The sequence below is a fragment of the Podarcis cretensis genome (genome assembly GCF_951804945.1).
Source record: "Podarcis cretensis genome assembly, chromosome: 2".
NCBI classification, from domain to species: domain Eukaryota; kingdom Metazoa; phylum Chordata; class Lepidosauria; order Squamata; family Lacertidae; genus Podarcis; species Podarcis cretensis.
In genome coordinates this window covers 6,913,102-7,057,280 of record NC_137171.1, presented here as the reverse complement: position 1 = coordinate 7,057,280, position 144,179 = coordinate 6,913,102, and the positions used below count along the sequence as shown (strand labels likewise).

The window sequence follows — 144,179 nt, the reverse complement described above, 5'->3', positions numbered from 1 at the left end:
CAAATTCATGAAAATATTATCTTTTAAAAAACACCAAAAAGAAAAAACTCTCCACCTTAGTTCTCCGATCCTTGCTTTAAATCTTCTGTAAGCAGGGGGGTGCGGACTTCCCTTTAGCACATCCCCCGATCGTACCGAATTCAAGGGTAGAAATTTTAAAGTCCAAATTCCATTCTACTCACGGATTAATTAAAGTCCGAATTTCAGGGAAGAAAGTCAGCGGTCTCCGGCTCGCGGCTTCGCTCCACTGCAGTAGCGGTCCACTCACAGCACCACGCCACTCCCCGTACCCTCTCCGCAGCCTTTAAAAAGGCTCTTCGTGGGTCGGGGGGGCGCTTTAGGTGCCCGCCGAGTCACCAAGTCCGCAGGCTTCAGCGCCTGCGGTTTCTGAGGGTCCCCGCGTCGCCGTCGCGGTAGAACCCTTCTCCAGCGGAGCCGATTCCCTCCGGAGCTCGGAGGGAATCCGCCATTAACCAGATCGCGCTAACCCGGAAGTCCACAAACAGTTCAAAACATTCTCTCATCCAGTGATCTCAAGGTTGCCAGGAACAGTACCCTTCAGCCATCAAATGCCTGGGTAAATAGGAATGTTTTTAAATTCCTCCTGAAATGCAGAATTGACAGAGGCAGATGCATCTCACCAAGGAGAGCATTCCACAGATGGAGAACCAGTTCTGAAAAGGCTCAACACTATCTAGTCAGTCTGGTCAGATATAAATTTTTCTTTCCACCAATGCTGGGGAAATTATCGCCCTCCAGATGTTGCTGACCCTGGCTGAGATTGACAAGAGTTGGGAGCTGGAGTCTAACAACAACTGGGGGGCAAAATCTTCCCCACCTCTGCACAGTGCTATCAGTTCTACTCTTGTCATAGAATTTCCCACCTTCTCTGCCTTCTCTACAGAGTCTTTTGCAACACATCCTCATTCCTAACATCTTAGGTGGCCGCCTGTGGCACCAAGCAATTTCCATGTTGTGCTTTTAGACCTGGAAGTGACTTGTGGGTGTATTCAAAACATGATCTTTGAGAAAACAGGAACATGTAACTGGGAAATAGCCCTCAGATACATAGGCAGAAGTACCAATTTGGTGGGGTTCCTGCGCAGGAGAGAACTTAATGTTATTCCAGCTTTGAAGATAATGTTGCTAATCACCGTGAAGGAACCACTTGAAAATCAGGAGCATCCTTCACTGGGTAGTAATTGCAAAATAAACTAAAGATCTTGACAGTAAATTACAAGGATCAAGTTTTCGAAACCAGTCTAACCAAGTAGAACAAGTTGGAAGAGAGCAGGAACATATATTTTTTTAAAAAATAGAATGTACAGAAGGAATCTGGAGGAGAATTTACTCCAATGTAGTGGAATAATAGGAGATTCACGACAAACAAAAGGAAGTAGTTCTTCACACAGTAACTAATTAAATTATGGAACTTGCAACCACAAATTGTAGTGATGGCTACCAACTTGGTGACTTGATTAGATGAATTATAGGAGGATAAGACTACACATGATGGCTACATATTACCTCCAGGATCACAGGCAGCATCCCAATGAATACCAGTCAATAATGGCAAGAAGGCAATTGCATCCATGTCTTGGTTGTGGACTTCCCATAGCTTGACCACTTTGAGAAATAGGATGCTGGACTAGATGGGTCTTTGTTTGAATCCAGCAGGACTCCTCTTAAATGCTTTTGGTGGTGGTGAGGGGGCTGCCAAGGAGAGGAAGGAGTATAGAAGTTGTCTCCCACACACTCCCTTTCACCAGTACTTCTATGGACTGCATTTGAATACAGCATTTCATACTGATGATTCAAATTTTGGATGTGAGAGCTGAATAATTTGCAGGCAATCCTATACACATCTGCCCAGATGCAAGTCCCATTCCATTTTGTAGGACTGAGAATAAGTGAATAAATACATGATTTCCGCCATAAGAGTTGTTCAAATTTTTAAAAATTATATTTTGATTTTTGGCAGGAGTCAAATATGAAATCTCAGAAGCGGTCAAATATTGTTAAATGTGAAATGCTACTGCATATCACCTCTCAGATACTGTCAAATGTTAGGATGACAATGAATGCTATCAATACTGAAATACAATCTCAAAGTTAAATATCAGTTCTGAAGATCAGAAAACGATTTTGGGATCAAATTCATTTCAGTTCTGGTGTTCATAAATTAGATCAGGAGCACTGAATAAACAGAACCACCCTTGTTTAACAGGAAAAACATTGTTCTGGATGTAATCTCTAGCAACCTTCTTAGGTTATCAGATGTTCGCTCAAATGTTTAAAAAGCCTCTCCCTTATTTCAACTGGGAAATGCATTCAGAGTACTTATTATATACCTATTTTCTTTAAGCAGTCAGCGTTTCTCGTACTTGAAGTTCTAAGAGTACAGGCTTAGCATTTGATTCCCAAGCTAACAAATATTTCCAGATTCCTATCTGAGTTTTAAGGAGATTGTGGAAAGGAACTCAAGGGATAACCACTTGTGGTTTTAAACTGATGGGTTTTGATTAAAACCTCATGCCAAGCAACTACCTCGCCCAAGGACAGGGAGCTATCATTCAACTCCCATCAGCCTCAGTAAGTAAAGGAGGGTGAGAGTTGTAGTCCAACAACATCTGGAGGGTATAAGGTTGTACCTGACTAGAATATAGATCCTCATTCCTTCTCTACAGATGAACAGGGCAGGCATATGAATATGTAGCTGCCTCCATCATGTCTTTGTAGGCCCAGAAGTGAGAGCTAGGGAATTCCCAGCTCCCATTTTTTGTAAACAGTAGGCCTTCTGAGACAAGAATTTCAGTATTCACTACAAGCATCTGTTTAGAATGGCTGTGCTCAGTCAGCTTTGTGTGGGACATATGAGTAACAACACACAGCGATTCTGAACCCACACTGAGAGCATTTCTCTTGCCACTGAAAAACCACAGCTGACTCCTCACATCTCATACTTCTAGAGATGCTAACAAGTTGCTGTGACTGCCATATTTTTATAAATGCTGCTCCTGTGAACGGCTCATTCATTGGAACATTAGAAAGTGGCCAGTGGGGATTCCCAGGTGACCAGCTTGTGGGGTGAACAGGCCAGCTGCAGTAACACCTGCACATAGGGGCCTAGCACATGCTTTTAAAAATATTTGCAATTTGATCCATATATCCACGAGAAGAGAATTGGTTGTGGATCCTTTCCTCATTTTTTCCTTTGCAAACAGATGAGAAGGTGCAGGGTGAAGGGGATGTTGTTGTTGTTGTTTAGTCGTTTAGTCGTGTCCGACTCTTCGTGACCCCATGGACCAGAGAACGCCAGGCACTCCTGTCCTCCACTGCCCCCCGCAGCTTGGTCAGACATGCTGGTAACCTCGAAAACACTATCCAACCATCTCGTCCTCTGTCGCCCCCTTCTCCTTGTGCCCTCCATCTTTCCCAACATCAGGGTCTTCTCCAGGGAGTCTTCTCTTCTCATGAGGTGGCCAAAGTACTGGAGCCTCAGCTTCACAATCTGTCCTTCCAGTGAGCACTCAGGGCTGATTTCCTTCAGAATGGAGAGGTTTGATCTTCTTGCAGTCCATGGGACTCTCAAGAGTCTCCTCCAGCACCATAATTCAAAAGCATCAAGATGTTGGCATGGTGCAAATGCACCAGCAGGAGTGTCAAATGGCTCCACTAGTGTGTTTGCACCATGCTGACCCTTTTGCCAATTCACCTTTTCTCCTCTCCCTCCTGGAAAGCAACGGTGGCCTACCTGCCAGGAAGCTAGCCTAGTGGCTCTGTCCCCACCACCCCTGCCCCGCAAGCCACTTCTGCAAAGAGGGTGACCAAAATTTCCAGTGTACAGGCTGGAGTATAATATATACCGGTAGATTGGCTCTTAATATAGTCAGTTTTGAGTCACTACACAAATAGGTGGGTCTGATTTTATTTTGTAATAACTATGGTACGAAATCTGAACACCTTGACTTTCACAACCATAACTTTAATCATGGGCTGTCAGTGGACGGAGCAAATAATTATCCAAAGTTTATGTCTTTTAGACAAAACATCAATGATATTATATATTGCTGTAAACCACATAGAGGATTGTGTTAGGTTTATTTTAACAACCAGGCAGTGTGTATTTTTTTTTTTAAAAAAAAAAAAGGTCAGGAGTTACAACTGTGCTCAGTTGAAGTGAACTTTCTGAGACCAAATTTATAAAATCAGCAGACTTTGTGCCCAACTAATAAAGATGACATGAGATGACAGTTGTGCATTAGAATAAAGGTCACACTTTTATCACTTAAACTGTGTGATGTGGGATCATTAAAACATCCATTTGGGAACATGCTTATTAGGGGGAAAGTGGGTTAGTGAAAATAGCATACAAAAATGCATTACATAGGGGGAGATTGCAAGCAAAAATAAATTATTATTATTATTATTATTATTATTATTATTATTATTATTATTATTAAAGCAGCTTTGGATACGCCATTATCCCACCACAAGCATCTTTAGACATCCCAGAACAATGATTGCGTGGACAGGCGGAGTCCCCAGATCCCAAGCGGTCCCCCCGTCATGTGGAATAACGACTCTAGACAACGTGCTATGGGATTAAATTGGCCACAACTTTATTAAATTTCAAATGTGGGTAGACCTTGGCTCAGGCATTGGGCGTTCTCCCTCCCCAGTCCCCAGCCAGGGACCTAGGGAGCATCAGGGTTATCCAGTGGGGGGGGGGATGGGCCGGCTCTGGAGAACATATGTTCAAGCAGAGATAGCCGCCCCCGTTATGCCGCCGCAGGGGAGAGCAATGTTGACCTTTCGGCGTACGGCCAAAGCCTCCCTTCAAAAACCCCTTTAACGGGGAACCCTGGTATCACCGCCGCAAAGAGGAAGATAGACTAAAGGATTCCGCCTGATACCGCCAAAGTTGTGACATTTTGCTATGGGAAAGGCGAAACCTGCCAATGCAGGGAAATTCCTTTCCGGCCCTTTAACAGCGACCTTATCGTAGCAGCGCCCGCATACCTGTGGAGAAAGGTTAACCTGCAAAACCTATGAAGAAAAGTTAACCTGCAAAAGAAGACATTAACTGAGGGTAGGTAGGGTGGGAGAAGCTCTGGAGCCAAGTGAGGATTCCCAGGTAAGATCCACCCTCTATTGTGTGGGCAGGTAATCCCTCCCCCTACCTGGCCTGGTTTCCCTGGCAACACTTCCCCCAGGTGGGATTGGACAACTCACTGGGGTAGGCGGGGACCTCCAGGTATCCCACCTGAGGGAAGGCAAAGCCTATGCTGATGGGGCCACTCCAGATCCAGGGCTGCACGCGTCCACGCAAAGGGCACCCCCCGTTTTAAGTGGGGAGCGGTCATTCTTAAATTTTCCTCCCCCCACAGACCACTTGGACATTGCTGGTGCTCTCAGCAAACCAGTTAATAAACTTTTATGGTACTACAAATAAAATATAGCCCATTACCAGACTGTTATACCTGCTTATGAAAACCATGGCTCCCAGCTCTGGCTTCCCCTGACCCCTCTGCCACAGTAATCCAGCCCTGGACAAAACCACCTCAATCTCCATCATAAAAAAATGAAATAAATCAAGTACAGGTGGGTTGTTGTTTTTTTAATGCTCTGAAACTTTTCATGGAATGCCTTAATGGAGGTTGTGGACCACCATTGTTCCAATGGTGGAACAATGTGGTGGTGTAGTGGTTAAGAGAGCCAGTGTGGTGTAGTGGTTAAGAGCGGTAGACTCGTAATCTGGGGAACCGGGTTCGCGTCTCCGCTCCTCCACATGCAGCTGCTGGGTGACCTTGGGCCAGTCCCACTTCTCTGAAGTCTCTCAGCCCCACTCACCTCACAGAGTGTTTGTTGTGGGGGAGGAAGGGAAAGGAGATTGTTAGCCGTTTTGAGACTCCTTCGGTTAGTGATAAAGTGGGATATCAAATCCAAACTACTACTACTACTACTACTACTATTCTTCTTCTTCTTCTTCTTCTTCTTCTTCTTCTTCTTCTTCTTCTTCTTCTTCTTCCACAGACCACAATTTGAGGACCTCTGTCTTGTATCTCTCTATCCAACCAAGATCATCTTATCTTTTGAGCAGAGGCAACTGCTGCAAAGAAGGAAGCAAAATAAAAAATATCTAGCTAAGCCCATGTTTTCTTCCAGTATTTGATTCCATGACACGTCATTAGTCAAAGATCACAAGCAACCATTTGGTTATCCATGCATTTTATTGTAGAGAACAACAGAGACATAGGGATTTCTGGCAATGCTGAAAAGCCGAATGCCATGCTGCAACAATTTTATGCACTGAGATGAGAAATAACCACCAACCACAAATATTGTAGGCACAGAACCTGAAAAGAACACTTGGGAAGAACCCCAACCTCAAGTACAGAGCTTGTGTAATCTAATGCATTTTCAATGATGGCAAAAAATGATACATGAAGAAGGGCTTTTGGTCTTACACAATGACCTTCACTTAAATGAAGTGTTCTTGTGATGTTATGAAAGGCAGCTTTTGAGGGAAACCCATCATTTGCTATGAATGACCATAATTACTACTTATAGTGCATCTAAACATTTCTGTGGTCACTTGTCATGCCAAGTAATACAGAATTAACCTGACAGGGGAAGAATGTGGTGGCACAAACTGAATCTTGAAAATAAACCAAGTCAAGTTTTCCATCTCTTTTTTTGAGGAGCACGACTCTAGTACTCATGATGTTGGGGGAAATTCTCTGTTTATGGTTCAGCATTCAAAAGCCCTTAGAATATGTGTGTGTGTTTGGAGGGGAGGTGGTGTTAGTGCTTTGAGTGGTCAAGATGCTGAGCTTCTTATTCTTGGTTCATCTTTCTGGATGGACACCGATCCTTTTACTCTGTCCTTACTTCCTATCTCTACTATTGATCTCCAGTTTTCCCCCACCCACTTTTCACCACTGCAGTCTTTCCCAATAAATTCTATATTCCGCACCCTATCCATTTTGCACTACAAATCAGTTAGAAATACTGTATGAATACTTGTAGATTTTGTGCATTTGGATTTCTGAAGCTGTTTCTGCTTGAAATATTTTTGCTTTGTATTGCAAAAGAGTCTGACAATGATGTCGTACCATTTACATGACCAGAGTAAGAGAAGGACATTGTAGTCCAAACATATGGAGGAAACAATGAACTAGGAGGGGGGAGCTATACATATCCTTGTATTAGTCAGAACGGTATAGAAGCGAAGGTGTGATAAGAGTCATTTAAAGTTCTCTACATCACAAAGAGAGACTTAAAAAATGCACCAATGCACAAAGCCTTTTTAAAGAGGTACTTTCGAATAAAACAAAACAAAAAAAAGATTGATTTTATTGAGAGTATGTTTCATGAAAATGTCAGTGTCAAAAATAAAAAAGGAAGAACAGGTGGGGAAAGAATATGTGACGCAGCAGCAGACACCTTACTTTAAGGAAGAAGTTGATTCATTAGAGTGCAACTACAGAACGGCCCAAGGAAAGGAGGAATGTTGTTTAAAAATTTCATGTGTTACGAAATCCTATAGCACTGGCAGGGGCCCTGATCACTGCTTCAGGTGGTGCTTGCAGATTGAAAACGACTTGATTCAAAAAATGAGGAGTTTACATGAATCATGTTAAATTGCAGTATTTCTGAAAGGGCCTACTGCTCCAGGATAACACACTCCAACATGGGCACCTACTGGTCCAGGATAACACACACCTACAGGAACACCTACGGCTCCAGGGCAACACACACCTACAGGAGCACCTATGGCTCTGGGGATACAGACACCAACAGGGGCACCTACTCCTACACAGGGTTCCCCCCCAAAGCCAAAACCTCCTATAGTTGGGCCACCTACCCCAGGCTGGCAACCCACAACCCCCAGGCCACCTGCAATCCTAGGTCCAAATCCAGCTCCAAATGGGATGACACCAGGTGGTCCATAACCCCCAGACAGGTAGCCTCCATCTGCGCAACCTCCTCCTATACTCCCAGTGGCATGCCCCTTGCTGGCTGATGCTTGTGCACTTCCTGAGCTAAACCCTGCACCTGGGCCACAGTCTACCCCTATGCCAGCTCTTCCTCCTGTTGTGGGACTGTCAATGCCTACAGGAGAACTTGGTTTACAAGCAGATTGAGACACATTCTGGGAGCTGTATTGTGTTCCCGAGTAGATTTCTGCATCTGCAGAGGCATGTCCTGCATCTACATGGCTATCTACAGTCCTTGGATGGTTTCCAACACTTCTGGAGCTCCTTTTGTAGCTCCCATGGCCTCCTGCACTATAACCTCCACGATGTCCTTCACTGTGTCCTCCACCGTATCCACCACCTGTAGGACCATGTGCACCTGCAGAAGTAAATCCAGCAGAGCCCTCTGTGTAGGGTGGCTTGAAAACATCTGCAAGGAGGAAACATTCAGAAGTGAGATTGGAACTGACCCAGCCAGAAAGAGACCTGATTATCCCCTTATCTTTGCAGCATTGTTGTTGCTGAGTTGCCATGAGGTGAAAACTGCGTTGGAAATCTCCCTAGCATTCTCTCTTTCTCTCTCTCTCTGTGTGAATGAATAGTAATGCCTGAATGAAGTGGATTTCATCTGGAGTAGGTCAGTTTGAACCAGATGAGTGCAATGACCTGAAAATCAATAGTTTTCTAAACACAGTTCAGATTACCTCCAACTCAGGTGGGAGTTTAACACAGAGACATGACACCTTCAGTGTTGGCACAATCATTCATTAGCTATCTAAGTGGCCAATATTAGACAAAGTTAATGTAAGAATCAGTTCTAACTCTATGATCCATCAGTGTGCTAACAGAACTGTGCCCTCATTGTTGCAGACTGGGAATTGACCAAAGAGCAAAAGTGGTTAATCAGGTGGGCTATCTTCCCAGCAGGTGGGCCGTTGCTGCTTACTGGCAGAGGGAAGGTGGTAGGGAGGTTGGTGCAGTGCAAACACACTGGCAGAACAAATTCAGATGCATTACACTGACCTCACTGTCACCTCAGCCCATCCCCTCTCCCTCCCAGGAAGCAATAATGACCCGCCTTCTGGAAAGCTACTGTTACAGCTCTGCCCAACCCAACGAATCACTTCTGCCAAAGAGTGCACCATATTGAGATTCCCCGGGACAATAAAGGGAATAGTCTGGTTGATTGCTAGAAATTATTTGGGGAATGCCAAATAATCATCTGGGAAGTCTAGCCAGTGAAGCATAAAAATGGCTGGGGTTCAGCAGATCTAAGCAGGAGCACAAAGCAAGAACCTGGAGAAGTAGTGAAGTTACACACACACACACACACACACACACACACACACCACTCCAGTCTTCAATTGTTAAGGATGCAGAATAGTTATAAAGGCAGCAGACATGAAAAAGGAAACAACAAGAGCATGTAGTAGGTTGCCCAAGCCCAGCACAACCTCATTGGTTTTACTCACCTATAGCAACAAGATTTCCTCTGACTATCCTGTTGCGGAAAAAAGAAAATGCATAATTGCTGTTAGTTTACAGTGGTGCCCCACAAGACGAATGCCTCGCAAGACGAAAAACCCGCTAGACGAAAGGGTTTTCCGTTTTGGAGGTGCTTCGCAAAACGAATTTCCTATGGGCTTGCTTCGCAAGATGAAAATGTCTTGCGAGTTTTTCCGACTTTTTTTTCCTTCCCCCCCCCCTTTTTCTAAGCCGCTAAGCCACTTATCTGCTAAGCCGATAAGCCGATAAGCCGCTAAAAGCCGCTAAGCCGCTAATAGCGCTAATCCGCTAAGCCATCAATGGGCTTGCTTCGCAAGACGAAAAAACCGCTAGACGAAGAGAATCACGGAACGGATTCTTTTCGTCTTGCGAGGCACCACTGTACCTTGATTATGGATTTGAAGCAGAATCCACCCAGGCAATTCTGCTGCACATGCCTTTTGCAAATGCAGGGTGGAATACAACATCCCTTCATTTCAATGGAGAGCACACAGTGCATCAAGATTTTATTTGAAAAGTACCAGTTTCTATACAATCAGACAAGTTCAATCTTAATTAAAATCACTTATTGCTTATCTAAGGTCACGCTAACCCAGTTGATTGTCATCTTAATCTACCAGATTGCCCCATTATGGTTTCCTGTTTTGATGCCTGTGTTTCACAGAAATGTTTGCGCTCGGAACGGCATGACCATCTCCAAAACTGGAAACACCATGGATGGAATTCAGTGTTGCACTATGGTGAGTGTCCCATTAACACAAGGATTGTAGCTTGCCAGGCAGAACAATCACACCTTTACTTCTCCCATGAACTTTTCCAGGGATGGGGCTTCTCCCAACCACACCAAGGCCATTTGGGGGCATGTGAGGGAGCATGGAGGGAGGAGGGAGAATGAAACCCCATTGCACAAGTGGAAGCCCATTTTGCTTAAGCAACGCCTGTACCATGTCTCCTGTTCCTGTCGCTGCATAACATTTGATGATGGAAAATGCATTATGTGGCATCATCTTGTTGTGCGTTGACTTACCTAACCAGCAGCTAATGGAGAACTATATAGTGGTACCTCGGTTTACGAACTTAATCCGTTCCAGAAGTCCGTTCTTAAACCAAAACCATTCTTAAACTGAAGCGTGCTTTCCCTAATGAGGCCTTCTGCCACCGGTGCCCTTCCACTGTTCAGATTCCATTCTTAGAGAAAGGTAAAGTTCTCAAACCAGGACACTATTCCCAGTTTTGCGGAGTTTGTAAACCGAATAGTTCTTAAACCGGACTGTTCTTAAACTGAGGTACAGTGGTACCTCAGGTTACAGACGCTTCAGGTTACAGATTCCGCTAACCCAGAAATAGTACCTTGGGTTAAGAACTTTGCTTCAGGATGAGAACAGAAATTGTGTGGCGGCAACATGGTGGCAGCAGCAGGCCCCATTAAAGTGGTACTTCAGGTTAAGAACAGTTTCAGGTTAAGAATGGACCTCCAGAATGAATTAAGTTCTTAACCCGAGGTACCACTGTACTACTGTACTAAGGTGTGTGTTTTCTCTAGGACTGTTAGTGAAAGTGTGTTGAAAAAGCATTGAGGTGCTAGAGTACAGGAGTGCCCTTGGTCCCTAATTAAGTCTCCTGTCCTCAGGCGCACTGTCTCAGGATGGGTGTTGAGGTAAGGGTAAGGGTCAGCTGCTGGTCTTCTAAATGTGGAATGCGGGGAAATTGCTCTTTACTTCAGACAGCAAAATGCCTTGGGCCTGCTTTATTCATAGGTGTGTCTTCTGTGGATAAGTCCCGTGTTCCAAGAAGGGCAACCTGGCATCAGGCTGTAGCCAGAGGATCTACAAAAGTCATCAGCACAGCTTCAAATCAGGGTTGCCAACTTGAATAAAATATCGGGGGGGGGGGGGCAAGTAAGCCCCTCCCCACATAACTGATCACATGACAGGGTACACAGACACCATTTGAATGGCAATGGCCATCAACTTCGGGGAAGGGCTGGCCCCTAGGACTTGGCTCCTATGCTTCAGATTAGGCTGGATCCAGCTGCTGGCCAGGAGCAGAGTCTTTCTCATTCACAATTTGGAATGAGTTGCTAACAGAGATCTGTGTGGACACTTCCCTAGTTGGCCTTCAGCTATGTTTTCAGCTCCATGTCTTCATGGCTGAGCCAGGAGCAGATGGCATGGTGGGGCGATGCCATTCACGTGGCCGTCCTCTAGCTGAGTCACTGCTGCATACTAGGATGAAGACAGGGTGGAAGCTGTGAGGTCAGTACAGTGCAAATGCACCAGCAGGAGCATTAGATTGGCTCCACTAGCATGTTTGCACCACATCAACTTCGCCAACCCCTCACCTCTCTTCCTTGCCATCCAAGACTGCAACAATGACTCAACCACACATCTTGAGGGCTGCTGATGAATGTTGCTTATAGCAAAGTTGCCCTTTAATGAAATCGGAGTCAAATCAAAAATAAATAAAGGAGGCTAAAATAAATCTTGGTGCATTTAACTAACTATGTTTAGCATGTTTGCATGTGTGCCCATATAAGGTAAAGGTAAAGGTACCCCTGCCCGTACGGGCCAGTCTTGACAGACTCTGGGGTTGTGCGCCCATCTCACTTAAGAGGCCAGGGGCCAGCGCTGTCCGGAGACACTTCCGGGTCACGTGGCCAGCGTGACATCGCTGCTCTGGCGAGCCAGAGCCGCACACGGAAACACCGTTTACCTTCCCGCTGGTAAGCGGTCCCTATTTATCTACTTGCACCCGGAGGTGCTTTCGAACTGCTAGGTTGGCAGGCGCTGGGACCGAGCAGCGGGAGCGCACCCCGCCGCAGGGATTCGAACCGCCGACCTTTTGATCGGCAAGTCCTAGGCGCTGAGGCTTTAACCCACAGCGCCACCTGCGTCCCAGGTGTGCCCATATATTTTTGTATAATTCGCAGTTACCTGTACTCCTCCCCTTCCAGGAGTGTCTTATATGTAGCAATCTCAATATCCAGAGCCAACTTGGTGTTCAGAAGTTCATGGTAGTCCCTCAGCAAGCCAGCTAGGTCATCCTTGGCCTTCTGCAGGGCTGTCTGCAGCTCAATGTGCTTATCTCGAGCATCTTTAAGAGCACCATCTCCACGGTGCTCAACATCACAAATGGCAGATTGCAAAATATCAACCTGTCAAACAAAACAAAACAAAAATCTGAACTGATTTAAGAGGAAATTCTGTAAGATTATGTGGTGACTAGGGATTGGTGAATCAGTTAAATTCTGTTTCTCTACGTTTCTCATTTTTTTACCATTCAATTCAGAACCATTAACAAAAATGTTTGATTGGAGGGAAAGGATCAAAACCATGAAAGAAGCTTAAATCCAGGCAGTTCAAAGCTGTGGGAGCAGAGTGGCCAAGACAAAAGAAGAAGAAAGGGCTGAATTTTCCCCACTCTGCAAATGACTTAGATTACTTATTTTGGAAGCCATCTTGGAGGCCTGTTGTCATATTTTAAATTCTTAGCTATCAGTAGCAGCACCTGTGGTGGGATGGAACTGACATCCTGACACTAGTATCAGAGCTGTTTACCTGGGCAGGGCTGGGGTGGGGCAGCAGTGAGGTCAAAGTCATATGATTGCACTGGTGAGAACACTGGATTGGTGGTGGCATTCCTGATGGTGCAGCTACACAATGCTGGCCTTCCTGACACTCACCCCACTTCATCCAGGGCAGAAGCTTTGCTTCTGATATTGATATTGATACTGATATCGAAACAATGGCAAATAAAATCACCAGTCAGATTTTGCTACAATGTTACTGAGGGCAGCTAAGAAGAGAGGAAAGAGAAGCAGGTCAAACTGACCAAAGAAGCTAGCATTCTCCCCCAACCCCAACCCCAAGTTTCTGTGCTCAGAAAGATCTTCAAGAGGAAAATGTTCTTCAGCGCTGAAGTTCTCAAGAAATAGTAAGGTGTTTTGGTTTAGTCTGATGTCACTTGTAGATATGGTATGGTTGACCATCTGCTCCCAAATAAAGACATAGCAAGTGACGAATTCTCTCCTACCTGCTTTTTAATAGCATCGTTCTCAGACTGCAACTTATTGACCAGCCTGGTCAGATCTGCAATCTCGTGCTGGTTTATCTTCAGATTGTCTGAGTGTTTCCCTCTTTGCTCCTGGAGCTCTTGGAACTGGTACCCAGAAAAGAGAAGGGTGTTAATAAGAGAATTGTCACCAAGTGAAATCTGAAAGCTCCTCCTTGGGTGAAACACATGAAGGATGCTTGAGTTTCAGTAGGGTCTACCAAAAGTTTGTGGTGAAGGGGATCTGCATATATGTAGATTGTTATTAGCTATTTACCTTTCTTAAAAATAAATTGAATTCCACACTTATAACAAAACATATATACATCTCAAATTATAAGAACAGTACAGAAACAAGATATATAATAATAATTGGAGAAAATATAAATTATAACTAACAAATATTCCCAGAAAATATTGTAGTGAAACTGTTGAGGACTGTGAGAGACTTTAGAGACCAACCATGTCCGTCCATGTTTATAAAACAATGAAATCACACAATACTGCCAAAAACCAATCACATCCACAGTGGTACCTCGGGTTAAAGATGCTTCAGGTTACATATGCTTCAGGTTACAGACTCTGCTAACCCAGAAATATTACCTCGGGTTAAGAACTTTGCTTCAGGATGAGAACAGAAATTGTGCAGCAGCGGCGTGGCGGCAGCGGGAGGCCCCATTAGCTAAAGTGGTGCTTCAGGTTAAGAACAGTTTCAGATTAAGAACAGACCTCCAGAATGAATTAAGTACTTAACCCGAGGTACCACTGTACACTGGTTACCAGCTTGCTCCCCCTCCCCCCCAAAAAAGAATCACCTAGAATGAGAATGAAAATAATTTTGAGGAAAGATTAAGGTTGCCTTTTAAAAAAAGTCTAATAATGCTTCACAGTAGTGGGATAGAGGGCTCCCACAACTTCAAAATTGGAGTGCACTTGCAGTACTTTTGGTTCATTACCACCTTTTAATCCCTCTACATTATCATTATCACACTGAAAACTTGTGACAAAAATGCAATCTTGATGAAATATTAAGTATAGTCAGGGCTTTCTTTCAGTTGGAATTCACCGGAACTCAGTTCTGGCACCTCTCAGGTGGGCACCATTGCCATTCAAAGAGGACAAGGGAGATGTTCATGGTGAGTTCAAACACCTCTTTTCTATAAAAATAGTACTGAGCATAGTGTTTTGCGGATGTGCACACGCCCCTTTCACATTGTTTAAGACAAAAAGCAAAAGGTTCTTTGACCCAGCCATATATAGGACCCTGTACAGATTTCAGAAATAAAAGCTAGAACAATGAACTTCTGTAACGCATTGGTTCCACTTCAGAAACATGGTCAACCTAATTTGGAATATCATCAGTTTAGATGAGCAAAATTTTGGAAGCATTCCTAGACTTGCATCCAGAAGTTTTCCCTTTATCGTGACAGTAAATGTGTGGTCTCAAAAGCTGCCTGCTCTCCCAGTTCAGTGCAATGCACCTCTGTCCTGGCTTACCCTGTTTTCATACAAAGCATTGACTTCTTCTTTGCTCCTCTGGGCGATGCTCTGATACCAGGCCTCAACATTTCTGATGATGCAGTCAACATCCAAGCCTCGATTGTTGTCCATTTGCAAGAGGATATTTGTGTCACAGACATGGCCATCCAACTGTGCTAATTCCTGCAATTCACAAAAAGGCTGCATGTGAACGAGAAATCAAGGAATCTCACACCTCTAGGTTTAGTTTCTAAAAAGCGAAAGGGTTAAAGTAGATTGGCAGATGACGCCCACTATTCTAGAAGCTCTGACCTAATGAATATAGGCTCAACAGATATGAATTGTAAAAGCACTCTGCATTGGACTCAAAGGTAGTGGTAGTAGTATTGGGGGGGGGGGGATATTTTAAAAAATGTGTTTTTATTTATTTTCCAATATCATTCCAATAGCAGCCTCATTATAACAATACAGTCATACTTCATGTTACGTTTGCTTGATGTTACGTTTTTTCAGGTTGCGTCCCGCGGCGACCCAGAAGTACTGGAAAGGGTTACTTCTGGGTTTTGCTGCTCGTGCATGTGCAGTAGCGCTAAATCACGCTTTGCGCATGCGCACGAGCACCAAATCACGCAGCACACTTGCGCAGATATGGTGCTTCAGGTTGCGGGCTTTTCACATTGTAAACGGGCCTCTGGAACGGATCCTGTTCGCAACCAAAGGTACCACTGTACCAATTTTATCCAGTTAATTCAATGTCAAATTATACAATTTAATCAAACTGCATGCTAGATGTTATAGTGTTGTTTTTCTATATTTTTTCTGCATTCCAAAATCTTAATAATTCCCATTAAATTCATATATAATAATCCCTTATATATATAACAGCCACAATCTTGTGATTTCATTTGTGTTGGTACATTAGGTAATTTATAAAATTTCAAGTGAGGAACTCTAACTGTAATCCTTATTCTTTCCTGTGTGTGATGTTTTCCCATCCTTGTGTGGTGTTATATCTTTCATTCCTACGACTGTTGATGGTTCCCGTCATGCCTTGGGAGAAGCGGTTATCTGACAGTTTCCAAAAGTCACTGCATCACTTCATCCTGTAATTTGGCTTCCAGTAAACAAACCGTCTTTGCCATTTTTCCAGCCTAGGAAAAAGTCTGAATCCAGACTTCAAATAGTTAATCCAAAAGCTTCTATTTCCGCAGCTGGTAGACTCCATTCCTCCCTGCCACCGATTTATGGCCAATTATCCTTATCTCAAAAACATTCCTTTGTGGATAACAGAGGTCACAGGTTCCCCATCCCTGATCTAAAGGGTGCTCACTTAGTTTCTCTTTTGTCTGCACATATCAATCACCTCTGAGACAACTATTCACCATTTCCATGGGACACTACCTTTCCACTGTGAGTAGTAATTCACTGAGAAGAATGCACTCTCATTCTTTACTTCAAACAAACTTCAGGCCTGTCTTCATAGCATAAAGGGCTATGAATTATGTTTACACATTCAGTCCATGAGTCTCTATATCCAAGACTGAATCATACTTACCTCCAAATAGACACATCTGCGGAATTCAAATTCCCGTCTCAGCAAATCCACTTTCCCCTCCAGTTCTGTCTTGCGTAGTGCGAGAGAGTCTACATCCTAAAGAAGATGGAACTGCTAATTAAACATGAACAGTTGCTGAGATAATAATGACAACGCCAGCTGCAGGTTGGAAATGTTCAGATCAAATAACTAAATATTCAGAACAGACAACTGCCTATGCCCAACTACAAGTCCATGAAGCAAGAAGATAAACAAAGATGCTCTCTTTTATGACTGAAATACACATAAGCCTTCAAGAAATGACAGACCCAAGAATTAGAGTGGGAATAAATACACACCCACCTTGTTCATGGTGAATATTCTCAGGGTTCATGAATATTCAACAGGTATTTGATGCTTGGCAATCCAGAATAAACAGATGCAGTACAGGTGGTGACCATTTTGCATGGGGGTTCCATTCCTGACCCCCACATGTCTTGGTGAAGCACACTTAAGGCTTGCCCTGTCCCCCCCCCCCATTCTACCCCTGCCTGCTTTTCAGGCCAATTCCAGGTCATGTGCCCAGCTGCCTGTCAATCAGATGCACATATAATGGCCACTGCCTGTAAGCACTAACAGTAAAAGCAGTTGACAGTACCTGACACATGACATCGATTATCTGACCATCTTTCATGGCAAACAAACAGAGCCTTTGTCAGTATCTGAACAGACAGGCAGAAAGTAAACAGTATTTTAAAGAGTTTTTAAAATTTGCAGAAATGTAGTTTCGAAGAGACCCTAATCTAGACTCAGGGGCCATTGCTTAGCAACATAGAGAGGCTAGGCCTGATGGCTCCATCTGACCAAAGACTTGGATCCAAAGGTTCTTACATGAGCAAAAAAGCTTTTGCAAGGGTTTCCCTACAAATTGCTCTGATTTTTTCATTCTGCTGCAACCCCCTAACCCATACCCAACCCCTTGCAGGGTGTCCTAACCCTTGGGAACAGATTTTTCTGGGGGTGCAGGAGGTTGGGGTAGTAGAAAAGTCAGAAGCACTATTGTATGAAGAGTTCTGATTGCTCTTGTCTGGATCCAACCCAAAGAGACTTGTGTGGAGAGGCTGAAGAAAGGCAGCTTAGGCCTCTGGACCAATTTTCCATTTCCTGGCTTTTGGTCCTGACTTTCTCAGGAAATAACTCTGGCCAGGTCAAAAGGTATCTGCATGGTGCTGAGACTCATCTGGCAGATGGCATTCTGAGGGTGACACATAGGTGCCAGCTCCTTGGGGCTCTGTGTGCCCAAGAACCCACAAAATTCCACATGAAGAGGTCAAACACCCACAAATTTCAGTGTCAGGGCCATGCGCGCTGCATGGCACCCATGGCCCTTGTCATCCATGGTTGCAGGACCCAGCTGACACTCCTGGGATGACGTGAGAGATTTTTTGCTCAGAGGGAAAGTGCAAGTCAAAGGTTGAATTGCTGGCAGGGGCTCAGTGTTGCCCCCAGGACACTGATGTAAATAAATGAAGGACTTAACTTGCAGTGAGACTTTATGCTCCATATGAAAACCACTGAATCTGAACACCAGTCTGAACACCTTACCTTTTTGAGTAGTACAAATTCATTTTCTGCTGTGGTACGCCTTTTGAATTCCTCTTCATATCTGTTGAAACATGAAGGGAGAGCTCTGTGCAACTCAAAAGGACCTTTCTGTACCCCATATAGTAAGGTGCACAAGAGCCCTGTTCAGATGTTCAAAGATGTCCCTCCCATATTTAATAATAATAATTAATAATAATAATAATAAATGCTTAAAATGCAAATTACTTGCACTTCAGTTCTTCTACCAGTTGTTGGATAGCAGCCTCTTCACTTGCTAGATGTTGCCTTTCATTCAGTAAACAGTCTAGCTCCTTCTTCATGTTGCAGAGGAAACTTTCATAGAACGGTTCCAGGTTTTTCTTTGCTGGTGTGACATGCTCTTGCAGGAGGTTCCACTTTGTTTCAAGAACCTTGTTCTGCTGCTCTAGGGTTCGTACCTGTTTCAAAACAAAGAAACACCCAAATGATACCAAAATACAGTCAATCAGAAAACAAACCAGAGAGAAAACCTACTGTCAGGGAACTGCCATCAGTGCCGGAGGGAGAGAGCAAAATCCGGAGGGATTCCAGAGAGCGTCCCGGGATTGGGAGAGGCAGCCCATCTTCTGGGGAAGAGAATCAGCGTAGCACCAGTGGAGAAGGGGGGCAGATGGGGGAAGCGGCGAGGTGGTCCCATGACTCCTTGCCGGGGACCAGCGGGGAGAGTAGGGGTCCTCCACTGCCTACGTCCTCCTTGTGCAGAAGGCTTTTGCGCAGAGAGAGTAGGAGGAGACTAGGCATCAAAGAGCTTCTTTGCTGGAAGAAGTTTAAGAAATGCCCACTGACGGATTCTGCCAGCGATTGAGACAGCCACGGGTGAGTGGCTGTCCGGACAGAAAAGGTTCACTCAGGCAACCCAGCCAGGTGTTTGCACTGGCTTACGCACGAGCAACCCCTAGAACCATTTCACCTACTTTCAGAACAGGCATTTAAATTCCTTTTTGTGTGTATTGCATTTAAAGAATAAAGGAACCCTGTTGGATTTGTCCAAAGAGCTATTTGACCAGCTCTGGGAAGTAAAGAACAGAATATGAGCATTATAGCATTGCCCCATTGTTTTTTTCCTCTTGATTCTGGAGGCGGAATATATAACATAGCGACTCTGTCAGTTGCTAGTGAAAACTTTATCCTTCATGAATTTGTCTAATTGCTTGAGATAACTCTCTTTTATAATTCATTTCAGCCTCTACAAATGTACATAATCACATGTGCAGCCATGTGCATGCAGTTTGATCCCATTGGTTGCTTGCATGAAGATGCAGAGCCATTTTTAAAGTGATCCAAACTAAAGGCACCCATGTCGTGGGCCTGCTTGGGCTTCTTATTTCGAGTTAAGTCAAAAACATTTGTCTTCTCACCTTATCAATGAAGCCAGCAAACTGGTTGTTGAGGTTCTTCATCTCTTCCCTCTCATGATTTCGTACGACATGTTCCTGTGGATCAACTCCCAGATGTAAAGGCTTCAGGAGCTTCTCGTTGATCCTGACTCCATGGATACCATCCCCCCTGAAGTTAGAATATCCTGGGAAAGGCCCGCAACTTCCAACAGAGTCATAAATTCTGGGGCCGTAATGACCCACCCTGCCACCAAACCCCATGCCGCCATAGCCACCAAAACATCCAGCACCATAGCCACCATAAGAAATTCTTCTGCTTCCGCCCAGGTTAGAAAGACTTTGGCTGCTGAAGCCACGGACCCCATATCCATTTCTGACTGGATGGCGTACAGAGGCGACATATGTCCTGTGCCCGCCTAGTCCACACACAGCAGACGCCGAACTGAATCCCCTTCCTCCCATGAAGGTCCTTGCAGCAGACATGTGGTGAGTCATTGCAAGAAGCTGGGATAGGCTAGTTCCAAGAAAGCAGGTGCAGCAGAAGCAAAGTGGAGAGAGCAATCCTCTGGCACAATACCTCAAAGCCAACTCTTATATACAGCTGAGGAGTTGGCCTTGATTGGTCTAACATTTTAATTTTGGAGCATGCATGGGTTTGGCCTGCCTCAGGCCCAGGAATGCCCTTCGATGTACAGAACATAATAGTGAATGCAAACCTAAGAAATTATGAGAATTTTTAAAGGAATTGCTTTGTTTGCAAGCTTGGCTTGTAGGATATTACATTTGAGAATCATTTCCCTCAAATGCATTAATTACACTTTAGACAGAAAATTATTTAAGGGAGTCTTCCTCTTTCGTTGACCACAGCCGATAATGTTCTGCAGAGTTGCAAGTCAAGGCTGTGCTTTTAGGATCTTAATTTTCTTGTTACTTTTTTCTTTGAGCAACAGGTGGAACTCATGTTTGCTGCTTCTTTGCCATCCATCATACCGCACACAAAAAATAGCTATCCTCAAACTTAGTTTATACAAAGGATAAATTCAAATGTGATTTACCACTCCTATTTGAATAAATGGAGATTTAATAAATGCACAGATGTGTCAAGTACTCAATAGAAATGCACATAGAATGGATGGATTCTTATGGCCCAGTTTTATGTTGATTTCAGTGGGACAAAAATGAGTGTCACAATGCGACTAAAGCAGCAATCTGTTCTTCTGTGAAAATTCCATTATGCACAGCTTTGTGCCACTTATTTATTTAAGTAGAAGAAACACAGGTATAACCAGCTTTCTTTGTTTGACTGAGGCCATATCTGCATTGTACATTTAAAGCAGTATTATACCATATAAGCAGCCATGGCTTTCTCCAAAGAATCCTGGGAATTATAATTTGTTAAGGGTGCTGAGAGTTGTTAGGAACAGCCTATTCTCCCCATAGCAACTGGAATCCCCAGAGTTTCCTGGGTAGACGATTGATTGTTAAACTACTGCAAGGCAGGCATCTACAGTGTTGGTGCTTAGATACCTACTTCAAATTCACTTGTTCCCCCAGACTTTCCCAGAAGGTGATCCAGTTGTGTTCATGTATTAATCTGAATGACTGATTTGTGGTGTATTCTCTGTTTGTTTTATGGTTGCAATTTTATGGCTGATTTTTATGCTGCTCACCACCACAATAATTTTCTCTCAATAGGATATGTGTCTCAATGGGACACTGTGAACTGGGTAGACTTGATTGACAGAGGCAGTAGACAATAGGTACAAAGCTGAGACAGATGTCTGCACCCAATGGGCACTGCTGTAGTGAGAGGAGGCAGAGAAGGGAGCGCAAAGCTCTAACTTAGCCCTGACCTAGCACCTTAGTTAGGAAAGACACAGGGTGCTTGCAGGAGCAGGCCATAGCTATCAACTATTCCCTTTTCTTGCAAGGAATCCTATTCGGAATAAGGGAATTTCCCTTAAGAAAAAAGGAAAAGTTGACAGCTATGGAGCAGGCACAGGGGCTTCTAACCAAGTGGGGGAGGTTGAGGTGTCAGGTACAGGATCAGGCCAACTCCATTTGAATAAAGTAGAGAGGTTAATGGTGAGGATGGGGGAGATGTTGATGAGAAGACAGCAGCCTGAGCTTGGGGTTAGATCAGTTTCCCCCAAACTTGGTTCTCTAGCTGTTTTTGGACAACAATCCCATCATCTCTGACCACTGGTCCTGCTAGCTAGGGATGATGGGAGTTGTAGTCCAAAAACAGCTGGAGACCCAAGTTTGGGAAACACTGGGTTAGACCTACACTGGCATTATGGGTAGCATCAGTGGCAGCTTCTGAGGACTGTGTAATGTGGAGCAGGAGGGCCAAGGAAGGGGCTGAATGGTTGAATTTGTGCCAGCACTATAAGACTTCAGGTGGATTGGTGGGAATAAGAAGATCTGGCGGTTGTTGGCTGGGCAGGTAAGGTGGGAAAAAGATGGGTGGGCCAGGAGGCAGCTCATGGTCTCATTCCTTTTTTCCACCTTCACCGCATCAAGCAGTTGGTCCCTTACCTTTCCCGCCCCGACCTGGCCACAGTGATCCATGCGACGGTAACCTCCAGGCTTGACTACTGTAATTCGCTCTACGCGGGGCTGCCCTTGAAGCTGTCCCAGAAACTCCAGCGAGTGCAGAATGCTGCAGCGAGGCTCCTCACGGGGTCTCTGCCATGGGAGCATATTCACTCAGTGCTTTTCAAGCTGCACTGGCTCCCGGTGGAGTACAGGGTCAGATTTAAGGTGCTGGTTTTGACCTTAAAACCCTTCACGGCCTAGGACCCTCGTACCTACAGGACCGCCTCTCCCGGTATGCCCCACAGAGAGCCTCAAGGTCCATAAATAGCAACACCCTAGAGGTCCTGGGCCCTAAGGAAGTTAGATTGGCTTCAACCAGAGCCATGGCCTTTTCAACTCTGGCCCCGGCCTGGTGGAACGCTCTGCCTCATGAGACCAGGGCCCTGATTTCTTTCCGCAGGGCCTGTAAAACGGAGTTGTTCCGCCTGGCCTTTGGCTTGGAGCCAATTTGATTCCCTCCCTCTCTTTCTTTTTTCTTTTCCTTCTCCTCCCGCGATGAAGCTACATTTTAATATTTTAATGTTTCAATATTTTAATGTTGTATTTTAATGTTGTTTTTAAGTTGTAATCATTCAACTTGTTTTTATTATTGCTTATAAGCCACCCTGAGCCCAGCCTTGGCTGGGGAGGGTGGGGTATAAATAAAAATTATTATTATTATTATTATTATTATTATTATTATTATTATTATTCCTCATAGCTGATTGTGTTGAGTGGGTGTGGTGAGAGTAGCTGTTCATCTTTGGCTCTTTCTGTGAAATGTTCAGTTGGGGACTGGGGATGGAGGGTTTTTGGGTTTTTTTAAGAGGAGTAAGGCCAGAACTGAGCTGATGACAGGGTTGGTGAGCAGCATGAGTAAGGAGGCGCTGTCTCCCCAGACTTTCTCAATGCTGGTGGGATATAAATTTTTGCTAAATAAATACTGTAGTTGCCAAAAGAAATGGGATGTGGTTCAGTGGACTGCCAGTACATACACTTGTGTCACTGATAAAACAATGTAAAATGACAAACTTGATAAATTGTACATACAACTTGAGGGGTGGGGTACCAATATTAAAGAGTGCATTCTGCACAACAAGAAATACTGATGTGATCATATCTATGTGATCAAGACTACTTTGTTACTGTGCATTAGGAATGGGGACAGAAGCAAAGAAACTGTCACAACTAAAAGACTAGGGCAAACTATGCATGTCCCAAATGTGGAATTTGTTTTGCAAATCATAGTTAAACCATAAGAATGTGGAATTTGCATTTTATTGTTTATGTTGATTCCTTTTTATTGAGATTTGTAAACCGCTCCCAAATTTCTGATATGATCTATGTAGCGGTATATAAATTAACTACATAAAAAACCCCAATTCACGAGGCATGGAATGCAGGGCAGAATGAATCCCTAAAGCAATAAAAGAACTGAAAATAGGGCATTATCCTCTCCCTCCTAAGTGTTCTCTTCCTTTGTTTTGGTGCCTAGCACAGAACAGATGCAGACAATTCCTCCGGTTTCTTGTAGATCTTTTCACATGAGATTATTTAAATTTGCTGGGGGGCGGGAGGCAGGTATCTGCAGTCACAACAAACCCTAAGGTCCTAAAGTGACACATAAGTTATTACAAGACAACCCCCTCCCCCTGCTTTATCTTTGGGATGTTAAAATAGCTTGCTGTACTGGGTGTGGACTTGGAATTAAACTGAGGACAAGAGATGGGAAAGGAAAAGGCACAAACTTTGCTTTTGATGCTGAGTTATAATATGAAACATGTTGTCATCTTGTCTGGCAGGAAAAGCTGACCCACACATGCGGCAAAGTGAGGCAATTGCCTTGGGCAGCAGGTTCCATGGGGCAGCAGATCCCAGTGGAAACCTTTATTACCTCCTTGTTTCCAATGTAGATCTTCACTTACCCCTTACCTAGTGGAGAGAGGTCACCATTTTGAGGTTCACCTCAGTGCCAATATATATTGATCTGGCCCTGCTAGCAGGAGAACAACGTGGAATATTTTGAGACATCTGTACCATTTTGCTCTGGACATGACTGCCCCATTACTTTTTGATGATGAGAAATTTAGATAGAGTTGCTGCAAATATGTCTTCCATCTCCAGAGTTACCCATCCTTAATAGAGATAAACAATAACACACACACACACACACACACACACACACGATCAGTATCGTTTCTTCATACAATTTATTGTAGATACAGCAGAAAGGAGTTGGTTCTAGTAACCAAAAACAGCTGATGGTGAAGTGTTGCATTTGCAAATTACAGATGCTCACAAAGGAAAATTCGGCCTGTTACACACACTGGAGATTTAAGACAGAATGCATTTTGTGCACAGAAACAAATAAAAGGTGAACTGAATATTGTATATTCATTTCCCACATTTCCACTCCTAGCAGGGCAACATATGATGGCTGAAAACATTCTTTTTAACCCAACACTGAAAAGGACACCAAAAGCCTAACAATGACCGCTCCACGCCTAAAACAGGGGGCGCCCTTTGCGTGGACTCGTGCAGCCCCTAGATCTGGAGCGGCTCCATCAGCATAGGCTTGGCTTTGCCTTCCCTCAGGTGGGATACCTGGAGGTCTCCGCCTACCTCAGTCAGTTGTCCAATCCCACCTAGGGGAAGCATTGCCAAGGAGACCAGGCCAGGTAGGGGAGGGATTACCTGCCCACACAATAGAGGGAGGATCTTACCTGGGAATCCTCACTTGGCTCCAGAGCTTCTCCCTCCCTACCCACCCTCAGTTAATGTCTTATTTTGCAGGTTAACTTTTCTTCACAGGTTTTGCAGGTTAATTTTTCTTCACAGGTATGCGGGCGCTGCTACTTTAAGGTCGCTGTTAAAGGGCCGGAAAGGAATTTCCCTGCATTGGCAGGTTTCGCCTATCCCATAGCAAAACGTCACAACTTTGGCGGTATCAGGCCTTGGGCAGAATCCTTTAGTCCATCTTCTTCTTTGCGGCGGCGATACCAGGGTTCCCCGTTAAAGGGGTTTCTGAAGGGAGGCTTTGACCGTACGCCGAAAGGTCGTCATTGCTCTCCCCTGCGGCAGCGGCGTAATGGGGGCGGCTATCTCTGCTTGAACATATGTTCTCCAGAGCCGGCCCATCCCCCCCCCCACTGGATAACCCTGATGCTCCCTAGGTCCCTGGCTGGGGACTGGGGAGGGAGAACGCCCAATGCCTGAGCCAAGGTCTACCCACATTTGAAATTTAATAAAGTTGTGGCCAATTTAATCCCATAGCACGTTGTCTTGAGTCGTTATTCCACATGACGGGGGGACCGCTCGGGATCTGGGGACTCCGCCTGTCCACGCAATGCAATGCAATGCAACAAAGAAACAACAGCAAGGAGGTGCTTATTGTGTTGGCACAGCCCCTCCACACAGTATCCTCCCACCTTTGCTCTTTTGGTTGGTTTAGCTCCCTCTCTGCTATGTGATTGGCATCACACCCTCCCATTCACATGCCTGCCATTTTTACACAAACTCTCAAACTGCAAGGAATAACAAGGCCAGGAAAGGTGGCCTTGGAGCACTGCTGCCAGCCCTGGGCTAGGTGGGTTATTGATGTGATTCCCTGTGAAGCATTTTTTTGTTCCTGTTGAACTCAGAAACTCAGCTCACACATGGCAGCCTTTCTGCAACATCATAGAACTTCTAATCAAGGTCAAGCAATTATTTTAAACCCACAATCCAAACATCTTAATTTGTTCTGGACTAACTCTTGGACTATCTCTCAGCCTCAGCTCCTCATCTGTGAAATGGGACCAACATAGGCTCCATCACAGGAGTTACTGCAGGAGGAAGGAGCCACTGTGCACATGGAAATTTCTATGGAAGTTAAAAACAACAACAACAACAACACCAACAACAACATTTCTTGTGTCGTGGTTTATAAGATGCATTTCTTATTGGAAGCCTCTTTCTTTTCTTCTTACGTAATTTGGTCCTAGCCTTGGGAATTGAGTGTTCACATTCTTCTGCTTTTGCTGAAGCATGATGATATTTTCATACCATGGTTGCATGAATGTGCGTGACAGCATGCACCAGCTGAGTTACCAACACTGGAGTAGCCACCGACACATCTACCTGCCACAATGGCAGTGGTACAGCCACCAGTTGCACAGGTAGCACCTCTGGGTCTCTGAGCTGCTCTGGAGGCATGGTTGTTGCCACCACCACTGGTGATGTGGTACCCACCGTCTGGGCTGAAATCTTCACTTCCAGGGATGTACAGCCTACCCACAGTGTTAGGCACATTTCTTGATGTGTATCCGGCCACATGGCACTCTGCATCTTCAAGGTTCGACTTCTGTCTCTTCCCTGGGCCACCAGGACTACCAGTATATTTCCCACTTCTGCCGCTGAGCCCTCTGCTTAGAGAGGCATATGCTGGTTCATGGCCACAGTCATCAGCTACTTTGCCTGGGTTAGGAAGCACTGCTGCAATAGTAATCACAGTCATGGTTACAATAGCATGACAACAGCATTCTTGGTTAGCTGGGTACAGCAATACTGGAACTTCCCCAGAGATCTAATATATATTTGGGGAGGCCTCACACCACTTTGCAGTTGAGTTTTGCATGCATTACGTCCCACCGATGCAAATTCTGGTATCTCAAGGGCTAGGAAGGGCTTTACCTTAATCTTAGAGAGATGCTGTCAGTTTGAGGTAGAGAATGGCACTGTGGCAAAGATAAGGTTGCCATATTTTGAAGAGAGAGAAAAAAAGGACACGTTTGCTGGCTTCTACTTTTATCTATAGAATGTGGGTGGCACTGTGGGTTGAACCACAGAGCCTAGGGCTTGCCGATCAGAAGGTCAACGGTTTGAATCCTCGTGACAGGGTGAGCTCCCGTTGCTCGGTCCCAGCTCCTGCCAACCTAGCTGTTCAAAAGCACGTCAGTGCAAGTAGATAAATAGGTACCGCTCTGGCGGGAAGGTAAACGGTTTTTCCGTGTGCTGCTCTGGTTTTCCAGAAGCAACTTAGTCATGCTGGCCACTTGACCCGGAAGCTGTCTGCGGACAGACGTCGGCTCCCTCGGCCAATAAAGCGAGATGAGCGCCGCAACCCCAGAGTCATCCGCAACTGGACCTAATGGTCAGGGGTCCCTTTACCTTTTACTTTTACTTTTACTTTTAACTATGGATCACTATGATGACTCTACCCTGGAAAAACGGGACATGTCCTGGAAAAAGAGGACATATGGCAACCTATGTACATGCAGCATAACGTGGTGATGGACTAAAATGGTAAAGGTAAAAGACTCCTGACAGTTAGGTCCAGTCGTGGATGACTCCGGGGTTGCGGTGCTCATCTCGCTTTACTGGCCAAGGGAGCCGGCGTTTGTCCACAGACAGCTTCCGGGTCATATGGCCAGCATGACTAAGCCGCTTCTGGCAAACCAGAGCAGTGAACGGAATAGACCATTGCAAATCACAAGTTTTGAATTAAAAATCAAATACCTGTCTCCTCCCTGCTGTTCTAGCTTTCTGCTTGCAAATAATGTTGGTGCTGGTGTTTGTTTTGGCAGGCTAAAGTGGTTCAGCCTTCTACCACTTTAGGACACTTAACACCTTATTTCCACCTCATTCCGTTGCACATGGCAAAGCCACTTCTTATGTTCCCATCTAGAGAGCAATCTTTGGAATTCCAACAGGTAAACTTTGACATTACTTACCTACACTTGCAAGGTTCCCTGAAAATATCCTGTTTGGGAAAGAGATGTAATATAGATCATGTGAGAAACTGCATTTTTTAATAGAGGTGGGGTTATATTCTGATAACTATTTATCTTTCCCATTTATCCATCATCCTCTCCACTTACAAAATATATAAACAATATAAACTACTTTTCCCTGAAGAAAATGACCAAAGTGGTAAACAAAAATGCAACAGCAAATAGAACAGGATGCATGAAACAGTAAACAATGAGAAACAAGGAACAAACAATAACACAGCACAGTCAGTTTTGCCACATTTAAGAGCCCTGTGTGGGCAGAAAAATAGTAAAAGCTGGGGAAAATATAGGGAAAACATGCTTTGAGAATGTTGTCTATAAGGTTAGAAGAAAATTATTATAAGTTAGTTTGGAGATGTGGAGATGGTATTCAACACCAGTCTGATTAAATCCAATAAACAAGGAATATTCAGTATTAGGTTCAGTATTAGGTTCACATGTGGTGGGGGTGTAAATATGCACAATTTTGGGGGCAAAGGGCATAGCTGTCAACTTACAGATTTGAAAATAAGGGACCAGCAGCCTTGAAAATAAGGGACCAGCAGCCTCACCTGTTCCAGGCACTCCAGTCTTCCTGTCCTCCTGCACTCTGGTCAAACTCATGCTGGTAGCTTCGAGAACACTGTCCAACCAACTTTGTAACCAGAGGTTCAACTGAATAGAATCTGAATCACATGCACCACAAGGCCTATGCAGCCTCAACTTAGGATGGCTGCCCGGCCTGGCTTTGCACTGCAAAGTTTGCAGCAGCATGTGCAACAAAATGGCGTCCAGCATTCAAAAAACCTCTCAGCTTGCATTAACTAGCCAAACACAAGGCATGCAAGCTCCACCTCCCAGTTGTTCTTAGACTTCTTATTGGGTGAGCAACACAGCCAAGCAACACAGTTGGAGCCTCCCTCCTCCCTTGCCGGCAGGGAGGGAGGGAGAGGAGCTGCTTCCTTTGAAATTTAAGGGACATCATTTAAGGGACATTTAAGGGACATCCATCAATAAGGGACAGCAGCGGGACATGGCGCTGGATTAAGGGACTGTCCCTTCAAATAAGGGACACTTGACAGCTATGGCAAAGGGTGTTTAAGGAGATAACAGAAATCACTGGGTTAAAGCTGACCCAAAGTCCAGAGGTTGCATTATTATCGATTTACAATGGGGTGGAAGGTTCTCAGTCTATGAAGGACTTGCTCACAAATGTATTGACAGCTGCACAAGTTATTATAGCTAGGAAGTGGAAGGGGCAAGGTGAATATAAAATGGAAGAATGATATAAAGAGGTGTGGAATGTAGCTATTATTGACACGTGCTATTAAGGAAAGATGGGGAATATGCAGAAGAAATGATTTTGAGGAGATATGGAAGGTGTTTGTAGAACTTATACTGTAAAAAGGGGTCAAACCATCGCAAGAGGTGTTGAAATTTTGGGAGGTTGGATAGTTACAATGGAAAGGTCTCATGGGTGGGGTGCACATTTTATTCTTATTTATTTATTATTATTACTTCATCAAAATAATAATAATTATTTTTTAAAGCCCTGTGTGGGCCACTGCCATGTTATACTTGAAAAAGCCACCCAACATACACTGAACAGGGAGCTGCAGGCCATCTTTAGAGTGTACCTGTATATGATACAGGCTTTCTCTCTCCTGTTTGTTTCATTCATACACTCAAAGGTAGCAGTAGCAGTCCCTGGCTTTTCCTCTTGAGCACCCAGCCATTCCCTTCTGTTGCTCCATCACCTCTCCTGCTCCCACAATGTAGCCTGCTCCCTCCGGTGTGTTGGAGGATGCTATTGCATCACCCGTGTTGAAGTGAGATTCAGTTGCCAGTCCAGTTGGTTTTGGTACATGAAACTGGAAGGGGAAACTTCTCCTTCTTCTCCTTGCCTCAGGCAACAACATGTCTTGGGCCGGTTCTACATTTAAGATCTATGCTTGATAAATCTGACATGTGCACCTAAAAATGTGCCAAAGATTATACAGGGAACAATGCCTGGTGGTGGGTTTCCCTGAGAGATGATTATTATTGAGGGATATGGCCAGATATGTGTGGTTCTGTGGATATTCCCTGCATCTAGGATTTTAGTCAAATAAAGGATATGCAATTGCAATAGCAAAGAAAGGCATAGTGAAACCATGTGCAGATTCTACTAGTAGAGGTTGATGCCAGGATGGGGTGGAATGGCTTGTAAAAAATCCTGCACACAGGAAACTAGCATGTCTGAGATAAAGGTTTTAGGCTAGCCTTCTCCCTAATGTACTTGCTTTCTTATGCAGGTATATAGGTATATATTGTAATCACCACCCTGCCCACCATCATTAGTGGTGCAGTTCCAGTTATGCATGTTTTAACTGGTCCTGGATTCAGTTGAACTAGACAGCTTAGACAGTGACAGTAACTTTTCTATATCCTGTAGGAAAATAGTCAAGGAATACCTGTTTTCTTCTCCCTCCAGCAGTGACTTGTATGTAGCTATTTCAATATCCAGTGCCAGCTTGTCATTCAGAAGCTCCTGATAGTTGCGTAGCATGCATACCAACTCATCCTTAGATCGGTGCAAGGAACTGTATAGATCGTCGTATTTCTCTTGTGCATCTTTAAGGCTGCAGTCACCACGCTGCTCAGAATCACAAATGGCCAACTGTAGACATGCAACCTGCCAATTGGTAAAGCAAGAGATTCTACTTGCCCTCAGGCACTGGCTCACTGAAAACTGACATTCATCCTTCAAAATCAAATTTCCACTCATCGTCATCAGATTCATCTGAGAACTTTGAATTTTCAAGATATCAGGATGCACATTCAAAATTCCAGCATGCTGCTAAAAAATCCGTGTATCTCTAGTGAAGGAAGGAGGAAGCTGTGGACCTTTGGGTCTTGCTGGTCTGCAACTTCCATCAACCCTGACAATTGCCATGTTGACTAGAGATGGTGGGAGTTGGAGTTCAATGACATCTGGGGTGCCTCATGTTCCACATACCTAAATTTGAATGAACCATGGAAGCCAGCATGCCATGTTTACTCAATGGTAGTGGGAATTAGATTAATACTGTCTTGCATTCTTTGCATGCCCAGAAGAAGACCCCCCACCAACCCCAGGCAACACTCAGTCCAGCTAGGCAAACACACTCCGGGAGAGGGCAAAGTAAGGCTGGTGTGGGGTGTGGCCTGGGCAGAGTTCCAAGTGTCAGATATAGAGGCCTAGAGGGCTGCATCTGCAGTTATAAAGCAATGCAATGAGTTTTGCATATATTACTGAGTTGCTGGACATCAGTAGCAAACCAAGATAGAGCTGATACCACACACATCCATGTATGCTGCTTGCCTTCTATCACTGTGCCATTGAGAGCGTGCTCACTTATGGCTTATGTGTGTGGTACGGAAGCTGTACTACCCAGGACAGGATGGGGTTGTGCAGAGTTGTTAAGGCAGCAGAGAGCATTGTTGGCTGCCCACTCTCCACCTTAGAGCAGATTTATGCCACAAGGTGCCATAGGAAGGCACTGGACATAGTAAAAGATCCATCGCATCCTGGTCACTGTCCCTTCGAGCTCCTGCCGTCAGGACGGAGATACAGGATGATGAAGACAAGAACAAGCCGTCTCAAGAACAGCTTCTTCTCCAGAGCGATCTCGGCCCTGAATGGGAAACCTGGACTTTGAAAGTCATCTAATCTCCCTTGCTGTATTATACTGTATTGTTTTAATTAGTGTTTTTATAGTTGTTCTGATTTTGTGTGGAGTGCCCTACCTGGGTGGATGGAGCAGCCAAGTAATTTTCGTTGTCCCCGAGAGGGGGCAATGACAATAAAGATATTATTATTATTATTATTATTATTATTATTATTATTATTATTATTATTACATCCTCTGAATTGGGGGCAAGCAGCTGGCTTTAAACCATGCCCAACTATTCAGATATGACTCTTAAAAAACAAAAATCTTCATTTGTCCTGTTTTTACTCCATTGAAACATTTTTGTACAAAAGGAAAAGTGTGTATAAGACACCTGAGATAGCTTCCTGCTGGTAACAAGAGGTTGCTGTGTCAAATCCCCCCACCCCCCGCCCCAGACAGCAGATGTTTTCCCATGTTTACCTGCTTCTTGGTTTTTTCCAGTTCACACTGCAGTCTCTGTACCATCCGGTTGAGCTCTGCAATCTCTCGCTTGTTGATCTTCAGATCATTGCTAATTTGGCATCTTTGGTCCTGAAGTTCCTGGTACTAAATGCTCATAAAATAAGTAACTATGATGTACAAACATTATGCTATTAAATTGCTTTCCACAGACACTTCACATCTAATACCTAAAGATCTATTTCACACATACAGCACAGTAATGCTGTTTTCCAGGAAACAATGCCATCACCGATTCCACTGGTGTGCATTGTGGACCTCAGGAACTGTCAGGAAGAGTGTTTCCATTTCTGAGTAGTTCCATTCACTAAACCATGTATTATAAACTTGGTGTCCTTCCCCCTGTTGTTGGACTCCACCCATCAACATATATGTTAGCTGTCAAAGGCCAAGGTAAAGAAGAAGCTACAAACTGAAGGTGCCAATTGCACCTCTTTGGGCTGGCAATTCCACAACTTAGGGGCTGCCACAGAGCACGTCCTCTCCCAGAGTTCCTCCACCATCTCCAAACTTCTGAGAGCAGTGAAGCTACCAGGATCCCCGCTTCTGGCTGACCTTAACAGAAGTGACTGTAAGAGTTGAACAATTCCAGTAAAGTTCCTTCTTGTCACACATTCTAGTCTTGTATGGTTGTTATAACCCATGGTTAGACAAACTAAGGCCCGGGGGCTGGATCCGGCCCAATCGCCTTCTAAATCCGGCCCACAGACGGTCCAGGAATCAGTGCGTTTTTATGTGAGTAGAATGTGTCCTTTTATTTAAAATGCATCTCTGGGTTATTTGTGTGGCATAGGAATTCGTTCATCCCCCCCCCCAAAAAAAATTAAATATAGTCCAGCCCCCCACAAGGTCTGAGGGACAGTGGACCCCTGCTGAAAAAGTTTGCTGACCCCTGTAATAACCTTTGCAGTCACAAATACATTTTGCCTCTTATAGTTGTTTTATCTGCGAGTCTTTTAGTTCTTATGCTCTTACGGTTGTTTTAACTGCGTGTCTTTGTTGGTTTTTAGCTCTTATCTGTTTTAATTATTAGTTTTTTATCCATCCATTATCTGTGTTTAATCTTGTATTTTATTCAGATGTTTTATGCCTGTTTTCTTGTCCTCATTTGCCCTAACAATTATCGGTCAAAAAATCCTAACTTCTATTTTATCTATATGCTTTTTAATCCTGGTCTGTGACCGTAATAAAGTTCATTCATTCATTCATTCATTCATTCATTTTGCATTTTGTAACAATATTGTGAGCCCTATGGGCTTCCGTACAAGACTTCAGTATGGTTACTCACTCTGCTTCGGTACAAAGTATTCACTTCTTCTTTGCTCCTTCGTGCAATGCTCTGATACCAGGATTCGACATTCTGGAGGATGGTGTTCATGTCCAGATCTCGATTGTTATCCATCTGCACCATGATTGAAGCCTGACACTGAATCTGATTTTCCAGCAGAGCAACCTCCTAAAGGATGAATATCCAGTAAGCGTTCTCCAGTCTTCACATTCCCAAACAGTTAAGAAAACAATTTACTGATGTCTGTGTTATAAATGCTTAAGCTTGGTTTTGAGATTTATTTGTTTATTTTGAGCATTTATTAACCCCTCCACCTTTCAAAAATGCAAAATACAAAACACAATAGCAAAACTATTATAACAAAAAACCAATAAAATCAATAGCATATTAGAGAGCGCAACATAAAACCCAGACACAGGGGAGAAGGACATGCAATTAGAATGTCTGAATGAATAAAAAAAGTCTGTTTTACAATTTAAAATACTCATTTTACATCCTTAAGATATCAATAACTTCCCTGCTTCTCTTTCCATGGTTCATTTTACATATCATAAATCCCTGCATATTTTACAAAAAACTATACCAATCAGCATTCCATTATTGCACCCATCAAAACTCATTTAGGATTTCTTACCTCCTTATGTACACACCTCAGGAATTCAGCCTCCCTCTTCATTGTGTCCACCTTGGCTTCCAGCTCCACCTTGTTCAAGAAAGCACAATCTACATCCTGCAAAGTGGACACAGGAAACCTTCAGATGCTTTGGGCTCAAACACGGTCTTGAGGTGTGCATTGGCTGTATATCTACCCTGATTTACAAGGTGAATTGGGGTGGTTCAGGGAAGGTTCTCTAATTTCTGAGCTGGACTGTGCTTTTAACAAGGTTCAGAGATGCCCTAAGCTTCCCAGTAGCTCTGTGACCTCAGCTGTCTGAACAAAATGCAGAGCAGTTGATTCATTTACTGAGAAATGAAACACCAGCAGATACATGCCATGTACTTAAACTGCACATCCAATGCACACATTTAATGCTCATGAGCTCCTGTTAAGGGTGCTGTGAGGAGTAAACTACTGCCCACAATATTATTGGGGGGAAGTAATGTATGCTGGAGATTTGCCCCAAGATCCCATGACTCCTGAGAATTGTAATGGTTAAATGATGAGTCCCAGAGGTTCTCATATCCAGGGATGCTGTTACTGCCCCCTGAAGGCACAAGCAGCAGTCATCAGCGGCGTAGCGTGGGTTCTCAGCACCCGGGGCAAGGCAGGTAATTTGCGCCCCTAACCCCTAACCTGCCGCCGCTGCCAGCTTCTTCTTGCTGCTGCCTGGGCTGGGGTATTTACGGTAAGGTAGCCACGGCGGCGGCGGCGGGTCTGTGTCAGGTGATCTGAGGTGAGTTGCCGCTTGCCTGGAGGAGGAGGAGGGCAGAGAGGCGAGGAAAATGCAACATGGCCCAGCAGCTGCAGCAGCGGCGGCGGGGGCGGGGCTGTGAGGAGGGGCTGCCTGGCGCGCCCTCCGCGGCCCTGACGCGCGGGGACCGCGGCGAGCGCTGAGAGCCGCTGCCTGCCAGACGCCTTCAGCCCGGATGCGCGCACAGCTCGTCGGTTCCGCGAGACATGGGGCTCTGCTACAGCCTGCGCCCGAGGCTCTTCGGCGACTCCAGAGGCAGCGAGCGCACCCCCCCAGAGGTTGCGCCCGGTGCGGCCGGCCCCCCCCTGCACCCCCAAAGCTACGCCACTGGCAGTCATTATTGCTCCTGCTACCACTGAGACAACATCAGCAGAAAAGATCAGACGGTACCTTCAGGAAAGAGGAAGACTGGGGTTGGGTAAGTTATGAGGTAATGTTTGAACTTCATACCGTTCTGAGTTCAGTTCAAAATTATCCTGGAAATAAGTGGGGAAGTTTGTACAAACTATCCGCACCCCCAACACACACCTTATGAGCTTTGGCTACGAGAGAGAGAGAGAGATTGAGAAAGAAAGAAAGAAAGAAAGAAAGAAAGAAAGAAAGAAAGAAAGAAAGAAAGAAAGAAAGAAAGAAAGAAAGAAAGAAAGAAAGAAATGTGATGCATGGTCGAGACTCAAAACTGCTAAACATACAGTGCTTCCAGACAGCCTGTTTATTAAGCATTTATCCTGATATATTTTCAGTGAGATTAGACAATGTTGACTGTTTAACTGCAACCAGAATTTGCCAGTGTGTGGCTGAATCCCACCTGAATATAGTGAGTCACTCTGGAAGCACCCACAGATTAACTGAATCACACCGTGGCTTATGGATGAAGTGGAGGTTCTAACCCATTTATGAATTTGATTATTCCTCTAAGGCAGGCAGAGGGAAAGGATGTGTTTTTCTCCTATGAAAAGAAAAGAGAATTTGCATGCTGCATGAGCACATATGAATGCAAATACAGATTTTGATGTACCTCTGCCTGCACCGTCTTTGAGCATTAACTGAGATTAAGTATGCACAGACTCTCTTTTATGAAATGACAGCATAAATCGCCCTACAGCAACCTGAATTTCTGACCTTTTTAAGCAGAACAAAATCATTCTCTACAGCCGTGCGCCGGTTGATTTCCTCCTCGTACCTGTTTGGAGACAGCAGAGAAAGAGGGCATGCCATGACTTGGGTGTTCAACAGCTAAACCCCAAAGACTTGCAAATCTTCTGATGTGCACAGACTGAATTACATGGACATAAGAAGATCAAACCTATCCATTCAGAAGGAAATCAGCCCCGAGTGCTCCCTGGAAGGACAGATCGTGAAGCTGAGGCTCCAATACTTTGGCCACCTCATGAGAAGAGAAGACTCCCTGGAAAAGACCCTGATGTTGGGAAAGATGGAGGGCACAAGGAGAAGGGGACGACGGAGGACGAGAGGGTTGGACAGTGTTCTCGAAGCTACCAGCATGAGTTTGACCAAACTGCGGGAGGCAGTGGAAGACAGAAGTGCCTGGCGTGCTCTGGTCCATGGGGTCATGAAGAGTTGGACATGACTAAATGACTAAACAACAACAGGGGCAGTGACGGAGTCCTGCCGTCATTAGATGGTGCTTAGCACAGAAAAAAGACACAAAGAGGCAGCTATCTTTTCATAAATGGTAAGAGCAGCTCCTTTTCTGCCCTCTCCCGATTTATTCTCCTTTGTTCTTCCCAGCCGCATGGCCGTTTGCCAATCTCTCACGTTACCTCATCCGGTCAAGGCTTTTATTACACCCATCACCATATAGGGTCATCGCTGCCCAGAGGAAACACAACTCCATTTAAGGTCAATACATCCTAATACATTGTAAGGCACAGAGTGCTGGTCAGCCGAGGTCAGGGGGCACCCTGCGGTATTTACAAGCCTCTGCCTTGGCTTTATGACTCCCACAGGGCAGACAGCTGCATCCTATGTGCATGACACATCTGGGGTCTTGCTCACTGCAATAGATGGGGAGGGAGCAAGCAAAAGGATAGCCATGGGGAAAGGGGAAAGTATGTGTGGGTGTGCTAACTCCACCACCCCACATGTCCCAAGATGTTTGTGCATGCAGTGGGGAAAGCTCCTGTCCTCGTGGTGTCTCCTACATGCTTTAAGGTAAAGGTAAAGGGACCCCTGAGGGACGCAGGTGGCGCTGTGGGTTAAAGCCTCAGCGCCTAGGGCTTGCTGATCGAAAGGTCGGCGGTTCGAATCCCTGTGGCGGGGTGCGCTCCCGCTGCTCGGTCCCAGCACCTGCCAACCTAGCAGTTCGAAAGCACCTCCGGGTGCAAGTAGATAAATAGGGACCGCTTACCAGCAGGAAGGTAAACGGCGTTTCCGTGTGCGGCTCTGGCTCGCCAGATGCAGCTTTGTCATGCTGGCCACGTGACCCGGAAGTGTCTCCGGACAGCGCTGGCCCTTGGCCTCTTGAGTGAGATGGGCGCACAACCCCAGAGTCTGTCAAGACTGGCCCGTACGGGCAGGGGTACCTTTACCTTTACCTTTAAAGGGACCCCTGACCATTAGGTCCAGTCATGGCTGACTCTGGGTTTGTGGCGCTCATCTCGCTTTATTGGCCAGGGGACCCGGTGTACAGCTTCCTGGTCATATGGCCAGCATGACTAAGCCACTTCTGGTGAGCCAGAGCAACGCACGGAAACGCTGTTTACCTTCCCGCCGGAGCGGTACCTCTTTATCTACTTGCACTTTGATGTGCTTTCGAACTGCTAGGTTGGCAGGAGCTGGGATCAAGCAACAGGAGCTCACCCCATCGCGGGGATTTGATCTGCCGACCTTCTGATCAGCAAGTCATAGGTTCTGTGGTGTAACCCACAGTGGCACCCGCGTCCCTCCTACATGCTTTGGAATCCTTATTTTTAAAAAGTATATATTTTTTTAATCTATGTAGCTCAAATATCAAAACAGAACTTCATGAGACAAGCACATAAAAGCTAAACCAAACCGAGCCAAGTGGAAGCCTGATTTCTGGAATGCACAAAAGTTCCATGAGCACAGGAGTTCTCCCCATGGCAGAGTTCTCCCCAAGGGAGACAGGAATGGGTGGGGCTGGCACGTTCATGCATACACTCTCTTCCTCCCAGTCTGAATGCCTGAAAAGGGCTCCTGATTTCAATATAACTTAAAAGAGCACTAATATATGGGCTGCAACTCTAAATACAAGCAAGTGAGAGGACAGCCTGTGATTTCTTGCTCTAATACAGTCTGCCTTTTTATTCACCTGCCCACTTTTCCCCCTCAGGAGCCAAGGACTCAGCATATGGTAAGGTTACCAGGTGTCCCCGTTTCCTGGGGACAGTCCCCGGATTTTCAAATCAGTCCCCTGACAGAATCCATTGAATTCAACTGAAGTTGAAAAGTGTTGCCGGATTAATTGAAAAAAATCTGGTAACCTTAGAATATAGTCCTACAGCATCTTCTTTTAACAAACACACAGGCGTGAATGTCTGCAAGGCGACCCCACGCTGACGTCATTAGGCCACTTCTCTATGGGGGTGGGCAGATAGGTCTGCGTCTGTTTCCATTCGACTTCACATTTGTTTACCCATCAATACATCCTGTTGTATTCTGAGGTTAACTAATCGTCAAGGTTTTGGGGGGTGTTTTTTTTAAAAAAAAGCTTCTCTCAAAAAATGGATTCTTATACAAAATTCAGCACAACGGATATTGTAAGTTTTAAACACATTGTGCATTTGCTTCTGTCTACATGGGGGTGTCGCTATGGGTTAAACCACAGAGCCTAGGACTTGCAGATCAGAAGGCCGGCGGTTCGAATTCCCGCGATGGTGTGAGCTCCCATTGCTCGGCCCCTGCTCCTGCCAACCTAGCAGTTTGAAAGCACGTCAAAGTGCAAGTAGATAAATAGGTACCGCTTTGGCGGGAAGGTAAATGGCGTTTCCGTGCGCTTCTCTGGTTCACCAGAAGCGGCTTAGTCATGCTGGCCACATGAACCGGAAGCTGTACGCCGGCTCCCTCGGCCAATAAAGCGAGATGAGCGCCGCAACTCCAGAGTCGGCCACGACTGGACCTAATGGTCAGGGCTCCCTTTACCTTTACCTTACATGTGCCAACCCTTGGTACTTTGCACATGTTGAAAAAATACAATGGGTGGAATTCAACATTGTGTCAAAAATTTTCCATCTGTGCACACATTGCCGCTTGTCAGGTGGAACAATCACCCTCCCCTCCTCTTGTTCTAGGGATTCTTTTTACACACACCACAAGGCATTTTTTGGGGGGTCTACGCTGACAGGGTTAGTTAGGTGAACCCTGCCCATTAGTTTAATGCACTTGCAATAATGAAATATTGTAAATTGCTATGCTTACAAGGGAACACCCTGTCTACATATTTATATCTGTAAAGAGTAGGATGCTGTGCTACTGCATTTTATTTTATTTTTTATTTATGTAGAGATTTCTCTCTCTCTCATCCTTCCATCCTACCCCTTCTAGCAGCTAGACCAACATACAACAATTTTATTTTTATAATAATTTTTATTGATTTTTCATTAACAACATTCCAATTAATAACATATTAAATCATGCCACATCATGTCTCCCCCCCCCCCCCGAAAAAAGCCAATTATATATTCCGAATTAAATAATTTAATGGGACTTCACATGTTCTGGCTGATCCGGAGAAAATCTTTTGTCTTTGGTCCTGTGTTTTCTCTGTTGTTTATTCCCAAAATCATAGTTCTGATCTTAACCCTTTCTTATAATCACAGTCACTGCAATAGGACTTTTCCATCGTACCTGTTAAGTACAATGGACTTATTAACAACTTACAACAATTTTAAATCACACGGATTTAGAGAAAACATTTCAGCGCAGAGTTCACAAGGATCAAATTTACGCAGCATCCCTATTTCTGCATCTATGCTGATCCAATATAAGAAAATATATAAAAGACAAATAGATTGTTCTTTCTCTTCTGCAAGTAAGCTTAAGTATACTTAAACCAAAGTGGCTCCTTTGGCACAATGAAACTTCATCAGCACATAGGAGAAACAGGTCAACAGATGATACCATAGCTACAGCCTTTCACCTTGCAGCAAATCATCTGGAGAGACCGGGGAATTATGTCAGAATGTTGTTTATTGATTATAGCTCGGCTTTTAATACCATCCTCCCGGACATTCTTATTAAAAAGCTGACGGATCTTGACCTTTCTTCTACCATCCGTGACTGGATTAAATACTTTTTGAGGGATCGGAAACAAACAGTGAGGATTGGGCCTGTTACACCTACCTCCCTGAAGCTTAGCACTGGCACCCCACAGGGATGTGTGCTAAGTCCCTACCTGTACTCATTGTACACATATGACTGCATATCATCTGATCCATCCACAGTAATTATTAAGTTTGCAGATGATACTACCAGAATGGGCATAATTGCAGGCAGAGATGAAACAGTGTACAGGTGGGAGGTTCAAAAAGTATCTACATGGTGCTTAGAGAATAACTTGCACCTAAATATTAGTAAGACAAAGGAAATGGTGTTGGACTTCCAGAGGAAGAGAGGGGAACCTGCCCCATTGTTTATTGGGGGGGGGCTGTGTGGAGAGGGTCTCCTCCTTTAAATTCCTGGGAGTGTACCTTAGTGAGGACCTCACTTGGAAAATCAACATAACTCAGGTGGTCAGAAAGGCCCAACAGAGACTCCATTTCCTCAGGGTCTTGCGAAAGAATAATGTTAAACAACAACTGATTATTTTTTTTTACCGATCCACAATAGAAAGTGTCCTTTCATATTGTATCACAGTGTGGTATGCTGGCCGGACTGCCACGGACAGAAGGTGTCTACAGAGGGTGGTGAACACAGCACATGATACCATGGGCTTTCCCTTGAGTCCACTAGATGACATTGCAAGGGATCGTTGCCTTAGGAGAGCGAGAAAAATTCTCAGGGATGACTCACACCCCGGCCATCACCTCTTTAATCTTCTACCCTCAGGCAGAAGATATAGAAGTATAATCAATCATACCAACAGGCTAAAAAATAGCTTCTATCCATGGCCTGTTAGGCTGTTGAACGAAAAATAACATAGGGAAATTGACTGGCGAGGTGGTGTGTTGTTCGATAAGAGATTGAGTGTTTGGGTGGGTGGGGGAGGCTCATTTAATTTCATTGTACACAGGTCATACGATGACAATAAAGGTATTATTATTATTATTATTATTATTATTATTATTATTATTATATGACTGGGCATTGGCAATGCCTACCTGCATTTAAGCTCCTCTACGATCTGCTGTATGTTCTGCAGCTGCGGTTCCATTTGCTCCTTTTCATTCTGCAAAAAGTCCAGCTGCTTGCGAAGGCCGCAGATGCATCTTGCAAAGAGGGAATCGAGATCTGTCCTAGCAGGTGGCATCTGCTCTTGCAGGACGTTCCATTTGGTTACCAACACCTTGTTCTTCTGCTCTAGACATCGGACCTGAAATCAAAGAAGGGGAAATCCAAAATGGAAGGGGATGGAAGGAGGGATTGTAGGGGAGAGGGATAAGCCACACACAGTTATTTTGCGTTAGTCTTCCAAATTGCACTGTGGGTAACAGTTAATCACACATCAATGTATTCTTGCAGGACATCTTGCAGAAGAGGGCATCTGCCAGGAGATCCCTTCTGCATGGTGTCAGAACTGTGGTGACACCTTACTTCTGGAACTCCCTCTGTTGAATGGCATGCAGGTGTCTCTACTGTTGCCATTTCGGCACCTGCTAAAGACATTGCTTTGTTTCAGCAAGCGTACTAAATAAAAATGATGTACATGACAAAATGCAGCAGTCACCCTTCTACAGAAAGGTCACCACTGAAAAATGTCTGCCCATAGAACCTAAAAGCAACATAAAATCAAATGTAAAAGTATGAAATAGAGGAACCTTTAGAAGGATATCTTTATAAGTGTTAATTAAAGACAAGAAAGACACTAAATTCAAGTGTCATAGTTGTGTTGTCAAGAGCATGTTGAGGTAAAATACTCCAGTTCCTATATTGTCACGGATTATGAATGGGTTGTCTTTGGCAAGTCATTCTACAGTGGTGCCCCGCAAGATGAATGCCTCACAAGACGGAAAACCCGCTAGACGAAAGGGTTTTCCATTTTGGAGGCACTTCGCAAAATGAATTTCCCTATGGGCTTGCTTTGCAAGACGAAAATGTCTTGCGAGTTCCTGCGGTTTTTTTCCCCCTTCCCCCCCTTTTTCTAAGCCGCTAAGCCACTTATCAGCTGATCCGATAAGCCGCTAAGCCGCTAAAAGCCGCTAAGCCGCTAATAGCGCTAATCCGATAAGCCGTCAATGGGCTTGCTTCACAAGACGAAAAAACCGCTAGACGAAGAGACTCGCAGAATGGATTAATTTCATCTTGCGAGGCACCACTGTATTTCAGCCTCAGCTGCAGCACTTAAGAAAAGCTGTATCTATCTCAGGCATAGGAAAACTTGGCCCTCCAGATGTTTTGGGACTACAACTCCCATCATCCCTGACCACTGGTCCTGTTAGCTAGGGATGATGGGAGTTGTAGTCCCAAAACATCTGGAGGGTCGAGTTTGCCTATGCCTGATCTGTCTATCTATCATCCATCTTCCCACCACCTGTCTATCAATATACCCACCCTCACCAGTTTTGCAGATTTCTCAGAAAATGAATAGATTTATTTATGGTGGACTCTCCTTCACTGAAGGCTTTTCAACAGAGGCTGGGATTCTTTAGCTTTATTTCCTGCATTGCAAGAGGCTGAACCAGACGACCCTTGTGGTCTCTTTGAAATCTACAGTTCTATGATTATTGGTACAGTTAGTGCAACAGTCTCAGAAACACTTGTGGGTCAAAGGATGACACTCCTTCTTTAGGGACGTTTTTAATGTCTGATGCTGTACTGTTTTTAATATTCAGTTGGAAGCCGCCCAGAGTGGCTGGGGAAACCCAGCCAGATGGGCAGGGTATAAATAATAAATTGTTGTTGTTGTTGTTGTTGTTGTTGTTGTTGTTGTTGTCAGAATAGTGTGTCTTTAAATATAGACACCCATCTATTTACCCCTATACACAGCTCTTTTCTTTTTACCCTTTCTCTCTCTCCCACATATTATTTGCCACATTGCTCTTATAGATGTGCACAGCATGTGTACTTTGAAAATTAATTGCAGTGGCATAGCTGCTTACAATAATGCATGTTGTGACGTTGTACAAAGGCTTACAGCTGAAAATCTATAAGAATAGTGTGGAGATTATATTCAGCTGTCCAGCTTTGTCAACCCAAAGGATGGGTGAATCTGACAATTTCAACTTCTCTGTTTCTCCTTTTTCCAATGTTAAGTCAATTATCCATATCTGCAATCAGTTTGCATTGGAGGGGAGTCCTCAAGAAAATCCACCTGCATTTTAGTGTAAAGGTATCCTAATATGCACATTTTTGTATGCAATTTTGCCTAAGCTACACATTTCAGCAGTGGTTTTCCCCAATGCAATGCATTTTGTATGCTATTTTCACTAATACATGCAATACTTAACCCAGAATGTGCATTTTTGTACACATGGCTGGAGAATGGCACTGCAAAATTTGAAGGAATACAACTTTCAAAGGGTGGCTGTGTTTTGGTTCGCTTTTTATTTTGGAAAGTGCAAATTAGGCAGTCTCACTTTTCATGGGTGAACTGAACTGAATTTTACTCCCACCCCTACTCACTCCCCATATTATGCCTTAACATAGTAGCCACTTTATTATTCTATCTATCATCTATCTATCTATCTATCTATCTATCTATCTATCTATCTATCTATCTATCTATCTATCTATCATCTATCTATCTATCTCTATCATCTATCTATCTATCTATCTATCTGTCTGTCTGTCTGTCTGTCTGTCTGTCTGTCATCTAATGCTTGCACTTTTGAACTTCCCATCATTGTGTGGAATTCCATCAACTGTCTAAATAATTCACACACGACATTTTCTTTTGACTTCTATACCTGGAGTGTCCACCAGATTACATATTATGGTGAACTGGGACAGTCCTGACCATTTCAAGGAATCAATCTGGAGGAATTGGAGGTAAAAGAAAAGAGCTTTTCCACGATTAGCAAAATTACTCATGGCTTCACCACATTTGACCATGGTAGAGTCTACTGTAACAATAGCACCAACCCAACATCAGCAAAATACTACAAGAATTCTGCTTCAGGATTCTCTAACAGGTATCAGTTGCTACACTTGGAATTTTTTTAAAAAAGAAGTAGGAACACAATTTACTTTTTAAAATGCAGTATGGTCAGCTTTATTTTAGACTTTGTTCACTTTGGTGCACATGGTAAATTAGCATTCAGGATATTTGGCATTGATTCAACATTGGACATGATAAAAGTTGACAACTAATATGCAACGACACTATTCGTAGCTGAATCTTTCAGTCATTTTGTATCAAAATTAATAAATACTGAAGTGAGCAAAATAGCAGACCCCTGTCCCCTTCCCCATATACACACACCATACCTCAAAGAGCTCTGGCATAAAATTGCTTCAGATCAAAATTTCCAAAGCATTTCTCTCATGTGCAAACTTTGTGATATCTGAACACATACCAAGCACCTGCTCTTGGACTGAATCATCCCACCGCATGTTGCATTGGTTCATCTACCCACTACTGCCCCATAGAAAGAAACCTCATTTGCCACTTCCTACTTCATGAGTGAATGAGTGAATGATTGAATGAATGACTAGTCATTCATACTCTGACCTGATCAATGAAGCAAGCAAACTGGTTGTTGAGAGATTTCATCTGTTCCTTCTCTTTAGTGCGTATTTTCTGGATCTCAGGGTCAACTCCTATACAGAGTGGTTTTAGAAGGCGTTCGTTGATGCTGACTTCATGGAAATGGTCATTTTGACCACTGCCAGCATAATTTCTGAGCTCAACGTAGCTTCTTGGAATGCCACAATAGCTCTGACCACCATAGGTAATGTGATGTCTAACACCAAGACCTCCATAGCCCCCAATCTGGTAGCCTCCAACGCAAGAAATTCTTCTGATTCCACCTATGGTTGAGAGACTCCTGGTGCTATAGCCACCAATTCCACTTCTTCCACCAGGCTGGGATATAGAAGATGCACTCAGTCTACATCTGCTTAGACCACATATGTCAGAGGCAGAAGAGAACCTTCTTCTTCCATGGATGGAGTTTGCCATGTACAGTTGTCGGCTCATGCCCAAGCTGTGTAAGACAATGTCGGTGCAGCAGAAAAGCAAGAAAGGGTCCCCTCTAATATGACACTCTCAAGCTTCTGCTTTATATCTGTTTGCAATATATGGGCTTGGTTAATCCAGAAAAAAAGTAATATGAGGCCTTCCTTTGGGTTTGGTTTTTGCCTGCCAGCAGTTAAAACACCATTGCAAAACAGCAAAGTAAACATAAATTCCTCAGCGAAATGCTAAGGGGGATCTATATAAATGCTTCATTTGCAAAGCTGCTGCACAATAAATTATGCATTCTAGGAACTCTTTGAATTAATTATAGTTTAGCAAATTTATTCTAGCTTTGGTAATTCCAATACTAACTTGCTGGAACAGCCTTGCTAGGTCTAGGCTTGCTATAGGGGCTACATCCCATGGCTCCCAATTTAATAAGAGTATAAAAATTATGTGATGCCCAATTGCTTAGTTACCTTTAGACACCTCTCAGTTGTAATATTCTTAACAGGTAGCATGACCTGTTCTGTTAGCAACGCCATTCTTTTAGAGTTGCTACCACCCAAATACAAATTAACCAAGATGTTTGAGTCACTGTCTTTCAGCCTAACTGACCATCACAGGGTTGCCGTAAGCAACATATAAGGGAGAGAACTACCCTGAGGAATGGTAGGTTAGAAATGTGATAAAAATGAATTTAAATCACATGTAAAGGCAATTAGGGCTGCCACCTTACTGAAGCTAAGCTGGTCTGGGCGTCTGGTATGTGCCTGGATGGGAAACCACCTAAGTATCCCACATGCAGCAACTTCCAATGATATCAGGAATGTGGGCCCCCGGAGCGCAGGGGAAGAGTCAGACTCAGAGACTGAAGTTACTGTACAAGGGACCGACTCTGCAGATGAGAGCTAGCTAAGTCAAGAAAGGAGAGTTTGACTCCCCTTCCTGGGGAAGACTCTCTTAGCTCTCAAGAAGAGGAAGAGTTGGAAGGCAGCCAGAGTGTTGCTAGGCAATCAGCAGATAAGCAAAGGTCTGAGACTGTGTCAAGTGGAAGTGGGGAGGGCAGAGGTCAGCCTCTCAGGCCCCGTTCAAGGAGACTGGATAAGATCAGAGGGCAACAGAAGGGCAAGAGGGGAAAGGCAGGAGATTGGCATCCTTCCTGCTGTGGGAGGGGTGAAGATTCAGACTGACCAACTATCGTCAATGTGAGCAGGCGAGAAGCCATGCTCTAGATGTGGGTTTTGGTGTTTTGTTTTGTTTTGTAAATAAACGTACATAAAACTGCCGGAAAGTCATTATTTCTTATTGAAGCTTGCTTGCCTGCTCATCACTGGAACAGTTTTTAAGAAAATTGCAGAGAGGGCATGCTTTGATTCCAAATGTCAGAAGTCAGGGAGTGGAGTTTCAACATTTCATTAAGCCTCCCCCACCTTATCTGCAGGGTCGGTGCATCCTGTTTTGCTGCTTGAGGTGAGATGGGAAATGCTGCCCTGCCCTGCCTTTGCGGCCGCTCCTGCCATGCCACCACCATATCTGCCGCTGCCTCCCCTGCCCACTCTGCTGCTGCCACACACCCTGCCTCATCTACCACCACCATCAGCACTGATCTGTGACAATATTGTACTGATTTTGGGTGAGATCTCACTCCAAATCAACACCAATGTTGACATTTCTGAGCTGCTGGTGGAGGCAGCAGTGCTGGCAAGGAATCTCACCTTGCCTAACAGCTGAGCTGGCCCTGCTAACCTGCCATAACTTTTCTTTTAACCAAGGCCTTCAGCCCTTAATTTAGAAGTTTTGGCCTCTTTTAGTGGAAGGGGATATACTAGATCTGTGTCTTGTATGTATGGGTGTGTCTTTATTTCTATTCTATCATTGAATTTGGTTTCAAGTCAATTTTGTAAATCACTTGGGGCTATTTTTTTGGGGGGGGGGACGATAAATGAATAACCATCAAGCACTGTCCTCTCTGATGGGACTCCTCTTTTTGTGACATACTATGGTTCCAATTATGGGACGCGGGTGGTGCTGTGGGTTAAACCACAGAGCCTAGGACTTGCCGATCAGAAGGTCGGCGGTTTGAATCCCCACGACGGGGTGAGCTCCTGTTGCTCGGTCCCTGCTCCTGCCAACCTAGCAGTCCGAAAGCACATCAAAGTGCAAGTAGATAAATAGGTAGCACTCCAGCAGGAAGGTAAACAGCATTTCCATGTGCTGCTCTGGTTCGCCAGAAGTGGCTTAGTCATGCTGGCCACAAGACCTGGAAGCTGTACGCCGGCTCCCTTGGCCTATAGAGCGAGATGAGCGCTGCAACCCCAGAGTCGGCCACGACTGGACCTAATGGTCAGGGTTCCCTTTACCTTTACCTATGGTTCCAATTGTACAAGCAATATGTCAGGATCTGGGGAGTGGCTAGTCCCCAGTATCACTTCATCCTTGGCCAGGTGCTCAGAGAAACACTTCAGAAAACAGTAAGATGGTCACTATTTATATCTGCTCTAATCAAACTGTTTGCGTGGCAAGTACCCTCCCCCCAAGAGAAATGAAGACACTGGGCACATTATTTAAGGTTAATGGGCATAAAAAGGCCACAACTTTATTGATTACAGAATTGAAAGGTATTGGCCTTAGGCATTGGCTCCTACCATCTACCCGGCATGGTGACCGGGATGGGTTGTCCACAAGCCGTGGGAGACCTGTTGAAGTACGCCAACTAGGATCCCACGGGTGTCACCGCTCGGGGGCGTGCCGGAGGCCCTTACCTCCCTAGGTTTCGGACAAGGCCACGCCCCCCGGAGTCCTTTACCGGACTACCCTTTCCATTGGGGAAGGTGATGGCGCTTCCTTCCCCCCATTCATTTGCATAACAATAAACCCCTGCCAATGCCTAACCGCCAATACCGCGGAAGTTGTGACGTTTGCTACGAGGTAGGCGAAAAAACCAAAAGGCTTGAAGTGTGCCAACTTGGAAAAATTCCTACCAGGCCGCTTGCGGCGACCAACCGAAGCCCATAGCAAGGTCATAGCTAGCTAAACCTAAAGGGTGGGTGGGATGGGAAAACCGCTCAGCTGGGAAAGGGAAAAGAGGGCGGTCCCCGGGCGTGCCTGGCCTTAAATGGGCTAGGCCCCGCCTCCCCGGTCCGCCGATTGGTGGATGGGGTGGAAGGCACGCCCGGGGATTCCCTGACCACGCGGGGGCAAGACCCCGCTCCCGCGTGTATGGGTGGAGGGTTTTGCCCGCAACCCCCTCTCCTCTCAGGCGGAAATGGCTTTCTTTCTAGATGTGAATATCAGACAAGAAGGAGTAATAGTCACCGAATTGGGTGCCTTTAAAAGGGAATTAGGCCAATTCACAGAGGATAAGGCTCTTAATAGCTGCTTGCCATTATGGCTGCGTACTTCCTCCAGTGACAGAGATGGTCTGCCTCTGAATACCAGTTGCTGAAAATCACTAGTGGCAAGAGCAGGGCCTTTTCATCAGCTGGAACTCAATTCCAGCACCTCCCAGGTAGGCTCCATTGCCATTCTAAGAGGACGAGGGAGGCGTTTTCATGGTGAGTTTTGGCACCTCTTTTTCTAGAAAAATAGCAGTGGGCAAGAGCATTGTTGAGCTCATACTTTGCTTATAGGCTTCTCGTAGGCATCTGGTTGGCCACTGTGGGACAAGGATGCTGGGCTACATGGTCCATTGGTCTAATCTGACAGGGATATTCTTGTGTTCAGAGGAGGAGGCAGAGCAGAGCAGCATGATTTCAAAGTGCCCTCCAGTGGAGTTCCATCAAGTATGTCTGCTCTGCTCAGAATCTGTCAAAGGTGTTGGGAATTAAAACCTGTAGAACCAGAAGCATGTATTTCTTTGATGTTAGAAATGTAGCTCTACTTCTTACACATGGGGTTCACTTTTCATCTTTGCTTTCCACCTTATTATTATTATTATTTTTAAAACTAAGCTTCTTACCACTATGGAATAGCCAGAAGCCAAAAAACACCTCTTCTCTCACTGATGCAACAGATGCTAATCTTAGCATTATTACAGCTGACAGACTCATGTGTGAAAACAGTCAGCACATACTATAAAATCAACACTCTTGAGGGACTGCACATATCTGTCAACATCCTGCATCAGAAGATGCCCTCAGGTGTAAACCACCTTTCAGGTATGCTGCTCCAGTCACTAAGAACAACCAGAGAAAGAAATTTCACAACTTGTTCTGTTTCCTGGCAAGGTATACAATTATGTAGTTATTACATGCATGTGAGGGGCAAACAAGTGGAACAAATAAGACAAACACCTTTGCTTCTACTCCTTATCCCAACCTGTGATTTTTGCAGTTTTCCGTAGGAGACTACAGATTCTTGAACAATGCAGGACAAATGACATGCTAGTAATTCAGTTTTAAGGGACACTTTTAAAGGACACTGGATAACACCCAGTGGTCTCACTCAGCTGGTAAGATGTCTATCAGTAGAACAAGGAGAGAAGCCATTTTTTATTACCCCTCCACCTTGCAGCCCGCCCCCCAAATCTGGTCCAGAGGATTGAGGGGTATTGGGGGTGAGTGACTGCAGGAGAGAGAATTGAAAATTGCTTCAATCTTTATTCCATTGACAGAAACTTAACCACCAGGTGAGTGACACTGCGGGATATGAAACCCATATAGCACAATCCATCTCTAGGACGGGGCGGGGGCAATGCAAAGTCTTTATTCTTCCTCCCTGGTGAGTATGTATATTAAATAGCACAGCAACCCATTATTAGAAACAAGAAGCTCAAGCACCTTTTCCCCTCTCATGCAAATGGAAATGGATCAAGCCTAGCAATGTGGTAAAATTCAGATTTCATGCCCCTCCCTCCAAAGACAGAGCTCAGAGTTCAGCTCAGACATCCCTGAAGCGCATTATGTCAACAAGACCACCTCTTTATCTGCTTGGTGACATTCTCAAAGAACTTTTATAGGTTCACAAGGCACAACTTTCCTTCGCAGAAGCCATGCTGGTTCTGCTTTAGCTAGGCTTGTTCTTCTTTATGCATTGTTATTTTAACAATACTTCCCACCAGTTTTTCTGGGGCAGACGTACAGCTGATTGGCCTGCAATTTCCTGCAGGACATACCCCAGACCCCTTTTTAAAAATGGGTGCTACCTTGGACACTTTCTGGTCTTCGGGTATGGAGGCTCACCTGAGAAGGGCATTTTTGTTAGATCAGCAATTTTGCAACCAAGTTCTTTGGGAACTCTCAGGTGGATGCCATCTGCACCCAGTAATCTGTTAGTTTTTTTCTATTATATTTTGGTTTTTTATATTTTCTTTTGTAGGTTTTAGTTCACTGTTGTTCTTTTTGTTGTCATGTGTTGCATTTTCCTATCTGTTGTAAACAGTCCTTATTCTTTTAATAGAAATGGCAGTAAATAGGTTTATTCTATCAACAGATCTTTCAATCTACCTGTTTGAAATGTAGTCCCCATATTTCCCATTGTCAATGGACACAGATGGACCTGCAGTTGCAACGAGATCTCTGCACTGCTGCCCCCCTGCCTTAGCAAATTTGAGGAAAGGGGGAAGCTATCGCAGCAGGAAAACCTTGATGTTATGTTCAGCTTCAGCTGGAGCAAAGTCTCTAAGACCCATTGTCTCCTGAGTTTCTCACTGGGGGCTCATTGGCACTTGATTTGTCATGATGTCAAACAAAAATAGCTTGTGTTCAAATGTGCATTGAGCATTCTTCGGTACTATTTCCTTTTAACAGACCCATTCCAAAACAAGCTCTAGGTGTTTGCCCATCACTCTCACATTTTTGTTGTTGATGGATTTCAAGGAAATTAAATGGAGACTTCTTCTCCAAGCCAATACTTTACATTTTATTTTCCCCTCCCCCAGAAAGCCCAGCCACAAATATCCATAACTGAAAATGATGGGGGGGGGGCAGGAGAGAAACTAAATTCAAATCCAACCTTTTGGCAGCAAAGAAGAATGCTTCCTTTCCAAATTATTCTAGATCTAATCCTTACAAAAACTGTCTGCCATTGCTTTCCCACTAGATGGTGCTAGCCAATACATATTCTAATATTTTGCTGGTGTGCCTGGACTTTCGTTGGCTTGTTTGTTTGTTTATATTTCTTGTGGAAAAGCCCATCACTATTGTCACCGTAATCTGGTCACCGGTGTGAATACTTGCACAATGGCTGTGTTCTCCCACCACTGTCAGAGACGGCATGTCTCTGTATGCCAGTTGGTGGGAAACACAAGTGTTTGTGTGTGTGAAGGGGGGAGTGTTGTCTCACTCTGGTTCTGCTTTTGGGCTTCCCACAGGACAGGCCTCTGATTGGCCACTGTGAGCACAGGATGCTGGACTGGATGGGTCATAAGCAAGGATCTTATTGGCTGTCACTGCCATAGAACTGTAGAGCACCAGTGGGGTTCCTTGTAAGCCATCTAGATCAACTCCCTGATTGATGCAGGAAAACAAGATCTAAGGTGGTTGTCCACCTTCTGCTTGAAAACCTCCAACAAGCAGGAGAATACCAACCCTGCTGATTGGTTCCAATGTCAACCTACTATAAACAGTAAAGAAGGTTCTTTTAATGGTCAGATGAAACCTACCTTTCTATAACATAAGTCTATTAATTCCAGTCCTGTCCTTTGGGGCAGCAGAATAATGTGTACACATTACCTCTTACAATGGCTCCAGCGCCCTCCCATGGCTGGTTTTTGAAGCTGAGTAGACATCACATTAGCCACAATCAATAGGTGTCCTGTAGCCACTGTTCAAGGTACTCTCCCCTCTAACCAGCTTCCATCCGATTTGAAAATGGAAGCCATAGTTAGTGAGAAGGTGGGGAGGGGTATTACTCAGAAGGGTGGTGGGAATGGGTGATAGGCAGATAGCTGTGATGAGCCTGTTGACGACTCTTAACGACTGCATCTCATTATACATGACAAAGCCATTTTTCACCTTCTCACCCCTTGCTTTTTCCTGTAAGACCTATTGCAGTCGTTAAGAGTCGTCAACAGGCTCGTCACAGCTATCTGCCTATCACCCATTCCCACCACCCTTCTGAGTAATACCCCTCCCCACCTTCTCACTATATAGAAGGGTCTGGTGACTTCTGTTTCAGTGTATCTGAAGAAGTGTGCATGCACACGAAAGCTCATACCTAGAACTAACTTAGTTGGTCTTTAAGGTGCTACTGGAAAGAATTTTTTTATTTTGTTTTGACTATGGCAGACCAACACGGCTACCTATCTGTTTCAATAGATGTGTTCAGTTTCTGAGCAGTTGTGATAATATAGCTGTATCCTATAGTTTAGATCAGGCTTCCTCAACCTCGGCCCTCCAGATGTTTTTGGCCTACAACTCCCATGATCCCTAGCTAGCAGGACCAGTGGTCAGGGATGATGGGAATTGTAGTCTCAAAACATCTGGAGGGCCGAGGCTGAGGAAGCCTGGTTTAGATGGCCATTGGTGAACACTTGGAATCTTTAAGCAAAAGCAGCTAATCTGCCATCCTCCAGATATTGTTAGACAACAACTCACATCGTCTCTGACCCACTGAATGTGGTGGCTTGGGCTGATGGGACTTTGAATCCAACAGCAGGTGGAGGGGACCACATTGACTACCCCTGTTTTACAGGTTGACCATAAGCTACAGATGGGCAGTTTGAGAATTCATCAGCGTTTTAGTGCAAATTTCTCCTAATGTCTATACAGTGGTACCTCGGGTTACATACGTTTCAGGTTACATACGCTTCAGGTTACAGATTCCACTAACCCAGAAATAGTGCTTCAGGTTAAGAACTTTGCTTCAGGATGAGAACAGAAATCGTGCTCCGGCAGTGCAGCAGCAGCAGGAGGCCCCATTAGCTAAAGTGGTGCTTCAGGTTAAGAACAGTTTCAGGTTAAGTACGGACCTCCAGAATGAATTAAGTACTTAACCCGAGGTACCACTGTACTTGTTGTATGCCTAATACATGCATATTTGCAAAGCAGTTCTCCCTAATATAATGCACTTTTGTTGCATTTCGTTAATATATGCATTTCTATGCACACTTTTTACCCTAGTATATGCCTTGCCGTACACACTACTTGCATTGCAAAATTCAGAAAAGTGTAGATTTTGAAGGATGGATGCGTTTTTGTTCACTCATTGTTTCAGAAATTGTAAAATAGGTAGGTTCGCTTTTAAACGTGAACAGTATCAAATCTATCCCCAATCCCTACCTTGAACCACCTCATATTAAAAATAATCATCTGACACAAGAAGATTTACAGATACTGTTTATTTGCCAGACAAAGAAAAGGGGAGAGCTGTTTGATAAGTGGCAGGCAGGCAGTGTGATGGTAATCACATATATGCATAATAATCCCAAAGCTTTCCTTTCATGTATATTGAGTGGAAAATAAGAAGTGTAAGCCGTTAGTACTCTTTGTTCAAGTTACTACAAAGAGATGTATCAACTGATCCTTATTTAACCTCAGAAGATACAATTACACAGCAGAGAGATGAAGCCATATTTACATGAGAAATACGTGTTGGTTTTTTGAACATTTAACAGATACCCCAAGGATTTTGAGAGTGATACTTTAGTGGAGTACTGAACATTTTCTGTTATAGAATATTCTAGCTCCTTCTCACAGAATGACAATCCCTTGGGATATCTGGAAAATGGGAATAACTATTAAATCTGTTCCCACCAGTAGCACTGAGGAGGAAAGTGTTATTTCCACTGAGAACTACAAAAAAGAATATTGCTTTCCCATGAACAATTGGAAACAGTACTTATCTGAGCTAGGAACAGACAGCATCTTCACCAAACAATAATTCCCAGGCCTCATTCTGAGACTTCATAATTAAACAAATATAACTTTGATGCAAGCAGAGTTAACATATGATCAAAGAAATACAGATGTTCTGTGGGATGCAGGGATGAGGAACATGTGGCCCTCCAGATGCTGTTGGCTTCCAACTCCCACCAACCCCAGTCAGCATAATTCAAAAACATCTGGATGACCAGAGGTTCCCTATCCCTCATCTAATGTAATGGACCTAAAATGGTTTTCTCTGATCCATTGAGTAATAAATACTATAATGGGAGGAATCAACCTCCACCATCTCACAGGTCAATTAAACTACCTCCAAAAATTGTTAAGATTAAGTTTCTGAACCTGTTCACAAAGGCTAGCATTAGAAACACAGGGTTGTGTTCAAGTAACTTTTATTCAAGGCAGACCCATAAAACGAATGCACATGAGACATGTGCCATACATTTAAAGCAGTATCACACCACTTTAAACAGTTTTGGCTTCTCTTAAAAAATCAAAGGAACAGTGTTTTGTCAAGGGTGCCAAGAGTTGCTAGATGAGCCCTATTCCCTTCACAAAGCTACAGTTCCCAGAGTGATTTATCCATCAGTCTCTCTTCCCAGGGATCTCTGGGGCTGTCACTCTGTGAGGGGAATGGGATCTCCCAAGCACCCTCAACAAACTACAGTTCCCAGAATTCTTTGGAGGAGTAATGACTTTTTAAGTGGCATGATACTGCTTTAAATGCATAGTGCAGATGGGGCCTCAGTTAGCCTTGGCTACTGATTTTGATGGATCTACCCAAGTAAGGGTTGGTTGAATACAACCCACAGCGTCCTCATATAGCTGCTGGGATTCCAGCACCCAGGTGGGAAGCCCTGCTCATACTACTTGGCTGAGCCTGAAGATCAGCCATTTCAATTTCCTACAATGCCCTTGACATAGTGTGGGATTCACCTAATGAGTCCCATCAGCACATGCCCTGTGTGAGGGCCACCCCTCGTGCAAAGGGGCTTTCTCCCTTCTTCTCCCCCCTCATGCCCCCTGGCAACCCTGAAATTGGCTTGGAGGGCATTGGGAGAACCTCCAGAACAACACACAAGGGGCAAAGAGAGAGGACCTTTCCACCTGGACGTTGCAATGTTTGTGCTGGTGGGACATTCACCATAGCATGATGCTGAAATCCACCCAAAGTGTCTTACTAGGATTCTGGGCTTCAGTATGAATATTATTGACTATTGACTACTTTAAGTCACCCAGCAAATAGCCAACATTACTAGGTCCAGAAATCTTCATGAAAGGTTGGTGCCATATCATGAGGCAAGAGGTTGTCAATAATTATGGGTTGTAACCAAAGTTAGCCCTTCTCAGAGGAGACCCACTGAAGCTAGTGGACACATGACTAACTTAGGTCCATTAATTTAAATGGGTCTACTCTGATTATAACTTAGTTGAATACAATGCAATGACTGAAATGGCGGGGGTTTCTCAGTGAGGTTGCCCTCTCTGACACCCTTCTCACCCCTATGGCAAAACCCATCATGTGGCAAAAACCCACCACTTCTGTAGTGATGTTCAGAATCAAGGTCTTCTGGACCAACATATATTATGACTTTGGGAGGGCTGGGGGGAGTTAAAAGGCCAAAGAAAGGGAAATCCCCAATGCCAAGATCTCCCTCATTTTTAACACAAATTGCAGAGATGGATAATGGTATATTGTTTTCCTCAGCAAACAGAAACATCCCCCACTGCCCCCAAACAATATTCTGGGCCTGAACATTATCTGATGATGGAGCAGCTTCCTCCATACCCTGTTCGACATCCACTCCCAGAGTTGCGTCTCGCGTCTCCACTGCTGCATCCGGCATTAGTGGAAGAAGCGGCGCCAGTGGCGTAGCCACCGCTTGAACACTCAGAGGTGTGGGCCACTCCACAGCCTCCTGTGCTCTCAGTGGTGTAGCCTCCACCAGCTGAGGAAATGCATGGTCCACTTGAGCTGCAACCCCCGCTTCTGGAACTGTATCCTCTGCTCCTAGAACTAAAGCCTCCACTACCTATGGATCCTAAACCACAATCCCTAGGTCCACAGGGAACCACACTACTGGTATTGCATTGCCCAAATCCAGAGCTCATTGTGCATCTCGAAAGGTACCCTCCACTCCTAGAGCTAAATCCAGCTCTGTAGTTCAGCCTTCCACTTCTGGAACTGAATCCTCCACCGCCGCTGGCACTTTGTCCTTCTGATCCAAGTCCATAGACACATCTCCTTCCAAATCCTCCACCTCCTCCCAAGGTACCACCATATGCAGCTCCACCGCCTGGAGAGATGTTGGAGCAACCCAACACAGCTACAAGAGTAGAGGAAAAGAAACAGTTACTCAGACACACACATCTAAGGCCTCTCAGTGAAATGAATAGCATTTTTCAATGCAATAAAAAAAGGTAAAGGGAAAGGGAACCCGACCATTAGGTCCAGTTGTGGACGACTCTAGGGTTGCGGCACTCATCTCTCTCTATAAGCCAAGGGAGCCGGTGTTTGTCTGCAGACAGCTTCCAGGTCATGTGGCCATCATGACTAAGCTGCTTCTGGTGAACCAGAGCAGCGCACAGAAACACCATTTACCTTCCCGCCGGAGTGGTACCTATTTATCTACTTGCACTTTGACGTGCTTTTGAACTGCTAGGTTGGCAGGAGCAGGGACCGAGCAACGGGAGCTCACCCCATCGCGGGGATTCGAACCGCCCACCTTCTGAGCAGCAAGCCCTGGGCTCTGTGGTTTAGACTACAGTGCCACCCGCGTCCAAATGCAATAATATATAGCTTTAAAGTTACTTACCTATGTTAACTGGAGTAGAACTACATATCCTGTCAAGAAAAGAGAAGAAAATGTTAATATTCTAAGAGTGTCACAATTCCGTAGTAATCGGGAATTCAATAATAGCAGCAGAAGTAGCAGCAGTAGTCAAAATATGTTCTGTCCCACCCCACCCCCCAATATTTCAGAATTCAAATTATTTTAATTTTTTTAATATTTCCTAATCTGACTTTCGAAATGTGACTTTGAGGAATAGTGAATAACTGAAAGGCAAGATTTTTGTGTAAGCTTACTAGGTTCAATCACATCATATATTATTTCCCCACGTTTCAAAACTTAGCAATAGTGAAGAATCAACCACACATTATTGAGATAACTTGATAACAGGATTTCTTCCTGGATTCCAGCTGATTAATTCAGCATCTTAACCCAAGTGCTCCCCGAGGAGTGATCCTTCTATGATGTAGTAATCTGATCTATTCATTTTTCTGTATTCGTTTTATCAATGCAATATTATTGTTGATTTTAGGTTGTTCATCAAAATCTCTATATTTACATTCCAAAGAACAATATAAGCAACGTTCCAGCAAGGATGTATGAGTATTGCATGGGCGCTATTTTTTCCCCCCACCCACCTGCTCTCTTCTCCTTCCAGAAGTGACCTATACATAGCAATCTCGATGTCCAAAGCCATCTTGACATTCAGCAAATCCTGGTAATCCCTTAGCAGGCGGGCAAGTTCATCCTTAGAGCACTGCAGGGCATTCTCCACCTCCGCAAGTTTTGCCTTGGCATCCTTCAGGGCACAGTCGCCACGCTGCTCATTGTCAGCGATAGCTGTCTGTAGAACATCAATCTTCAAAAGGCACAGATAAAGAGAGAAAAGAGTTGGTCCATGAATAATAATAATAATAATAATAATAATAATAATAATAATAATAATATATTATTTATACCCCACCCATATGGCTGGGTTTCCCTAGCCACTCTGGGCGGCTTCCAACAAAAGATTAGGTAAAGGTAAAGGTAAAGGGACCCCTGACCATTAGGTCCGGTTGTGACTGACTCTGGGGTTGTGACGCTCATCTCGCTTTACTGGCGAGCATGTGGCCAATATGACTAAGCCGCTTCTGGCAAACCAGAGCAGTGCACGGAAACGCCGTTTACCTTCCCACTGGAGCGTTACTATTTATCTACTTGTGCTTTGACGTGCTTTTGAACTGCTAGGTTGGCAGGAGCAGGGACCGAGCAACGGGAGCTCACCCCATTGCGGGGATTCGAACCGCCGACCTTCTGATCGGCAAGTCCTAGGCTCTGTGGTTTAACCCACAGCGCAACCCGCGTCCCAGTAACAAAAGATTAAAAATACATTAAAACAACAGTCATTAAAAGCTTCCCTAAACAGGGCAGCCTTCAGATGTCTTCTAAACATCAGATAGTTGTTTATTTGACATCTGATGGGAGGGTGTTCCGCAGGGCGGGCGCCACTACCGAGAAGGCCTCTGCCTGGTTCCCTGTAGCTTCACTTCTTGAAGTGAGGGAACTGCCAGAAGGCCCTCAAAGCTGGACCTCAGTGTCCAGGCAGAATGATGGAGGTGGAGACGCTCCTTCAGGCATACTGGGCCGAGGCCGTCTAGGGCTTGAAAAGTCATCCTCAGTTAGTAACATTCAATGAGTAGGAGAAAGATCTGCACATACTCTGCCTCCTGGCCCAGTCTAAGTAGATAGTCACAGACTACATGCATTCCATACTTTTGAAGCATATTCAAAGCACACACACACCCAAGAATCCTGAGAAATGTAGTTTCTTAGGGATGCTAAGAATTATAGTTCTCTGAGGGGTGATCTGCAGGTCCCAGGATTATTGGGGGAGGGCAGCAGAATGTGCTTTAAGAGTACGGTATGCCTGCAGCCCCAGATTCTGGAGCCGTATGTGATTCTTTTGATTCAGTTTAGTCCAGGCTAATCATTAGAAATTAAGAAATGAGCAGCAGCCAGAGGTGTCTTTAAACTCTATGGTGTGAAGGAAACAGCTGGGGCAGGAAAGAGGAAACATAGGGTGGTGGTGGGGAAATCAGATGACTTCTTAGAGGGGAGAATCAGACAGGAAAGCAGCTGGTACAAACAGGCAAGAAAATTATGTATGAGCAGGTGGGTTTTTTAATTATCAATGAGGTTTCAGAATGAGTAGAATAGAAACCAATGAATCTAGCAAGCTAAGACAGCATTAGTGCCTTAACTTTTATTACAGCAGGACCGGGAATTTTCTTTCCTTTGCCTCCCATTTTTGAATAAATACAAAATGTTTCTTTCAGTTCTGAATAGTGAGCACAAAGCTCAGTGTGAATCTGGGGGTGGCCAATGAGGTGCCCTCCAGGTGCTGTTGGCTCCTACCATCCCTGATGGACTACAGCTCCCATTGACAAAAAGCACCTGGAAGGCTCCTCATTGACTAACCCTGGTGTACATCAAGACCAGGAAAATGATTTCTGCTGCTCAACCTTCTCCTCTTCGACTTCACCTCTCTCACCTGTTTCTTGGCATTTTCCATATCAGCCTTGAGTCGCTGGATAAGGCGAGTCAGGTCCTGGATTTCATGGCGGCCCTTAGCCAAAGCGTCACAGTGAAGCCCATAGGTGGACTGCAGATCTTTGAACTAAAATCAGAGAGAAAGGATGCCTTTATTTTTGCCTCTGTGGATTCAGCTATCTAAAACAGTGGTAACCGTCAATGGCATTTGCTTCTCTCTGTTGCAGACAGGCCTATATCATGTTTACCTTGGTTTCGTAAAGAGCATTGACCTCATCCTTGCTCCTCTGTACAATCTCCTCATACTGACACCTCACAGAGTTAATGATCCCCTCCATGTCCAGCTCTCGGTTGTTGTCCATAGACACAACAACGTTGGTGTCAGCTGTTGTTGTCTGTAAGCTTTCTATTTCCTGAAAAGAAAACATGATTGGTGTTGTTTTTTTAGCAGGTCATCAATTGTCCATACTGGAGGGAGACAGTTTGGGCTGTTCCATGTGGCCACTCTATTCTTGTGACTGTAACACCTTTTAAATGGTTTTAGTTCTGACTTTTAAAGTGTTGTAACCCACCAGGGTACCTGATATTGAAGGGCGGGTAATAATTTTAATGTGAATGATGATTAGTTTGTATTTTTAAAGCTTGCTGCTGTTTCCAATATTAATAGAAGACACTACTTCATTAGCTGTAGAGATGGATGAACTATCTAAAGTTGTCTTCCGGTTGCCTTGGAAATTGGCATGGGGAATTGGTTTGATTCGGCTCACATTTAAAGGTGGATATATCGATTTTCACAATGCAGTTCTCCAACCAATGTTCACAAGAATGCATATGCTGGGGGAAATAGCATGCAAAATTGCTTTATTTTAGGGGACATTGCTTTAAAAAAAAATGTACATTGGTGAAAACTTCATATAAAATGTGTTTATTAGGAGATATTCATGCTAAACTGCAGGCGAAATTTCATGAGGATTTGTTTTTCTTATTTCAAAAATCGCGAATTGCTGCAGAAATGTGAAAAAAATGAATTTAAGTTAAGAAGACAGAGATCCAAAATAAATCATGAGAAATACTTACTGCTTCATGGACACATCTGAGGAATTCCAGCTCCTGTCTTAGAGCTTCCACTTTCACCTCCAGCTCCACTTTGCCGGTGTAAGCACAATCCACATCCTGAAAGACAAGACACAATAAATACTTCTCTTGTAATTCAGTGACAACAAGGCTTGCTTAAGAGAGAGAGGAGAGGAGAGGAGGTCTCCATACTATCAGTCAAGAAAGACCTGAGCTTTAATATGACAGATAATTAAATCAACCATTCTTGTGTTACCTACTTGTCTCAAGTGGAGTTGGGAGAAGTAGTGGCACAGTCAGAGGAAGGGGAGCTTTCTATCAATGTGAAACTTACCAGAACTTTTCCAAACAATATATACTTATGGGACTGTGCTTCCCATATTGGTATATTTTCATGCATTTGAAGTGGCTCTCACTACTGCACTCAATGGGACTTTCTTCTGAATAGAGATGTTTAGAATTGCACCATGTCACTCCCTGCAATCCACTGTAGCTGCCACAGAGTGAACCCCACAGTTTTACTGTCTGTAACCTGACATCCATTGATATTTGCTTGATTCTAAAAAAGGTAAAGGTATCCCCTGACCATTAGGTCCAGTTGTGGACGACTCTGGGGTTGTGGCGCTCATCTCACTCTATAGGCCGAGGGTGCTGGCATTCGTCCGCAGATAGTTTTTCCAGGTCATGTGGCCAGCATGACTAAGCTGCTTCTGGCGAACCAGAGCAGCGCATGGAAACACCGTTTACCTTCCCGCCGGAGCAGTATCTATTTATCTACTTGCACTTTACATGCTTTCGACTCTTAGATTAAAAGAAAAAAAACCACTGTAGCATTGCATACGTATGTATACTATGATTTTATCGGGCCTTTCTAAAAAATTTTTTTTAATGGTATAGGGTACACACAACCTTCTAGACGTTGCCAGACTACAAATTCCACCATCCTTGATCATCGGTTATGCTGGCTGGAGCCAATGGTGGGGCTGAGTCTATCAACATCTGGAAGGCCATCAGTTCCCTGCTTCTGCTATAACATAGACAACGTGCACACAAAGAAAGGCCTATTATAAGGTACCTAATAAGAAGAATAAAGGTAAAGGTAAAGGTACCCCTGCCCGTACGGGCCAGTCTTGACAGACTCTGGGGTTGTGCGCCCATCTCACTTAAGAGGCCGGGGGCCAGCGCTGTCCGGAGACACTTCCAGGTCACGTGGCCAGCGTGACGTCGCTGCTCTGGCGAGCCAGAGCCGCACATGGAAACGCCATTTACCTTCCCGCTGGTAAGCGGTCCCTATTTATCTACTTGCACCCGGAGGTGCTTTCGAACTGCTAGGTTGGCAGGCGCTATATGGATGCATAAAAAGAAAGATCTTTTTCCAGCACTGTGCTTAGAAGATGCTTTGGGGGGAGCTTCTCAAGCAGGGCAAAGTGTAATGACCATGCTATGCCTCCAACTCTTTGAACATTTTAATTACAGTGGTACCTCGCAATACGAAATTAATTCGTTCTGCGAGTTTTTTCGTCTTGCGAAGCACGGATTTTGGAAAAGCTTCAAAAATCACCAAGGTCTTCAAAAACCTCAAAAAAGGCTACCACACCGCGTGCTATGAGTTGCTCCTCGAAGTCAAGTCGCAACTGCACCCCCTGAATGCACGGTTTCAAGAAAAAGGAAACAAACTTGCAAGACGTTTTCATGTTGCGAAGCAAGCCCATAGGGAAATTTGTCTTGCGAAGCAACTCAAAAAACAAAAAACTCTTTCGTCTTGCGAGTTTTTCGTCTTATGAGGCATTCGTCTTGCGAGGTACCACTGTAATTGCCTTTTCCATTCTTCGAAACCAATTTGACTCACCTTTTTCAGCAACACAAATTCATTTTCCGCAGCCATACGCCGGTTGATTTCTTCTTCATACCTTGCAGTGGAGAACAGAAGGAGATACAAAGAATCAGCTCTACTGCAAAGTGTCTGGGAGCCACTGTCTGGGCATGGACAGAAGGCTGGACTTGCATTGGGGAGATTCTGGCTTGGGACTCAGCATAGCTGAGAAGCACAGGGTGAAAGAAGGGCGAGCATGTTCATCATATTGAACTAGGCAATATTTCTCCACTGTATCTACCTCGTAGAACTCAGAATGAAAATAACATAAAGGTAACACTTAGCACTTGTTTTATAAAGCACATTTCAAGTGTCCAAACATTTTAGTCACACTACCACCATAATCTTAACAATAGCCCTATAAGGTGGGCCAGCGTTATTCTTCTCAAATTGCCGATAGCTGTGTCTTAGAACCATCACAAATGGTTAGAGGACGCAGCATCCCAGGAGAAATAGACCCCTTACTCATTTCTTAAACCAGACCTTTTTGGCGGAAGACAGCCCACCATTTACCTGCATTTGTACTCTTCAACCACATCCTGGAATTTAGCTTGCTCACATTGCAGCTGCTCCCGCTCATTCAGCAAAAGATCCAGCTGCCTCCTCAAGGTTGCAATGTAGTTCTCAAACAGGTGGTCAATGGTTTTCTTCTCAACAGGCCCCTGTTGCTGCAGGCAATTCCATTTGGTTTCCAAAAGCTTGTTTTGCTGTTCCAAGTGCCTCACCTGCAATTTAAATGGAGCCATGGTGATAGTTTACTAAACACAGGAACCTATTAGGTCTTCCTATGAGGTGGAGAAAAATCTTGAATCCAATTGGTTGGGTTGGGTTTTGTTTTTGTTTTTGCCAGAACCAGGCATTAGCATTTAATGCATTTCTAAAGCAAACAGAAGAGTTGAGTTGACAATGAAGAAACAGAGTGAACCCACAATTATCTAGGAACATAAAGAGCTCTGCTGGATCAAGCCAAAGGCCCATTGTAGTCCATTGTTCTGTTCTCACAGTAGCTAGCCAGATGTCTGTGGGAAACCCACAAGCAGTACCTTGTGTGTAACAGCATTCTCCCACTTGTGATTCCCAGGAACTGAGTTGATGGGTAGTATACTATGCAGTACAGCTGTAACTGCTTAGGGAATGCTATGGGAGAAGAAATGACTACTTTTAAGTATACAGTGACAAACTATAGAACAAGAGCATTTAAATCTGCCATTGGAAAAAAGAATGGTTTGCAAATAGACAGAGCTGCAAGCCTTATAGTGCAATCCTATTTTTATTAACTCAGAATCAACAGTTTGCCCTCCTATGTTGAATGGGAGCAAGTTTTATCTAAGCGTGCAGTCATAATCAATTTAATTGTTTATCAAGTTAAGGCTTGGCCTGGGAGCAAGCCACACAGAACCAGAGCTTGGAAAATCCATTATAAAAAATAAAAAAATAAATGAGTCCAGTTCACATTTGTCGCTTTACTAAAGAAACTAGTTTGGTTCACATTCAGTTCCCAGTTCAAATTCATCCAAAGGAAACATCAAAATACACACAGTGGAATATAAATAGTTTACTATTACACACACAAACACACACACACAAACACACACACACAATGATCTTCAACTTTAAATTCCAAAGGGTCTGAAAGAGTTCAGTCCATTTCTGCTTAAATAGAATTGGGGGAGGGCCACAGGACAGTGGTACAGCATTTCTTTTCCCAAGCAGAAGGTCCCAGGTTCATTTTCTCAGCACCTCCAAATAGGGCTGGGAGTCTCCCCTGTCTGAACCCCTAGAGAGCTGTTGTCTGTTTGCAAAGACAATCCTGGGTTGAGTGGGGGTTGTCCGAGGCAGATTTAGGAGAGCATGACCGGTTTGGTTCCACTGGGCACAGAACAGTGCTGTCATGTAGAATGGAAGACGAGAGTTGGGAGTCATTGAATTTTGGCATTGCGCAGGGCGCTACTGAAATTTTGAGACCCCGCTGGGTTTTTATAAGGCAGCTGGAAATGATGCATTTCCATCACCTGCATAGGTTAGAGCAGCCAAGAAAAGGGGGCAGCCATTTGCACCCACACACTCAATGCATGTGAAAACCCAGAGGGATTTATTTGCTTCCATGGACCTCTTGCTTTAAAGCAGCTGGAGAAGGAGGTCCTGCTTGGTAAAAAGGTAAAGGACCCCTGACAGTTAAGTCCAGTCACAGACAACTCTGGGGTTGCGGCGCTCATCGCGCTTTACAGGCCGAGGGAGCTGGCGTTTGTCTGCAGACAGTTTTTCTGGGTCATGTGGCCAGCATGACTAAGCTGCTTCTGGCAAAACCAAAGCAGCACACAGAAACATTGTTTACCTTCCCACCAGAGTGGTACCTATTTATCTACTTGCACTGGTGTGCTTTCGAACTGCTAGGTTGCCAGGAGCTGGGACTGAGCAACGGGAGCTCACCCCATCATGGGGATTCGAACCGCTGACCTTCTGATCAGCAAGCCCTAGGCTCTATGGTTTAGACCACAGCGCCACCTGCGTCCATAGACCATAGGAAAGAAATTGGAGGATGCAGAGCATCCAGCAACATGGCACAACTCACAGCTAAACTCCCTCTTGCTCATTCTGGCATGAGCTGTGCTGGCCACTGCTGAGTGCTGTGCTGCAACTTTCCTCTTTTCACGCAGTCTCCAAGAAGCTGCTGGTCAGGGTTTTAGGAATCTGCACAGTTTGGTTCTGCAGGGTTTCGCACTAGGATTCTAGCCTATTTTATCTATGCCCTGGTAATCTCACAGTTGGATTACTGAAATGCATTCTACAAGGGTCTACCCATGTAGACGGTCTGGAGATTATAACTAGTTCTAAATGCAGCAGCCAGATGATCATCAGGCACATTTGCAAGGGATCTTATGACACCAGTTCTTAAATATTAATGCTAGATGCCTATTAGTCACCAGTACAATATGCAAAACCCTAAATGACTCGGGGTCTGAGTGCCTGGAAGAATGCCATTCCCCATGCAGTCTTGCCCAGTAGCACCCTTCCTGTGGAATATTCTCCCCTCTGAGCTCTGTCTGGCTTCTGCTTTGTATATATTTTGGCACCCAATAAAAGCTTGCTTTCTTCTTGCAGGGCTTTTATGATAGTACGTCCAGATTGAAGGACTATTACTTTTGGTGGATTTTTGTTTTAAACTCTATTGTATCTCTTTATCTTGGTTGTTGTAACCCATTCCAACACCATACACAATATACATCTTAAAAAAGAAATAAAATAACCAATGCAGGCCAATTTTAATCAGTCTGGAGGCATTAGAATCACTCTTGTTAATAAGGGCTATTTTGGTTCTGGTGTGTTACTGTAGTGTGGACATTATCTCACAGCCCTTTAATGCTCTAAAAGGATATTTGCCCTGTATTTTTTAGTTATATGCAAAGTTAATTAAATAATTAATATTTAAATAAACATTTTGATTAGTTGATTAGTAAATAAACATAGTTGATTAGTCAGTTTTATTTCATTGACTGACAGGCCTAGAAATGAAAGATGTTTTTAAAAGGCAAGGAGAAATGCAATCATACGTTGAGTAACTCGGAAACTAAACATGCAGTCCAAATGGTTACACATCTTTTCATTTCCCCACTTAATCCCAGACACAAAAACTACTAGACGCTCTTTGAAAAGTAAAACATCTCTTTGTCTCTTCACAAGAGGCTAACTCAAACAGAATGCAACAGAGCAGGCTCACCATACAATCTCACCTTATCGATGAAGCAGGCAAACTTGTCATTGAGGCATTTAATTTGCTCTCGCTCCTCCACCTTCACTCTAGAGATCTCTGGATCAACCTGTATGCAAAGGGGCCTCAAGAGGTTTGTATTGACCCTGACCGACTGGATCCCCCTGCAGTCACCAAAACGGCCAATGGGCTCATAGCCCAAACCCCCACAAACAGGACGGCCACAAATAATGCTTCTGCTGCCATACACACCACCACCCAGACTCGGGCTGCCAAAGCCAACTGTCCTATAGCCTCTGCCACAAACACCACCAAAACTTCGGCTGCTGAAGCCACCATATCTGTAGCTACCACTTCCATCGCCACCGTAGCCTCCAAGGCTTTGGCTGCTGACTCCTCCAGCTGTGCCATAGGCCCCTGCACTTCGACTACTAAAGCCTCCAGGCCTTCCAATGCCAGGACCATAACCTACATGCCCAAAACCATAGCCCAATGGCCCAGGACCATAGCCCAAACCACTGAAGTCCCTAAAGCCTGCACTGTATCCACCAGAACTTCCTCCGTATCCACCAAGGCTTCCACCAGAAAGTCTTCTGCTACGGCCAATATTATAGTGGCTTATACTGCTGTAGCCACCACATCTGCCTGCTCCGGTGTAGCAGATGGAAGACAGACTGTTGCCACCCCTAAATCCACTGCTGATGGCCGAGCCAGATGATGGCCGTCTTCCATTAAGGGACCGGGAACTGAAGCACTGCCGGCTCATGATGGCTTAATCAAAGATGGGACAGAGGTTATTGAAGCAAAGCTGAGCTGCAACCGGATGTCCTAGAGAGAGGGGAAGAGAATGGAACCCCTTTTCACATGTCCACTGGAAGTTGAGGCTTTATATACCTTCAATAAGATGGGCTTGGCCTCAAGATAGCAATCAGTTTAATCCATGGGACTGGTTGACTTGGAAGTCATAAATGGCAAATGAAATGCATTTTTCAACATGCATACAAAAGGAGACATCAAAGAAAGAGAACCTTATGCCAATGAAGTAATCTGAAATGGGGAGAAGTCGCTTGGCTTGCAAGCAGCTGGGTGATGATGTTGTGTTATCTAATTAATCTGTTTTCCATAAGGAAATTAGGCTCAAGCTAAATGGCTTCAGGAAGGCCCTTTGCAATTTGCCTCATGCAGATGCCACCATCTTGCCCCATCTTCCATGCAGTGGCGAAGGAAGGGGGCTGCGGTGGGTGCGGGCTGCCCCGGGTGTCATCACTGAGGGGTGTGTGTGTGTGTGTGTGTGTGTGTGTGACAAAATGACAAAATATGAGTTTCACAATAAATAAATAATAGGCTCACGAAACTTTTTAGTTCAGTCAACAAACGCAACAAAGCATGACTGGCACTGGGCGCCACACTGCACTTAAATGCACAAAAATGGCAAAATCAGGCGATACCTACTAAAGAAGTGTGGCAGCTAAAACTGATGGAACACGCTGAATTAGCAAATTTAACTATCAAGAGATCAAGAAGAGGCAGACTTTAAGGCGGAGTGGAAACCTTTTGTTGAATATTTAAAGAATTATTGTAAACATGTGAAAATGCAGGTAGGATTTGAATGAAGAACAGCAGTTGAAGACTTATTGGAGTGTAATTTGGAAAAGACAGAATATTTATGATATGCAACAAATTTAGAAATTACGAGGGAAACCATGGAGGGGAAGTCAAATGTGAAACGGATGTGTATTTGGAATGTATGTATCGTTTGCAAACTTTTGAAATTCAGAACTAAAATCATAAAAAACGAGGTGTAAAAGTCCTCTCTAAGATATGTAACAGGTATGGGTAACCTGAGACCCTCCAGTCCTTACTGGACTACAGCTGATGGAGTTGGAGTCCAACTGTGCTATAATGCACCCAGGTTGCCCACCTCTGACATAATCAGGATTACATGGCGGGGGGGGGCATAAATCAAGACTACTTCTCATGCCTACTATTTTTGTTGCTCATTATTATTGACACATCTCAAAAAACCATTCCATTTTAAATCAAATGATTGTGCCTTTAACATGCACAGCTGGCACATCTACCCTTTTATTATTTATAGCATGAACAGATCAGTGAGTGGAGCCAGCTGGTTGGCTGGAAAATTATGAAAACATGAACACACTCTTCTCCCTGCTTCTGTATAGCTTACAGTGTTGTTGTGATGATTATTTCAACAGTGCCTGTGTTTTGGGGGGAGAATACAATATAAAACCTGAAGCATGATTGTTTGTTGTTACTATCACCCTTATCTATTCAGAAGATGTTTCTAATACAGTGGTATCTGGTTTGCAACCATTTTGGATTACAACCACATCAAACCCGGAAGTGTGTGTCCCTTTTTTGGGATTACAACCCATTTTGGGGGGGAGGCCCCATTGGTGAAAGCGCGCCTTGGGTTACAACCTGTTTTGGTTTACAACCGGACCTCCGGAATGGATTATCGTTGTAAACCAAGGTACCACTGTACAGTAGAACCTCTACTTACGACCGCCTCTACTTGGGCCCAATCCAAGTTGTGACCGCGGCAAACCCGGCAGTAAATACTGGGTTTGCTGTGATTCATGCACTCGTAGAAGCGGCTTCTGCCATTTGTGCATGCGCAGAAGCGGCTGCTGCCATCTGCACATGCGCACAACGGCGCTTCTACCAGCAACCCATTTTGTCTAAAGGATGGGCCGCTGGAAAAGATTATGGTGGTAAGTAGAGGTTCCACTGTACTGGGATGGTGTTGTGTAGACACACAATTAATGCAAGCAACAAGAAATGAAGAGAACCATTAGCATCATCCAGTTTTCTACAAAGGTGCAAATTCATAGAAACCATCAGAAATGCTGTCATGTGATGGCAGTGGGGCCGGCTCATGATCCAATAGACACAGGCAAACTCTGTTCTGACCCCCATTGCTCCATTTTGAGGCATTACACTAGATCCTGATGGCAGGAATCGCACCAGCTGCATTTACACCCACTCATGCATACAATGGAATCATAAAAGGTAAAGGTAAAGGTACCCCTGCCCGTACGGGCCAGTCTTGACAGACTCTGGGGTTGTGCGCCCATCTCACTTAAGAGGCCAGGGGCCAGCGCTGTCTGGAGACACTTCCGGGTCACGTGGCCAGCGTGACATCGCTGCTCTGGCGAGCCAGAGCCGCACACGGAAACGCCGTTTACCTTCCCGCTGGTAAGCGGTCCCTATTTATCTACTTGCACCCGGAGGTGCTTTCGAACTGCTAGGTTGGCAGGCGCTGGGACCGAGCAGCGGGAGCGCACCCCGCCGCAGGGATTCAAACCGCCGACCTTTCGATCGGCAAGTCCTAGGCGCTGAGGCTTTAACCCACAGCGCCACCTGCGTCCCATAGAACCATAGAATTGTATGGGTCATCTAACCCAACCCAATGAAGGAATCTCAACTAAAGCACCCATGGCAGATGGATACCCAACCTCTGCTTTAAAACTTCCATTACAGGAGAGTCCAGCACCTTCTGAGGTAGTCTGTACACCAGATGATCCTGCAGGAGAGTTAGTGGAGAGAGCCCCCAGAGTAGCAGTTCCATTCTCCTCATCAAGGCCTGAAAAACTGCCTGCATTGTAGTATGTTGATTTGTCGTCCTGGGTTTAACATATTTCTTCATGTGTGGCAAAATGCCAGCAGCTGTACATCTGTCAGTAGGAAGCATTCTAATTGAAGCCACTGGCTCTCCTGCCTCTCGCTCAGCAAGGACAGCAAGTGTTGTGGTTCACATGCCTCATAATCATTTTTTAAATTTGGAATAGCCCAGCCTCTAGCAGTTCTTGGTCACTCAGCTACTTTTCAGGACTGGAATGCTAGTTAAGGTCTGGACCTTTGAGTAAATATGAAGCCAGGCAAACAACCTGCAATGGTGGGGCTGAAGAAAGCATCAAGGCTAAGCTACAACCCAGCAAGTGAGTTATTTGCTGACTTAAATGAGAAATACCATCAGTATTTCTGAGACAAGCAGCTTGCATGTAAATAAGTGCTGTTGTACACAGATGGCAAGGGACACGGGTGGCACTGTGGTCTAAACCACAAAGCCTAAGGCTTGCCAATCAGAAGGTCAGCGGTTCGAATCCCCACGATGGAGTGAGCTCCCGTTGCTTGGTCCCTGCTCCTGCCCACCTAGCACATCAAAGTACAAGTAGATAAATAGGTACCGCTCTGGCGGAAATGTAAACGCTGTTTCCGTGCGCTGCTCTGGTTCACCAGAAGTGGCTTAGTCATGCTGGCCACATGACCCGGAAGCTGTCTGTGGACAAAAGCTGGCTCCCTTGGCCGCTAAAGCGCGATGAGCGCCACAACCCCAGAGTTGTCCGCGACTGGACTTAATGGTCAGGGGTCCTTTACCTTTTTACACAGATGGCAGACGGAAACCAGCTTGCAAAATGCAAACATCCATGATGGCAATAAATGAAAATCTCTCTTGCCACTTAATGCTCTCATGCATCTTATTGTATATGGTTAAGGGGTGGACAGACATTTTCCTGAGAAGCTAAAGGAGGGAAAGAAAGGATGTGAAAGCCAGGGTAGTGGTTAGACTGCTGGAATAAGATCTCAGAGATAGTGTTCAAATCCACAGTCAGCCATGAATGGGTAGACTGGGGACCTTGGATATGACACTCTCTTTCAGGCTAACATACCTCACAGGTTTGTTGTGCAGATAAAAGGGACAGGGAGAGAGTCATGTATGCCTCCCTGAACACTTTGGAGAAAAGGCAGGATATAAATGTGGTTGGTGCTGTTATGTTCACACAGTTCCACAGAATGAAGGAAAGGGGATTCTGTGGGCTGGAATAAAAGCATCTGCCTCTGGCATTTGGATCTAGACAGCTATACTTGCACGATCAGACATCTCCATGTAAGTAACGCTTTCAAAAATGGTTCAACTGGCACAAAGTTTTAATGTCTTTGTGGGAGGAGATGGTTGTTTTGATTTTGGGTGTGTGGGTTTGTGTGTGTGTGTGTAGGGGGCCATACACTTGGGCTATTCACTTGTTCATCACATTCCTCTGGACCAGCTGACACGTCCAAAGATCACCATGCCCTGTTCCAGAGGTGCCACCAAGTCTGATGACTGTGGGGCAAGAAGAGGAAGGACCTCCTTGGGATTCTGTTCCAGCCTTGATCCAGTAACCAACTCCCTTTCATTTAAAAGGCATGTCTGCCTTTGAGACAGAATGGGCAGCATTTATTGAGCCCTGTGTCTGTGGCAAAGTTAGACCAGGCTCATTTGCCTTGTTAATCCCCTCACTTAGGCATTCTTTAATTTTATTGGGTTCATGAGGAATGCCAGGCTCACCACCTTCTGCAGGGAGGATCCTTTTCCATCTAAGATGCAATTTGCTCCATTAAATATATGCCTCTTGTAATTTGACAACTGCTTAGGGCTACTAAAGATTTCAAGAACAGGAATCTACTAAGGTGGGTGGGGGGGGGGAGAAAAACACACCTACAGAGGAAATATTTTTTGCTGGATGAATAGAATATTCTTATGGTTACTCAGAAGAGTACAGTCTGTCATATACTTCAGGCTTCTCCAGACGGGTGTTTTCTTGTGGGTGTATTCTGTCACATATTCTTGATGCAATAGTGCAATAGAAACCATCTGCATGATACATTTAAAGCAATACCATGCCACTTTAAACATCCATAAAGGTAAAGGGTAAATGGACCCCTGACTGTTAGGTCCAGTCATGGCCAACTCTGGGGTTGCGGCGCTCATCTCACTTTATTGGCCGAGGGAGCCGGCGTACAGCTTCCAGGTCATGTGGCTGTCAGCATCGCCCTTGAGCCAGTGCCACGAACTGGACTCATCCACTTCAGCCCCGACTGGGCTAGGCAAGCTGGGTAGCACTTCCAGAGACCACCTTCTGCACAGGAACAGGTCAAAGTGCTGTGGACTCACAGCTTAGTGTTGTGAGCACCGGATTCACTTCCACAAAAGACAGTTGTCGCACAGCAGAGTACAGCAGAGTATAAACAACACAGAGAGCAGCTCTGTAGAATATCTTCTTTATTCTATCTACAACTATACAAACTATATACAGAGCTAAATGAAAAAGCTGAACTGCACTGAGTGTCTGCAGCTGCTCTTAGCAGCAACCTTATCTCTACACACGATCTCTAACACTCAGTCTCTCTCTCTCCGACACACTGACTGACTGACTGATCGACTGACTGATGTGGTGCTGGAGTAGAATAAGTAGAGAGCAGAAAACTGCCCCCTCCTCTCTGGAGAATCAGCAGACTCACCAGGAGATTCTTGGATATGGGAGGGGTGAAATCTCCTCAGTGGCCAGCATGACTAAGCCGCTTCTGGTGAACCAGAGCAGCGTACGGAAACACCATTTACCTTCCCGCCAGAGTGGTACCTATTTATCTACATGCACTTGATGTGCTTTCAAACTGCTAGGTTGGCAGGAGCAGGGACCGAGCAATGGGAGCTCACCCCGTCACGGGGATTCGAACCACCGACCTTCTGATTGGCAAGGCCCTAGGCTCTGTGGTTTAACCCACAGCGCCACCCGCGTCCATCCGTCTGTGAAGGGTTCTGAGAGCTGTTAGGAGACTATTTGCCCCTTACAAATCTACAGTTTCCAGAATGACCGCTCCCCGCTTAAAACGGGGGGCGCCCTTTGCGTGGACGCGTGCAGCCCCTAGATCCGAAGCGGCTCCAGCAGCATAGGCTTGGCTTTGCCTCCCTCAGGTGGGATACCTAGAGGTCTCCGCCTACCTCAGTCAATTGTCCAATCCCACCTGGGGGAAGTGTTGCCAAGGAGACCAGGCCAGGTAGGGGAGGGATTACCTGCCCACACAATAAAGGGAGGATCTTACCTGGAAATCCTCACTTGGCTCCAGAGCTTCTCCCACCCTACCCACCCTCAGTTAATGTCTTATTTTACAGGTTAACTTTTCTTCACAGGTATGCGGGCGCTGCTACGTTAAGGTCACTGTTAAAGGGCCGGAAAGGAATTTCCCTGCATTGGCAGGTTTCGCTTTTCCCGTAGCAAAACGTCACAACTTTGGCGGTATCAGGCCTTGGGCGGAATCCTTTAGTCCATCTTCCTCTTCGTGGCGGCGATACCAGGGTTCCCCGTTAAAGGGATTTCTGAAGGGAGGCTTTGACCGTACGCCGAAAGGTCGTCATTGCTCTCCCCTGCGGCGGCAGCGTAACAGGGGCGGCTATCTCTGCTTGAACATATGTTCTCCAGAGCCGGCCCATCCCCCCCCACTGGATAACCCTGATGTTCCCTAGGTCCCCAGCTGGGGACTGGGGAGGGAGAACGCCCAATGCCTGAGCCAAGGTCTACCCACATTTGAAATTTAATAAAGTTGTGGCCAATTTAATCCCATAGCACGTTGTCTTGAGTCGTTATTCCACATGACGGGGGGGGGACTGCGTGGGATCTGGGGACTCCGCCTGTCCACGCAATGGTTTAACAATCAATCTTCCCTGCCCAGGTAACTCCATGAACCCCAATGCTCACACAGTAGTTCCTTGCCCAGAAGGCACGTCCTTCACATTCAGTTGACCCACAGTCAACTGTCCCAAAATGAAACCCTCCACTTCCACATTCTGGTTGGCTATTCATTCCCCGCTCTAAACTACTAATACGTCTAGACCCACCCTTCCCACTTCCAAAACTGGGTCTCTTACTTCCAGAACTGCTCATCTCCAGAAGGTTTGGAGCCAAACATAGTACCCAAAAAGCTTCCTTCATCTCTACAATCTTCTGGCCAAACACTCTTCCTGCAGCAGTTCCCTAAGCCTTTGTAATCACATTCCTCATGCATACAATTGTATCTCTTGTCTTTGGAGCTGCAACCTGAACTTCTAGAGCTACACATATCTCAGAGCTCTCTTTACCTCTAGTGTCATATACACTACTTCTACAAAAATGCTCTCTTACAAAAATGGGAGAAGCATATCCTTCACTCCCACAAGATGCTGATCTACCTATGCTACCACTAGAGCAGGTAATGCATCTGGAGCAACACCCTACCCTTCCAGAGCTACCCTCAGAGTTTTCTAGGCCACCTGAGATATCTCCACCAATTGCAGCTTCAGAGCAAGGCCCTATCCATTGTTTTGCATAACCTCCAGTTTTCCAATTGTCTGAGGCAATTTCCAAAGTGCCCGTTCCTTTTTAACTATATCCTCCAACCTTGTAGCTGGGTGTTCCACAACCACTTGCAGTAGCTGGAGTTCTGATAACAGCAGTCCCTTCTGTCCTTGCACTCTGCTTAGTTGCATCCTCAAGTTTTGGGCAGAAGACTGGAAAAAGCGATTCAGTACTTTGAAGGCTCACACTTTGCAGACTATATTGCTGTAAAAAGGTAAAGGACCCCTGACAGTTAATTCTAGTCGCAGACAACTCTGGGGTTGTGGCGCTCATCTCACTTTACTGTCCGAGGAAGCCGGCGTTTGTCCGCAGACAGTTTTTCCGGGTCATGTGGCCAGCATGACTAAGCTGCTTCTGGTGCAACGAAAACTCAAAATCAGAGCAGCGCATGGAAACGCTGTTTACCTTCCCGCCAGAGTGGTACCTATTTATCTACTTGCACTTGCTTTTGAACTGCTAGGTTGGCAGGAGCTGGGAACGAGCAACGGGAGCTCACCCCATCACGGGGATTCGAACCGCCGACCTTCTGATCAGCAAGCCCAAGAGGCTCAGTGGTTTAGACCACAGTGCCACCCTTGTCCCTAAAGATAAAGGACCCCTGGACGGTTAAATCCAGTCAAAGGCTCCTATAGCATTGCTGTAGCATTTCCCATTTGGTCGACAGCATCATCTGCTGCTCAAGGAACTGGATCCAAAACATGATGAAAAACAAAAGAACAATAAAAACTGAAGTGAATTGCAGGGAGAAAACAAAAATCTCATGCAGATTTCTCATAGGTGAAATAACTCCTCAAAATGCTTTTTTTATTATTATTCTGAAACTTCATTGTGGTATGCTTCAAAGGCAGTAATTTAAATATGAACTTTATAGCGTCCTGCACTCAATACCTCCCCCAACCAGCACAATTTAATTTTGCCCAATCCCAAGCCCTTCCCCCTATGAGAGCCAGTGTGGTATAGTGGTTAAGAGTGGTAATCTCTTAATCTGGGCAACTGGGTTCGCGTCTCCGCTCCTCCACCTGCAGCTGCTGGGTGACCTTGGGCCAGTCACACTTCTCTGAAGTCTCTCAGCCCCGCTCACCTCACAGAGTGTTTGTTGTGGGGGAGGAAGGGAAAGGAGAATGTTAGCCACTTTGAGACTCCTTCGGGTAGTGATAAAGCGGGATATCAAATCCAAACTCTTATGTGTTTCATCCATTCATAGCATGCAAATATGCAGAAAAGCTAAGCATAAGAGGCTTTTCCTGCAGACCAAATAGCAGCTGAGGGAACAATTAACAATTAATTTTCAAATGGCTTAATCTTCAGCAGGAAGTTATTTGGCTCAAGTGCTTGCTCCAGTGCTCCATGCCAAGTCTTGTCCTGCAAGCGGAATGTGCTAGAAGCAGACAAAGCACTATAATTACTTCCCAGAGAAAACAAAATAAAAAAATTCCTTCCAGTAGCACCTTAAAGACCAACTAAGTTAGTTGGTCTTTAAGGTGCTACTGGAAGGAATTTTTTTATTTTGTTTTGACTATGGCAGACCAACACGGCTACCTATCTGTTCCCAGAGAAAGTGCAGCTGGCCAAGAAGACTGATACCACTGCTGAAAAGCAGTGACAGAGTCTGAGACAAGCAGTGTGGACTAAAGATGGATGAGAAATTCAAATCGGTACACATTTTAAGCCAATTCTATTTATACTCCATTTCTCCTCCAAGTAAGGTCAAGATGGCTTTCATGGTTCTCACTTCGACATTTTAGCCTCGGAACAACTCTGTGAGGTAGCTTAGTCTAAGAGATAGTGACTGTCCCAAAGTCACCCAGCGAGCATAATGGATGAGTGGATATTTGAACCTGGTCTCCCAGGTCTTAGTCCAGCTCATTAACTACTATGCCACACTAGTCTGCTGTGTGTTATTCCTAGAAGAAACTCAAGCATACAGTCCTGCCATCAGAAGGAACAGTTTCTAACTAGGCTCCAATACAAGTGGGGACCTGCCACAAAATCTTCACTTGCCTCCAGTCTATTGGCATCCTAGCCTGCTGAGGATGTGTGCCTGCTTCTGTGTTGCCAAGGTTGCAGTCCCTTACAGCCCCCAGACTTCCAGGTGGGGTATATGTGGTCAGCGGTGGAGTAAGCTGGCTGGGTGCCCGGGGCGGGGGCGAGGCCAGCTGCCTGTGGGGCTCCGAGGTGTCTGCCTGCCTCCTCCCCCTCAGCCGCTCTACAGCTGAGGGGGAGGCAGCAGGCAGATCTTTTTGGCAGTGGAGCCTGTACACGCCCGAGACACCGCGTCTCTCCCAGGAGAGATGCGTGGCTCGGGCGCGCTGCAGGCCCCCTGGTGAGTGCCCCCCAGAATTTGTCACTCTTTCAGTGGTGGCACCCCATGCGGAGCGCCCCTATCGCACCCCTATCGCACCCCCATCACTACGCCCCTGTTTGTGGCAGGAATAAAATGTATCAACTAATTTTAGAAGCTAATGTTGTTGTTTTTCTGCACACTCAAGTATTTCCCTGGGAACACTGAAATCTTCTCTTGCAGTTGGCCCATGCTGGTTGATTTGTTTGAGGCCTTTTGGCCAGCCAAAATAGGTCCACAAAGCAGCTTTTGGGAAGAAGAACTATAGCCATGAAGTCAATGCAACACTTTAGGGGGAAAACAATGTCAGCATAGAACAGGCTATCCAGTGATCTCACCTGACAGGTGTTTAGGACGAGGTCAGCAACCTGACCACAGGAAGATGGCTCAGGTCATACAGTCATAGAACTGTAGAGTTGGAGGTCTAGTCCAACCTCCTGGAATGCAGAAATCTTTCGCCCAATGTGGGACTCAAAGCCATGACCCTGAGATTAAGAATCTCATGCTCTACCAGCTGAGCTATCCCAGAGTACATGACAGAAATATATCATTCTGCCCTTTTGCATGAAACAGAATCCATGATGGATATCTTCAAAATGGATATAAGATAACTAAATTGAGGCCTCCTGAAACAGGGACATATTGAGATTATAAGGTGCAGGCCAAGGCATTGTCTTCTATGTACTTGTAGATGATGCTATTTCTGTTTTTCCCCACACACATCCCTTTTGTAAAAGTGCTGAACACAGCCGTAATGTAAGTAACATGCACACTGTTTTGTTATGTAAAAAGCTAAAGGTACCCCTGACCATTAGGTCCAGTCGTGGATGACTCTGGGGTTGCGGCGCTCATCTTGCTTTACTGGCCGAGGGAGCCGGCGTACAGCTTCCGCGTCATGTGGCCAGCATGACTAATCCGATTCTGGCGAACCAGAGCAGCGCATGGAAACGCTGTTTACCTTCCCGCCGGAGTGGTACCTATTTATCTACTTGCACTTTGATGTGCTTTCGAACTGCTAGGTGGGCAGGAGCTGGGACTGAACAACGGGAGCTCACCCCATTGCAGGGATTCGAACCACCGACCTTCTGATTGGCAAGTCCTAGGCTCTGTGGTTTAACCCACAGCGCCACCCGCCCGAGTAGCAAATGGCAGAGGATTCTGTTATATGCACCACAGGAAGAACTTAGAAAGCTGCCTTACACCACTGGCCCATCTAGCTCAGTATTGCCTACACGGATTGGCAGCACCTCCCCATGGTTTCAGACAGGGGACATTCAGAGCCCTACCTGGAGATTCCAGAGACTGAACCTGGGATCTTCTGTATGCAAAGTAGATGCTCTGCCACTGAGCTATGTCTCTTCCCCTACTGGAGGGAATCCTCCACTGGTGCCGATGGAGGTTTCTTTCCCACTGTAGAATCACAGAACTGTAGAGTTGGAATGGGCCCCAAAAGTCATCTAGTCCAACCCCCTTCAGTGCAGGGATACATTTATTGCAATAAGCAGCAGTGTCTGTGTGTTTGGAGAGTGGTGTTATCTGGTCTGCAGAAAGAGAGTCCATGTTTTTAAATGTTTACATTTTGAGCCAAAAATAAGGCCTCTCACACCACAGAGCTGAGAATAAAGTAAGTTGCAGGCAACAGTGAAGTGGGGCCAAATACAGTGGCACCTCGAGTTACATACGCTTCAGGTTACAGACTCCACTAACCCAGAAATAGTACCTCGGGTTAAGAACTTTGCTTCAGGATGAGAACAGAAATTGCATGACGGTGGCGTGGCGGCAGCAGGAGGCCCCCATTAGCTTCAGGTTAAGAACAGTTTCAGGTTAAGAACGGACCTCCGGAACGAATTAAGTACTTAAACCAAGGTACCACTGTATATGAGGTGGAGGAGGGGGAGAGAAAAACATATGGCACCAGCTTGGGATTGAAATGGCCATAACTTTATTGACCAGGTGTAAATTGGCTTTGACATCAGCACTGGTCTTTATCTTGAATCAGCCAAACCAACTGTTTGCTGATACCTCCATCAGGGTGGAACCTGGTAGTAAGGATATCCCACTGACACAAATCTAATGGGTCGTGATTTTGGTATATCCTGTGGCCCATCAGTCCCCCATGTGGGGCTTTGGGGAGAACCCAACCCCTATACCCTGTTACTGAGGTATCCTGAATTTGATCCTGGACCCAGGGGTCAGGCACCCCCCCCCAGGTCTTGACTAAGAATCCAACTCAATGCCTTTTTTGCCAAAAGTTGTGACAATTGCTATGAGGTAAGCAAAAACCCCAGGCAAGCATGATTTGTCTGCAGGCAAATTCCTTCCTAGCTCCGAATACGGCAGCTGAATAGTTCCAGAGTAAGGCATACAGATGAGCTGCCTGCTTATGTCCACACCGGAATACGGTAAGCAGTCCTTGCAGCAGAGGTATGTTTTGATTTTCAGATTTTGACTCAGCTTCTGAAATTCCTCCTTTACATAGGCATTACATCAGTGTATGAGGTGGGAATTAGCATTGACTGAGCTCCTATCTGGATTAGGATGCACCTGCTCCACCAATCTTTATCCCTGAATATTGCTTGCGTTCACTTTGTTCAGTGGGAATTTGGAGTCTAACAGAAGGTACCATGTGGGTTCCACCCTGGTTTTAGAGATGGGAGTATCTGTCCATTTTGATTTCTCTCACATGTCTCCCTCTCTCGCCACTGGAGCAGCATGAACACATGACAAGTACCTTGTACTTCACATAAGCCAGGCATGGCCAAACTTGGCCCTCCAGCTGTTTTGGGACTACAACTCCCATCATGCTTAGCTATCAGGACCAGTGGTCAGGGATGATGGGAACTGTAGTCCCAAAACAGGGGGAGGGCCAGGTTTGGCCATGCTTGACATAAGCGGTCTCCAGAGTAGTCTTCCTGGGCCTCATCTGTAAGCACATTTCTACCTGTTGCCTAGAGAGATACCAATGCTTTGAACTGTAAAAACAACAAGGAGTCTTGGTATACCATAAAAGCTAACAGATTTATTGCAGTATAAGCTTCCATAGACAAGAGCATACTTCATCAGACTTACGGAACGGCCAATGAAATTGTTGAATACGTGAATTGTAGCTTATTGTCAGCAATGTTTAACATTGGAAACACACACAGACTGTGTATTTTAAAATGGAATATACAACACAATTATTATTATTTTTAAAGGGAGCTTATGAAAGCACTTCTGTTGTTTTGCACCACCTTATTTATTCATTTCTCATTTCGCTTCCGGAGATTCCTTTTCTTTGCCATGAAATGGGCTTGGGGAGGAACCACTTAGGTGGGAAAAGAGAAATTCTGGGACAAGGCTATGGACCAGTTTGCTTCAGAAATATGCAACTGTAACGAAAAGGATGAGAGTGCTCTGGAAGAAGCACCCCATGGGTGGAGAAGATCAAGTATCAACAGAGAAAACTAGAGCGCAAGGAAAAAGCAACTGTCTACAACCTTATTGTGACTGAGCATTGGGCTGAAGACACCACACTATTGGAACAATCATGTCGCATGGTACAATTTCTCCTGTACTGTACCACTTCAACCCTTTGCCTGGGTGAGGAGAGCAAGCACATTTTTAACTGCTTCCCATTTATTACAAAGCCTCCCTGTCCACACAAAACTAGCATGCCAGCGAGAAAGCTGAACAAAAAACCCTCCTCCTTAACACTAATTTAGGAATTCATTTTCTTTCTTTCTTTTTTTAAAAAATATGCCTACATATTCAAGCCTGGGCTTCTCCGATCTACAGCCTGGTACAAAGCTACACCAGCTAACATTTCTCATCATGACTCAAAGAGTGGCATAAACAGAATAATTGAATATTTGGCACTTTCCTTGTTGCATTGTTGAAGGGGAAGTTATACAGGTGAAAATCACCAGTAGGTGTGTGTGTGTGTTATGGGCTTTGAGGGAGATGTACATAATTGGGGGAGAATCTTTGTTTTCTTGAAGCAAGGAATGGTGCGTACTTTTGGAGGGTGCGAGCAAGGAAACCTTAGCTGCTTATTCTCTTGCTTGAAGAGGAATGTACGATCTTCACACTCGAACTGCCTCCTCCATAGCCATATCCTCCACCGGTGAGGCTTCCGGAACCGCTTAAACTGCCTCCGGTACTAATTCTGCTGACTCTTCCTCCTCCAACACTGACATGGCCATGTCCACAGCTCCCGCCGCCTCCACCGCCAAGGCTCATCCCACTTCCTCCTCCGATGCCATATCCACTTCCTGCTGCACCTCCGACACCATATCCGCTTCCTCCTCCAAGGCCGTATCCGCTTCCGCCTCCAAGGCCATATCCTCCTCCTCCACCGCCGCCACTGATGGTGCTAGAACTGCTGACCACAGCTATGGGGTAGGAAAATCATATTAGAGATGTCCTTCTGTCCCTCAAGCAAAGAGCCTTGTTTCTTAATGGAGTCAGATGCTATGGCACATACTTACATACGTTAACAGGGGTTGAGAATTCTCCAGACATCCTAAAAAGATAAACACAACCTATTGAAGCAAAAGCAAATCATGCTAGACCAGCCTGGTAATTTCATTAGTTATAGGGATTGATTTAGCTCAGCCTTCCTCAACCTGTTGCCCTCCAGATATTTTGGACTACAATTCCCATCAGCCCCAGCCAGCATGGTCAATGTTCAGGGGTGCAGTCCAACCCACTCTTTAGTGCTCTACCAGAGCAAATGTCAAGTTGGGTTTTTCGCAGATGGACATTTGCTCCAATTCAGCTTCCAAGAGTGGGTTTTTATGGGGAAAGCTCCGGAGCAAAGGGGGGGGGGAGGGACTGGGACACAGAGCTTTAAATTGTGGGCTGTGCCACAATTTAAGAGTGGAGGAAAGATAAGTGTGGATAAGCCCTGAGATGAATAATGTAGCTTTGGGCAGAAGTCAAACTGCAGCAAACGGAAACAGTGCTGCATGTGACAAAAACAAGGTGGAACAGGAAACAGTGCCTCCTAATTTGGAGGGCCACTGCTTTCCCAGCCCTGCTCCAGTACTTGAATCTACCTACATTCATTCTATTTAGGGGGGGGTATATATAATTTATATATCTTGATTTTTTAAAATCTAAGCAGTGTACAGTGCCCGGGGGGTAGAGGGGTGCAGGGCACCTGGGTGCCGAATTCTGGGAGGCACCAGGCGCCTGCTGCTGAAGCTGCCTAAGATTATGTTATGTATTGAATTGAGCTGCTATGCATCAGCAGGGTCAGCGGTACCTCTAACACAAAGGATCTCGTGCCAGCGAGAACATGTTTATTTTCGCTAATTGTTGGCATTTTCATTGACTAACTACTTAGTATTTAGGGCTCTACTACACATGCGTTTCAGCACGGGATTTTAGTTTTCCATTTCTGCAAAAACGCGCCAGCTAAACTAAATTTGTGGGTGCTGGGCCGATCTTTGCACCCCGGGGGCACATATGCTAAAGACGGCCCTGGCAGTGTACACAAACCAATGCAAAATAAAAAAAATCTTTAAAAAGATTGTTAAAAAGCTCTTACAAAGAAACTCCCTTAAAAGAATCAAGTCTATTTGTCCTAAGAAAGTCTTTAAAAGAATCCTTCCAATAGTTTGTTCTGGGTATAAGCTTTTGTGTGTATACACACTTCTTCAGGTACTCTGAGACAGAAGTCACCAAACCCTTATATATAATAAGAAGGAGGGGAAGGATTGATGACTACAATTGGTCTGACAGGAAAAAGCAAGGGATTTTTAAAGAGCTAGTGACCAATAATAGCTTTAGCAAGCATCCCTTGCTTTTTCATGTAAGACCAATTACAGTAATCAACAGTCGTCAACAGGTTCACCACACCCATTAGCCAATCACCCATTCCCACAACCCTTCTAAGAAAAATCCTGAAATACAGTCATACCTCGGGTTACGAACGCTGCGGGTTGCGTGTTTTCGGGTTGCGGCCAAACCTGGAAGTACCGGAATGGGTTACTTCCGAGTTTTGGTGCTTGCGCATGCACAGAAGCGTAAAATTGACGTCACACACATGCACAGAAGTGCCAAATTGCATCACGCGTGTGCGCAGGCGCGGCGCTTCAGGCTGAGAACGCTGCAGGTTGCGAATGTGCCTCCCACACAGATCACATTTGCAATCTGAGGTATGACTATAAAAAAGGTTTTAAACAGACATTTAAAACAGGATACTGAGGGGAGTTCCAAAGCAAAGGCACTGCCACATTGATGGATTGACACCTGACAGCTGCAGAATGAACATTGCATGGTCCTTGAAAATTCAACAGATTTACATTCAACAGAGTACATTCCTCATTGAAGAAACTCCCCAAGGGCTACTAGGCAGTGGCTGCTCCATGAACTGGATACAGGGCAGGGGCGGAGCTCAGTGACAGAATATGCGCCTTATATGCCTATCCAATCCCTGTTTGCTCCAGGTACTGTTGGGGACGGACTCCATTCTGAAACCCTGGAGAGCTGCTGTCGGTCAGTGTAGGCAGTTCTGAGATAGGTGAACCAATAGCCCGTCTTAGTATAAATCAGCCTCCTATGTTCCACATTCTAAAAAGAACTAGGAGTCAGATATGTCTGATTTCCCAGTGCCTACCTGATCTCCTCTCCCTCCAGCAGTGTCTTGTATGTAGCAATTTCAACATCCAGGGACAGCTTCACATTCATCAGTTCCTGGTAGTCCCGCAGCAGACGAGCCAGCTCGTCCTTTGCCGTGTGCAGAGCAGTCTGCAGGTCAACCAGTTTTGTCCTGGCATCTTTGAGGGCCATTTCCCCACGCTGCTCACATTCTGCTATGGAAGATTGCAGGCCATTAATCTAAAAAAATAAATAAAAAAAAAATGGAGAAGTGCCTCCTTTGGTTATTAGTTATTAATCATGTGGGTTGGTTTCCTACATCTTTCCCCCAAAGGCTATTCTGAAGGAAAGGGGGAGTATCAAAGATGGCAATTGCCAAGGCAACTGTGCATCCGAAGATGTCTTAATCAAAGATTTTGTGGGCTCTGCCAACATCCATTTTACGATACAGGATCCAGTAAAATAAGTAGGTTTTGCTTTCCGCTTTCCATTGGTCTTTCCACTTTCTTCATCATCATGCAAGACTTCTCCTCTCACCACACTCAAAGCTGACCAATCTATTGGACGGGTAGTGTACATATCCTAATTCCTGAAAGCCCTGAAAGAAACACCCTGCCCTCATATTGCTGCTTTCATTTGTAATACTGTTGCTTGTTAAAAGTGAGAGGTGAAATTTTTGCTTTATGGGATAAGGGATGAGGAACAGGTTGGGACTAAAGAAGTACTCTGTATGTAGGAAGGAATGAGGCCAAAAAAATAAGCAAATGCAAAATGAAGACCAGCTTGGAACTTTCTTTCATTCTATTGGCTATTGCCAACTCTACCCACTGAGTCTATCTACAAAATCTTACTTTGACACTATAGTTGCTCACACATTCAAGAGTTGCTTTTGACATCTGATATTGCAACAGTCTTGCCATAACTGCTGTTGGTCACTTCTCATTAGAGATGTCAGATAATCCCAATGACAACAATGTTCTCTTATTTGTTTCATGTCTGGAATGGAAACTAATCCAGAGAATACGGTTGGCATTCACTGCTGTTGTTGCTTTCAATCCACGAACAATACAGAATTGATTGCATTCCCCCCACTATTTTCATTGCATTTCCTTTGCACTGAAATGAATGGGGTGGATGCTGTCATTGCATAATTTATGTAATATAAGCCACAGTGGACAGTGAGATGAATAATGTAGGTTTTGGCAGAAGATGAACTGCAGCAGAGTGGAAGCAGCACTGTATGCAACAAATGGTGTTCCATGGCTCTCCACTCCCTCCTGCCCCTGCTATTTCTTAAATCCACCTCCTTTCATAAGCCAAAGATGCACCCAAGCATCGATAATTGCATACGGTAAGCCCAGGTTAAATCCTGGGGGTGAGGAAGGTGTTAGGAGGGTTAGAATATATGAGAGCTGTCTGAAGGCCTGTTATTCAGGTCTGGACCTGGGAGTTGCATGGAAGGGACAATTGTATAGTGAGCTATATATAAGCTGCTTTAAGCTCCTAGGAGGAAGAACAGGATGTACAAGCATAAGACACAAATAGCAATGACAGGTCCTTGACAAACTGAGTAAACGCAATCCGAAGGAATTGTTTGGATATCTTGTGACTTGCTCAAAGCTTGTCCAGGATGGGCTGAGCTTGTTGTAGATTTAAACAGCATATTATAGGGGAAGGAACCTTGAGCCTCATGAAGCCCCTAGCTGCCTCAGTTGGTTGCCTACAGGCTATGTGGAGGGGGAAAAAGTTATGTCTTACAGCTTTCTGCACAATTTCAATTTCAGAGCGAAGTCTTTGGACAAGCCGGCTCATCTCTGCGATCTCATCTTTGGTGGATTTCAAGTCATCGCCGTGTTTGAAAGCTGTAGTTTGGAGTTCCTGGAACTGATATCCACAAAACAAAATAGCAATCATCATATACTCCATAAGCAACTCATGTCTTTCTCTGTAATTTTTGAAACTTCTAATAAATATCATTTAAAAAAAAACATAAGCAACTCATGTCAACAAGTTCTCCTAAGTACATGTCTGTAAATGGATATAGATAAAGGAGTTGGTGCTCAGTTAGATTTCAGTTGGTAGCATGTTGCATCGATTAGAAAGGACACATCATTGCAATTTTACAAAGAAAGGTACAATGGATGCATTTCTACACAGATGTTGGAAGCAGATAAAGTTCTGGATGGTATTAAACCAAGGATGTGGGACCTGCGGCCATCCAAATGTTGAACTACAACTTCCACCACCCCTCCCAATTTGTCATGCTGGCTGGAGCTGGAAACTGTTGGAGTCCAAAAACACCAGGAAGGCTATATGGACCATATCTTTGTACTAATGTGTAATGTGTGAATATTTTCTGCTTAAGTCAACAAAGATGAGCTGAACATAACACAGCACGATGGCCAATAACAATGGCACTAAACACTATATATAGACTAATACAAATGATCAGAAATTGTAACCAAAGTCTCTAAATCTTCTTCATCAGTGACTACAGTATCATATGAGCACTGATCCACAGCATATTTTATATTTATATTTGCTTACATGTAAGATTGGCTGGTTAAGAAATTGAACTGCATCCTTCTCATATTAATTCTTACAAATCTGGCTGATGAAGAATTGATCAAGATTGGCTGATGAAGCATGGAACGAAACAGATTGTTTATCTGGAAACTCTGTTCCGGCAATATTTGGTGACAGATTATGTATATATCAAACTTGTGAATTATTCTACCATGACTGGTGAAGAAGATTTAGAGACTTTCGTTGTCTATAAATAGTGTTTAGTGCCACTGTTATTAGCCATCGTGTTGTGTTATACAGTGGTACCTTGGGTTAAGTACTTAATTCGTTCCAGAGGTCCGTTTTTAACCTGAAACTGTTCTTAACCTGAAGCACCACTTTAGCTAATGGGGCCTCCTGCTGTCGCCGCGCCACCGGAGCACGATTTCTGTTCTCATCCTGAAGCAAAGTTCTTAACCTGAAGCACTATTTCTGGGTTAACAGAGTCTGTAACCAGAAGCGTATGTAACCTGAAGTATATGTAACCCGAGGTACCACTGTATTGTTCAGCTTGTCTATATAAGCCAGCAAAGAGGTACATGCATTTGTACATGGCAGGAAATCTTTGTGTCTTTGTGAATGGACTCATGTGGAAATACTTAATGGAAGGAATTCAGTGCAGCGCTAAGCTGATTGCTCCATTGAGACAAGCATTTCTGCTTGATGGAATGATCTCCCCCTGCATGCTGTTTTGGGGATCTCCTGACACCCCTAAACCAATTAGGGGAGCATGGGGAATGGGGAGAGTGAAAGCCCCATTGTGCTAGTGCAAGTCATTGCATGAGCTTCTGTTGGCATGCTTTGTTAGCTGAATCTCACCCAATGTGTGATGCAGGCAATCATAAACATTGCCTATTTTGTGATGCCTATGAATTGGTATTGTAGTTACTTCATTCCTACATTAACATCAGCTAGCTGGGGAGGGTGATGTTGAGGCAGGAAGAAACCATGGCTTTGGCCCAACATAAATAGTTCTGTCAACTATTATTAGAGTGATGTGAGGAGAGATACTCCACATCAGGCCATAAAAACTATTGCTCAAATTGCCGTGCTTCTCAGTTGCTATAACTGGATCATAGTTTAGCAATTTCGGAGCTCAAAAAAGAAAATAAGAATAGAGAGAATTTTCATAATGCAAAACATTTTATATCAGTTTGGATTTATTTTGTGTGACATACTATTCTTTTCATTTTCCTAAAGACTTAGCGCAACCACTTGAAAAGATGAGCATTGGCTAATGGGGGAAAAACTAGTGATTCCATAAGTCACTATGTGAAAAATAAAGTGCCAATTTAAAATTATAATTTTTTGAACTCATATTGTTCAAACTTTAATATCCATAAAATCTTACACGTTTCTGAAAAATAATTTAAGATTTTGATTGCCAACTATTGGCTGTCAAATATAAATTATTCTGAAATTTAGCATGGGGCACTAAGTTCAGCTTTGAATTCCAATGAACAATTTGGAACAGTTCAAAAATCTACTTTCAAATTCAGGAGGGCCTTTGAATTTCAGTTTGTGTCTGAGTTACACCAAAATTTTACCTTATTTTGGTACCAAGCCTCTGCCTCAGCTCTGCTCCTGTTGGCAATATCTTCATACTGAGCTCTCACTTCAGCAATGATGCTGTTCAGGTCCAGATCTCTGTTGTTGTCCATTTGTAGGATGACATTGGTGTCTTTAACCTGTGCCTGTACTTGGGTCAGTTCCTGTGGGAATTATTAAATAATTTTTATTATCAATTGAAAAACCTTTGTGCTATCTTGGCCTTTACATCTTGTGGTTTCTGGCACCAGCAGGTATTTATTCATTTGTCCAAGGTATTTTTAATCCTTCCTTTCCATTAAAAGGAACATTCAAGATAGCCTACAAACGGGACTGAAACTTGTGGTTGCTGAAAAGAAAGGGATTTTATTTATAGCCTTGCTGCAAACACCACTATCAGAGATACTGTAAGAGGTCCTTATGGGGGAAAGCAGAGACTGTACTTGAAGGTGCTGTTGCAAAAGGGGGGAACTCTTCCCTGACTCCTGGTGCTTGACAGCCTGGCCTTCATGTGCCTGTATGCACAGAGCACATAACAGCATAGCACATCCCCAGCAGCAGAGGAAGCCGCTCAGGAGCCTGGGGCGGCGTGCCCAGGGGTGAGCCACCCATAGGGCTGGGGCAAGGGCGGGGCACACTGCAGAGTCTGCCTGCCTCCTCCCCCTCAGCCACCCTACAGCTGGGGGGGGGGAGACAGCAGGCAGACCGTTTGGGCAGTGTGGAGCCTGTGTGCGCCCAAGCCACCGTGTCTCTCCCAGGAGAGACGCATGGCTCGGGTGCGCTACAGGCCCCATGGTGAGTGCCGCCCAGCCTTTTGTCACCCCCTTTCAGTGGTGACACCCAGGGCAAACCACACCCACCACACCCACCACACACCACACATGCCTGTACACATCCCTACCAAGGACCCTGGCACTCACCCTGCCATAATGACAGGAATTGGTTTAGCTGGTGTTAAAATTAATGACTGGCTTGAAGAGCGAAGTTCAGTTTAGGATGTTTGCTTGTTTTTAACAAACTGGAATAAAGTCAAGTCCTTGGGGAATAGGTTGGCAGGTGGATATGAATTTGTTGAAGTACAGGCGTACCTCGGAAGTTGAACGGAATCCGTTCCAGAAGTCCGTTCAACTTCTGAAAAGTTCGAAAACCAAGGCACGGCTTCCAATTGCGTCCCGATTGTGCAGGCACACCAGAAACAATAGTGGAAGCTGCACCGGACGTTCAGCTTCCAAAAACACATTCGAAAACCAGAACACTCACTTCTGGTTTTCAATCATTCAGGAGCCGGAACATTCGACTCCCAAGGTGTTTGGGGGCCGAGGCATGAGTGTTCTTTAGTCTGTCCAAGGGATCTGTTATTTGTGGGGCTGTAGTTATTTGTCACATTTTGGATGATGCAGTTGGTTTAGGAATACATTCCCGTACAGTTAGAAAAGGAGATAAAAATATTTACCGCATCGAAGAGCGCTCTTAAGAACTGGATGTGCTGAGTCAAGGAGTCAGCCTTGGATCCCAGATCTATCTTGTGCATGTAGGAGCCATCCACATCCTTAGGGGTGAACATAAAATCACTGTTAGCATAAGCCAAGCATAGCGTGTCTGCAATAAGGTCCAATATTAGGGGCAAACTCCAAAACATATTGGTGTGATACAGCCTGGAACAAAGTGAAGTAGAATTCCCTGATGTGAATCTGTTGATTAAGAACTAACCTCAACAGCTAGGCTTCTGTTTTGTCAAAAGTCTTCCTCAAAATTGAATTTAACAATCAAAATCCACCCAAAGCTGAACTTTAGATGATTTTGAACATTAACTGAAAAGTAAGTGAGTGATCTTTCACGCCAGTTCTGACCATTGTCTGCTTCACCAGTCAAATGGCACAAACCATGGTTTAGGTCTGGGTTTTGCACATGTGGAACTACAAAATGCAAAAGTGCTGACTTTAGTCATTATTCTTGCACTACACGAATACAGATATTTAGGATCAGGGTGTATAAGAAATAGGAAATAAGAGTGGTCTGCCATTCTGGTTTTAAACTTTCCTAATGCCACTTACCTTTTTGAGCACCACAAAGTCATTTTCACAAGCTGTACGTTTATTAATTTCATCTTCATATCTGTTAAAAAGGGGAGAATAATTATTGTCACCATGATAATTTAAGTGCATAAAATACAAACCTTACAGGCATAGAATCATAGAATTATACAGTTGAAAGGGACTCTGAGGATCATCTAGTACAACTTCCTGCAATGCAGTGTCCCGTATGGGACTGAACCTGCAACCTTGGTGTTATCAGCACTACGCTCTAACCAACTGAGTTATCCAGTAGTATATATCTTCATAACAACATTGTGAGGCAGATGAAGCTATGAGACAGTGATTTACTCAAAGTGTTACAGGAAGCCCAATGTTTTGGAAGACTGCTTTATCCCAAGAGAATATGCTTTGCGTGGACAGGTAGAGTCCCCTAACCCCAGCGACCCCCAAGCGGAATAATGACTCAAGACAACGTGCTATGGGATTAAAATTGGCCACAACTTTATTAAATTTCAGATGTAGGGAGGCCTTGGCTCAGGCATTGGGCATTTATCCTTCCCAGTCCCCAGCTGGGGATCTAGGAGACATCAGGGTTGTCCAGAATGTGTGGGGATTGGGCTGGCTCTGGAGAAAATATGTTCAAGCAGAAAGCCCGCCCCCCATTTTGCCGCCATCGCAGGGGAGAGCAATGACAACCACTTGGCGTATGGCCAATGCCTCCCCTCAAGACCCCTTTAACAGGGAACCCTGGGATCACCGCCGCAAGGGGGGCGTGGGTCACCGCTTCACACACACACACACACACACCATTTAGGAAGATAGACTAAAGGATTCTGCCCAAGGCCTCAAACCGCCAAAGTTGTGACATTTTGCTACGGGAAAGGCAAAACCTGCCAATGCAGGAAAATTCCTTTCCGGCCCTTCAACAGCAACCATGACATAGCAGCGCCCGTGTACCTGTGGAGAAGAGGTTAACTTGCAAAAGAAGGCTTAACTGAGGGAGGGCAGGGTGGGAGAAGCTCTGGAGCCAACTGACCCTCCGCAGGTAAGATTGACCTTCTGTTGTGTGGGCAGGGTGGTCCCCCCTCCTGGCCAATCCCCTGGCAACGCCTCCCCAGGTGGGATTGGGTGATTGGCTGAGGTAGGCAGAGACCTCCAGGTATCCAGCCTGGGGAGGGTGAAGCCAGCCCGTACAACTGGGAGCCACACTGGGATCTGGGGAGCTGTGTGCGACCACGCAAAAGGCACCCCATTTGATGTGGGGAGTGGTCATTCTGTTGGATCACAGCCATCTCACACCCTCCAATTTCCTGCTGATCAAAATCAAGACACTCACTTTTTGGTCCAAAATTCCTGCACTGGGCCAAAAGCAGGACATGCCAGGATCCAGTCAGAAACAAGGATGGTTTCTGTAATTCTGGGATGTCCTGCTCAAATTGGGATGGTTGAGGAGTATGCTATCCTTGTGGGAAATTAACTGATGATGACTGGAAGTGACCTCCCAAAAATCCAAAAATCCAGAGGTGGGAAATACTTTTCAGCTTGAGGGCCATAGAGAACCTTCCAGAGGCAAAAAAAGTGGGCAGAACAATGGATGTCACTCTTACTTTTGTAAAGTAGGCTCGATTTCAGTCCAGCTAAAGTCACACACTCACACACACAACACACACATCTATTTGTCCTCCAAGCAGGCAAGCAAGAGGCATTGTCACCCTCACTGCTATCTTTTCTGCCACATACTTGTTCTTGAAATCTTCTACAAGCTCCTGTGTGTTCTTCAGTTCGATGTCCAGGTGGTTTTTATCGTTGACTAGGTGGTCAAGCTGCCTTCGGAGAGTGTCAATGTAAGCCTCATAAAGCGGCTCAAGATTGTCCCTCAGAGCTGGGCTGCCCTGCTGGTAGAGCAAGTCCCATTTGGTCTCCAGCACTTTGTTCTGTTGCTCAAGGAATCGCACCTGAAACACAACAAGGGAAGGGCAGAGATGAGACTAGAGGTTATCGTTCCCAGGATTCCTTGAGGAAAACCACGTACTTTAAAGGCGTGGTGTGAATGTGGTCAGAGTCAATTCACAGAGTTTTCATCATGTAAAAAGAAGATGGTGAGTCTCTGGCCCTGTACTAAATACCTGCCATGCACATTCTAAGGTATTACACTCCTCTTGTAGGACTATACCACCACAGGTATACCTGTCTCACAATATATTAGTACCAGGGGAGGCATAGCTTCCTTCAACCTTTCGTGTATCCCTTCAGTGCATTTTAAAAGCCAATTAAAACTGAAATGAAATCATGCATGAATTTATAACTCAGCAATATTTGAAATATTACGTTCTAAAAGGCGGAACTGTGACTTTTTAAAATGGTGACTTTCAAAATTTTATTGTAAATGGCAATTAAGACCTTAAGTATATTTGCTGCAGCAACAAAAACAACAAAACCACCCAGTCCAGAGGGGCCTTTAGTGAAGATATGCTCAATACATTTGGGGAAGTGAAAAAACAGAAATGTTTTTTGAACTAGTAAGGACTCTTTGTTATAAAATGAAAGCTACTTTGTATATTTTGGGTGTGAGCATGATCCGTTCTTGATCACGGATCCCCTAAAGTGAGAGTGAAAATGTAGGAAAGGGGGAATTGGGTGGTGCTGATAAATGATTTTCAGTTAAAACGTATTTTTTATTATTAAGATATAAATCAAGCACAGAAACCCATTTCCTAACAGTAATTCAAACTCTAAAATTATTCCAGAATACAGGCTTTTAAACCATGGGAACTGAATGCACACTGGAACTCTGCCAAGGAGTCTCTGGGTGGCCTTGGGCAAACTATCTATCTCACAGTTTCAGCTCCTTAATCTGTACAACAAGAGACATAGTTGTACAAGAGCCTAAAGGGATGTTGGTAGAATTAATGGGATAATGATTTTTGAAGCTTGGTGCAAGTCTAGCACAGTTGCAAGACTATTCCCAACATGGGACTCTGAAACCCTTGCTTGCTCACTTGGATGAAGATGATCCTTTCCCCATTAGTAGAGCGCAGAGCCCTGTACATCTTTGCAGGGGGAGGGAAGTAATTCTGACATAAAGGTAAAGGTAAAGGGACCCCTGACCATTAGGTCCAGTCATGACTGACTCTGGGGTTGCGGCGCTCACCTCGCTTTATTGGCCGAGGGAGCTGGCGTACAGCTTCCAGGTCATGTGGCCAGCATGACTAAGCCACTTCTCGCGAACCAGAGCAGCGCATGGAAACACCGTTTACCTTCCTGCCTATCTACTTGCACTTTGATGTGCTTTTGAACTGCTAGGTGGGCAGGAGCTGGGACCGAGCAACAGGAGCTCACCCCGTCGCGGAGATTCGAACCGCCAACCTTCTGATCAGCAAGTCCTAAGCTCTGTGATTTAACCCACAGTGCCACCTGCGTCCCCTAATTCTGACATAAGCAGTAGGAAAACTTTGCTCATAAGAAGTAGAGGTACAGAGAAAGTGCTGAAAAGTGTGAAATTATATTGAGAGTGTTTTTAGGTTTTAGGTTCTGCACAGGAGCAGACTGCATGAAAGTTCTGACTGTTTGCTGTTCTTTGACAATAATGCTATGTCTAAAATAAGGCCTTTCCATCTCCCTTTTTTTGGGTAGGGGGTGAGGAGATACCTGAATTCCAGGGATAACATGGATTCAGATTAACATTAAACACTAGGAGCCTGCACCCCAATCCCAAAGCTGCTATCCAAGTTAACATCTGATTCCACAACAGGCCATAATTGGTACGGACTGCATGCAGGCTTCTGACACCATATCATCTCACAGGGGAGCAACAAGAACCTGGATGAAATCATATGGATGAAACCACGATGGCATAAATCAGGCCTATGCGTAACTATGCGTGAAGCACATCCTGTGTTCCTTGAGGGTGTAAAGTGTGCACATCGTATTTAATGTGAGAAGACAGGACCAGAATATCCTCCCAATATTTTTTGGGGGGAAACCAATAAGGGAAATGACACCCCTCCCCACAAGCTACATATTCCTCTTCTGATAGGGCAAGGAAGCATAAGACAGTCATCACTTGATCTCCATTTCCCCCTTCAGCACAAGAATGCACACAGCCCCTGATTCCATATCTGATCTATCCCACCTATGGCAGCCACAACAGAACAACAGTGACATACAAGAAGTAGCTTGAACTGGGCTTGTATAAATTCAATACTTATATATGTACACGTGTCCCTATTTTTTCAAAAGGAGCACTTTCCTGATGAAACATCTGTGTTCAACATCTGTGAAAATTTTCTGCCTAATATTTCAATAGGGATGGGCCAATCTGTAAATTTCAGCTTCTGTTAATTTCTCCTTTTTACTCGTCCTTCACATTTCCATATCAGTTTGCAATTATAAAAAAAATCCTAGTAAAAAGTCATCATCATTTAGTGTGAATATACATTTTGTGTGCAATTTGCCTAATAGAGACATTTTTGCAAATATAATGTATTTCTGTATGTTTACTAACAGCTGCATGTACATGCAGACTTTAACATATGCACTTTGTACACATTATTGGCTGGAGAACTATATTCCAAATCACAAAGGATGTGTTTCTGTTCACATCTTGATTCAGAAAGTGCAAACTGAATTGAATTCCCCACCTATTCCTACATTTTGAAAACACTATTTGTATTTTGCTAATCAGTTGTTAAATTCAGTGCTTGGGCTATCACATGTGGCTGCAGTACATTTTTATAGTCCCTTCTTCATCAAAATGTACAGTGGTACCTCAGGTTCAGTACTTAATTCGTTCCGCAGGTGTGTTCTTAACCTGAAACTGTTCTTAACCTGAAGCACCACTTTAGCTAATGGGGCCTCCTGCTGCTGACGCGCTGCTGGAGCACAATTTCTGTTCTCATCCTGAAGCAAAGCTATTAACCCGAGGTACTATTTCTGGGTTAGCGGAGTCTGTAACCTGAAGCGTATGTAACCTGAAGCGTATGTAACCCAAGGTACCACTGTATAGCTAAAAGGTCTAATTACAGCAGAACCCTATGCCTGCCTGCTGAGAAGTCCCAGTGGGACTTGCTCTTAGGGAAATGAGAACAGGACTGCCGCCTTAAATTTTGGGGAGAGAGTGGGGTTATTCAGTAGCTTTGAATTAAATTATTATGATTATAGCATTCCAGTACAGCTATAGATAGTGCCCTACTCAGTTGCGCAATCTTCCACTCTCTTTTTCCATTTGCATTTTAAAAGGGGAAAACAATGACGTTCTCCTGGCAAACTGTAGATGTGCAGCATTTGATAACTTTGTCAAGGTTTTGGTAAGCAATGAGCTTCCCAAAGGGGAATGTTTTGAATGAGTTTTTGGCATGAAATTGACAAGGTAAATGTCAGAGACAATTTTAACTGAGGCGAGCCATTAATTCTCCTTTAAAATTGCTGGAATTTGTCCATCTAGAAGATTATTAACACATCTTAAAGGCTACACTGAAGAGCTATGAAAATGATCATGCTGAACATGGAGGAATTTAGTGAGTCTTCAGCTACATTGTGACTTCAGAAGTATCATGTGACACTAGCCTTCCCCACCCCAGTACTGGATCCACAGTTCTTTGTATCTTTGCCATTGGGTTTAATTCTTCCTTTTCTTTTTTCTTTTCAAAATTTGTGTACTGCCCGCCATCCGTAAATCTTAGGGCTATTCACAACATAAAATTTACCCTTGACATTACTGCTGTAAAACTAATCAAAGATTTAAGATTTATGTGTATTATTGTTGTTGTCATGATGATGTAACTCTCTCAAAGACAAATTTCAAACACAGAATCTGTAGCATTTCCAAATTCAAAAAGGTAAGTTCTGGAATCTTGCCAACTGTTGACTTCATGAAATTTCATTTCCATTCCATTTGTAATAGATGTATGTTTAAAAGTAGTTTGGTCCTCAAAATCACCTTGCATGTGGAAAGTTTGAACCTCAGGGGGAAAACCAATAAAATGGATGCAATGAGTTCTGTGTACATTCCAGCCATTCTCTGCTCTTGTAAAAAATCTACTGTGTATCCAGCAGGGCTATATTTATTCAGATGCATCTCAATTTTAGGAACACAAGATCATCTTTTGAGATGCAGCAATGAAATACCGGTATTTGTCCCAAATGACTTTCTCTGCAGATTAATGTCTTTTGAGGAATCAAAATGGTTTGTACCTCATGGATGCTTATAAGTCAATATAATTGACATTGCTGGTCCTACATTTGCTTGCAAGGCTACCTAGAACACTAGAATAGCATTATCCCTATTGAATTTCTCAGTCAGAGATCTTTCCTAGCCCATGTGATAGAAATGCTGTGGATAGAATTTAGGTCCTTGCACATAAACTCTGTTAATGGGAGCTCTAATCATTCCATGTTATGCTAATATTAAATGTCCTAAACATGTAAGCATCCACAAAACATAGAACCAGCCTTTTATGCATATGGGATCAACAGTATGGTATGGTCCACAAGCTTCATGGCTCATAAACATCTAAATTGCCCAGATGGCATGATGTATGGAATCTTTAGAAGCTTACAAATCTCAATGGTTTATTTTTTTACACAGGTATAACTAGATAAAATCCCAGAGTTATAAGGAACCAACTACTGATCTCATCCTCAGAAATTAGCTCCTTCTCATATCTGTAGCATCCTTGACAGCTCTTGTCTAGGCTTTGAACAACAATGATATTCTACAATCCCCTTAAAGAAGCTAATTCCATTGCTGAACTATGCTTGCATAGTTTCCTAGTGTTTAACCTACATCCATAGATTAAAATTATTTGCCCTTGCCCTAGAATTATAAGCAATTGAAAACCAACATTTTATTGCTTCAGGCCTAGTGATGCTGTCTCTCCTTAGACTGTTTTGTGTTCGCCAAGATACCCATACATGAAATAGCATCATTCTAACCACTTGTATTCCGAGAAAAAGTTACTTCATTTCCTTTTTTAGAATATCAACAGGTCATTTTTGTCTTCCTTTCACCCCTTTTGCAATACAACTTCCTCCCTGTTCCATCTTACCTTATCGATGAAAGAGGCAAATTTGTTGTTGAGGGTCTTGATCTGTTCCCTCTCTTGCACCCGGACCCTCTGGATGTCGGGATCAACCTCCATGTGCAGAGGAGCCAATAGGCTCTTGTTTACAATGACATTGTGGATTCGTCCCGGGGCTGGACAGGGAGCAGGGCCTGCAAGGGCATATCCACCACCACCACCAAAGCCTCCAACATGACTGCCCATGCCAAGACCACCACCAAAGCCTACCCCACCACCATAACCTCCATAACCGGTGCTAAAACTGCTGAATCCTAGACCGCCCCCAACACTTCGTGCGCCAAAGCCTCCTCCAAAGTGAGCACCACCACCACCACCAGAAACTAGGCCCGTGGATATCCGCCTGCTTCCATTTAGGTTGTAGAGACTTCTGCTGCCAAAACCACCGCTGAAGGCTCCCACTCCTCCAACAGGAACAACAGAGGTTGAGCCGCTGCCCATTCGAAAGCCACTGCCAGAAACAGAATATCCCCTTCTTCCACCCATTGAGAGCGATCTGGAAGTGAATTGCCGGCTCATTGTGGCTCCTTGGGAGGATGGCAAAAGGTAAGATGGCAAAAGTTGCGAAGCAGGGAGAGACGAGCAGAGACTGGAGGAGACCGAGAGCCCCCTGTGATGTGGGAGTGGGATATTTCTCCTTATATGTGTTTGGAGAGCTGGGCTTGGTTGCCTGGGAATAGGAAGATTAAGGCAAAATATTCATCAAGGGCTTGGCTTGCCTTCAAGCAATGAGTTCTCCACTAACGGCTCAACACCAAATGCAACACACCTATTAGATAGCTTTTAATTTGTCGAAATTGCTTGTCATGCAATACTTGCTCATTAGCATCTCTTTCATGTTAACCGCTACCATGTTTGCCTCCTGCAAACGGCTTTAAGCTATGGGACACAAAGGTGAGATAACGCAATGTAGGATGATGCTAACCAAGAGATATATTCTCTACCCATTAATGGTTTTGCGTAGAGAGATCTAAGTATGCGTCGGGATGAACAATGTTCTGCAGAAGCCATAATTTGCACACCTTTAGGGTGATATCCTTTAGAGAATGTGAGACATGGAAAAGGGAAACTGACGTTTTGTGTGCAATAAAATACAGAAGTCGTTCAGTGAGGAGGAGAGGAGGAATTGCTAGCTGCAGTGTCTCTACTCACTTCCATTCCTCATGAGCCCATGGTGATGTGAGAAGAAACTAGCAAAGATAAAGCCATTGGGTAACAACATATTTTACTTCATGCTAGAGCATCACTGATAAGCAAGGTCTGTTGTTGTTTAGTCGTGTCCAACTCTTCGTGACCCCATGGACCAGAGCATGCCAGGCACTCCTGTCTTCCACTGCCTCCCGCAGTTGGGTCAGGCTCATGTTTGTAGCTTCGCAAACACTGTCCAACCATCTTGTCCTCTGTCGTCCCCTTCTCCTTGTGCCCTCCATCTTTCCCAACATCAGGGTCTTTTCCAGGGAGTCTTCTCTTCTCATGAGGTGGCCAAAGTATTGGAGCCTCAGCTTCACGATCTGTCCTTCCAGTGAGCACTCAGTGCTGATTTCCTTAAGAATGGATACGTTTGATGCAAGGTCTAGCTACCCACAATTGTTGCTTTTCATTTGTTTGCTTGTTAGCTGGACTAAGCAGATCTATGTGTACCACACAGAGACTAGAGATGGGGGAAGAAATTTGATTCACTTCACATACAAAGTTGCCTAACACACACTTTCCAAGACTTTCATGGGTATTCCATTTCAAATTTACATGCGGCGAGAACTTCAATGGGTTGTATCCAAAGCAGCACAAATTCACTGACGCATCGATGCAAGGATTCCTGCATGTACAATGGGACTTACCTACTCTCTTCTCCCTGAACATCTCCTAAATCTGTACCAGGGGTGCCCTAAACCCTACATAGCAGATTCGAGCAGAATGCATTGGAGGGGGGAAGCGGCAGGAGTCCCACTTCACAAGCAGAAATCTTTGCACTCCTGGGATGCATTGGTTGGATTCCACCCAGTCAATTTTTAATTGGATTTTTATATGTCTTATGTTTATTGGTTCCTTCTTTTGCATCCTTCATTTCAGCATATTCATTTAAACATTCAAAATAGTAAAATAGTGATAAGAGCTACAACCAATAAGAGTACAAGAAGATGAAAATCACGTTATGTTCAATAAGTCGTAAATCAATTTCAGCTGAGAAATACCATTATGCAACCTGCAAATATCAGGAAAATATTGATTAAGGGCTGTACAGTTATACCTCAGGTTGCAATCGCTGCAGGTTGCACATTTTCAGGTTACGGATGTGCCAAACCCGGAAGTACTGGAACGGGTTGCTTCTGGGTTTTGGCGCTCGCGCATGCGCAGAAGCACTAAATCGTGCTTAGCGCATGTGCAGAAGCGCCGAATCATGTCACGTGTGTGCGCAGACGCAGTGCTGCGGGTTGCGAACACTGCGGGTTGCAAACATGCCTCCCGCATGGATCACATTTGTAACCTGAGGTTCCAGAGTAAACAGCATTTATGTGCTGCTTTTGCAACATACCTCCATTTGTGCAATGGAACTTGTCTTTCTTCTCATCTTCACTGCTGCCCACAACTTTAAAATGCCCTCCACAGGGCTTGGGGTCTCCCATAGAAGATTTGGGAGTCACACAGGGACAAAAGATGAAGGGGAAGTTTCATTATACAAGTGGAACTTCACTCATGCAGCATGGTAAGGTAAAGGTAAAGGTAAAGGTACCCCTGCCCGTACGGGCCAGTCTTGACAGACTCTGGGGTTGTGCGCCCATCTCACTTAAGAGGCCAGGGGCCAGCGCTGTCCGGAGACACTTCCGGGTCACGTGGCCAGCGTGACATCGCTGCTCTGGCGAGCCAGAGCCGCACACGGAAACGCCGTTTACCTTCCCGCTGGTAAGCGGTCCCTATTTATCTACTTGCACCCGGAGGTGCTTTCGAACTGCTAGGTTGGCAGGCGCTGGGACCGAGCAGCGGGAGCGCACCCCGCCGCAGGGATTCGAACCGCCGACCTTTCGATCGGCAAGTCCTAGGCGCTGAGGCTTTAACCCACAGCGCCACCTGCGTCCCTATGGCAGCATGGTACACAACCCCTAATGATTTTGTTTTAGAATTTGAGAACAGCCTAGATCAGAATCGGCTACCTCCACAGCAAAGCAAATGCACTAACACCAGTCTACACCCTTGACAAGAAGCAAATTATGTCCTTGAATACATGTCATAAGTAATCACTTTGTTTCTGTCTTTATACAAATGGTTTTTTGCCTTCTTTTGAACACAATGCTTAGTCGGTTGGCCTGCCAGGGTTTACACTGTGGCATAAATAGACTGCATCCCTTAAGGGTGGTGCCCAAAAATCAATGATGGGAGCGGGGGGGGGGGGGATTGATGTGTCTTAGGGCTATGTTTTGAGTCACACTTATCTGCTCACACTCGGAACTATTTTTGCAGGTAATAGCTTGCGGTTTGATTGCACTCACACTCAGAAATAAAATAACTTGACTTTGGGTAAAGTAAAGCCACAACTTTAATAACTTTGCAGCAAATGAGATCTGCAATGGAACAAACTATGAATGTGTTTGCTAAGGATAGAAGCTGCCACAACCACCTCCTACTGACTAAAGGTGGATGAGCCTGTCCCAACCCTGAGGCCAGACCCTCCAAATGTCCCTATTTTCCAGGGACATCCCTGATTTAGAGAAGCCGTCCTGGTTTCTGATTTGATCCTGAAATGTCCTACTTTTCCTTAGGACATCCTTTTTTTTCATTAGAGAAATGTTGGAGGGTTTGGAGTTATCTGACCCCCGAGCAGTCTAAAGGCAATCCTGTATAGGAAAGTTTTTAAAAAAATGTTTAATGTTTTATTATGTTTTTATACATGTTGGAAGATGCCCAGAGCGCTGGGGCAACCCAGTAAGACGTGTGGGGTCTAAATAGTAAAATCACCATTGTAGAATGGGACGTCCCTATTTTCATCAGAGAAATGTTGGTGGGCACGTGAGGCTAGTTAACAACGCATTCTTTCTGTCCACTTGGTCACCTTTTTGAAGAAGGTTTTTCTGAGTCACAAGCACCATCACCCTTGGCCTCAAGATTCTTAACCCCCATTTTCACGAAACATTTATAGCAGCATCATACAACTTTAAACAGCCACAGCTTCTCCCCCAAACTTCCTGGGGACTGTAGTTAGCTGAAGGTGTTGACAGTTGCTAAAAGACCCTGATCACCCCCACAGAGTTACAATTTCAAGAGTTCTCTGGGAAGAGGCATTGACTATTAAAACCACTCTGAGCAGTGTTTCCCCTGGGGGTACGCAGGGGAACACATACCCCTAAACATTTTGTGAATCTTTGTACTTTTGTCCATTTACTGTATTTATTTCTCCTGATTTGAACTATAAAATGGTGGTTCTCTTGAGTCAAAATGAGAGTACCCCCTAAACATTTTTTTAGAAAAAAGGCACTGACTCTGAGAATTGTAGCTCTGTAAGGGGAATAGGGAGGGACGCGGGTGGTGCTGTGGGTTAAACCTCAGAGTCTAGGACTTGCTGATCAGAAGGTCCGCGCTTCGAATCCCCGCAACGGGGTGAGCTCCCGTTGTTCAGTCCCTGCTCCTGCCAACCTCGCAGTTCGAAAGTGTGTCAAAGTGCAAGTAGATAAATAGGTACCACTCTGGCAGGAAGGTAAATGGCGTTTCCGTGCGCTGCTCTGGTTCGCCAGAAGCAGCTTAGTCATGCTGGCCACATAAACCAGAAGCTGTACGCTGGCTCCCTCGGCCAATAAAGCAAGATGAGCACTGCAACCCCAGAGTCGGCCACGACTGGACCTAATGGTCAGGGGTCCCTTTTAAGGGGAATAGGGCCCCCTAACAACTATCCACACCCTTGACAAACTTCAGCTCCCAGGATTATTTGAGGGAAGCCTTTGCAGTTTAAAGTGACATGATTATGCTTTAAATATAGCAGCAAGTCACAAGAATCTCCTTTCACCTTCCAAGTCACACACAGAGTTACCTTCTTTTCTTTTCATTTATAGTTATGACTTATTACGGCCCAATCCTAAGACTAGCTGTACTATACAATTAATATTTAGGATACAGAGTTCCATCTGTCACGGTTCATGGTGGCATTCCTGCACTGCAGAGACACAGTACTCTACTCTTGTTGTCATTTAGGAGCAAATGTTCAGGATGTCAGAAGTTTAAACAGGCAGAAGGGCCAATGGAATGCAACAAGTAGCCGGTCCAAGACTCACTCCCTTCAGAGTCTTTCCGCAGGATGTGTTTCTGAACTAGGTTGTCAATTTCTGCAGCTGCAAATGTTTCAAGTGGATACATGCACACTGCACCTTTCCCCCATGGGCTGTGCATGCCCTCAGAGTGGGCACAACCAGGGTGGGCAAAATATGGATGTTTATGTTAATTTGTGCTATGTTTGTTCTTGAGCTGAACTTGAATCATCTGCCTAGATCTGACTAGTCCCCCAAGCACTGGGAAGCACTATACCTGAGAGAGACCAAAAATTCCCCACTCTTTGTCTCTCTGTTAGCACGTAAGTCACGGATCTGGCACAGGACATTTAACTTCTGGCTTCGGCTAAAATCAAATCCCCCCCCCCCCAGTCTAATATCCCTAGTGCTACAAGATTGTCACAAGAGTGCCTGGTCTAAAATTGTCTATCAAAAACTTCACTCTTGTGGTTTATCCCAACACCAGCTACTCACCATAGGTTTCAGTAAAGCAAACAGTCTAATTTGTCAACGCCTAAATGATTTTGAGCATCAGAACAACTTGGCCACAATAAGGAAATTTTCCCCATGGTATGACCATTTTCCATCTTCCCACTTCAATTCTCTGGCACCCCATCTGTATAACCTAGCAATTTCAAAATATAGATGCGATTTTACCCTCTCAAGATTGAATGTATTGCCCTCAGCTGTACTTGAGGGGCGATTCCAACAAATTCCACATGAAAAACGCTTATGTCCCTACGGAGATGGCATCACTGAAACAGTGGCACATGCCCTCCTGGCTTGCACTCTTTATAAAGACCTGAGGAATGAGATTATCACCCCTCTTTTATTGTCCATTCCGGGTAACCCAACCACTGCCACAGTGTCTTTTCCCCTGGCAGATTAAGAGGAGCAGATGACAGCAACAGTTGCAAGGTTTTTAGCTGGGACAATCAGAATAAGGTCCACTATTTGACTGCTGATTCAGGACCCTAAACTGTGTTTTATATAATCGACTTTTAATTTTGTTCTGTGTATATCACAATGTTCTTTTGTTGCTATGGCCAATGGCTGATGCAAATTAAGTTTCATTCATTCATTCATAAGTCATATACACCAGTAGTCTAGTTTAAAAAAAACAAAACCCCTAAAAACCCTCATGCTAAACCAGAGATGAGGCACACATGACCCTTCAAATGTTCTAAGACTACAGATCTCAACATCCATGGCCTTTGGCCATGTTGACTGATGCTGATAGAATTGGAGCCCACAACATCTGGAAGATCACAGTCCACTTAGTTCTGAAGTCTTGCCTTCTCTACTAGGGCTCTTTAGTACTCACAAAGATGCTCCCATACTTCTTTACAGCCCTTAGAACCATGCAAGGACATACAAGCTTTTCCTCTTCATTATGTGGTGAGTATCTGAAGTCGTCAAACATTCTTCAAGCAAGATTTTGCATCTTATCTGAATGCTTTGTGGCATTATCTGGACCTTCTCACCAAGGCAGCTATCATTCCCTTTAACATCAATCTTTAGGGGGTAGGTGCTGTTGTTTATGTTGCCAAAACAGCACTGCCAATTACATAATGGACCCAACATCCATCAAGGAAGATTTTGTAGCCAAGACAGCACTACCCATGCACAAGAGGGAGGATATCAACATGCCAATGGAATCAAGAGATCTTAGAAATACAAAAAATAAAAAATAAGGGAAGGCTCAAAATGGGCAGTTTCCCAAAAAAACCAGTTAAAGCAAAATTGGGTGTTTATGAAAAAAAAACTTTCTCTGTGACTCTTTCTCTTCAATCCAAATAAGGCTCAGTCTAGGGCATTGTTCTTCAATGGATGGGTTGGGACCCATTATGGCTTGCAGCCTGATCCAAGTTGGGCCGCAACAACACTACAATTATATGAGGGGTTAAAGGCGGCTCCTGGGTCTGAAAAGGTTGAAGGCTACTCATATATGAGAATGTTCCCCCAACTTCCCAGCATGCATGACCAAAGAGCAGGGCAACTCACTGCCAGGAAATGGAAAGTGTTGAAGATGCTGATCTCCATAAGCAAAAGTCACCCAGTGAGCCTCATGGTTGAGTGGGGATTTGAACCCTGGATTTGAACACTGCTCCAGACAGACTCTCAAGTTCTTAAGCATTTGTTTAAGGTTCCTCAAAAAATTCAAATCAGCAAATTTAAGGCAGCGCAAGCAGTAAGGTTGCATTGGGTATGCAGCTGATGAGGGCATATTTAAACATGTATTTGGGGGGGGGGGACCTCAGGCCAAATGTGGCCCTCCAGGACACTCTTTGCAGCCCTTGGGACTCTGCACAGACCACACCCTCTCCCCAGCCACACACCTTCTTCTTGGTGTCAGGCCACAAAGAAGTCCATCAGTATAGCTTTTCCTTTCCTCGGTTTTCGTCTATTTCCCCCGCTATTGAAATATTCCAATCTGTTTGGCCTGGGGCAGAGAGCAAGAGAACACACAAGGGTGGGGAATGTGCCCAAATGCGTGTCTAATGTAACTCTATTTGGCCCTCATACTACCCCAGGCCACACCTCACAGTGGCCCTTGCTTCATTCTTTTTCCCTATCTGAGATGTGGCCTTGTACTCTGATACTGCCGCTTGCATGCCAAGACAGTAGAGAAGGGCGTGTGAGTTTCTAGAAACTAGCCTACTGCACAAAGGTCAACCCTACATTTATTTCTCTGCCTCTGCTCCCGCCCACCACTGGCATAAGGCCCTCAGAAGGTTATCCAGAAGGGAATGAAGTCCTCAGGCTGAAAATGGTTCCCCACCCAGAGAAAGAGACACTGAGAAATGGCATAATGAACCTTCTGTAGAATCCCTAAGCGCCAAAGGAGCTCTTTTCATCACTCTATATCCTGAAGCCTTCTCCTGTATAGCTACAGAGTTGGCCAAAACTTGTGGTGCCATCCAGGATAATGCTCAGGAAGCCACACCCAAGGTGGCTGATACCGAGCAAGATGGGCAGGAATGAGGGTTCCACCTGCTCCATCTCTTTCCCTTGTGAACTCAAAGCATTTTCATTCATCCTAGGCCAGCGTAGTGGCCAACCCACCATTTAATAATACAGGACTGAACATGATAGGAGGAATTGTGTTGCCTTGATAACATCAAGCCTTAAAACGAAGAGACTCCTTTCTGATCATGCCTGCACATGTTGGACTCCAAGAGACGTACAGCATTTCTGATGGTGAGGGATGCCAAGGTCAGGCAAAACATCAGGGCGCTTTTTTCAAAAGGGATGCTAAGAAGGGGCACAAGTCCCAAGGTGGCTCCCTAGACTGGGTGGGTAAGATGTGGCTTGCTCTGGGTGGGGAGACACTCTCTGTGTAGGAGCAGGAACATATCTATGGGTACTTCTGGAACCATTCCTGTCGCTTGAGGCTCAAGTAGCCTCAGTGGCCCAGTGTGCCTTCCATCAGATTAGAGTTTATCTGGACAGGGGCAGCCTAACTTCTGTTGACTGTGCTCTAGTAACCTCTTGGTTGAACTACTGTTGTTGTTGTCGTTTAGTCGTGTCCGACTCTTCATGACCCCATGGACCAGAGCACGCCAGGCACTCCTGTCTTCCACTGCCTCCTGCAGTTTGGTCAAACTCATGTTTGTAGCTTCAAGAACACTGTCCAACCATCTCGTCCTCCGTCGTCCCCGTCTCCTTGTGCCCTCAATCTTTCCCAACATCAGTGTCTTTTCCAGGGAGTCTTCTCTTGCGTGGCGAGTTCCCCCCCCCCCCCGGGAAATAAAGACACAAGACACCAGAGTTTAAGGTTAATGGGTCAAATTAGGCCACAACTTTATTGATTACAGGAATTGAGGGGTATTGGCTTAGGCATTGGTCCTATCAGCTAATATGTCATGGACGCACTGTTTATCAATCTAAGCTCAAGACTGGGCCAATATATTTTGTTTCCTGAAGTGAAGGATAAGATAGCATCCCTCCCTCTTCCACAAACAATCTGATAAGGCTGTCAATTGACTCTTAATTTGACAGTAAGAGGCGGGGGAGAGAAGTATCTTCCACCACATCTGAGACATTGGGGGGAACATGCATCATATAGAACTCTGTTTGTATGGCCAGAGGTAGGAGTGCCAACGAATAAGATATTGGGGCCCTGTACCACACAATTGATCACAAGATCATAGAATCATAGAATCATAGAATCATAGAATCATAGAGTTGGAAGAGACCACAAGGGCCATCGAGTCCAACCCCCTGCCAAGCAGGAAACACCATCAGAGCACTCCTGACATATGGTTGTCAAGCCTCTGCTTAAAGACCTCCAAAGAAGGAGACTCCACCACACTCCTTGGCAGCAAATTCCACTGTCGAACAGCTCTTACTGTCAGGAAGTTCTTCCTAATGTTTAGGTGGAATCTTCTTTCTTGTAGTTTGGATCCATTGCTCCGTGTCCGCTTCTCTGGAGCAGCAGAAAACAACCTTTCTCCCTCCTCTATGTGACATCCTTTTATATATTTGAACATGGCTATCATATCACCCCTTAACCTCCTCTTCTCCAGGCTAAACATGCCCAGCTCCCTTAGCCGTTCCTCATAAGGCATCGTTTCCAGGCCTTTGACCATTTTGGTTGCCCTCCTCTGGACACGTTCCAGTTTGTCAGTGTCCTTCTTGAACTGTGGTGCCCAGAACTGGACACAGTACTCCAGGTGAGGTCTGACCAGAGCAGAATACAGTGGCACTATTACTTCCCCTGATCTAGATGCTATACTCCTATTGATGCAGCCCAGAATTGCATTGGCTTTTTTAGCTGCCGCGTCACACTGTTGGCTCATGTCAAGTTTGTGGTCAACCAAGACTCCTAGATCCTTTTCACATGTACTGCTCTCAAGCCAGGTGTCACCCATCTTGTATTTGTGCCTCTCATTTTTTTTGCCCAAGTGCAATACTTCAATACTTTACATTTGAATGGCAATGCCCAGTAACTTTGGGTGGGCCAGGCCTTCTCAAATATTTTATATTTTATCGGCTTAATATTAAATAGCCTATATATATATATATATATATATATATATATATATATATAAACTAAAACATTAATCTAAATATAGTGGTACCTCGGGTTACTAACCCAGAAATCGTGCTTCAGGTTAAGAACTTTGCTTCAGGATGAGAACAGACATCGTGCTCCAGCGGCGCAGCAGCAGCAGAAGGCCCCATTAGCTAAAGTGGTGCTTCAGGTTAAGAACAGTTTCAGGTTAAGTACGGACCTCCAGAATGAATTAAGTACTTAAACCGAGGTACCACTGTACAATAAGAACATAGAAAAAAGAGAGAAATAAAAGCAGGTAAATAGAAAGAAAGAGAGAGAGAAATAAAATTCAGAAATTAAAGAACTTTCGTTTCTTCGTCTGACCACTGTATATAAACAATATTCATTTTAACCACTCCAGTATAATACCCTAAAAAGCCTCTTCTTATAAACAAACATTATCTTCCATCCTCAGATCGAAATGTCATTATTTCGTTTTCTTTTTCATGCAAAAAGTCTATGAGAGGTTTCTACTCTTTAATAAATGTTAACAATGACTTTTCTCTCATTAAAAATGTCAGTTTCTCCATCTCAGCTGAATTTGTTAATTTTAATAGCCATTCTTCCATTGTTGGTAGTGATGAACCCTTCCATCTTTGTGCATCTAAAAGTCTCGCCGTCATAATCAAATATTGAAGCAAAGTTCCATAGTCCTTTTCTAACTGTTTATCTGTAAGTTCCAGCAGGAAGAATTCTGGCTTCAGTTGATAGTTAGTCTTCAAAATTCTCCATATCAATGCATGTATTTGTATTCAATATGTTTTGGCTTTTTTACATGTTCACCAAGCATGATAAAATGTCCATTTTTTCCATATTCTAAATGATTTGTGTGTATAGGAATTAGTAAGCCAACTCAGTGAGCAAAGCTTTTTTATTATTATTAATGTTAATACCCCTATAGGAACAATGTGGATTTCTTTATCCACCAGTTTTGACCAATGGGTTCTCTTATTAGATAACAACAATTCCACCGTATGGCTAAACTGGCTCCCTTCATAATAGCTACTTAAGTTTGGAATGCCCCAACGGCTGCCTGATTGGTGGAAGTATAATCAGTGCTATTTTTTCTGGAAAAAGATGTACCAGAACTCTCCATAAATGCCTACCTTGTTCTCTTCTTATCATGGCAATGAGAGGTGCCAGAACTGAGTTCTGGAAAGTTCCGGCTGAAAAAAAGCCCTGGGTATAATAAAGATTTCTTAAATACGTGATCAGTCCAATTGAAATATAAACTTATTAATTGTTTTAATGCCATTTGTTCAGATGAGCTATTGGTATCCAAATTGGCAACATCTGAAACAAACAACAAACAAAAAAAGTAATTGAGTTACAATCATCATTTTAGATGATGGAGAGTCTCAATTTATTCCAATGTATTATATTTGTATTTATACCTTTCCAAACTGTACAAAAACATTTTTTTGCTTAGACAAGCCCACCCAGGTACATAGATGTTGACATGCTTTAATCCCTTTTTAGTTTACTGCTGATTTAGATTGGGTTTTTAAAAAATATTTTTTAAAAATATTTTTATTGGTTTTTACAGATATTTTCTTACATAACATCATACTTTGCAAAAATAAAACAATTGGCTCCATGAGCCTGTGACTTCCCTCCTCCCCGAATGATGGTTTTCAAATCTAATCTCCATATACTGCAATTTCCTATATTTCTTATTCCTATTAAATTATATCCTTATAGAATTACTTAAATACAATTAGTAATGAATGATAATTTTATCCTTACAAAACTTCTTATAACCCTACCAACGATGTTAATAGTTTACAGTTGTCTTTCAATATAGCATAATTTTTTTCCAGTCTTTCTGAAAAGCGTAGTCCTGCTGGTTCTGGATTTTAATAGTTTTGAAAGTTTTTATTGATAAATTTAATATTTCTGGTAAACTGCTTGGAGGTTTTGTTTCAATCAAGTGGTATATAATTATTGCTAAATAAACAAACATAAACAAACTCAGCTGCTAGGCAACCTCCCAGAGGCACCAAGTTGCACCCAACATTGAGGGTTTGCATGATGTCACACATGAATGACATCAAACATGTGTGACACCATACAGCAGCACTGGTTTGCTGGGCTCCTCAGAGGGTCATGCTGAAGATCCAGCCCTCCGGCATGGCTCTGTTGATGAGCACAGTGCACCTTGGAACTTTGTGTGTCATATGTGAGACTGTAGGAGGCCAATAGCCAGCCATTGGAAGGGCCCCTGGCCCGTTTCCTCCAGATATTGAGGGGACCAAAGACCCCTTGGCCCCCTAGTGTTGGCCCATCTGCTACCTCCTGCCTTTGCCCTGCCCTGAGTGTACCAGGCAAAGGAAGTAAAGTCCTCTGAAACTTATAAAGTAGCATTATATGCGTTGGCAGCTAAGAAAATCAGAAGAAAAGAGCAAGATAAAACAGCGGTCAACTGCAAAGGGGATTCGGACATTTAAGCTGGCATATTTTACTTGAGATTTCCCTGCTATTCTAGTTTATGCAACAAATAATCTCTAGGAGACTTGACCATGGTTTATTGCACCGGTAGTTCTAAATGTTTTTAAAAATGTTTTTATGGTTATTGCTGTTTTTCCTTTTGTTCCCCCTGTGAACGATGCCATGGCCTTTGGCTAGCGCAATAAAGTTTATGAATGCATGAAAAAGTACAGTCGTACCTCTACTTACGTATCCCTCTGGATACAGAATCTTTGGGTTACAGCCATGACAAACCCAGAAGTGTATTGCTACACGCACATGCGCAGAAGCGCTTAAACACGCCGTGCACGTGCGCAGAAGTGCGCCTCTATTTATGTAATTTTCAGGTGTGAACGGACCCCTGGAACAAATTAAGTTCTTATCCGGAGGGTCCACTGTATGATGATTCTGATGGGAACGCACTGGGTCTCCTTTGCGTAACACCTTAAGCAGGTCCCGCTAGCCATCATATATGAGTCTCCAGCCCAGACAGCATCCACAAACTTACAGCAGCCATATATGGCAAGCCTGCCCTACTTCCCAGGCATTGGGTTGGGCTTTAATTGTGGGAGTACAAGTCCCTACATGCAGGGCTGTACCAACAATGGAGCACAGTGAAGCTATGAATAAAGGCAGCAGATTCCTAAGAGGGTACCAACTTTCCCCTTCTTCCTTGAATCATTACCACCTTTGCATCATTAAAAAAAACTGCATGTGGAGAAGGGAATGTTATTACACTTCTTAAATGTGCAAAGCTATAGTGCTCATTTTGCATGGAAAGTTGCCCCCTTCAAGGAGTGCTTGAAAAATTCAATTCTTGTGAACTCTGGTGGGAACTGATCTGAACCTGCAGCTCCTAGACTAATGTGCAGATTACACATTTTTAGATGTTATACAGATACCAATTGGGATCTTCTTTTTTTAAAAAAGCTGCACTTAGAAGGTTTGTTGAAAGTGGCAACTCTTCAACATACACCAAAAAGAATACCCTGCATAATATACAAAGAGGGGCAGTTTTAAAGGGGAGGTGCCACCACACTAAAGGCCCAATTCTGGCTTCATGCAGAATGTACCTCCTTATAAAGATGATATCAATCAAACAATATTTTATTGCGGTCCAAAGACCCATAAAACATAAAACATAAAACAATTTCAAAACTAGATACAGTTAAATCAACCAGACAGACAGATGGAAGAAACCAAGGTAGTCATTTTGTTGTATCTAGGGCATACAAAGGTAAAGGTAAAGGTACCCCTGCCCATAAAGGTACCCCTGCCAGTCGTGTCTGACTCTAGGGTTGTGCGCCCATCTCACTTAAGAGGCCGGGGGCCAGCGCTGTCCGCAGACACTTCTGGGTCACGTGGCCAGCGTGACAAAGCTGCTCTGGCGAGCCGGCACCAGCACAGCACACGGAAACGCCTTTTACCTTCCCGCTAGAAAGCGGTACCTATTTATCTACTTGCACTTAGGGATGCTTTCGAACTGCTAGGTGGGCAGGAGCTGAGACCGAAGACGGGAGCTCACCCCGCCGCGGGGATTCGAACCGCCGACCATACGATCGGCAAGTCCTAGGCACTGAGGTTTTACCCACAGCGCCACCCGCGTTCCGTCTAGGGCATAATGACCTTTATTTATTATAACCCCTGAAAAAAACTTTGCCACGGCCAGTGGGATATCGTTTGACGTGTCTTCCAAAAGATATTTAATATGGGAGGCTTCGGATTTTCCCAGCAAATTTGCCAGTAAGGGTTTGATCAGTTGATCCCTTGCTTACTCATATTGCCCACAAATGCAGTAGGATATGCTTCATACAATTGATGTCCTGGGAACATAAACAAAACCTATTCTGATAGGGGATGCCCCTCAGTCTGCCATTTAGAACTTCTGAGGGAAATACATTTAGTCTGGCTTTGGTAAATAAATGCCGATAGGTAGGTACAGACAAATTCGTAAGGTATGAGGATATCTGAAAGTCGTACCTGTATTGAATTCCAGCTGTGACCGGACTACAAATTACATATGATTGGGATCGCAGGTCGCTATGTGAGATGTCCCAAAGCCTTTGCCTCAGGGATTCAGTGGCAGTGTCGTGACCCAGATGATATAAGAGGGATAATGGCAGTCCAGTCGAGGAGGCTTTTATGGCCATCGTTTTCAGCCATGGGCTGACAAACTTCTCATTTGTTAAAAGTACTAATAATCCCTTCCCCAGGCCAAATACTGAGTTCTTGAGCCAGTATCTCAAGGCAGCCCACCATACTTTGGTGGAGAGAGGGCATTCACCTGTTTCCAGAAACAGAATTGAATTTGGGACACAGTTTGGGACCTTTAATAGGGACCAAAGAAAGATGATGTCTGCAGGATGTCTTCTCCTGCAGAACTCAGCAATCAGTTGAGTATATATAATACACTGTTTTAAGTTTCCTGGTCCTGAGCTATATATGGCTTTGTTCACCTGTACAAGCAGCTTGGAATTAGGCAGTTAGCTGATGGGCAGCCAATGCCATTCTTTCTGGCATAATATGATGGCGATATTCTTCCCTAAGGAGCAGTCGAGCCACTGCACTTTTGCACTAGCTGCAGCTTCCAGGTCATTCTCACTCTATATATGGCAGTAATCCAATCTGGAGGTCACCAGCACATGGACCAAAGCTGGGAAAATGCAATCCTAACCACTGAGGTCACTTGGGGCACTAGTGACAGAGATGGATCCAGTAGTAGCACACCCTGCCTCTATGAACCTGCTCCTTCAACAGGAGTGTGGCCCCATCCAAAACAGGCAATAGCCCCATTATCCAGACTCAGGAACCACCACTACAGCATCTCTGCTGACTTGTACAGTTCCTGTGTGGGGAAAATAGTATCCAAATACATTTTGTAGAAATGCATATTTTGATCAAAATACATTTATACTGATTTTTTTTTTCTTATTCACCAATTTATACAGAAATGAAACAGAACAAATTTGCAAGTAAACACACACAACAGTGATATCCATCTGGAGATAGACTGATTTGACCATCCCTCTTTGGATCCACATCTGTTCATTTGGGACAGATTTAGTTTGGAGTGATTGGCTACTATGGTCCCCTGCCTCGTGGATCTCTGACTGGGCTACATCTTGAGCTTCTGGCTGGCAGCAGCATGGAGATTCACACAAAGGTGTGAAATGGAGAAGACCACAAGAACATTTCCATGGCTGTCTTAGGAAATTTCTTCTGACTATAGCAGTTTGGAACAGCAAGCTGGAGCTAGTATCTTGGGTGCACCTGAGTTATCATTGACAAGTACCATGCATATATGGCTGTGGACATCATGAAACCCTATAATGAATATACCAGGCTTCTACTTCAAAGGCAGGATGTCCAAATCCTCTTGTGGGTGTGGGTGATTGCAGGAAAAGTCTTCATGCCACAGCCTTCTTTCTCCCAGAAGGTTCACACAGCAAATTTGGCATGCATGTAGGTCATGGCGGTAGCCTGGAATGTATTATGTGCTGCGTCTAATCCAAATGGATTCATTTAGGAATTCGATCTGTTTATTTGATTCTGATATAAACTGTCTTGATTTGAACCTTCAGGTCTAATGATCAGGTCAGAAAACAGTTATCTACTGACTCACATTTCCTGTATATTTCACTTAGAGCTCTGAGCACATGACCTTTTGCCATTCTTCATCTTACTTGTGGTCAGAGAAACTGGGGAGGGGGAGAACATTTCACCAAATTTATCCAGTGGAAAGAATATTTTATCTATCATCTATCTATGTATCATCTATCTATCTATCTATCTATAATCTATCTATCATCTAGTATGCTAACACTTGCTTTTGAATTATGGTGCTGGACTGCACCATAATGGTCCCATGGACTGCAAGAAGATCAAACGTATCCATTCTGAAGGAAATCAGCCCTGAGTGCTCACTGGAAGGACAGATCCTGAAGCTGAGGCTCCAATACTTTGGCCACCTCATGAGAAGAGAAGACTCCCTGGAAAAGACCCTGATGTTGGCAAAGATGGAGGGCACAAGGAGAAGGGGGTGGCAGAGGATGAGATGGTTGGATGGTGTTCTCGAAGCTACCAGCATGAGTTTGACCAAACTGCGGGAGGCAGTGGAGGACAGAAGTGCCTGGCGTGCTCTGGTCCAGGGGGTCACGAAGAGTGCTCTGGTCCAGGGGGACACAACTAAATGACTAAACAACAACATGCTAACACTGCAAATGACAGCAACATAAATTGTATTGTCAGCCTGGCCATCATTTGATGTCCTCCACAATAAGTATTTCAATCTTTTCCATACTTCTTTGGGAGTGAGGCCCCTTGGGCTCAATGAGTCTTACATCGGAACAACCCTAATTGGAATCAAGGTGTAACTCTGTGTCCTATTCTTAGTTGGCATTGCCAAATACAATCTCAGTGTAAATTCCTTCTTAATATGTGCCCATAGATATAGGGCAGTAGTAATCTTTCCATGCTTCATCAGACTATACTGGAGTTGAGCTTTCTTTTGTCATGTGGCCCATGGCACTAGGGATGCTGCGACTGATCTAATAAACTTCAGTAGGTGATTTGAGTTTTAGCCGTTTTCAGCTGGGATGACTTAACTGAATTCTGAAACTCTGACTGTGTGTGCATCATACATTTAAAGCACATCCACAGACACACATCCACACACAAAACCACATTTCCTGCCACCCTCGTTTACAGGAGCTCAGTTCACTCCTGTATTTCTGTGTGGTAGTATGTTCTGGTCTCACCAGAGACCCAGCAGGCTCCCTATACTAGACTCTTCCTTGCCCAGATTGTATGTGATCCAGGCAATTCTGCAGGGCTGCATAGTATCCTTCCATTATACTATAAATTTTTATTTTTTTTTAAGAAAAACACTTGCAGGAAAGAAATATTACAATGCAGTTTATTGGCAATAAAGATCATGCAGAAAAATGAACAGTGAGAAAAGGACAGGCCTCTGCAATTTTATTTACAATAAGCACTAGCAGACAGAAACCAATCAAGGTGAATGTGCTTGCTAAGTTATGGATTCCTTAAAATTTTCAACAGTGTGTCAATTCTATTCAAACTTGTAAAATTCATCACTTTGCAAAACAACCCAACCAAGGCAAATATGTGCTCCACTTAGGAGCTGCAAGTGGTATGTGACCTAAAGACCACTACACTGGAATGAATACTGTGAGGTTGATGAAGCCAAACTCTATCATTGTCCTGGGTACTCATGAAAATTAAAAAAAAAAACAAAAAACCAAAACTGATTGATTGGTGCACTTGCTCCTTTTGTTCATTAAACAATTCCCTGTTTTGACTGTGCCTGTGGCACGTGGTGTCAGAAGTGGTTTGCAATCATTCAAAATAAATGAACAGTGCAATCCGCAATATGTCTACTCTGTAGTAAAGACCCCTGAGTTCAAGGGGACTTACACTCAGGCAAGTGGGTACAGGATTCATAAGAGTACAAGAGTACAGTAAGTCCTACTGAACATAATGGGGCTTAGTTCTGAGTAGATGTGCATCAGATTGCACTGACGGGGATATCAGATGCCTTTTATAGCAAAATTATTTTAATATATTAAATGGTACTTGATATTCCCAGTGTCACCTTGGCTGGAGGATTATATACATTGTATGCCACACTTCTCAATGCTCCAAGAGATCAGTCCACAAATCTGCAAATGGAGCAATGGAATTTCATAGGGAAAAACACAGACATTAATTCTAAAACCCTGTGTGTAACTGTACATTCAGTTGCTGCCTAAAGTTTAGAACAAAGTCATTAGAAGTAGAGATTTATTTTAAATGTGTCTTTTGAAGTGAAGCTATGATCTAAAATAAATGTCATTCTTTGACATACTCAAGTTTTCTAGGGTGTTGTTTTGTTTTGTTTTTAAGCAGTACAATCCAGCCAAAGATTAAGCATTTTATCAGCCACTTTCATTTCAGTGGGCAAAGTTGAATTACATCCTTAATTCTCTCACTGAAATCAGCAGGGCATTAAAGTGCTTTATTTATTTTTTTGCAGTTGGAGCATGCCCCCAAATGATTGCAATATTACAATGGGATCCAAGTGTTATATTATTTGCCTTCAATGGAGAAAAAAAATAATACCCAAAATTTGAAGTAAATTTCCTGCTGGTTTTGTCGGACTTTTTGAAAGATTTCAAACTGTCATGCCAGTTCCGTCCCCGCTCCCTCCCAAACAACTGGAACAGAGACAGCAGCTGATGCAATTTAATATGGGTGCCTCGATTCATTCACGCTGCAAGTGGTTCTGAATTCTTGCACTGCAGCCAATGTTAACCGTGTCAGAGAGAAGCGGGAAAACAGGGACTGAATGGAAAAGATAAACAAAGTGGGAGTTGCACTGCTCTCTGGTCAAGTTTGCTCTCATTTATTCCAATGAGGTCTAGATGTTTGTGCAGCCACAATGATGATGTTAATTGGGGAATATAGCCTTAAACAACAGAATCTATAGGCTAGTAGGGGGCACTGTGGAAAGGCATTCTTCATGAATATCCACTGCATTTCTGTGTGTGATCATTTGGGGGACCATTTCTCCCATCACTGAGTCAAGGACAACTAGCTTGGAGGCTGGGTGTTGCTGCAGGCAGTTAGAACAGATATGAACATTTTCTAGAAGTGGCTGCACTTGTGTGAGCGTGGTTGTTTTCCTTTTTATCTGACTACTTTCTTGCTTGATGATGAGCTGTATCTCACACTCGAGGAGCCCCCTCCCCCTCCTGAACTCAGCCCCCCACCAAAGCCAGAGCTGTAACTGCTCCCTCCTGCAGTGACCGCACTGCTCATGCCATAACCGCCGCCACTGCCACCACCCATTCCGAGATTAAGGCTGCCGCTGCCGCTGCCACCTCCTCCTCCTCCACCACCTCCCAGGGAAAATCCTCCGCTGCTCACTCGGCCGCCGCCACCGCCGCCAAGGCCGTAACTGCTTCCGCCCATGGTAGAAGAGCTGCTGATCACCGCTGGGGAGAAAAAAAGGCATTTTACTGAAAGATGCTCCAGAGAAATTCTCCAAGTGAATGCCAGGGCATGCAAAACACTGCAAAGCTCACTGGGTAACCTTGGGCCCATCGCTGCCTCGCAGCCTAGCCTAACCCACAGGGTGGCTATGAGAATAAAATGGGTCAAGGGAGAAGCAAGTAAACCACCTTGAGCTTTTTGGAGGGAAGATGGGGTATAAATGCAATAAAACAAATATAATATATAAATTTGTTTCAGGACTGAGCACTGCTGAATCAGACCGAAGATCTGTCCAATTCAGCACCCCATTGAGAGGCCAAACCAACTTGTTTCCTGCCTCTGATATAATGCTTATTTCCCTGCCTCTGATACATTACTTATCTTAAGTTTTAATTATTCTTATTTACATACCCTTCTCAAATTACTATTATTTTTTCACCTGCCTTCTTGTCAACTTGCATTTTTGTTCCCGCCAAAATTTGTGCCCCTTTTTATATTCCTCATTTGGGCAAGGCTTACATTTTCCCAAAAGAATCCTTCTTGCCTTTTATTCTGCTTTTATTCCTTGATTCTGCTTGCTAACCACACAGGCATCCCCTTGGACTTATTTGCACCAGCCGGTATGAGAACACCTACGTCTTTCACCAGATCCCGGGCAGCACTCAGGATTACTTCAAGGCTTGCCTCCTTTCTAGTTAGATTATTCCTAGGGTGGCATCATTTATTGTATCTAGAAATGTGATCTCTCTGTTGTAACCTTAATGCGTTTTGGTCAACCTGTGGGTATTTGCTAACTCATAATTACAACATCTACCGCTGGCTTCTCCTGTGTATATATTTTCATCTAGAGATCACCATCAAACTTTTGGTTTGAGATGTGAGGTGACGCAATAGTACCAATAAACTTTTTAAGTAAGTTTCCATCCAAAGTGATCCTATAGAGAAATATATATGAGTATAAAGTCTGAAAGGGGCTTTGGCAAGGTATGGTATATAAGAAGCATCACTGCCAGTGGTGTACACATAACCACACGTTTTAGTATTTTTAAAACAATACAAAAACCTACAAAATCTCTTTACTACAGTCATCAGAGGGGATGAGTGCAGACACCACAGGCAGGGACCCCTCCTTCAGACTGTATTCGGTTTCTGGAAGAAAACTATTTTATCTTCAGTCAAAGTTGGCCACTTGGAAGCTATGAAATTTTGTTCCCTGGAGGTTCTTGATGGGATACGTGACAAGGCATCTGTTAGAAACCACACTATACATTTAAAACATATTTAACACACATAGCTTCTTCCCCCAAAGAATCCTGGGAACTGTAGCTCACCCCTCATAGAACTAAAAGTTCCCAGCACCTCAACAAAACTGCAGTTCCCAAGGTTCTTTAGAAGAAGCCACATGCTTTAAATGTATGGTATGGATGTGAGATTCATAGCAACATAGGAAGCTGCCTTATAGTAAGTCAGACCACCTAGCTCAGTACATTGACTGGCAGCAGCTCTGTGGGATTTCAGTTTAATTCAGTGGGATTTCAGTTTAATTCAGCTTAATCTGCTATCTGGAGATGCTAAGGATGAAATCTGAGACCTCCTGCACACAAAGCAGATGATCCCCATCTAAGCTTCCCAGTCCCTTCGTTCTTCCCAACTCTATGAAGTTCTCAAAAGAGCCTTCGGAAGTCCTGCACAATTCTTGATTGGGAGAACTTCAGCCCAGGAACTTCAGCCCAGAGGTAAATTCTATGGGAAAGAGTGCGGTATCATGGACATTCACAGTGAAAAGTAGTATAACTTACACATGCTTACAGGGGTGGTGAGTTCTCCAGACATCCTAGTGAGAGAAAAACATTGAAGGCAAGTCAGCCAGTCATTCAAGGATGAAATGCTTTTGAGCAAAATGATTAAGGTGTGTCACAGTACAATCCTATGAAACAGTGCCCAGGCAAAATAAATATGTCTGCTAAGTCATAAGGTCCGTATAATAAAAGCTATGGTTTTCCCAGTAGTGATGTATGGAAGTGAGAGCTGGACCATAAAGAAGGCTGAAGAATTGATGCTTTTGAATTATGGTGCTGGAGGAGACTCTTGAGAGTCCCATGGACTGCAAGAAGATCAAAGCTATCCATTCTTAAGGAAATCAGCCCTGAGTGCTCACTGGAAGGACAGATCCTGAAGCTGAGGCTCCAATACTTTGGCCACCTCATGAGAAAAGAAGACTCCCTGGAAAAGACCCTGATGTTGGGAAAGATGGAGGGCACAAGGAGAAGAGGACGACAGAGGACGAGATGGTTGGATAGTGTTCTCGAAGCTACCAGCATGAGTTTGACCAAACTGCGGGAGGCAGTGGAAGACAGAAGTGCCTGGCGTGCTCTGGTCCATGGGGTCACGAAGAGTCAGACACGACTAAGCAACTAAACAACAACAAGAAGAAGAAGTCATAAGGACAGTTTCCAGACACAGAGCAAGAAACTCTGCCTGGCACTTTAGTCACTCAGTGGGGAGATCAGACATGGAGGAAGTTAGGGCCCCTGGTATCTTGCATACAAAAAGAGATTTCCTAGTAAATGAAGCTTGCCATCCAAGGACAAGAGAAGCTGCATGCCTCTCCCTGCAAGAAAACCTACTAAAGAGCCCTCCTCTAGATCCCAGTCATGCATTTGCATACCTTAGACCAAGGATGGGGAACTTATTGACCTCCAAATATCATTGACTCCAACTCCCATCATTCCCAGTGAGCATCAGGTATGATGGGAGCTGTAGTCCAGCAACATCTGGAAGGCCCCATTCTATAGCCTGGGGAGGCTCAATGGTTTGTTTACACTACCAGGATTAGTCAGGCAGCATTTCCTGCCCTTGTCCATCACTGGTGTCATGGCAGGCAACATCTTCCACCCTAACCTGGGTTGTTGGTGTAAAATTACATATAGCAGGTTTCCACGTTGCTCTGGCCCAGCAGTCCTAAGGCAGAGATGGGCAACTCACAGCCTTCCAGATGGTACTGGCCATAGGTTTATGATTTGCAAATTCACTTAATGCCCAGCACCTCACCATACATACTGTGAGTGGAGAGAGAGACCTTTCCACTCAGAATATATTTTAGAGCCACTACAGGAACAGGAGATACTGCTCTCAGGTGAAACTGCACATTGTTCCTTGAGAATTTTCCCCCTTTTAAAAGGAATTCATGTGCCTGACCTTCTGACAAACTATCCCGTCCTCCAATACTTGAGGAAGTGACCGTGAGATTGCCCTTTTCCTCAACCAAATGGCTGTTCTGACATGTTGACTAAATGGGAGAAAGGGACACAGGTTTGGTTTGAGCTTGTGGGAGGCCTCACAGGGCCGGCCCAACCATTGGCCAGGATGATGCAACCACAATAGGGTGTGTCATTTTAGGGGGTGAAACATAATTTTGCAATGTTTTTTGGTGAGCAGTCTTTAAAATACAGTGGTACCTCCGGTTACAAACTTAATTCGTTCCAGAGGTCCGTTCTAAAGCCAAAACCGTTCTTAACATGAGGTGCGCTTTCGCTAATGGCACCTCCCGCTGCCGCCGTGCCACTGGTGTGCAACTTCCACTTGCATCCCGGGGCAAAGTTCACAACTAGGGGCATATACTTCCGGGTTAGTGAAGCTCGTTACCCGAAGCATTCATAAGGAGGATGAGGAGGATGGTATGTAACCCGAGGTTCCACTGTATGTTTTTGGGTGTGAAGAATTCAAATCCGCTATTATTTTTGTGTTTGGACAACATTTAGCTTTGTAAGTCTACACTTGATGAAAAAGCTTTCAGAAAACCAAAGAATTTTAATTTTACCTTCTGAAAATGTCAGGGAATAGAAATAATAAGAATAAATAGCAAGAATATAATATAATTAATATTACGTATTGTGTATTATGTATTCTATAATATTATATAATGCAAGTATCTGACGACCATTTTTAATTTTTCCTATGCAATTTTACATACTTTTAATTTTACCAAGTAAAACTAAATTATATTAATTTAACCTGAATGTTTTTTGAATTTCCAAGTCATGTCACAACTTTGTAGCACCCCTCATAACTGGAATTTGAAAAATTCAACATGCTCTCCCAGCAAATACTGGGAGGTAGGGATTGTTGCCACACAGACTGCTCTACTCCTAATAAACTAAGTTGTCAGGTGTAGTAGAGGCTAGCCAGCACTGAAATACAATTCAACTGTCGGTCCAATTAGTTTCTGTACATCAAATTAGGGAAGGGAGTCAGTGTCTTGTCTATCATCTCAGGAAACAAAAGGCCTTGGACCCGCCCCCTGGAGGCGTATGAAGGGGAGTGGCTTGTGAAGAAATGGGGACTCTGATTTGGTAAGCAGAGGGGCAGTTCACACCATTTTGTTTCCCCAGTTGCTGCGGTCCTAAGCCGTTTCATTATCCCTGCCTCTGGCGATTCTGCAATCACAGCCTCAGAGTGAAAGACTGACAGTGGTTTCTGGGGTTGTTTGCCAGCTTCAGGCTTAACCATTTCTCACAATCCTGGGGTGGAGGACACACCAGTCGAACTAGTGGAACCAGTGCTCTGCCTCTGAGATAGTCTACATTACATGGTTGCTGTCATTGTGCGGTTTAGCTAGATCTCAATGGGAAACATTTTGCCACTGGCTGGGGCTATGGTGCAAGTCCATGCAATCACCCCTGACACTGCCATGCACACTCCCTCTCCCTTCCCCAGTTGCAAAACCTGCCCCCAGGGGCCAATTAATAACCCAAGCAACTTCAGCCATGGAGCAATCACCAAAGAGCTCCCTCAAGTGGTGAGGCTGCTTATATGTGGGAACACTTTGACCAGAAATGAATGGCTGGTCCTTTTACTCATTGAGACTTATCAAACCAGCAGCAGGAGTCGTACTTGGAATCTGTTTTGAATGCCAGACGTCAGCCTTAGGCACATAATAATAATAATAAAGTTGCAGGTTCCTCTAAGCATGCACAGAGTACCTGTTTTTCACCATTGCATAACTGTCAGTAGGCCTTTCATACCCAAGATAGGGGCTAAGAGACCCTTTTATGAATAGAGATTCCTTTTATGAATAGTCTCTAAGTAGCATTATGTTTTTTAAAAAAATGCATTAGATACACATCTACTAATAAACAAACACAGACTTACTTATATGCATGTAAAACATTTGTGGATATATTATGCATTTGCATTTTTAAAATCCACCCAATGTTATAAGCTGCTTCAGCTAATATGAATGCAAATAAAATGCATGTGGAAACACAAAATTCTATGACATATGCATGCAATGTTACTTATGATGTGCAACAGCAGGCAATACTTCCTAAGTATGCACATAGATATTGGCTAAGAGATCCATTAAATACGAGACATTTTACATGATTGGATAAATGCCATGCAAATGTATCTGTGTTTCAATGCCCACATGAATAAATGTAATAAAAAGCAGGAATAATGGGTGCCACCACCTGAATGATTCTCTTGCAAAATCCCAAACTGGGCGAATCATGCCATGTTCTATGTTTATAAACTGGCTGATGCCTATCATTTGAAACCCCCTTCTAACTACAGTGGTACCTCGGGTTACATACACTTCAGGTTACATACGCTTCAGGTTACAGACTCCGCTAACCCCGAAATGGTGCTTCAGGTTAAGAACTTTGCTTCAGGTTGAGAACAGAAATTGTGCCCTGGCGGCACGGCAACATGGGAGGCCCCATTAGCTAAAGTGGTGCTTCAGGTTAAGAACAGTTTCAGGTTAAGTATAGACCTCCGGAACGAATTACGTACTTAACCCGAGGTACCACTGTATTTTCTGAGCTACCATGATGGCATAGCATGTCCATGAGTATTCTGCATGGTATGGTGGAATGTGGGGAAAAGGATCAGTCTAGGCCAAGATATTTCACTTCCCACACAGAAATGTGTGCTATCCATTAGGCCACAAAATATCTCACGTAGGTTTTAGGTACAGGAGTAGGGTGACCAGATTCAAATACCGAGTTCTTGCATTTGTTTCGTACAGAATCCTGTACAACCTTTGTTGTACAGAAGAGAAAACTTTTGAATGAGATAACCTCTAACATAACCTCTAACATAACCTCTCCTACACAACCATTAAAAATATAGAAATTAACTTTGTGTGTGTGGAAGGGTGTGTGTGTGTGTGTGTGTGTGTGCATCTGTGTATCTGGTTCCCCTGGGAGGGAGTACAGTGGTACCTCAGGTTAAGAACTTAATTCATTCTGGAAGTCCATTCCTTAACCTGAAACTGTTCTTAACCTGAGGTACCATCTTTAGCTAATGGGGCCTCCCGCTGCCGGACAGTGATACCTCGGGTTACAAACGCTTCAGGTTACAAACGTTTCAGGTTACAGACTCTGCTAACCCAGAAGTAGTACCTCGGGTTAAGAACTTTGCTTCAGGATGAGAACAGAAATAGCATGGCGGCGGCAGCGGGAGGCCCCAATAGCTAAAGTGGTACCTCAGGTTAAGAACAGTTTCAGGTTAAGAACGGACCTCCGGAACAAATTAAGTTCTTAACCAGAGGTACCACTGTATATATTGCTGGTAGGAAGGGGAGTGGAAGGTGAGAGAGGACAGGTAGGGGCAGGAAGCAAAAGTGAGGGAGAGCAGGCATCTAAGGAGCAGAGAATCCTGGGGCAGCATTGCTGAAGGGAGAGAGCATGCTAAGTGAGTTGGACTTGTGAATAATGGTTGGAGGAAACAAAGATCTGAGGGGAAGCGGGATAGAGGAAACATCAGCTCAATGGGAGGAGGAGCCAAAGAGAAAGGAGGCAGGCCCAAGTATGGTCTTCGTAACCCACGATCAAAGAATGGGCAAGCAGGAGAAACTGGGAGGCTAAGATCAGAGACTTAAGGCAACACTGAAGGGCAAAGAGTACGTAGGCAGCATTTCACACCCTGGTGTGAACAAACTAACCAGGCATATATTTGCTGAAGGTATCTGATAGTTATACAAAGCCAAATGTATAGTTTTAGGGTATTAAAATATGTGTAGTTTTGCATATGGACACTCACGCCCCAAGTATGCAGGCATTAGCCATGTTGTGTCAAACGAAAGTACGCTACAGCACCTGGTATGAAATAAAACCATCGCAAGATGGCACCCACCTGCATTCCTCTCCTTCCAGCAGAGTTCTATATGTAGCAATCTCCATATCCAGGGATAATTTGACATTCATGAGCTCCTGGTAATCCCGCAGTAGGCGCGCCAGCTCATCCTTGGCACTTTGTAGGGCATGCTGAAGATCAGTGAGTTTCACTCTGGCATCTTTCAGGGCCATTTCCCCTCGCTGTTCAGCATCAGCAATAGATGCCTGGAGCTGAGCAATCTGCAGCAGGTATCAGGAAAGTCAAATAGTCAGTAGCTTCCTGCTTCCTAAAGTGCTTATTTTACATACAGCATAATATGTAATATTGCCTTGTCAGCGTTACGTGTAGATAGTTCAAGAGCCCACTGGCCACAAATCAGCTCTTTCCATACATCTGCTGCAGAAGAAGCGCAGAGACACCTAACCCTGTTTTCATGAAATGATAGCAGTTTTCCTCGTGAACACACAGTCATACCTTGGTTCCCATTTCGGTGTCAGAATGGAAAGGATCAGCTGGAGGCATGGTAATTTTCTCAAGAGGTCAGTCTAAATATTCCAGATGATAGTCTGGATTGCTGGCTAGATAAACATCAAACTGAAAGGCAATCAATTTAAAGTGTAGCTCATAGAATCCTCTGTGAATTTTGATTATTTTCTGTCTCTCCCTATAATTAAGGCTATCTATGGTATGTATGGGACGCAGGTGGCGCTGTGGGTTAAAGCCTCAGCGCCTAGGACTTGCCGATCGAAAGGTCGGCGGTTGGAATCCCTGCGGTGGGGTGCGCTCCCGCTGCTCGGTCCCAGCGCCTGCCAACCTAGCAGCTCAAAAGCACCTCCAGGTGCAAGTAGATAAATAGGGACCGCTTACCAGCGGGAAGGTAAACGGCGTTTCCGTGTGCGGCTCTGGCTCTGGCCAGAGCAGCGATGTCACGCTGGCCACGTGACCCGGAAGTGTCTCCGGACAGCGCTGGCCCCTGGCCTCTTAAGTGAGATGGGCGCACAACCCCAGAGTCTGTCAAGACTGGCCCGTACGGGCAGGGGTACCTTTACCTTTACCTTTATGGTATGTATAGGGACACGGGTGGCGCTGAGGTCTAAGCCACTGAGCCTAGGGCTTGCCAATAGGAAGGTCGGCAGTTCGAATCCCCGTGACAGGGTGAGCTCCCGTTGCTCATTCCCTGCTCCTGGCCACCTAGCAGTTCAAAAGCGCGTCAGAGTGCAAGTAGATAAATAGGGACCGCTCCAGCGGGAAGGTAAACGGCGTTTCTGTGCACTGCTCTGGTTTACCAGAAGCGGCTTAGTCATGCTGGCCACATGACCCTGAAGCTGTACGCCAGCTCCCTCAGTGAGTAAAGTGAGATGAACACCGCAACCCCAGAGTCGTCTGCGACTGGACCTAACAGTCAGGGGTCCCTTTACCTTTACCTATTGTATGTATATATGTATTTATTTACACAATCCTGCTCCAAGGAACTCATATGGGCTGCCCAATACAATTCCTAGGCAGTTTCCCAACCAGGTAACTTACAGGGCCAAACCTATTCTTTTCAGGAGTAGTTTGGAATTATACACCAAGGTCTAACTTAAAATATCTTAAGTTAGCATGGATTTGATGTGTCAAATACCAATACATTATTTTAGTATCACGGTGCATGAACAGACGTCCCCCAGTGGACTGAGAGATCCATGTCTGGCTCTATAAAAACCTTTGGTTAAATGCAAGTCTAAAGTAAAAGTAGGCACAAATTGAGTCAGGGTTGCAAGATTTGTTACCTTAAACTATTTCCCATTACAGCCCCAAAGCCACTATCAGCCATGAAAGTGAATCTATAACAGTTCCTGTCTTTTTTCCTCTTCTGCTGCTATTTCAATCAAGGGGCTCAGGAGGAAAAGCAGAAGTGGCAGCAGGACAGAAATAAATTTCACCGTGTCCACTGAGATTTTCTCAGCTTTCCCCAGTTTATAGCTGAGCACCAAACAGCAGCCACAAATATGAGGCCTGATGACACTTTTGAGAAGGGTTCTAGCTCCTGTTTTAGTAAGTTGATAGTGTGAGAGAGATCTGGGATGGAAGAATGGTGGGTGGTGGGCAACTGTGAGGAACTGCTGTCTGTGGCTGCTTCCAGGTGGGTGTTTATTGTGGGATCAGCACTATTCATGCACACAGGTGTTTTTGCAGCACCCACCCCATGTCGCTGACATCAAAATGCTAGCCCATATTCCCCCACCATGTGCATCACCAAGATGCCAGAGATTGAACCTGCAACCTTGTCCATGTGTTCTGCCATTGAACAAAGTCTCCACCCAGCCTGAACTTGCAAGAAAGTACAAATTGAATAAATAATAAAAAGAAGAAGAAAAGAAGGAGGGGGGGTTGAAATACACACATGCCATAGATTCAGTCGTTGCTATATTAAAATGGTCCCCACCTGTTTCTTAATGTTATCAATTTCTGATCTCAGTCTGTGGATGACTCGATTCAGCTCTGCAATCTCGTTCTTGGTACTCTTCAGGTCATCACCGTGACCAGCTGCTGTACTCTGAAGTTCCTGAAACTGCAATGCAGAAACACATTCTTTGGTAACTGAGCTACTTTAAGCAGTGCCAGTTCTAGGATTTAGGAAAGGGGAGCTTGGTTAGGCTCTGGAACTCCCTCTTCAGAGAAGAGAGACTGGCTCCTTCCTTGTTGTCCTTCTGGTTTCAATAGGCTTTTGAGAATGGACTGCTTTTAATGAAAGTGCTGGTGCCGTGCTGTTTTTATTATAAGTGGTTTGATAGCTTCCTTGGTAGAAAATGCTTGAATTTTTTAATATATCTATATAGTATATAGTATATAGTATATAGTATATAGTATATAGTATATAGTATATAGTATATAGTATATAGTATATACTATATACTATATACTATATACTATATACTATATACTATATACTATATACTATATACTATAAACTATATAAAGGGACGCAGGTGGTGCTGTGGATTAAACCACAGAGCCAGGACTTGCCGATCAGAAGGTCAGCAGTTCGAATCCCCACGATGGGGTGAGCTCCCATTGCTCGGTCCCAGCTCCTGCCAACCTAGCAGTTCAAAAGCACATCAAAGTGCAAGTAGATAAATAGGTACCGCTCTGGCGGGAAGGTAAACGGTGTTTCCGTGCGCTGCTCTGGTTCGCCAGAAGCGGCTTAGTCCTGCTGGCCACATGGCTGAACACCGGCTCCCTCGGCCAATAAAGCAAGATGAGTACTGCAACTCCAGTCATCCGCAACTGGACCTAATGATCAGGGGTACCTTTACCTTTATATACTATATACAATATACTATATACTATATACTATATACTATATACTATATACTATATACTATATACTATATACTATATACTATATACTATATACTATATACTATATACTATATACTATATACTATATGGTTGGACAGTGTTCTCAAAGCTACCAGCATGAGTTTGACCAAACTGCAGGAGGCAGTGGAAGACAGGAGTGCCTGGCGTGCTCTGGTCCATGAGGTTACGAAGAGTCGGACACGACTAAACAACTAAACAACAACCACAATAATAGTCTAGGCAACCTGAGTAATAGGCTTGCCACCCAGAAGATTCTTCTTGCACTGCCTCTTTGAATCCTTCCACACTTTTTAAAGAAGGGTGTATTCTGCAACATGTCACTGAGTCAACAATAGTGCATTAGTGTTGGCTCTATACTGCATTTTCTGCACATCCTTCTGTGATGCTTACCTGATGGTTCTACGTTATTGCATTTGGGGGGGCAGGACAAAGAGGAGCCCCAAATATTTGTGGCACAAAAAGTTACAGGGCTTCCACAGGAAGCCATGGGACATGCAACAGTTGAAATCGAAGCAGTATGTTCACCCCCAAACTTTTTCCAGACACAAATGTCATCGAAAGTGGGATTGCAGATATAATCACCTTCATGCCGCCATGAGCAAAAAATAATCATGAATGCACAATAAAGAAATATGTCTAGGGTCCTATGAGCTTCTGGGATGCTCCCATATCAAGTAAGAATGGCAGTGCTATTGGTTGTAGTAGGTCTTTTGCTGATAGGCTTTCCACCAGTGGTTGATTTTACTCTCTTCGAGATCCAACTAGAATTTTGAAAGTAATTGGAATAAATATTGGATCTATATTGGAACTAAATTTCAGATGACACTGGCGGGGTTGAAATAACTCTAACAGTAAGGGGTTACTATGTAAAAGAGATAAAATACGTGATCATAGAATTTATCTGATACTTACCAAAGGAGTGGAGGGAAGTCCAAGGCTTGGCAGAGCCTAAAACAACTGTGTATTATACTTATGATTTGTGGAGTGGATATAATATGTGTAAGTTATGTAATGGCTTTTGTATATGTTTATATGCATATATGTGTAATATTAATAAAAATTTATCGTAAAAAAGAAAGAAAGTAGGAATTGAGATCCAATTTGGCAAATATTCCCATTAAAATGGAACATTTTGGATTTAAAATCTTTTTGGTCTGCAAGTTCAACTTAGTTTTCATTTGCCTCAGGCTTCTCTGTTGACTGAAAAATAGGGCCCAGATATGGACCAGAGGCCTCTTAGTCACTGAGCGCCAGAGATAAAAGCTGCAGAAGGTCTCACCTTGCTTTGATACCAAGCTTCTGCTTCGGCCCGGCTCCTGTTAGCAATGTCTTCATACTGTGCTTTCACCTCAGCAATGATGCTGTTGAGGTCTAGATCTCGGTTGTTGTCCATCTGTAGGATCACACTGGTGTCGCTGATCTGTCCGTGGATCTGAGCGAGTTCCTGCATGAAAACATAAGTTCTTAGTATCCCAGTGAGAGCTGGACCATAAAGAAGGCTGATTGCCAAAGAATTAATACTTTTGAATTATGGTGTTGGAGGAGACTATTGAGAGTCCCATGGACTGCAAGAAGATCAAACCTATCCATTCTGAAGGAAATCAGCCCTGAGTGCTCACTGGAAGGACAGATCCTGAAGCTGAGGCTCCAATACTTTGGCCACCTCATGAGAAGAGAAGACTCCCTGGAAAAGACCCTGATGTTGGGAAAGATTGAGGGCACAAGGAGACGGGGACGACAGAGGATGAGATGGTTGGACAGTGTTGTCGAAGCTACGAACATGAGTTTGACCAAACTGCGGGAGGCAGTGGAAGACAGGAGTGCCTGGCTGCTCTGGTCCATGGGGTCATGAAGAGTCAGATATGACTAAACGACTAAACAACAACAGCAACCAGCTCAAAACACAGACCAGGCCTCCACTATGTGATTCATCACCCATCCTGCTGTCAAACATCTCTGCCAATGGATGGCAGTGGTGTGGAGATAAACCACACAGGCGGGGTTGGAGGACCACACATGTTGGCCCAGGCCATATGGCTTGCTACTAGAGATATTGTAGAATTATACAACAGAATTATACAAGAGACTTAGCAGAGTTCAGCATCATGTGGCACATTCTGCAAAGACCTCTGCCATTTCAGACTCACTGTTCCTGCTATGCCTGGTCATGAGTCTCACACCAGCATGGGTCAGTGACATGACTGACCAGTGCCAGCTGCAGGAGGTCTTTGCGCATTCATGGCAAAACCTGCCATATGTTTGTTTGTGAGCCCAGTATGGCAAGCCTCAAATCTGAAATGGAATCGAGGAGTTTAGCTGCTCTCAAATAGCAGGAGGAACATCCCTCGCCAAAAACATAATGATTCTGAAATGATTTCTTTAGGGTTGCCATATTTCAAAAAAGGGAAATCCGGACACCAAAGTTTTTGAGCTTTTTTGAAAGAAATTTGCCAAATTCTACACTTCTGACATGGGTTGCCATACCTATGGATTTTCCTGGACATTACAGCGATTTTGGCACAGACACTTTTTTCGGCGGCCAAATCCCGGCTATGTCTGGGAAATTCTGGATATATGGCATCCTTAATTTCTTACCACTCTAGCATGTGGAACAGCCACTAGTTTCAGGCATACTGGGTGTGGCAGCCATATTATAAAATGTGACTCACAGTGAAATTCTATGCACACCTACCTACCTACCTGGGAGTAAGTACCACTTACTTACTTAGAAATAAACTTGCATAGAATTTCCCTCTCATACATTCTTCACTCTGTGGCTAGATTCTAAATAACTTTTTTGTCCTTCATTTAAAGTAAAGCTCTAAAACAGAGATGAGGAATCTGTGGCACCTCCAGAAGTGGATGGACTCCAGCTCCCATCAGCCCTAGCCAATGGGCAGGGAGGATGGGAGTTGTAGTCCAGCAGCATCTGGAGAAACACAGGATCCCCATCCAGTTCTATAAAGAACCATCTGATCCACAGCAGAGTTTATGTTGTGACATGCAAAGGGCACTCCTGTGCATTCATGTTTCCCTATCAGATCCTTTCCTTTGAATGTATAGGGCTTTCCCCATCACATAAAATAACTGGGTTATTTTATTTTATTTTTATTTATATACTGCCCTATACCCAGAGGTCTCAAAGAGCAAAATAAAAATATATAATCAAAATAAAAACAACAACCCAATAACCCCCTCCTGCCCCAAAAAAACCCAGGTTATGTCTAATGCATGTCAGATTTTGTCCCCTTGTAAGGCGTTGCCTGATAGGAGCAACTGGTTTTGTTTTCATTTTGCTTCCTTTGCTGTCCTTCAGTATCCCATTTCTGATTCCTAACACCACTTTGAACTGATGGAGAGATAACCAACTCTAAAACAAATATTTTAGAGCACCGCCAATGCAATATTGAGGGCAGTTCACTCACAACTCCCATGATTCATTCCTAGGTCTGTGCAAAATTCAAAAATGACTGAACAAGGCTCACATTTAGCTCCCCAGCAGACCTATGAAATGTTGTCTTCCAGAATCTGCCAAGGAGCCAGTCACATGTCCCATTTTCAACTTATTCAGCTGAAACATCTTTTACGTGTGCTCTTTCTCACATGAGTCAGCCCACTCCTTTCTGCAAGAAGTAACTTGGCTTCCAGCAGTGAGGGCACAGCCTATAAGATTCCACATTACTCTGATTTCTTTGAATCAAGAAAGTTGAGCACTTACTGCCTCATAGAGGGCTCTCAAGAAGTCGATTTCATCTCTCAGTTTATCACCTTTTGCTTGCAGCTCTATTTTGTGCATAAAGGAACCATCCACATCCTGAAATAAATGCATTGAATTTGTGTTACATGACCAGAGCCAAGCTAGAAGCCATAGACAGCTGTTGGTGCTCAGTCCAGTAACTCTGACTAGCAGCCGACTTGGTAGAGGACTTTCCCGGGGGCATTAGAAAACCTTAAAGATACTTTAAGGGACCTCCTTCAACCAAAGCATGTGTTTTCCATGAAGTTCTGCATAATTTTCCAATATGCGTCTGGAAACTTATAAGCAGGACACAAAGAAAGCGTGTTCTCCTTCATGGAGAGCACGTGTTGCGGTGGGGGCCGCTAGGACACTCCAAAGTTGTGGGGTGGGCTATTTGATCGTTGGCCACTGATGCGATTGGGCTTCCCTTGTTGTTGGGAGGAAGTTAATGTTGCCATTTGTTGATTGACAGCCAGAAATGCTAAAATTCATTGCACAAGGCTAGGATTTCCTCTTTTCACCGGTGCATCGGATTGCCTGTCCCCCCCTCCCTAGAATTAGGGTTGTTCACTTTGACCTTGCTATGCCTGTCATGGGGTCGTCTGCTCTTCGGGCAGGGGCCCGGTAGGAATTTTGTCCATCTGGCTGATTGGCTGGGGCCATTTGGTTTTTGCCTACTGCATGGCAAATCGTCACAACTTGTAAGGTTGCAGTTAGGCATTGGTTTATGGTTTGGTTGGTTGAGGGGCATGGATTGGCTGTGCCTGCCCCTCTAATGCTGCTGCTGCAAGGGATTCCGTTAAAGGAATCAGGGGCTAACTATTGCTTGTCCACCCTGTCGAGGGGGCTTGGGCCACTGCAAGAGCTTCTGGGTGCATTTGGGGAGGGCTGAGGGTAGGTTCCCTGCTCCGTCGCTACCCCCAAATGTATTCCCCTTTTCTGACTTTCACAGGCATGCGGAATGTCAGGCTGTCTCCCATGGTGGGGGCAGATAGTCGCAACCAATGGCTAAGCAACCACTCACATGTTTGTAATTTAATAAAGTTGTGGCCAAAATTATGCCAATAACCTTAAACAAAAAATTTGGTGTGATGTGTGAGTTATTGGGGTGGCCCTGGGGACCTCGACATGCAAGACAATGCTGTTTGTCCCCTAGAAGTGGTGATCTGTATTATGGAGGCTCCTATTAGCCATGCTAAAGCATATGCAGAGCTTCACATATGTTATTTCACTATTTGTCACAATAAATCTGTAAAGAAGGTCAGTACCATTAGCCTTACATTGCAAAGGTTTGAACCAAGGGCCCCCTGACTCAGAGCCAAGCGTCCTACGTATCTACTCAGAAGTAAGACCCATGGAGGTCAATAATGCTTGCTTTGAGGTAAGTGGGTATAGAATTGCAGCCCAATCAGTTGACTACATCTTCCTTTCATTGATTATTGATAATAATGAACCCAGTAGGCAACTATTCAGGAAACAGCCAGCTGAGCTGGAATTTGAAACTCATTTAATCTGGACTCCTCTAAGAGCTGAGACAAAATGCTATTTCCCTATAAGACTCCTACTTATTGCTGCTTTTTTAAAAAAAAAAGTCACCTTCTTGATGCCAACAAACTCATTTTCAGCCGCAGTGCGCTTGTTAATTTCATCTTCATATCTATTAAGAGAAGAAACAGATTTGGATTCTTCTGAGAACAAGGAGAACTGAGAGAGAGGAAGAATAGAAAGAAAATGGTTCCCTCCTTTGATGTGATTCTGGCCCAGATGAGTAGGTTAGTTGCACCCTTACATACTAGTGTTAAATGCATTACACAGAAGTAAATTTCACTGAGAGTTATTAGGAGACACCCCTATTCCCCTCAAAGGGATACAATTCACAGTCCATCCCTCTTCCTGGGAATTGCACCCCGTAAGGGAAGTAAAATGTCTGCTAACAACTCTCTGCAAACTACAGCTCTTTAACAAACTACAATTCCCAGGATTCTAGGGGGTGAAGTTATAACCAGGCATCCCCAAACTCACCCCTCCAGATGTTTGGGACTACAATTCCCAACATCCCTGACCACTGGTCCTGTTAGCTAGGGATGATGGAAGTTGTAGTCCCAAAACATCTGGAGGGCCGAGTTTGGGGTACCTGGTTATGACTGTTTAAAGTGGGATAATGGTGCTTTAAAGGTATAGTGCAGATGGGGCCTAGATTACACTTGTTGGGTTTTGCTGTAGGCATGCAAGCAGCATGCATGCCCATCTGTGTGTGCTGCATATATGTGAGGGAGTGCATACAAAAATATACTTCAAATCAGCCAAATCAGAGGATAATGACTATCCCATCTGTGTGGGGGTCCTAAAAGTCTGTCTCAAGTGCCTTAGTCCCACTTGCCTTTAAAGCAGTTGTGCCCCTAAGTTTCTACAGTGTTTTTCTACCAACACACTTTTAAACAGGCCAAAGAGTCATGAATATATATGACAGAATTTGCTACTGCACGTTTTTATGGCTCTTTTTGTGAGCCAAGCTGCATTTTATGATCCTGTAAATACTTGCTTTAAATGCCCTCATTTCTTTAATATGCAATGAAAACTTCTCCAGCCTAAACCACAAGGTGGAATCCATGCCAAGAAAAGAAGATAGCATTGCTATGAGGCCAGAAAACATCTAGATTGCATCTTCAGCTCATTCCTAGTGCTGGATTGACACATGACAGACCACTGAGCTCATCAGAGACCTGAGATGGCAGTAGGATGGAATTTGCCACTTGAGAGGAGCCTGTTGGATCAGACCAATCGCTGATCTAGTCCAACATCCTTCTCTAACAGTGGCCAACCAGAAGCCTATGGGCTTCTCATGAGGCACTCTCCCCATTTCAGACAGCAGGAACAGAATTCTTAAAAAAAAATAAAAAAATAATGCTCCCAATCCCTACATTAAAAAACAACAGCCTCCTTGCAAGCAGAAAATAAACACTGCATATAGAGCGCCTGATCAGGAGCTCATCAAGTTAGTGGCTAAATATCTCTATTTGGTTTTTTGTCGTCGAAATACACTGCAGACGTCTGATCTCCCTGGAGACCTAGAGATGTGACGATAGACTGCTCTGCCTCCTTTCTTTTAGCAAATGTTTTGTGCCACTGGGGAAGTGGTAATTCTGTGTTGATCTGTTTTGGATGTTTGGATGTGATACCAATAAAAGGTTTGATGATGATGATGATGATGATGATGATGATGATGATGATGATATAGAAAGCCAGGCTATGCTACTTTTCATAATTACATGCTCATTTTCTATTTCCAGGAAGATTTGTTTTGGTTTATATTAAGGGGGGCATTAAAAATGGGATCACACACACACACACACACACACACACACCTGCAGTCTGAAATGGTACTGTCCATGCCACCTTTTCAAGGTGGGTTAAACCACAGAGCCTAGGGCTTGCCAATCAGAAGGTCGGCGGTTCAAATCCCTGCGACGGGGTGAGCTCCCGTTGCTCGGTCCCTGCTCTTGCCAACCTAGCAATTCGAAAGCACGTCAAAGTGCAAGTAGATAAATAGGAACCGCTCTGGCGGGAAGGTAAACGGCGTTTCCGTGCACTGCTCTGGTTCGCCAAAAGCGGCTTAGTCATGCTGGCCACATGACCCGGAAGCTGTACGCCGGCTCCCTCGGCCAATCAAGCGAGATAAGCACCGCAACCCCAGAGTCGGTCACGACTGGACCTAATGGTCAGGGGTCCCTTTCCTTTACTATTCTGCTGCATCAATGAGTATGCTGAGTCTTCTTACCCAAGTAGGCCCTCATGGCTCACTCACCTCTTTCTAAAGTCTTCGACCTGATCCTGCACATTTCTGAGTTCTCCATCCAGCCTCCCACGATCACCAGTCAGGGTATCCAGCTGTCTCCTGAGATTAGCGATGTAAGCCTCGAACATTGGCTCAATGTTGATCTTAGTACCTGTGCTGCTGTGTTGCTGTAGTAGGTCCCATTTGGTCTCTAGAACCTTATTCTGTTGCTCCAGAAACCGTACCTGAAACCCATCAAGAGACCCATGGTATGTAAACTCATATCATCACAACTATAAACTGAGTCAAAAGCATACTGGAACCAGAGCCCAGTCCTTATTACATACTGACCAATGAGGATTAGATGCACTCTTCAACGAATCCCCTTAAATCATCAAAGACCCTGGAGATACACATATTTGAATGAATGCAAAACACCCAGGGAATGACTTAAATTGCTGTGCATACCCTTGAATGTTTCAAGTTTTCAAAGCACTTACAGCACTCCTGTAAGGCAGACCAGTATTATTATTATCAACATTTTGCAGTGGCAACGGAGGCTGGCGATGGAGGCTTGCCTAAATCCACCTCTCTGAGATGAAACTAGAATTGGGAATTTTCTGGCTCACACTCCTGGCCTCTCTGCTGTACCAGGATCTCTCTCAACACATCACAAGTAGGATCCAGGAATCTTGCCTTTGCTTGTGTTGGTGGAATCCTGAGGCCTCCTACATCAAGGATAAGCTTCAACTAATCATCATTGCTACATATAAAGGGAATTCAGTACCCTCCTTTTTGTGAAACATGATTCTAAATCAATGGCAGCCAGCCTTTCCGACAAGAGTCCCATAAATAGAACTGCCAAATGACCAAAAACATGCCTCCTCCCCATTCCTGGACTGGTCTTCTACCTGTGACAGCAGCTTGTTCTTCACCAAAATATGACAGTCTTAAAATGAGCATGCCTTTGCCTCCAGAATCTTCTTGGAGATTCTTTACTTACAAGGAGTCAACCTGTATGCTACTTTCATATCAATCTACCCCCACCTAGTCCTAAAACAGCTGTGCTGTTGAGAGCACTGAGTGACCCAGGTTGCCAGCTGACGGTGGCAAAACAGATGTGCCTTTGCTTGTGCCTTTGAACAGCAGCTTTGCAAGCAAAAATTTAGTTTTGGCAGCATGGGAGGGGGGAGTATTTTCACCAGCTAAAATATCACATAAAGGTTCTGTTAGACACAACTTAAGTGGCTAGTTGAAAGCTGAGAAGGTAGCAATCCTACCAAAAAGTCAAGCCCAATGTATTACATAACATCTTAGTAGTGTAAAAGGTAAAGGTAAAGGTACCCCTGCCCATACGGGCCAGTCTTGACAGACTCTGGGGTTGTGCGCCCATCTCACTTAAGAGGCCAGGGGCCAGCGCTGTCCGGAGACACTTCCGGGTCACGTGGCCAGCGTGACATCGCTGCTCTGGCGAGCCAGAGCCGCACACGGAAACGCCGTTTACCTTCCCGCTGGTAAGCGGTCCCTATTTATCTACTTGCACCCGGAGGTGCTTTCGAACTGCTAGGTTGGCAGGCGCTGGGACCGAGCAGCGGGAGCGCACCCCACCGCAGGGATTCGAACCGCCGACCTTTCGATCGGCAAGCCCTAGGCGCTGAGGCTTTAACCCACAGGGGTGTTTTGCCTCTGATCTACTGAGCAGGAGAACAAGCAGCAGCACAACATGGGAGAGGCAGGCAAGAATGTAGGCTAGCCTTTATAGCATAGCCAGGCTCACAGGCCATTCTGCTTCTCTCCAGGAGTGCCACAAGAAAGCCCTGCTGCTTCTGCCCCTCCCCATGCTACAGGCTGGCAACTCATAATCTAAATCAGGGTTCCCAGTGCAGTGCTCATCATTCTCAGCCAGCATAGCCAATGGATAGGTGGCTGGTGGGAGTTGCAGGCCACAACATGTGGAGCAGGGGTCAGCAAACTTTTTCAGCAGGGGGCCAGTCCACTGTCCCTCAGACCTTGTGGGGGGGGGGACTATATTTTGGAAAGAAAGAAAAAGAGTGAATTCCTATGCCCCACAAATAACCCAGAGGTGCATTTTAAATAAAAGCACACATTCTACTCATGTAAAACACTAGGCAGGCCCCACAAATAACCCAGAGATGCATTTTAAATAAAAACACACATTCTACTCATGTAAAAACACACTGATTCCTGGAGTGTCCAGGGGCCAGATTAAGAAGGTGATGGGGCTGGATCTGGCCCCCGGGCCTTAGTTTGCCTACCCATGATGTGGAGGATACCACATTGACTACCCTGATCTAAATCCATAACATCTATGAACATGAACATAAATGCTCTTGCATATAATGGTGACCCAGGCTCGAAAATGTCTTCTACTAAAAATAAGGCCCACAACCTTAACCTAAGGTTTGTTAATGGGGATGGGGTGTGGCAGCTGCTTTAATAAGGCAAACAGCTGGAGAAGAAGCAGCAGCAGGCAAACCCACACTATGCTTTAATAGTCATTCCCTCTTCCCATGGGACTCTGGGAAATGTAGTCCTGTGAAAGAGATTCGTGACATCTAACAATCTATAATTCCAGACATGGTTTGTGGGAAACCACGGAGGTAGACAGGCTGAAACCTTGGTTGGGAAGAATGATGCCTGCAATCTGCTTTCATCCAGCGTACCCTTGAGCGGCCCATCCCTTTCCTGCAAACTCTACCACAATGTTGCGTTCAATTGACTCACCTTGTCAATGAAGGATGCAAACTTGTTGTTGAGGGATTTGATCTGCTCCCTTTCATGCACACGCACTTTTTGGATCTCGGGGTCAATCTCTAAGTTGAGTGGTGACAGGAGGTTGGAGTTGACGGTCACTTGCTGGATGCCCCCAGGAGGAACTATTAAGCCCATCCTTGGACCACCACCAAAGCCCCCCATTCCTGATGCACCGCCACTAAAGCCTGCAAAGGAACCACCTCCAGCTCCATACCCCCCAACTGAAAATGCTCCACCACCAAACCCACCTGCACCAAACCCACCACCACTACTCATTCCACCACCCCAGAAGCCTCCAATTCCACCTGTACCATGACTAATGGACCTGCTTTTGTTAACTCCTAGGCTGTATAGGCTTCTGCTCCCAAAGCCACCCCCTAGCCCTCCACTGCTTCTCCCAGCCCGGGATAAAGAAACTGAGGTGAAGCTGCCTTTTGTCCCTCCAGGAATGGCAGCAGTCGAAGAACTGTAGCCGCGGGAGACCCTGACCCCACCCCCAGACCTGGAACTGAATTGCCTGTTCATTGTGTCTTATTCAAAGTATAGGGAAGAATATTTAGCAAAGAGTTATTATGGAAAAGAGGTAGAGAGAGGGAGAAAGAGAGAGAAGGACGCCAGACCCCTCTCTGAGGTAGAAATTCTGCCTCCTCTCCCTATATATACACACATATGTATGTTGAGGTGGGCTTGGCTGGAGTTAGGTAATTAATCAAGAATAAGCTCGTTAATGGGCTGGGCTATGTTTGGCAGCAACAGATTGTTTTAAAAAACATCCTCTAAGTGTTCTTTTGAAGTGAAGCAAAGCACCAAAATTGCTTGGCTTGCAGGCTTTAATGGCACAAAAACTATGCTAACAAATTAATTTTCTCACCACCACCTCCACACCTCAGCCAAATAATAATAAATACACCTCAGCAAATGGTTCTTTTCCCAACTATTTTTTTTTAAAGTTGCTTTAATTGTGGATTATCCCTCTTCAGCATCTTACTTCAAAGCTCCCTATTTTCCCCTCCCCACATCATTGGCTTGAAATCCATAGTGCCTCCGAGAGCTATGATGAATCACATGTAGTCCCTGAGGTGATTCTGGTTCAATTCTCTTTTTTGCTCTGTTTCCCATATAGCCATGGAATGACATACATATTCTTTTGGAACAAGAACAGTACATTTCTTAGCCCAAGGCCAGTCCCAGCAGCTGCCCTGGGCAACAGCATTTGCTGCTTCTGCTGCTGTAGTTGAAAGGACAGCCTTTCCCCAGGAACCTTGAGACATGTGCTTCTTTCTTCTACCTTAAGAACAGCAGAAGCCAAAGGAAGGCCTAACAATGCTAGAAAGCAGCAGTTCCCCAAATATAAGAGGACTTTAAAAAAAAATAAATATTTATTAAAGTTTTGAAAATTACAGAGAGAAAAAAGAAAAAGAATTAAACATAACAAAACCATACAATACAATACAAAGACAAAAATATTACATATACATAACAAAAGTAAAACAAAAACAATTAAAAAAAGAAAAAAGAAAAAAGTAACACAACCAATACTTTCAATGTTATTAACTTTCTTTTACTTGTTTCAGCGACCTCCTCACACCTCCCTTTTTTTGTATTCCACTTCAATTAATTGTTTCAGCAAATCCTTTCCATCTTCCTCAAATTTCTGTCCTATCATTTAACTTAACAAATTCTAACATTATTTTTTTCCTTTAATCCAATTACAATCCATTATATTTAATTCTTTATAACATTTCTGCTAAAGCCATGTAACTTCATTCCGTCATCTTTCTAACATTCCTTAATTTTACAATATTTCTGTAGATAATCTTTAAATTTCTTCCAATCTTCTTCCACCAACTCTTCTCCCTGGTCTCGGATTCTGCCTATAAGAGGACTTTTAAGCAGCAGAACAAGAGGTCCTGGAAAGGAGGCTTGCTCATCTCTCACCCTACATGTGCAGGAGAGACAAGTTTGAGTCCTTGCAACCTTAGTCTAAGGTGTTAAAAAGCAGCCCAGCAGATCTAAGCATGGGCTCTGCCTGAGCCAACCTTGCCCCTTACAACAGGCACAGAATCCTTTGCAACATGTGGCTGACCTGAATTCAGTGGAATAGAAATGGGGGAGAGGCACTGGATGCTGGTTTCCCACCATCTACACACTGGGGGTCATGTCTGCAGAAGAGAACCTTCTCTAAGCATGTAGGCTTCCCTCCATGATGTGGTGAGGAAACCTGCTCAGTCAGTGTTTTACATTACAGTCTCTCCCTTCCACATGGTTAAAGAGGATGCATGAAAGAGTCTGTGGATCCTTTTGATTATTTCAAAGTCCCAAACTTGAAAATTGCTACTCTAAAGCAGTGGTAGCCTACATGGTGCCCTCTGAGAGAGGGGAGAGCCAGTGTGGTGTAGTGGTTAAGAGCGATAGACTCGCAATCTGGGGAACTGGGTTCGCTTCTCCGCTCCTCCACATGCAGCTGCTGGGTGACCTTGGGCCAGTCACACTTCTTTGAAGTCTCTCAGCCCCACTCACCTCACAGAGTGTTTGTTGTGGGGGAGGAAGGGAAAGGAGAATGTTAGTCGCTTTGAGACTCCTTCGGGTAGTGATAAAGCGTGATATCAAATCCAAATCCAAACTCTCTGAATGCTGTTGGAGTCCAACTCACATCAGCCCTAACTCCAGGAAGGGTAATGGTCAGGGATTAAGGGAGTTGTAGCAACATGGAGGCAGTGAGAGATTTTACTTTCTTGGGCTCCATGATCACTGCAGATGGTGACAGCAGCCATGAAATTAAAAGACGCCTGCTTCTTGGGAGAAAAGCAATGACAAACCTAGACAGCATCTTAAAAAGCAGAGACATCACCTTGCCAACAAAGGGTCCGTATAGTTAAAGCTATGGTTTCCCAGTAGTGATGTATGGAAGTGAGAGCTGGACCATAAAGAAGGCTGATCGCCAAAGAATTGATGCTTTTGAATTATGGTGCTGGAGGAGACTCTTGAGAGTCCCATGGACTGCAAGAAGATCAAACGCATCCATTCTTAAGGAAATCAACCCTGAGTGCTCACTGGAAAGACAAATCCTGAAGCTGAGGCTCCAATACTTTGGCCACCTCATGAGAAGAGAAGACTCCCTGGAAAAGACCCTGATGTTGGGAAAGATTGAGGGCACAAAGAGAAGGGGAACGACAGAGGATGAGATGGTTGGATAGTGTTCTCGAAGCTACGAACATGAGTTTGACCAAACTGCGGGAGGCAGTGGAAGACAGGAGTGCCTGGCATGCTCTGGTCCATGGGGTCATGAAGAGTTGGACACGACTAAATGACTAAACAATAACAAAGCAACATCTATGCATCTCCATCTGCTCTGCAGATAGGTGTTTTGTTTTGTTTTCAAGTCCCCCAGTGTCATGAATCCAGTGATGCATAGAGACAAGCTTTGTGATCTTCCCACCATCATTGTGCAAGGGAGAATATGTACACCTACTTGTATTCTCCCTGACCATTAGCCATGCTGGTTGGGACTGGTGGGAGTTTGGATATCTGGTTGGCCTAGTTCTCACAAAAAGATAACTATCCACACATTGGTTTGGGAGGTGCGGATCAGGTGCATTCATGTTGGAATTCACAGAAATCAAATCACTCTACCATTCCTACTACTGCCTCATATGACACTGGGGGGTAGGGGGGGCAGGATGAATCCAGGAGGTGCTACCTGAATAATCTTGATTCTTTATGGACACTATGTGATTTCTGTTCCTCTTCTAGATTTGAGTTTGTGCTTTGAGAACTTTTTATAAGCCACTTGGAGAGCCTCTCTGGGCTCAGAAATGGAACAGAAGCATTCTAAATCAGAGGTAGCCTGGTATTCGTTGGACCACAGCCCCCATCACCCCCAAAACAGCATGGTCAGAGGTTATGGGATGATGGAAATTGTAGCCCAACAACTGGAGAGAACCACATATGCTATCTGTGTTCTAAATAATATGATAAAATTATCATATTATTTACCACTAGTAGTAATAGTGGTAGTGGAATACAGAACACCCCTGGTCTTATGTACAGTATAGCATCTTATGCTAGAGGCGAAGAGCTCTGGTCCTTCGTACGTTAGAGGCAGGTGCCACACTGCCAACAGTACTAAACAACCTGGCAGAAAGCCCACTCCTTGGCAGGATATTAACCTCATTATTTGGAAGAACCTGCCTTGGCCTGAAGCAATGTATTATCTGAGTAGGCAGTAATGTTGCACACAATCAGTCAAAAGCAGCCAAATGTGGGGGGATCCAAGGCAGGTGGGTACTATCAGATACCATCCCTGGGGAGCACATTGTTTCATGTTTCATGTTCCAAGCTGGAGTTGCTTCAAACTGCCATGTGCCTGAGGGGGTAAAGGGAGGGATGTTTATTAAAAATCTAATATGAGGTGTTGCGGGGGGAGGAATTCCTCTGTTTCCTCGTGACCTGATTATTCTATAGCTTCTTGATAGATCTCATTCTCAGCTACCAGTCTTTTCTACCTTTTCTTTGTGAGTATAGCCACAGGTTGTGTGCGTGTTGAATATTCCTCTTTTTAAGGAGGTCTCCTACTGGCATCATTAAAGTAAGGATATGCTTTAATTCTGGAGGGTGAGAGGGATCAAGAATATAGTAAAAACATATAAGCACATATTGGGGCCAGCCTACCCATGAGGTAGGCTGAGGCAACCACCTCAGGCGGCAGAAGCTCAAGAGGCAATGCACCCCTAACTGCCTCCAGTGTCACTGTACTGGGCAGTTAAGGGGGGCACTGGGGGTGCAGCAACATCAGAGCAGGGAGGCACCTTCCCATTTTGCCTCAGGTGATGAAACGGCATGCGCTGCCATGACACATAACATATAGCGGCCAGTGAAGCCAATCTACACATTCAGAAAGAGTGCATGGTACAACTTTCCACAGACAGTGCCACTTTGGACTCAAATGCATGATGGAAGGGAAGGGGGTCATATAAAGTGGTACCTCGCAAGGCGAAATTAATTCGTTCTGTGAGTTTTTTCGTCTTGCGATTTTTTCGTCTTGTGAAGCACGGATTTTGGAAAAGCTTCAAAAATCACCAAAGTCTTCAAAAACCTCAAAAAAGGCTACCACACCGCGTGCTATGAGTTGCTCCTCGAAGTCAAGTCGCAACTGCACCCCCTGAATGCACGGTTTTAAGAAAAAGGAAACAAACTTGCAAGACAAAGGAAACAAACTTGCAAGACGTTTTCGTCTTGCGAAGCAAGCCCATAGGGAAATTCGTCTTGCGAAGCAACTCAAAAAACGAAAAACTCTTTCATCTTGCGAGTTTTTCGTCTTACGAGGCATTCGTCTTGCGAGGTACCACTGTATATGAATTCTCCCCAATGCAATAACTGCTTGCTCATAGAAAATTAAGATTTCTGGATGATTAAGGCTATAAAACATGTGTTGGCAATGATGACTTCTTAATAAGCAGAGACTTTTTTTATGTAGGAAAGCGTTCAAATATGACTGCTGTCACCAGTCCAGAGGACCAGATGCCTTTCTTCTCCCCAAGCACAGAACAAGTTCCATTCTGGAATTGTATATCAGGAGTTCTGGTTTGAGGGTTGGCGTATGACAAATGTAGGGCTGGCTCACATACAACTCTGGCAGCGATGGTCTTTAAACATAAGGAACATGTAGGAAATAATCATGTGATGTTCACCCTCAGGCTTGTGCATGTGTGCAGATTCCATCCACCCAAAGAGGTGTAAGCATGCATGCTTCACATCACACACTATAGGAACATAAGAAGCCACCCAGCATGAGGCCACATTATTTGTCCATCTAGGCCAGTATTGTCTACTCTGATGGGCCCAAATGTTCCTCAGTCAGAGGTCTTTCACATCACCTGATATATGAATATTGCTTTAAAAAAAAACGGAGAAGGGAGTTAAACCCAGGACTTTCTGCATGCAAACATAGAATCATAGAATCATAGAGTTGGAAGAGACCACAAGGGCCATCGAGTCCAACCCCCTGCCAAGCAGGAAACACCATCAGAGCACTCCTGACATATGGTTGTCAAGCCTCTGCTTAAAGACCTCCAAAGAAGGAGACTCCACCACACTCCTTGGCAGCAAATTCCACTGTCGAACAGCTCTTACTGTCAGGAAGTTCTTCCTAATGTTTAGGTGGAATCTTCTTTCTTGTAGTTTGGATCCATTGCTCCGTGTCCGCTTCTCTGGAGCCCCAGAAAACAACCTTTCTCCCTCCTCTATGTGACATCCTTTTATATATTTGAACATGGCTATCATATCACCCCTTAACCTCCTCTTCTCCAGGCTAAACATGCCCAGCTCCCTTAGCCGTTCCTCATAAGGCATCGTTTCCAGGCCTTTGACCATTTTGGTTGCCCTCCTCTGGACACGTTCCAGTTTGTCAGTGTCCTTCTTGAACTGTGGTGCCCAGAACTGGACACAGTACTCCAGGTGAGGTCTGACCAGAGCAGAATACAGTGGCACTATTACTTCCCTTGATCTAGATGCTATACTCCTATTGATGCAGCCCAGAATTGCATTGGCTTTTTTAGCTGCCGCTTCACACTGTTGGCTCATGTCAAGTTTGTGGTCAACCAAGACTCCTAGATCCTTTTCACATGTACTGCTCTCAAGCCAGGTGTCACATGTGCTCTGCTGCTGAACTGTAGTCCCTTCCCTATGTTCTGTGTCAGGCATAAGAAACCTGTGACCCACCAGATTTGGTAGACTCTAACTCACACCATACATACAGACATACCTGCAATTGTATGCCACCTTTCCGCAGTTCAAACTATGCTGCAATATGGCCAATGGCCGATGGCTGATGGGGGTTGTCATCAAACTGCATCTAGAGGGCCATTCCCTACCCCTACTCTATGTGGGAAGGAAAGGAAGTTGTACGTGAACCACACACTCCGCCTCACCTCACTGTACATCAGGGAAGCCAACTTGAATAAAATCTTGGGAAGGGGGCCAGGTAAGCCATGCCCCACATAATACATCACATGACACGGTGCATGCACACCATTTGAATAGCGATGCCCATCGATTTGGGGGGGGGGTCCTGGCACCCTCAAATATTTTATTGAGGGGGGGCAAAGGCCCCTTGGCCCCAAGGAGTTGGTGCCTATGATGTACATAGAACACAGATGCCAGGACTATATGTCAGTGTGACATGCCTCTTTCCCCTAGCTAATGTATGGATAGATGAAAAAGATTCCATAATAAAAATGGTGAGATTTCACAGTACAGTAGTACCTCGGGTTAAGTACTTAATTCATTCCGGAGGTCCATACTTAACCTGAAACTGTTCTTAACCGGAAGCACCACTTTAGCTAATGGGGCCTCCTGCTGCTGCCGTGCCGCTGGAGCACAATTTCTGTTCTCATGCTGAAGCAAAGTTCTTAACCTGAAGCACTATTTCTGGGTTAGCGGAATGTGTATGTAACCTGAAGTGTATGTAACCCGAGGTACCACTGTAACTTATAATTGCCCGTGAGCTCAAAGATTTTCTTCCACAGTA

The 144,179-nt window shown here is 44.5% G+C and overlaps 4 protein-coding genes and 1 long non-coding RNA gene across 6 annotated transcripts; 1 reads left to right on the top strand and 4 right to left on the bottom strand.

Moving 5' to 3' along the window:
* Positions 1-7,373: 7,373 nt before the first annotated feature.
* LOC307210641 (keratin, type II cytoskeletal 7-like) lies at positions 7,374-20,161 on the bottom strand. The gene is made up of 9 exons (XM_079966686.1): positions 19,554-20,161; positions 18,382-18,593; positions 18,157-18,217; positions 16,573-16,668; positions 15,036-15,200; positions 13,521-13,646; positions 12,422-12,642; positions 9,455-9,483; positions 7,374-8,412 (listed from the first exon to the last, which is right to left on the bottom strand). The coding sequence occupies exons 1-9, from the start codon at positions 20,025-20,027 to the stop codon at positions 7,643-7,645; spliced, it is 2,154 nt and encodes a 717-aa protein (XP_079822812.1). The 5' UTR covers positions 20,028-20,161; the 3' UTR covers positions 7,374-7,642.
* A 32,956-nt stretch (positions 20,162-53,117) lies between these two features.
* Positions 53,118-66,542, bottom strand: LOC307209793 (keratin, type II cytoskeletal 75-like; the record flags this gene model as incomplete). Its single annotated transcript, XM_079965160.1, has 9 exons — positions 53,118-56,123; positions 56,613-56,641; positions 57,227-57,447; positions 59,122-59,247; positions 59,369-59,533; positions 60,198-60,293; positions 62,044-62,104; positions 62,581-62,792; positions 65,799-66,542. The coding sequence occupies 9 exons, from the start codon at positions 66,540-66,542 to the stop codon at positions 55,555-55,557; spliced, it is 2,223 nt and encodes a 740-aa protein (XP_079821286.1). The 3' UTR covers positions 53,118-55,554.
* A 12,751-nt stretch (positions 66,543-79,293) lies between these two features.
* Positions 79,294-96,750, bottom strand: LOC307210657 (keratin, type II cytoskeletal 6A-like). 2 transcript variants are annotated; one of them, XM_079966723.1, is made up of 10 exons: positions 96,075-96,750; positions 90,769-90,983; positions 89,047-89,107; positions 88,446-88,541; positions 86,992-87,156; positions 84,638-84,763; positions 82,899-83,119; positions 80,764-80,798; positions 80,557-80,667; positions 79,294-80,526 (listed from the first exon to the last, which is right to left on the bottom strand). In XM_079966723.1, the coding sequence occupies exons 1-10, from the start codon at positions 96,624-96,626 to the stop codon at positions 80,318-80,320; spliced, it is 1,791 nt and encodes a 596-aa protein (XP_079822849.1). In that variant the 5' UTR covers positions 96,627-96,750; the 3' UTR covers positions 79,294-80,317. The 2 variants fall into 2 exon arrangements, with proteins under 2 accessions (XP_079822849.1, XP_079822848.1); XM_079966722.1 differs by having other exon boundaries at positions 79,294-80,667; positions 96,075-96,749.
* Positions 96,751-104,526: 7,776 nt separating this feature from the next.
* On the top strand, positions 104,527-112,255 carry LOC307210831. Its single transcript, XR_013836163.1, has 2 exons — positions 104,527-104,575; positions 111,833-112,255. It is a non-coding gene; the product is annotated as an uncharacterized lncRNA (long non-coding RNA).
* Positions 112,256-113,785: 1,530 nt separating this feature from the next.
* LOC307210658 (keratin, type II cytoskeletal 6A-like) lies at positions 113,786-137,294 on the bottom strand. Its single transcript, XM_079966724.1, has 9 exons — positions 136,622-137,294; positions 133,907-134,121; positions 131,698-131,758; positions 130,081-130,176; positions 127,642-127,806; positions 125,425-125,550; positions 123,015-123,235; positions 117,677-117,711; positions 113,786-115,879 (listed from the first exon to the last, which is right to left on the bottom strand). Exons 1-9 carry the CDS (start codon positions 137,174-137,176, stop codon positions 115,572-115,574), a joined length of 1,782 nt encoding a protein of 593 aa, XP_079822850.1. The 5' UTR covers positions 137,177-137,294; the 3' UTR covers positions 113,786-115,571.
* Between the last annotated feature and the right edge of the window lie 6,885 nt (positions 137,295-144,179).

Coding starts and splice junctions, on each gene's coding strand:
- LOC307210658 (XM_079966724.1), bottom strand. CDS start 137,176: ATGAACAGGCAATTCAGTTCCAGGTCTGGGGGTGGGGTCAGGGTCTCC. Junction 131,759..133,906: donor GTCGAAGACTTTAGAAAGAG/GTGAGTGAGCCA, acceptor TTCTCTTAATAG/ATATGAAGATGAAATTAACA. Junction 117,712..123,014: donor CTGGAAGGAGAGGAATGCAG/GTGGGTGCCATC, acceptor TTCTCTCACTAG/GATGTCTGGAGAACTCACCA.
- LOC307210657 (XM_079966722.1), bottom strand. CDS start 96,626: ATGAGCCGGCAATTCACTTCCAGATCGCTCTCAATGGGTGGAAGAAGG. Junction 87,157..88,445: donor TAAGAGCGCTCTTCGATGCG/GTAAATATTTTT, acceptor TAATTCCCACAG/GAACTGACCCAAGTACAGGC. Junction 80,799..82,898: donor CTGGAGGGAGAGGAGATCAG/GTAGGCACTGGG, acceptor TTATCTTTTTAG/GATGTCTGGAGAATTCTCAA.
- LOC307210641 (XM_079966686.1), bottom strand. CDS start 20,027: ATGACTCACCACATGTCTGCTGCAAGGACCTTCATGGGAGGAAGGGGA. Junction 16,669..18,156: donor AATTTGTACTACTCAAAAAG/GTAAGGTGTTCA, acceptor CATCTTCTTTAG/GATGTAGACTCTCTCGCACT. Junction 13,647..15,035: donor ATGCTTTGTATGAAAACAGG/GTAAGCCAGGAC, acceptor TCTGGGTACCAG/TTCCAAGAGCTCCAGGAGCA.